Below are 144,179 nucleotides of genomic sequence, written 5' to 3'. Positions count from 1 at the left end.
CAATGCTCCTTGGAACTCCATGCAGACATACGATCCTGGTCATGTATATCTTTGCCAACTTTGCACTGGTATAGGTAGTCTTCACTAGAATGAAATGAGCTACCTTTGTCAAACGATCGACTACAACCCATATCGAGTCATAGCCTGAACGTGTTCTGGGAAATCCTGTGATGAAATCCATGCCAAGCTTATCCCACTTCCATTCGGGTATCGGCAATGGTTGTAGCAATCCTGCTGGCTTCTGATGCTCTGCCTTCACTCTCGACATACATCACAAACTGCTACATATTCCGCAATATCCTTCTTCATTCCGGTCCACCAGAATATATCCTTCAAATCCAAATACATCTTGGTATTTCCTGGGTGAATCGAGTATGGTGAGACATGGGCCTCTTGCAGAATTAGCTTCCTAATCTCTGGATCATTTGGTACATAGACACGGTCTTCAAACCATAAGGAATCGTGCTCATCCTCATGAAATCCCTTAGCTTTTCCTTTGTTCATTTTCTCCTTAATGGAAGCAATTTCCTTGTCAGTCCTTTGAGATTCTCTGATCTTATCCATTAAAGTAGACTGAATCTCCACTGCTGCTACATAGCCCCTTGGAACTATTTCCAAACATAGCTCTCGAAGATTTTCGGCTAACTCCCCTGGTAAATCTCCCGTCATTAGGGTGTTTACATGGCTCTTACGGCTTAATGTGTCAGCTACTACGTTAGCCTTTCCGGGGTGATAATGCAATTTCATATCATAATCCTTGATGAGCTCCAACCATCTCCTTTGTGTGAGGTTCAACTCCTTCTGGGTGAAAATATACTTCAAACTCTTGTGATCCGTGTACACCTCGCAATGGTTTCCAATCAGAAAATGTCTCCAAGTCTTCAATGCATGCACTACGGCTGCTAACTCCAAATCATGCGTGGCATAATTCAACTCATGAGGCTTAAGCTGTCGTGAGGCATATGAAACAACTCTGCCTTCCTGCATAAGCGCTGCTCCAAGTCCTCGTCGTGAAGCGTCGCAATACACCTCATAATCCTTGGTCTGGTCCGATAAAATCAACACGGGTGCGGTAACCAAACGTTTCTTCAACTCCTGAAAACTAGCCTCACATTCCTCCGTCCATATGAACTTGGTATCCTTCTTCAACAACTCAGTCATAGGCTTCGCAATCTTTGAGAAATCCTCAATAAACCTCTGCTAGTATCCTGCGAGTCCAAGAAAACTCTGGATCTCTCCCACGGTGGTTGGTGCTTCCCACTTGGTCACGGTATCAACTTTAGTGGGATCTACTGCTATACCTTCTCCGGATATAACGTGTCCGAGAAATCCAACTTCCTTCAACCAAAACTCACATTTGCTAAATTTGGCATATAATTGATGTTCTCTGAGCTTTCCAAGAACCAAACGAAAATGCTCCTTATGCTCCTCTTCATTCTTTGAGTAAACCAGGATATCATCAATGAACACTACGACGAACTTATCCAAGAACTCCATAAACACCTTGTTCATCATGTTCATAAAATATGCAGGTGCGTTAGTCAGACCAAATGACATAACGGTATACTCGTACAGCCCATACCTGGTGGTAAAAGCCGTCTTGGGTATATCCTGTTCCCGAATCTTCAACTGGTGGTATCCTGATCGCAGATCGATCTTGGAAAATACCTTAGCTCCTTGCAATCGATCAAACAGATCATTGATCATCGATAGGGGGTACTTATTTTTGATGGTTACCTCATTCAATCCTCGATAATCGACAACCATCCTTAATGATCCATCCTTCTTCTCCACTAGAAGTACTGGCATCCCCAAGGCGATGAACTTGGGCAAATATATCCTTTATCCAGTAACTCCTTAATCTGCTTCTTAATTTCCACCAAATCCTTTGCAGGCCTCCTATATGGTCTCTTTGATATTGGCCCTGTGCCTGGCAAAAGCTCAATCAAAAACTCAATATCTCTATCCGGTGGCATGCCTGGCAACTCTTCTGGAAATACTTCGGGGAAATCCTTCACTACTGGTACTTCCTCCTGCACTACTCCGGTTAAACAATTTACTTGAGTCCTCTTTGGCACATGTCGGGATACGTACTTGAATCTTCTCCCTTCTAGGGTGGTAAGTGAAATTGATTTACTGGCACATTCAATATTCCCTTCATACTTGGATAACCAATCCATGCCTAATATCACATCCAATCCTTGGGATTCCAATACTATTAGGTCCGAGGGAAAAACATAGTTACCAATCCTTAATGGTAACCGATCACACCAAAGACTAGCCATATGTTCTGCTCCAGGCGAGGTTACTAACATGGGTGACCTAAGGGCTTGGGTTGGCAGTTTATACTTGTCCACAAATCCCCTTGATATGTATGAATGCGATGCACCAGTATCGAAAAGAACGAGTGCAGTAAATGACTTAACCAAAAACATACCGATTACTGCATCCGGCTGCTCTTCAACCTCCTCCACGTTAACGTGGTTCACCTGTCCCCTGTTGAAAGGGTTCGGCTTCTTCCCAGAGCTTCCATTGCCATTTCCTTTCTGGGATTTAGGACATTCATTGGCATAATGTCCGGTCTTCTGGCACTTAAAGCAAGTGACTTGGCTCAGGTCTTTCTTGGCGGGGGTTGATGGGTTGGTGCGGTTCTGGCCGTTACTTCCTCCATTCCCATTACCATTCCTGGGGCCATTTTGATTGTGCGAACTACCTCCTCCATGGGTATGCTGAAAATGTCCTCCCGGCCTAGGGGTAAATCGTGGCTTCTGCTGAGCTCCTGAATTGTACTTTCCTTGTGCATACTTCCTCTTGCGATTCTTGATTTGCTGCTGCTTCCCTTCAATCATAAGAGCACGATCTACCAACTCCTGGTAGTTGTTGAAGGTTGCTACCATCAACTGCATGCTCAACTCATCATTCAGTCCTTCCAGAAACTTCTCCTGCTTAGCTGCATCCGTAGCAACATCATCTGGGGTATAACATGCTAGCTTACTAAAGTCCTCCACATACTGGCCAACTGTCCGTCCTCCTTGGCGCAAGTTGCGAAACTCTCGCTTCTTCATGGCCATAGCTCCTGCTGAAACATGGACAGTATGAAAAGCCTGCTGAAACTGGTCCCATGTGATAGTATCGACAGGGAAAGTGGCTGTGAAATTCTCCCCCCATGATGTTGCGGGTCCTTCAAGCCGATGTGCGGCAAACTTCACCTTCTCCGCATCAGTGCATCCTACTGTGGTCAACTCTCTAGCTGTCTTGTGGAGCCAATCATCTGCTACTATCGGCTCGGTGCTACTGGAAAACACCGGCGGATTCAGCATAAGAAAATGGGCTAAGTGATCAACAGGTGGTGGTGGTGGTGGGTTGTTGTTGTTGTTGTTCCCCTGGTTCTGATTCTGGACTAGTAACTGCATTAGTGTGTTCTGCTACTGGATCAACTGAGTGAGCTCCGGTGGGAAGGTAACTCCAGGGTCACGTCTCGGAGGCATCTGAGGGTTTAGAAAAGATGAGATTTAAGAATAGAGGGGGCCTAAAAAGAAAACACTACCCATATGCACATGAGGCAAAAGCAAACAATTCACTTCATTCAATCAACCAAACAAGGGCATACAGTCGATCTAACTATCGCAAAAGTGCTCGGGCTACTATATTTACATGGTGGACTACTACTAATATTGGGGTGGTCTACTAGAAATATTTTTCGGTTGCAGACTCCATGATATCTGCTCCAGCTTCATCAACATAGTCATCATCGCTATCATCTGGATCCGAGTCGGTGTCGTCGATGATGATATAGTCTTCCGGGCGAATCTCCTTGGGTTCTTCTTCGTCTTCTTCTACCGATGTAGGGTCTCCCATGAATATTCCAATCTTCTTGATCAGATCATCATTCTTTTCCACTAATACTTCAATTTCTTCTTCAAAATCTTCATGTGTAGCCTTGAGTTCTTCCTCCAGTTCCTTGATTCTTGTCCTTGCCTTCTTCAGGTCTATCATGTCGGCGCACATCTGGTTCTCCTGACGTCGAATGTGCTGGTTTAACTCCTGGATAAAAGTTGCAATTGATCTATCCTTTCTGGTGCTGGTCATCTCCCGGTGCTCATCTCGCCGCCCACAAATCTGGTAGATAGTTTCCTTGAGATCATTGCGGTAGACTTCTCCAATGCGTCCCATGGCGATGTGAGCTGCCATGCTCTTTCCTAGACTCCGGGTTGGTGCATCGAAAGAAAACTCTATGGACTCAGTGACTGGCATGAACGTCCTTCCTGGAACTTGAACTTGAATCATCCAGCGCTCTTCTTCAGGTAAGGTGGCGTTGTAGGTTCCGGTGAAGCTTGGTACTCCTATGTTCAGGTATCTAGTGACTTCCTTCAAGTGACGTCCAAAGGGTGTATCTTCATCCGGTTGAGTGAACTGGTTCCTTGCATCCGCCATCCTAAAAGAGTAGAAAATATGAGAGGTTAGAAGAGAAGAGAGTGAGTAGTGATCTAGGTCTTTAGCTTAGTGGTCGTGTCCTACAGTCAGCGTGTGCTCTGATACCATCTTGTAGCGACCAGACCTCAAACAGTCCAATATCAGTGCTCCGGTGTCATCCCTGGATCAGTAATGCTGACACCACACAGTACTTGAAGGATTTATAGCAGAGTAGCAATCACACACTTATTACATCGAGTGTCTCCAAAGATAACTTATTACAATAAAAATGGCTTAAGGCCATCTAATAACAATAACAGCGAAAGGCCTGGAAGATAAGTGAGTCCATCAACTCCAACGGCATCACTGAGTATAGAACCACGACCTAAAACTCCTTAATCGTCGTCTGAAAAGTCTGCAACATTAACGTTGCAGCTCGAAAACAGGTCAGCACATGGAATATGCTAGCAATGTAACACATAGAGAATAATGGAATGAAACAGCTATACTATATGCATATTTGGCTGGTGGAAAGCTCTATGGTTACAGTTTAGCGTAAAGCTAATTTTTCCCTACTGCAAAGGAATAAATTTATTTAACTATTATGGTGGTTGTTAAACATTGAGAATGGTTGACAGCATTCTCAATCCCAATTAAACATCATCATTAAACAAACCCAACAAAATTAATCTTTAGAGTAACATGTTGAGATTCACATGATAATCCAGGTACTAGATATTCAAGATGTCCATAACCGGGGACACGGCTAACCATGATTAGTTTATACACTCTGCAGAGGTTTGCGCACTTTTCCCCACAAGACTCGATCTCCTCCGTTGGATTTCTCGCACTACATGGTGTTTGAGAAACGGATGACCGAGACATAGTCTTTCAGAAGCGCTAGCACCTTACGATGGGTAGACCGTACCACCTACATCCCCTACATCTGCTAGTCTACCATTGTAAGAGTTCGCACAACTTAGTCAACTATGCTAGAGCCCATAATAGCTTGTGGCTGCACACGGAAGTTTCTAGCATGAATAATCTCATGATCCCTTTGAGCCTGGGTGGCGGTCCAAAAGAAAATAGGCAATCCTGGAATACCCAGGTGCCTCAATCCACCCAGATGTGTGTTTAGGTTGCCACCTTAAGTAAACCATTAATTAACAAAGCTCACATCTGTCATGGATACACTCACCCAATCCACGTCTACTAGCATAGAATAGCAATAATAAGCAAACATAGAAGTAACTCCCAAAGGTTTGATAATTAGACAGGTAATAGGTACTACCTCAACTACTTCCCAAACCCACAATTTAATTAGATCCTAATCATGCAATGTGTAAGGAATTATCTAATGCAATAAAACTAGGTAGTAGGAGGTATGATCAAAGTGTTACTTGCGTTGCTGATGATCCGGGAAACCTAGCAATTCGAAGTAACAGGCGGCGCACTCCGGGTACTCTATCGCAAACAAACAAGCACACAATAAGTACTCAACTAATGCACATGTAAAACTCAAATAAGAGATTTAACCAGAAAGTTCAACTTAAGAACTCCGGTTGGCAAAAAGAAACGAATCGAACGAAGCAACGAAAGACAAACGGCAAAAGAAACAGGCTTCGTTTACTAGTATGGATCTAAGGCAATTTTTACAGAAGCAAAAACTTGTTTAAGTTGGTTAAACGGAAAGAGGGTTTCGAGACGAAACTCCAGGCGCTTGAATCGCCTGATTCCGATAAACGAGCGAAAAGATAAACTAAAACAAAAATCGGATCAGAAATCGCGATCAGAAAATCGCGGATTTAATCCGAGAAAAAGAAAAACGATGAACAGTTTAACGAACGAACGTTCGTTAACTGAATCTAAACGAAGAACGCGTTCGTTAAAACGAACGAACGAGCGAACGCTCGCTAATTAGCCTAAACCAGAAAAAAACCGATCTAAAGAAAAAACGAAACAAAAAAACTGACGAAAACCGAACGGTTTTTTCGAGAAAACCGGCGGCGGGATCGAGGTAAACCTCGTGTGGCTGGACGGCGGTGGCGGCGTCGGCGGGCGGTGGCGGCGGGCGGCGTAGGGCGCGGTTGGCGGCGTCGACGGGCGTGGGCGGCGGCGTCGGGCGCGTCGGCGGCGGCGGGCGGCGGCGTCGGCGGCGTCGGGCGGCGTCGGGCGCGGGCGGCTAGGGTTTCGGCCCGGGGTGGGCCGGCAGCTTATAAAGGCTGGGTCCGGGGGAGTCCGGGCCTAGCACGGCCCGTAGGTCGGTTCGGACTTTTTTTAAAAAAAAAAGCTTACGCTCGGAAAAAAACAAAAGGACTACTAAACGGACTCCAAAAATCCCGAAATAAATTTTCCCCGGCTTCTAAAATCAAGCCGCACAGGATGAACATTTATTTGGGGCCTAAATGCAATTTTGAAAAACACACATTTTTCCTAAATTCAAATAAAATAGCAAATAAAACCAAATAAAATCTGATTTGATTTTTTATGAAATCCTCAATATTTCTTTATTTTGGGAAAGTCATTTTATTCCCTCTCTCATATTTTTGTAATAGAAATAATTGAATATAAAATAAATAAAATCAAATGATCCTATTTTCAAAATTTGAGAAAACTCAAATATGAAAATAACGAAATCCCCAACTCTCTCCGAGGGTCCTTGAGTTGCGAAAAAAATTCTAGGATCAGCCAAAATGCAATAAATATGATATGCAACGATGATCTAGTGTATAACATTCCAAATTGAAAATTTGGGATGTTACATCTTTGGCTCTACTTTGAAGGTCTTGAGCCATTGTCCGAAGTGAGGAGTAATACGGAGGAAGGCTTCACACACGACGATGAATGAGGAAATATGGAGCATGGACTCCGGGGCTAAGTCGTGAAATTCCAGCCCATAATAATACATGAGCCCCCTCACGAAGGGATCCGTCGGGAAGCCTAGCCCCCGAAGGAAGTGAGACATGAACACCACACTGTCACCAGGCTTGGGAGTGGGAATGACCTGCCCTTAAGCAGGCAGCCTATGCTAGATTTCGCCGGTCAAAAACCTGGCCTCTCTCAACTTCAGCACGTCCTCCTCCGTGACGGAGGAGGGCATCCATCGGCCTCGAAGGTCGGAACTGGACATTGTCGAAGGTCCGAAGCGCCTGAAATCTGGAGCCTTGGGTATTGGAACTCGAGGCAAAGGGCGAACTCGTTTGAGATTGAAAGAAAGGAGTAAGGCCTTGGTCTCTTTATAAGAGGTTGAATCCCAAGGGCCCTCCCTGTGACCGTTTGGGACTCGCCTTTGATCGAGAAAACATACCAACGGGTACGGTTTGGTTACCCACGCCCGTATTGATGAGAATCCCGGAATAAGGGGACACGATCTCTGCTTTCACAAGACGTGCCAAGGAAACCGCCTCGCTAAACGCGCTGAGGTGGGACAGTAAAACGATCTGAATAAAGACTTAGCCGTGGTGTGATGTCATGCTACGGAATACGTTAGCAGATTAGATTTTTGTAAATATTATTCTCTCTATGGCAATATGTGGAAACTTATTTTGCAGAGCCGGACACTACCTTTGTGTTCAAAATCTTCTATGAAGTACTTGGAGGAGGAACCCGCCTTGCAATGCCGAAGACAATCTGCGCGCCGGACTCATCATCATTGAAGCCTGGTTCAGGGGCTACTGAGGGAGTCCTGGATTAGGGGTTGTCCGGATAGCCGGACTATACCGTCGGTCGGACTCCTGGACTATGAAGATACAAGATTGAAGACTTCGTCCCGTGTCCGGAAGGGACTTTCCTTGGCATGGAAGGCAAGCTTGGCGATACGGATATGTAGATCTCCTACCATTGTAACCGACTCTGTGTAACCCTAGCCCTCTCCGCTGTCTATATAAACCGGAGGGTTTTAGTCCGTAGGACGAACAACAATGATACCATAGGCTAGCTTCTAGGGTTTAGCCTCTCTGATCTCGTGGTAGATCTACTCTTGTACTACCCATATCATCAATATTAATCAAGCAAGACGTAGGGTTTTACCTCCATCAAGAGGGCCCGAACCTGGGTAAAACATTGTGTCCCCTGCCTCCTGTTACCATCCGCCTAGACGCACAGTTCAGGACCCCCTACCCGAGATCCGCCGGTTTTGACACCGACATGTGCCATAATAGGCCGGCCCAGGTAAAGGCCCACAATATTCCTGTGGATCATAGTGGGCCGGCCCAGCTAAAGGCCCACGAGATTTCGCCGACATTAATGGGTCGGCCCAGCTGTAGGCCCACAAGATTTTGAGGACCCTACTAGGCCGGCCCGTTAACTGGCTGCCATGTTTTGGGCCAAATGCCAGCCCATATTTGATACGGTCTATTAATGGCCTGCCACGCTCCGGGCCTATACGAGATCCGGCCTGTTAAAAGCCTACCATGTTCTGGGCCAAATTACGGCCCAGATCTGGTCCGGCCCTTTAAGAGGTTTTGGGCCTAATTATGGCCCATATCAGATTCGGCCCGTCAACTGGACACTATGCTTTTGGGCCCACTTGCTAAAGGCCCACTTAGTAATTCAGCCTGATATTAGTTTTGGCCTGTTAAGGGCCTGTTTAACATTTCGGCCCTATATTAATTTTAGCCTATTAAAAGCCCGTCATATAGTTGGACCTAACTACGGCCCAGTTTGCATCCGGCCTGCTCGCAGCCGATATCTGATTGGGCCAAACAAGAACCGAGACAATTTTTCGGCCTGTTAAAAGCCCGTGATTTGATTCGCACAATCATGGTCGGGGTTCATTTCGGGCTGCTGCCGGCCCGTGAGCTGATCGGCACGTTTCAGGCTCACCCTACATCGTGATTGCATGACGGCCCGATTATGTACCGTAATTTTACGGTTTGGCCGGTTTACTGTGAAGACAGGATATATATACAGTAAAATAACTGCAGCATCGTGAATAAGAAAAAACCTATACTATACAATAAAAAAATTATGGCATATTACATCCACTGGGCATCAATGTTCGCCACTATGATAATAAAGCACAAGCAGACAGCAGATTACATACACTGGGCATCAAAGATCGCCACCAGTGCAAATAAACACGCCGACAAAATAATATACAAAACTGACAGCACTTTAATAGAGTTCAAGAAAGGTTAGCCCTGCTGGGGAGCTGCAGCGCAAGCAGCTGAGCAAGATGATGAGACTGCGCTTGTTCAACACTTATATCTTCCTCACTCTGAAAGATAATCAAGCAGACAGATGACAGTTTTTGCACATAAAAGTATCAGTGCTGACAATTCATCACATTTCTTACTGACGAATAAAGTGACACAGTTTAAATTTGCATTAACACAACATGGTATTGTTCAGGTCAAGACATGGCAGGAAATGACATTGTGAAGGAGTTGGCAGCTTCACGACACCACTGGATTACAAATCAAGAACTCATAAGTATCAATGGTTAGTGTGCTGTCAATTTATACCATTTTAAATAATAGTAGAATGATATGACATTTTTCATAGTTAAGACATTGCAGAATATGACATTGTGCTGTAGTGGGTAGGTTCACCACACCACTGGATTACAGATGAAGAACAGAAGCATACATGAAGTGCAAAAGAAGATCACTTGCTCTGTATAGTTTAATTTACATGGTATGAAGAAGGAACTTGGTTGTACAACTGAAAACTTAAATTGAGAAAGGACGAACTTTTGTTTATGAACTACATATAATAAACTTTAAACAAGCAATTTGATGCAAACACCAAAAATAAGCAGCTGTTGCAGTCATGCCTAACCAAATATATACAACAAAGTTTGAAGGCTTGAGATGGACAAACTTACATTATTGGTGAAGACAGGCTCTATAAACGCCTTGTCCATGCTGATGGAGGGAGCAATAGAAGTTTACCACAGAATCTTCTTCAAAAGCATTGCCTTTATTCTACAGTTTGTTAAGAGTAAATATAGATGTGATAATATACGAAAAAATGGAGAATATTTAAGATAAGATGAAGAGTGATGCTACATAACCAAGTAGCTATAAATGTAAGTGCAGCGATACAGGCAAAAGGTACAGCCAAGAGCAATGCACAGCTAAACTTCTTCAGTACCAACCTTATGGTAAGAGTAAATATAGATCTGATGTGTAGAAAATGGAGGGCAAAGGAAAATAAGCTGCAGAGTGATGGTACATGAACAACTACCTGTCATTATAAGTACACTGATAAAGGACAGCATGTACTTACAAGAACAATGCAGAGCTAAAAAACATTGGCATTGGATATATTCTACACTAATGTAACCATTCATACAGATCAGATAATTTGGAGCGAACAATTGATAAGCAAGCTATCATGCATACTGCTATCACATAATGAACCAGGTATGTATGCAAGTACAGTGATATAGGACAACGGGTACTAACAAGAGCAAAGCAACGGGCAGCATATTTGAGATATCATGTCGTTCTTGTCAAACCGGAATTCTTCTTCGAGCAGATTTCCTGCAAAAAAGATCTGTAAGGCACATGCGAAAAAGTAGAAGTTCAAATTGTCATGTGATTTCATAGACAGTACCTCATCCTGGGAACGAGACTAGTGCATGACAAGGTTTTTGTTGGGGAACGTTGCAGAAAACAAAAAATTTCCTACGGTTTCACCAAGATCCATCTATGAGTTCATCTAGAAACGAGTGATTGGATTACATCTACATACCTTTGTAGATCATGCACGGAAGCGTTCAAAGAACGGGGATGAGGAAGTCGTACTCGACGTGATCCAAATCACCGGAGATCCTAGCGCCGAACGGACGGCACCTCCGCGTTCAACATACGTACGGTCAGCGTAACGTCTCCTTCTTCTTGATCAAGCAAGGGGGGAGGAGAGGTTGAGGGAGATGGCTCCAGCAGCAGCACGACGACGTGGTGGTGATGGAGCTGCAGTACTCCGGCAGGGCTTCGCTAAGCACTATGGAGGAGGAGGATGTGTTGGAGAGGGAGAGGGAGGCAACAAAGGCGTGTTGTGAGAGGCCCTCCTCTCCCCACTATATATAGGGAGTCCAAGGGCGGGGGGCGCCGGCCCTAGGAGATCCAATCTCCTAGGGGGGGTGCGGCCAAGGGAGGAATCCCTCCTCCCCAAGGCACCTAGGAGGTGCCTTCCCCCTTTGGGACTCTTCCCTTCCTTGAACCCTAGGCGCATGGGCCTCTTGGGGCTGGTGCCCTTGGCCCATATAGGCCAAGGCGCACCCCCTACAGCCCATGTGGCCCCCCGGGGCAGGTGGCCCCACCCGGTGGACCCCCGGGACCCTTCCGGTGGTCCCGGTACAATACCGGTGACCCCGAAACTTGTCCCGATGCCCGAAATAGCACTTCCTATATATAATTCTTTACCTCCGGACCATTCCGGAACTCCTTGTGACGTCCGGGATCTCATCCGGGACTCCGAACAACATTCGGGTTACTGCATATACATATCCCTACAACCCTAGCGTCACCGAACCTTAAGTGTGTAGACCCTACGGGTTCGGGAGACATGTAGACATGACCGAGACGACTCTCCGGCCAATAACCAATAGCGGGATCTGGATACCCATGTTGGCTCCCACATGCTCCTCGATGATCTCATCGGATGAACCACGATGTCGAGGATTCAAGCAACCCCCGCATACAATTCCCTTCATCAATCGGTATGTTACTTGCCCGAGATCCGATCGTCGGTATCCCAATACCTCGTTCAATCTCGTTACCAGCAAGTCACTTTACTCGTACCGTAATGCATGATCCCGTGACCAGACACTTGGTCACTTTGAGCTCATTATGATGATGCATTACCGAGTGGGCCCAGTGATACCTCTCCGTCATACGGAGTGACAAATCCCAGTCTTGATCCGTGTCAACCCAACAGACACTTTCGGAGATACCCGTAGTATACCTTTATAGTCACCCAGTTACGTTGTGACGTTTGGCACACCCAAAGCACTCCTACGGTATCCGGGAGTTACACGATCTCATGGTCTTAAGGAAAAGATACTTGACATTGGAAAACTCTAGCAAACGAACTATACGATCTTATGCTATGTTTAGGATTGGGTCTTGTCCATCACATCATTCTCCTAATGATGTGATCTCGCTATCAATGACATCCAATGTCCATAGTCAGGAAACCATGACTATCTGTTGATCAACGAGCTAGTCAACTAGAGGCTTACTAGGGACATGTTGGTGTCTATTATTCACACATGTATTACGATTTCCGGATAACACAATTATAGCATGAATAAAGACAATTATCATGAACAAGGAAATATAATAATAATGCTTTTATTATTGCCTCTAGGGCATATTTCCAACAGTCTCCCACTTGCACTAGAGTCAATAATCTAGTTACATGTGATGAATCGAACACCCATGGAATTCTGGTGTTGATCATGTTTTGCTCTAGGGAGAGGTTTAGTCAACGGATCTGCTATATTCAGGTCCGTATGTACTTTACAAACATCTATGTCTCCATCTTGAACATTTTCACGAATGGAGTTGAAGCGACGCTTGATGTGCCTCGTCTTCTTGTGAAACCTGGGCTCCTTGGCAAGTGCAATAGCTCCAGTGTTGTCACAGAAGAGTTTGATTGGCCCCGACGCATTGGGTATGACTCCTAGGTCGGTGATGAACTCCTTCACCCAAATTGCTTCATGTGCTGCCTCCGAGGCTGCCATGTACTCCGCTTCACATGTAGATCCCGCCACGATGCTCTGCTTGCAACTGCACCAACTTACTGCCCCACCATTCAAAATATACACGTATCCGGTTTGTGACTTAGAGTCATCCAGATCTGTGTCGAAGCTAGCGTCGACGTAACCTTTTACGACGAGCTCTTCGTAACCTCCATAAACGAGAAACATTTCCTTAGTCCTTTTCAGGTACTTCAAGATATTCTTGACCGCTGTCCAGTGTTCCTTGCCAGGATTACTTTGGTACCTACCTACCAAACTTACGGCAAGGTTTACATCAGGTCTGGTACACAGCATGGCATACATAATAGAACCTATGGCTGAGGCATAGGGGATGACACTCATCTCTTCTATATCTTCTGTCGTGGTCGGACATTGAGCTGAGCTCAATTTCACACCTTGCAACACAGGCAAGAACCCCTTCTTAGACTGATCCATATTGAACTTCTTCAATATCTTATCAAGGTATGTGCTTTGTGAAAGACCTATGAGGCGTCTTGATCTATCTCTGTAGATCTTGATGCCTAATATATAAGAAGCTTCTCCAAGGTCCTTCATTGAAAAACTTTTATTCAAGTAGGCCTTAATGCTGTCCAAGAGTTCTATATCATTTCCCATCAAAAGTATGTCATCTACGTATAATATGAGAAATGCTACAGAGCTCCCACTCACTTTCTTGTAAACGCAGGCTTCTCCATAAGTCTGCGTAAACCCAAACGCTTTGATCATCTCATCAAAGTGAATGTTCCAACTCCGAGATGCTTGCACCAGCCCATAAATCGAGCGTTGGAGCTTGCACACCTTGTCAGCATTCTTAGGATCGACAAAACCTTCCGGCTACATCATATAAAATTCTTCCTTAAGGAAACCATTAAGGAATGCCGTTTTGACGTCCATTTGACATATTTCATAATCATAGAATGCGGCAATTGCTAACATGATTCGGACGGACTTTAGCTTCGCTACCGGTGAGAAAGTCTCATCGTAGTCAACCCCTTGAACTTGTCGATAACCCTTAGCGACAAGCCGAGCTTTATAGATGGTCACATTACCATCCGCGTCTGTCTTCTTCTTAAAGATCCATTTATTTTCTATGGCTCGCCGCTCAACGGGCAAGTCAGTCAAAGTCCATACTTCGTTTTCATACATGGATCCTATCTCGGATTTCATGGCTTCTAGCCATTTGTCAGAATCCGGGCCCGCCATCGCTTCTTCATAGTTCGAAGGTTTACCGTTGTCTAACAACATGATTTCCAAGACAGGGTTGCCGTACCACTCTGGTGCGGAACGTGTCCTTGTGGACCTTCGAATTTCAGTAGGAGCTTGATTAGAAGTATCTTGATCATCATCATTAACTTCCTCTCTTGTCGGTGCAGGCACCTCAGAAACATTTTCTTGAGTTGCGCCATTTTCCGGTTCAAGAGGTAATACTTCATTAAGGTCTACTTTCCTCCCACTTACTTCTTTCGAGAGAAACTCTTTCTCTAGAAAGGACCCATTCTAGGCAACAAAGATCTTGCCTTCGGATCTGAGGTAGAAGGTATACCCAATAGTTTCTTTAGGGTATCCTATGAAGACACATTTTTCCGATTTGGGTTCGAGCTTTTCAGGTTGAAGTTTCTTGACATAAGCATCGCATCCCCAAACTTTTAGAAACGACAGCTTAGGTTTCTTCCCAAACCATAATTCATACGGTGTCGTCTCAACGGATTTTGACGGATCCCTATTTAAAGTGAATGCGGCAGTCTCTAAAGCATAGCCCCAAAAAGATAGCGGTAAATCGGCAAGAGACATCATAGATCACACCATATCTAATAGAGTGCGATTACGACGTTCGGACACACCATTACGCTGAGGTGTTCCAGGCGGCGTGAGTTGGGAAACTATTCCACATTTTCTTATGTGTGTGCCAAACTCGTGACTCAAGTATTCTCCTCCACGATCTGATCGCAGGAACTTGATTTTCCTATCACATTGATTCTCAACCTCACTCTGAAATTCCTTGAACTTTTCAAAGGTCTCAGACTTGTGTGTCATTAAGTAGACATACCCATATCTACTCAAGTCATCAGTGAGGGTGAGAACATAACGATAGCCACCGCGAGCCTCAACGCTCATTGGACCGCACACATCAGTATGTATGATTTCCAATAAGTTGGTTGCTCGCTCCATTGTTCCTGAGAACGGAGTCTTGGTCATTTTACCCATGAGGCATGGTTCGCACGTGTCAAATGATTCGTAATCAAGAGACTCTAAAAGTCCATCTGCATGGAGCTTCTTCATGCGTTTGACACCTATGTGACCAAGGCGGCAGTGCCACAAGTATGTGGGACTATCATTATCAATCTTACATCTTTTGGTATTCACACTATGAATATGTGTAGCATTACGCTCGAGATTCATTAAGAATAAACCATTCACCATCGGAGCATGACCATAAAACATATCTCTCATATAAATAGAACAACCATTATTCTCGGATTTAAATGAGTAGCCATCTCGTATTAAACGAGATCCTGATACAATGTTCATGCTCAAACTTGGTACTAAATAACAATTATTGAGGTTCAAAACTAATCCCGTAGGTAAATGTAGAGGTAGCGTGCCGACGGCGATCACATCGACCTTGGAACCATTCCCGACGCGCATCGTCACCTTGTCCTTCTCCAGTCTCCGCTTATTCCGCAGCTCTTGCTTTGAGTTACAAATGTGAGCAACTGCACCGGTATCAAATACCCAGGAGCTACTACGAGTACTGGTAAGGTACACATCAATTACATGTATATCACATATACCTTTCGTTTTGCCGGCCTTCTTGTCCGCTAAGTATTTGGGGCAGTTCCGCTTCCAGTGACCACTTTCCTTGCAATAAAAGCACTCAGTCTCGGTCTTGGGTCCATTCTTTGGCTTCTTCCCGGCAGCTTGCTTGCCGGGCGCGGCAACTCCCTTGCCGTCCTTCTTGAAGGCTCTATTACCCTTGCCCTTCTTGAACTTAGTGGTTTTATTCACCATCAACACTTGATGTTCCTTTTTGACTTCTACCTCTGCTGATTTCAGCATTGCAAATACTTCAGGAATGGTCTTTTCCATCCCCTGCATATTGAAGTTCATCACAAAGCTCTTGTAGCTCGGTGGAAGCGACTGAAGGATTCTGTCAATGACCGCGTCATCTGGGAGATTAACTCCTAGCTGAGTCAAGCGGTTATGCAACCCAGACATAGTGAGTATGTGCTCACTGACAGAACTGTTTTCCTCCATCTTACAGCTGAAGAACTTGTCGGAGACTTCATATCTCTCGACCCGGGCATGAGCTTGGAAAACCATTTTCAGCTCTTCGAACATCTCATATGCTCCGTGTCTCTCAAAACGCTTTTGGAGCCCCGGCTCTAAGCTGTAAAGCATGCTGCACTAAACGAGGGAGTAGTCATCGGTACGTGCCTGCCAAGCGTTCATAACGTCTTGTTCTATAGGGAGAACAGGTGCGTCACCCAGTGGTGCTTGTAGGACATAATCTTTCTTGGCAGCTATGAGGATGATCCTTAGGTTCCGAACCCAGTCCGTGTAGTTGCTGCCATCGTCTTTCAGCTTGGTTTTCTCTAGGAACGCGTTGAAGTTGAGGACTACGTTGGCCATTTGATCTACAAGACATATTGTAAATATTTTAGACTAAGTTCATGATAATTAAGTTCATCTAACCAAATTATTCAATGAACTCCCACTTAGATAGACATCCCTCCTGTAATCTAAGTATAACATGATCCGAGTTAACTAGGCCGTGTCCGATCATCACGTGAGACGGACTAGTCAACGTCGGTGAACATCTTCATGTTGATCGTATCTTCTATACGACTCATGCTCGACCTTTCGGTCTTCTGTGTTCCGAGGCCATGTCTGTACATGCTAGGCTCGTCAAGTCAACCTAAGTGTTTGCATGTGTAAATCTGTCTTACACCCGTTGTATGTGAACGTTGGAATCTATCACACCCGATCATCACGTGGTGCTTCGAAACAACGAACTGTCGCAACGGTGCACAGTTAGGGGGAACACTTTCTTGAAATTATTATGAGGGATCATCTTATTTAATACCATCGTTCTAAGCAAACAAGATGCAAAAACATGATAAACATCACATGCAATCAAATAATAATAGTGACATGATATGGCCAATATCACATAGCTCCTTTGATCTCCATCTTGGAGCTCCATGATCATCTTGTCACCGGCATGACACCATGATCTCCATCATCGTGTCTCCATGAAGTTGCTCGCCAACTATTACTTCTACTACTATGGCTAACGCGTTTAGCAATAAAGTAAAGTAATTTACATGGCGTTTCTCAATGACACGCAGGTCATACAAAAAATAAAGACAACTCCTATGGCTCCTGCCGGTTGTCATACTCATCGACATGCAAGTCGTGATTCCTATTACAATAGCATGAACATCTCATACATCACATATATATCATTCATCATTCATCACAACTTTGGCCATATCACATCACAGAACACTTGGTGCAAAAACAAGTTAGACGTCCTCTAATTGTTGTTGCAAGTTTTACGTGGCTGAAATAGGGTTCTAGCAAGAACGTTTTCTTACCTATGTGAAAGCCACAACGTGATTTGTCAACTTATATTTACCCTTCATAAGGACCCTTTTCATCGAATCTGCTCCAACTAAAGTGGGAGAGACAGACACCCGCCAGCCACCTTATGCAACTTGTGCATGTTAGTCAGTGGAACCGGTCTCACGTAAGCGTCCGTGTAAGGTTGGTCCGGGCCGCTTCATCCCACAATACCGTTGAAGAAAGATAAGACTAGTAGCGGCAAGAAAGTTGACAACATCAACGCCCACAACAAATTGTGTTCTACTCGTGCAAGAGAACTACGCATAGACCTAGCTCATGATGCCATGTTGGGGAACGTTGCAGAAAACAAAAATTTTCCTACGGTTTCACCAAGATCCATCTATGAGTTCATCTAGCAACGAGTGATTGGATTGCATCTACATACCTTTGTAGATCACGCGCGGAAGCGTTCAAAGAACGGGGATGAGGAAGTCGTACTCGACGTGATCCAAATCACCGGAGATCCTAGCGCCGAACGGACGGCACCTCCGCGTTCAACACACGTACGGTCAGCGTAACGTCTCCTTCTTCTTGATCCAGCAAGGGGGAAGGAGAGGTTGAGGAAGATGGCTCCAGCAGCAGCACGACGGCGTGGTGGTGATGGAGCTGCAGTACTCCGGCAGGGCTTCGCTAAGCACTATGGAGGAGGAGGATGTGTTGGAGAGGGAGAGGGAGGCACCAAAGGCGTGTTGTGAGAGGCCCTCCTTTCCCCACTATATATAGGGAGTCCAAGGGGGGGGCGCCGGCCCTAGGAGATCCAATCTCCTAGGGGGGTGCGGCCAAGGGAGGAATCCCTCCTCCCCAAGGCACCTAGGAGGTGCCTTCCCCCTTTGGGACTCTTCCCTTCCTTGAACCCTAGGCGCATGGGCCTCTTGGGGCTGGTGCCCTTGGCCCATATAGGCCAAGGCGCACCCCCTACAGCCCATGTGGCCCCCCGGGGCAGGTGGCCCCACCCGGTGGACCCCCGGGACCCTTCCGGTGGTCCCGGTACAATACCGGTGACCCCGAAACTTGTCCCGATGCCCGAAATAGCACTTCCTATATATAATTCTTTACCTCCGGACCATTCCGGAACTCCTTGTGACGTCCGGGATCTCATCCGGGACTCCGAACAACATTCGGGTTACTGCATATACATATCCCTACAACCCTAGCGTCACCGAACCTTAAGTGTGTAGACCCTACGGGTTCGGGAGACATGTAGACATGACCGAGACGACTCTCCGGCCAATAACCAATAGCGGGATCTGGATACCCATGTTGGCTCCCACATGCTCCTCGATGATCTCATCGGATGAACCACGATGTCGAGGATTCAAGCAACCCCCGCATACAATTCCCTTCGTCAATCGGTATGTTACTTGCCCGAGATCCGATCGTCGGTATCCCAATACCTCGTTCAATCTCGTTACCGGCAAGTCACTTTACTCGTACCGTAATGCATGATCCCGTGACCAGACACTTGGTCACTTTGAGCTCATTATGATGATGCATTACCGAGTGGGCCCAGTGATACCTCTCCGTCATACGGAGTGACAAATCCCAGTCTTGATCCGTGTCAACCCAACAGACACTTTCGGAGATACCCGTAGTATACCTTTATAGTCACCCAGTTACGTTGTGACGTTTGGCACACCCAAAGCACTCCTACGGTATCCGGGAGTTACACGATCTCATGGTTTAAGGAAAAGATACTTGACATTGGAAAACTCTAGCAAACGAACTATACGATCTTATGCTATGTTTAGGATTGGGTCTTGTCCATCACATCATTCTCCTAATGATGTGATCTCGTTATCAATGACATCCAATGTCCATAGTCAGGAAACCATGACTATCTGTTGATCAACGAGCTAGTCAACTAGAGGCTTACTAGGGACATGTTGGTGTCTATTATTCACACATGTATTACAATTTCCGGATAACACAATTATAGCATGAATAAAGACAATTATAATGAACAAGGAAATATAATAATAATGCTTTTATTATTGCCTCTAGGGCATATTTCCAACAGTTTTTCCATTCAATGTCTTCTAAATTTAGCACAGGAGACTTCACCAGAAATTCATTTATAGACTTGCCATCTAAGTGTGATTTCCTCAGGTAACACCGATACTGCTGCAATGCTTCCTTGAAAAGCACAAGCAAGCTTTGCTCGTCATGACTATCCAGATTGACACTCACCTAGTTAAAACAATGTAATGTAAATCATTGATGTGTTCAATCAGCGGAAAACAGGAAAATAATAGCCATGAATAATAGCACTTACACGTAAGTTGGATAGGAAGATGTGAAAATGGTGTTTGTCTTCACAATAATCTTCCCATGATGGGAATATATGCACGTAGTCCCTAACAACCTTGAAAGAATTGTCTTTTAAACTGGGAATAAATGGAATGGGGTTCCAATCTGCAGGAATTGGCCGTCTCTGCAGTTGGGATAGGTCTTCGGCCGGTGGACTTGCTGTACTTTTTGCTGGAGTGGGATTTTTCTGTGGTACAGTTGATGCTATGGCAAATGAAATCGGTATACCTTTTGCTGGAGTGCAGGTCCTGTGTGGTGGGGCTAGTGGTGGGGCCAGTGAAGTATGGGTATAGTCTGCTGGAGTCAGTCCTACGTTTTGTGTCACTGGTTGTATAGCCAATATAAGTGGGGTGTTGTCTGATTTCTCTGGCACCACCACGTTTTTCAAGGACTTTGCTAGTGCTCCTTTAGGTTCGGCAATCACCCTCTTCCTTTTTGATGTCTGATGCACAAGAACAACATTTGAGTGGGAAAACATGGTATGATGACAGATGGAATATGTATTGATAATTGATGGGCATGGCATCTCGACATATATGATGAGTAAACTAAGCAGATGGCGGTGCAACAAAGTAGAAGAAATGCAAGACAACATATGCAAGATACCCGCAATCAATAAAACATTGCCAAATTAGAACAGGCACCTTGATGGGTGAATAGGACAGGCCATCTGCCTTTGACTCCTCGAGGTTAGAATAGTCATTAGGATGATATTCTGAACAAGAATCAACTGGTGGGGAGCGTATGAGTTTCATTGCATCCAGAATGGCACTCGGTGCCTTGGTGCCAATTTTGTAAGTCATTGTAGTGTTTAGCTTCAAGAGTGGACTGCTGCTAGTGCGACACAAAGCATCTACACAGATCATAGTGTAGATATAACGTAAAAACCTTAGGCATCAGAGTAAAATCAGCAAAGTGGAACTTGCTGGAATATATGTACTAGTATTGCCGGTACGGCTAGAAAGGCTTCGGATACCAGCTCTCTTCAAGTGAAGGTGCGGTACTGTTAATATCAATGTAACTCTCAAAGGCGACACAGCTCCCCGCATTTCCTTGCTATTCTTATAGGATTCAAGTGGGCAGGCCACTACAAATCCTATTCCTATGTTTACAAGATCCTACGAATCAAAGAGGCTCAAAGTGTCCATCACAACCGACCGTATAGACCTCTACACTGCAAATGTCCCTGCTCATCTTCAGTACAAGGAACATACTGTACTACTATCATACTCCCTATGTTCCAAAATATAAGTCTTGGTAGATATTTCCACTATGGATCACATACAGATGTATCTAGGTACATTTTAGAGTGTAGATTCACTCATTTTGCTCCATATGTAGTCCATGGTGGAATCTATAAAAAGACTTGTATTTAGGAACGGAGAGAGTACATATTAAAGAAGAACGGAAGAGGAACATAGTAAAGAAGAGCAAGCAGATTTTGGATAATAAAATGTTGGTTGCACAGTGCCCACACATGATGAACCAGAGCGCATTAAGAATGCAACTCCTAGCTGTCTCTCGACCATTTCAGGTGGTTGGATGAAGATCCTACATCTCCTACTTCCTCGTCTCTGATTCTTCCCATACAGAACATCGCACGGGCCGCTGGCCGGACCACCGGCCCCCACCGCCTGTGTTCCTCCGCCACCCCCACCCCCACCCCCACCCCAACCCCCACCCGCATCGAGTTTTCTTCGTTCGGCGAGGCCCCACAGCCACCCGAGCCCCTTTGATTGCACCGGCGAACTCCGGCGAGCTCTGAAAAATCTACTGACCCAATTTTGAAATTTAGTCTACTGTGATTTAACTAGTGTGGAATATAAAAGGGGAAAACCATAAGCATTGCGAGTATGGTGTTGAGCGTGCTATGGCGGATCTGAAGGTGCAAACCGGACAAAGGCAACTTCGCAACCAAGACAAGAAATCAGAGTAAAGCAGTGGCGATCTATTTTCTTGCTGCGATAAATAAGTTGAGCAGATACGAAAGAGTACCGCCTCTGGTGCGGCGCCGTGTAGGCATCTGCTGAGAATTTGACAGTGCTGCGGTAGCGATGGCTGTCGGCAGCGTGGAAGCAGATCTAGGAGGGTAGACGGTGGCGGCGGGGTGCGGTGGACGAGATGGTCATAGGAGCGGCGCCGGCAAGGTGGACAACGGTGGGGATGAAGCGAGAGGACGGGATGCAAGGATCCCGGTCCGAAGCCGTGGATGAGAGAGGTCGATCTCTTGTAATGGACGGTGGCGTTGGGGTATCAGCTCCGGCATGGTGGAGGAGGACGGCGGTGGATGGGATGGCGGACAGCGGCGGACGGAGGAGGGTGGGGTGGAGAGGGTGTTTTGGCGCCCACGGAGTACGAATGGGGAAAAGGGAGGTAGAGAGGAAGGGGGAACCATGTATTCAGGGTGCGCTTGTCTCAAATGCGAGGAAATTTACAAACTTAGCCCCCGTTTCAAATTTCTACTACATCACAGCAACACTAGTCGGTCGGGGATAGGACGGTAATCTCGCATACACCGAATATTTGCCAACGAGAGTTTGTTTTTGGCGCCCACCGTGTATGAATATGAATCGGGGAGGGAGTCGATTTCGGCCGAGGACACACTGTGTTTTGGTGCCCACCATGTATGAATCCGGGTGAGAGGCGGTTACGTCATGTTTGGGTGAAATTACAAACCTACCCCTATCGAAACCTATAGAAATCCAGCATATAGGCTTTGCGTGGCAGGGATAGGCAGTAGTGATTTCCATCTCGCAGATTTTGGTTTCTGGCGGTTACTGCGGCTTTCCCCGCTTCGTTCAAATTTTGCAGAGTGCACGTTTACCGTGCCAACTCAATTCGAATCCCGTTTGTATTCTATTTTTTTCGGGCGGGATCCATTTTCAATTGGAATTACATTCTATATACATCATTTTATATATATATATACTTTCAAAAGCACAACAAAGAATTCTGCTCCTTTATATGTATAATATAATTTACAAATACAATGATCTCGAAATCTTAAGGTTGAATTAAAAAAAAACAAATTATGTTCTACTAAAATGTATGGATCAGTAATATCTACATATTAAATAACATAGATGTGCGTGAATTCATATGAGTATGCATGTTTGATAGATCAATTTTGGTTCGAGTATGGATTGCACGCCCATCTCTTTTTTGTTCACTCCTTTCACGCCCATCTCTCTCGCATGCATGCTCCTTCAGGTAGCTATCACTCTCTTTTCTCCAACTCACCCGCACGCTCACTTCATGTTGCTCCTATCCTCGCAAACATGGTCTCTTGACGTCTCCCTTGAGAAGTGTCACACTCTCCCTATCATTATAAATTACATGGTTTTCATTATCTCTTACGTCTCTACTATTCTCTGGTATCACTCAGTACCTAAGCTTTCTTTTTCACCGCCAAACACACAGTCTCCACTCATCTTTCACTTTGTCCTTCTCTCTATGGGATTCTCTCACACACCCTATATGTCTCTTCATATGACTCATACCACTAAAATTACTCTCTCTATCTCTCCTGTAGACACAACATTTGTTGCGGTCTCCTTTTCGTCTCCATCCCAGACTGACATTATTCATTTGTTTAACGATCAGACAACCCCGACTACCGTCTCCTCTCTCTCCCACACAAACACACACGCACAACTCCTACCACTAAAATGTGAATGGAAAATGAGATTTTGTTATACCCAAACAAAAAAGGACTGGAGGGAGTGATTGCTCTGACACAGACGCAACCTCTCATAGCGCAGGCATTGAACCGGCGCGCCGGCCAAGAGGGCCGCACTCGCTGCAGGCCCGGCTGAGCACGCCTCCTCACCGCATGTAACCAGCTTAAGACTGCCCCGCCTGCCTTAATTGAATCCGCGCGTGTGCTGGCAACACGTCCTTCCATGAGCCGGCGGGCATTTTAGAACACAAAAAATGACAACAATATAATAAATTTACGCATGGTCTGGACTTGTTGTGCTCGCACTGGTAGCAGGAACTAGTAGAGGATTTTATTTATTTATAACTCTCCTCACATTTTTTTGGCTTTGAAGTGAATCATGGCCGTGGACATTATGTATGAATGTGCAGATACCTGTGAACATGAGTTTGATGTGGAAGTTGAACTTGGAATGTTGGGCTTGCGTGTGAACTATACCATATCCAATGCTTCGTCTGTTATTGTTTGGAAACTAATTGCTGTTATTACATGACCCGAAAAAAAACATTTTGTTCCACATCAGTAGATGCACGGACATCACAACAGGCATGCTGACTGGATAAACATTTGAACCTAGCTATTATGAAGGAAATTTTGTATTGACAACAATTTTAGATAGCAGGAGATGCCTAGCCTGCTCTGCCTCTGCTAGCTTCTTTCTGGCTTCTTCCATCTCTTCTTTGGCTTGGGCGAAGAGAGCATCTGATTGCTCTTTTCGCTTCTTCAGGAACTCACTTACATTCTCAAGGGCTGTTGCACGCTTTCTTTCAGCCTTTACTAATGCCACGAGGACACGAACAGCTGACGACTCCACCTGGCTTGTGTGTAATCTAGCATCATCTGGGAATTCGCACCTTGTGTCTAATCCAGCATCATTAGGGAACTGGCACCTTGTGCGTAATCCAGCCTCATTTTGGAAACTTGATCTCGAGGTTGACCATACTTCCCTCCTCGTAGGAACTGCATCCTGACATGAAGTTACTTCTTTTTTAGATCAATACTCAGAGCAATCTAGATCCATTTAGTAGAAGCCAGATAAACAGAACTCGGAGAAGTGAATTCAAAAGGAATAAATAAATAAAAACAGACTACAAGGTGAGAACACCCACTTCCTACATCAAGCTAAAAACGAAAGCATTAGGACGATTAAGACTCTTCTTATTACACATCGAAGAACACCACGCTTAAGAGAAACAGAAACTACAACATATACACATCAAAGAACACGAGGCTACACGAAAGTAATTAAAAGGGTGTTACTTACCAAAGCTCGTTTTACAGGTTCGGTGCAGCTCCTCTTTAACTTGCCACGCTCCTTGAAGATATCCCGAATATCCCGTGTTTGATCTTCATTGCTCCTCTGCATGTTCGCACTCGTGGTTTTAAAATCTCAACATGGCAAGAAAAATATACTACTAGTAATACTCGTGCATCTTGTGGGCAACATTAAAGCACTCGTCTGCCATGTTAGAGCATCTCCAACAAGATAAACTACTCATACAAATGCATCTTGATGCGTGCAACGCATGGGCATTTTGCTAGTTCTAAAAACCTTTCCATCATTTGCCACACTACTGGTTGCAGATGAAAAACCTACCCAAGCACAGCGCGATACAGGAGCGACACACAATTACAAGCTGATATTCTGTTGGACAATGGAGGCTATAACCAATTACTTTTACGGGAACAATAGCACCAAGGAAATTTGAAGGGTAGGTATGAACAAAATAGGAACTGCACATGTACTGCTAAGTGATTCAATACACACATTACCAATCAAGGAGGAGAACGATGGTCGTGGCGGCCTCAGGGAGTCATGGTCGACAACGGGAGTCAGTTCATTGTCCACAACGGTGGTACTTCTGCGCTTGGCATCGACTTCCGGGAAGCAGATACGAGACCGTGGAAGATGATGCCAGGGAAGAGGCTCCGTGTACGACGACGACGGTGGACCGGCTCCAGTACGGCGTACGGGGTCGTTGATTAGGCAGATGCGCTGCGGTGGACGAGTGCGCCGATGTAAAGGGGAGGAGCACGAAGGCTGTGGTGCCGTGGAGAAGTCTGTTTTGCAGTGGGGATAGAAATTGGGGAGTATTCAGGTGTACTACTCTGGGTGTCGGGGTGGGGTTGGCTAGGTAGGGTGAACCTGAAGTTATGAAAACAGCCCCCTACCAAGCGTCATCCGTAGGCTTGTTCCGAAGGCTATGATGGTAATTTCCCACTGCTCGAATCAGGGTCGTGGGAGATTTTCCCGCCGACCTCAAAATTTTGTGACACTGGACTCCCCGTGTGGCGTGTTGAGTGATTCGGCTAAGCAACTAGCGAGTAGTAGTAGTAAACTCTGCATATTAGGTTTGAGCGAAGTCAAACTTCCTAAAGTTTGACCAAGTTTATAGAAAAATATAAACATTTACCATAACAAATATGTATGATGTGAAAGTACATTCAATAACGAATCTAATGGTATTTATTTGTTATTGTATATGTTAATATTTTTTGTTATAAGCTTTCTGAGAGTTTACAAAACTTGACTTTGACCAATGCTAATACGCGGACTTAAATAAAAACGGAGGGAGTACACATTTGTTTTCTTAGTTTGTAGTGAACTAATCATTTGTTGAAATTGTGAAATAAATATATTAGGCTATTGACCTCGAATGTAATGGTCTATACAATTCAATAGTTACAATCATTGTCGAACCCCAAGATGTATACAAGGTCTATAGTACTTCACAACATGCTCAAACTCACATAATCCCAGTCAAATGAGAATCTAAATGCATTTCATAGTTATTACTTTGTAGGATGCAACAAGAACAACCATAACTCTACATCAGCCATTATAGAAGCAACATTTTGACATATCCCAATGTGTGAATGAAACGTGCAGAGAGAGCTTTTGAAGATGGAGCAGATAGGGCGGGAAAGATTGTATGTATGTGGACGAGAGAGTAGGAGACAAACCTAACGAGACAAAGAGAGAGAGAGAGAGAGAGAGAGAGAGAGAGAGAGAGGAAGAGAGAGGAAGAAGTTAGGTCTGTGAGAAGGATGCATACATGTAATATACATGAGATGCGTGTGCATCTGGATTCTGTATACGTGGAAGGAGAAGAGACAACATGTTTGATGAGAGAGCGGGAAAAACATGGACGAGAGGGGAAGGATCTCGTGGGTTGAGGGATTGACAATTTTGTGCGGGGGAGAGAGGGATTGGTAATTTTGTGCAGGAGAGAGAGAGAGGGTGGGGGAGGAGTCAGTCAGCCGTCGTCTCATCACCCTGCTTCCAAATGACCCCGCATTCTCTAGCGCGGTGTGATCGCCGTCTTCGATCTGCTCGTTGTCCTGTTTGAAGATTGAGGTGTTGTGCATGTTGGGGTGCAAAGAAGCACAAGCGAGAGTGGTCGCCGTATAACCTTGGATGGGGATGAATTGTGTGCTCGGGGGAGTGTGTGTATGTGTGTGTGTTGTGCTGCGTGTGTCTCTCTCTCCGTGTGTGTGTGTGTGCGTGTGTGTGTGTGTGTCAGATATTGAGAGAAAACAAACCTAAGGAGAGAAATGGGTATTCACGAAGAGATTGTGCGGGCCTTGAGGTGGGCAGGGGCCAGGTGAGGGTGTCAAAATGTGCGCGTTGATGCATGTGTTGCATGCGACCGTGCGAGGGACGGACGAATCGAGAGAGATGGTTGTTGTGTTATGGATGCTCCTCTCTCTGTCTCTCTCTCTCCCTCCCTCTCTCTCTCTCACACACACACAAGTAAACTAGAAGACTGTTCTCTCATGTATACACAACATATCGGCATCTGTCTATGTCTCACTCATGCACGATCATTTACACATTCACACCTCTCTATGTCTGTATCACACGCACACCGTCTCCACATTGCCCTTCCGCCACAACACACATATGGACACATACACACGTTCTCTCTCAGTCACACACACAAAATCAGTATTAAAAAAACTAGGGCGCACCTAAAACGACCAAATCCAAATAAACACGAACTGGAGCTAAATTCAAATTTAGGGAAATATTGCAGCGTCAAGAACTTTCACAGGAAAAAAAAGTTGAGTAATATTCGAGGATTGTTTCCACACACACAAAAAGGTTCGGTGGATGTCCTTCGAGCGCGACACGGTGACGCACCGTTCGATCGACCGCGCGGCCGTGGCTCACGCGCTTGCACAGGATTCCGTATCGTGGTCGTGGTACTAAGGCTGGTCACAATGGGCAAGAACATAAGCTAGTAACTAATAAAAGCGCTGCCTAAGTCTAATGTTTAGATGTACTAGTGCGGTTTTCTTTTAAGTTTGACCAACCTTATATATAAAACTAAAGTAAGCTCCCACACGCGCACAAATCAATATGCCGCCGCCGCCGTTGCGCATGCCGGCGCCCGCCTGCTCCAGCCAACAATTTCTCACCCATCATCACCGTGTCGCTGCCATCCCTGTGCCATGAAGCCGAAGGCTTGCCCGCTCACGTCCTCTGCAGTCCCTCCTCGCGATGCCGTCGTGCTGCCAAGCACGCGAGCAGCTGGTGGAGCCGCGTCAATGCACGTAGCGTACGAAGAGGAGGACGAGCGCGTGCTCCAGCACGCCAGCGAGGAGGAACTAGCGTGTCATTGTCGTCTCCGCCTGCGCGGAGGAGGCGCGCATGGTGGCTGTCACGGCGGAAGCCGGTCGCGCGTGCGTCGAGCCTGCAAACCGGGTGCGGACACGGAATCTACCTTCGAGACCTTGAATGCCACGTGGATCCTGCAATCTGAAGGAGCAATTTGGGCCAGTCGACTCATGTGAGCCGTTTGATGCAACATGGATGGCTAGAAGGGCTTCTTCCACCTCTTCTGTCGTCTTCTTCCTTCGCTCCGTCGAACTTCTTTCACAAATCGACTGACCCAAATTATACTACTAGTACGAATGTATTAAGTACAGTAGGAACACGAAGATACGAGCAGTAGTACCGACTGCAAGAAGAACAGTAGTAAGACATAGTACTAATACTACTGTACGTACTAAAGAGTTCAAATAACGAGAAAGAACATAAACATAGGGGCTGTTTGGTTCCTAGCCACACATTGCCACACCTAACCTTAGGCAAGTTTGACCAAGTTAGGTAGGTGTTTGGTTCTAGCCACATTTGAGACAAGGAATTTTTTATGAGCAGTGAACCCCACATGTCATAGACACAAAAAATGTGGCAAGATTCCCTTAGGCAAGCCAAAGTATGGCTAACAATTTGAGCAACTCAAGTAAGGCAAGTGTGACAAATGTGGCAAAAATCATGTGGCAACATATGGCAAAGATAGTCACAATCCAAACAGCCCCATAGTTCTGCTGGGGCCTCAGCACAAGACACCCTTGAAAATAAACTAATAAGCAACTAGTCCACTTGACACTGCAGTAGAACCAGCATGAGCAACGGCACTGCCACCTACTTGGAGTCTGAGTCCATGTCCTCGACTTCGTCCTCGTCCCTCTTCCTCTTCGCTGACGCTTCTTTGCTTGAACCGGACACTGGGCTCTACTTCTTCATCCAACCCTTGTAGATATTTAAACAAAGGTAGGCATCCATTGCTGCGTACAGGATGTGATCTTCATCTAATGTCTTCGACTCCCATGCATGATGAAACTCGTGATGAGGTTTCTTTAGTTTAGCGTACGAAGGATCAATCATGGCTGCTGCCAGGGTCAGCATTGAAGGTTGAGAGGAGGACACCAGGCTTGCCTTCTGGAGATCGAAGGGCTGGCCTACAACAAGACCTACCCGACGCAGGACGTCGTTGTCGTTCTTAAAGCCTACAGTAACGAATTTCACTCTTTTGTCCTTGAGGAAATTCTTAAAATCCTGGCACTCAACGTCGGCATGGCATATGTGGTAGACCACGCAAACGTTATGTACGCAAACCTGGATCACGGTGGGCTTCTTCCTCTCTTCGTCCTTTAGATCCTTCTCTCGTCCCAGGACTGTGGTGTACTCAACATCTAACCCAGCGACCCACTCATCCGTTGAACTGTTGAACATGCGTAGGAAGCGAGCAAGCCATGCTTTCACCGTCTTGGATCCACGTGTGTAGATGACGATGAACTGATCGCCGGTGTTGGCTCTAACCTGGTACTCAGCGGCGACCATGGAGATTTAGGAGGCCATGGATTTTGGAGGAGGGTTAGGAGAAGTTGAACTATTGTACCCCGCAAAAAAAAACTGGGAGCGAACTAATGTGAAAGGACGGGACGACTGGGAGCGAACTGTTGTAAGGTAGAAGACGGGGACGAGTAGGGCGTGCGAACAGCGTGGGGTTGCTGGCTTGCCCGGTGGATAAACGGCTGCAAGCCCCCAAAGAGTTCTCGAGAACTATGTGGGACCCACTAGATGTCATGTCTACTAGACCCATATCGTAGGCCTGACGGTATAGCTTCTGCCTGTTCGCACGCCATGTCGGCGTGTGGATGTAACTTCACTTAATTCTGTCAAATGTCGCGCCTCCCACGACCTTCGCCTCCCTCGTGCGGTCGCGCCCTTTGAGACTTCGACCGGCTATAAATGAGCAATTTTTTTCCTTTTTTTAGACAAGCAATTTTTTTGCCTACTCCGCATGCATGATACTCCCTCTGGTCCTTTTTACTCCCGTCAACCGTTTGCAAAGTGTTTAACCAAATTTATAATTTTTTTGAACACCGCCTTATATTAATTAACCAGCCACACCAGTACACTCATTCGATACAATATTCACCACACAAGGCGGTACGTTATTTACAAGAATACCGTCTAATCTATTGTCAAACTATACTTACCGATTAAGTGTGCCACCTTATTAGCCGAACGGCTAATCTTTGACAATTGAAGATTGTTGATCAACTTCGAGATGCTCAACGCTTTCATCTTCAGGTCACGCATAGCAGACCTGTCAATGCTTTGACAGGCATCAATGAAATCCCAAGACCAAATTTATACTAAAAATATCAATATCTACAATACTCCCAAAACACCTAGGCACAGTGCATTAACTTCTACCTCGTTTCTTATTTCTTGACATATCAACCAATAGGAGATGTGGGTGTGCATGCTTTTAATGACTTGAGACTACCAAACACGACATGCAGTGGTTAGTTCATTGCATGCAATGCTATTAATTAGCAAATAAACATTAAGATCTCTCGTTCCCCCCCTCCTTGGTCACAGTGCACAATCTAAGATGACTTGCTCACCTAGACGGAGGGAGTACTGATTATAATGAGTACTCCCTCCTTCCATCTATATAGGGCCTAATGCGTTTTTCAAGACCTCCTTTGACTATTGATAAAATTAATACTACATGACATGCATAATGTGAAAATTATATCATTGAAAGCTCCTTTCACATACGAATTTGATGATGTGCTTTGTGTAAGTTGCATGTCATATATTATTGCTCTAACATTTGGTCAAAGTTAGCCTCGAAAAACACATTAGGCCCTATATAGATGGAAGGAGGGAGTATAAGAACTACGTTTTATAATGAGTGTAAAAATATTGATTTGACATTGTGAATGTTGACACATTATGGAATAGTTTTTGAAGTCTGCAAAAGTACTCAACTAGTGTTGTCGTTCTCCACAAAAAAATGTGTTTACCAATGCATGCATGAACTCTAGTTACTCTAACCCCCCCTCTCTTCTTTAATTCTTTGCCACATCAGCATGTTTGCTATTCCCGTGTGCATGATACCAGCTAAGATACCACCATTATGGCTAGCCTTAATCATCGCATGCAATAATTTAGTGCACCTTGAAATATGAACATGTGTGGGGCGTGTTTGTTTTTAATGACTTGAGACTATACCTAGCCCGACATGCAAGATGACTTATATGCACCGTTCCCCATACCTGTAGGAAGCCCGTTCGTCTCCAAATTTTTTCCTCTCCATGTGTGGAAACAATATGCCTGCCAAACTCTCCTTCTCCCTCCGGCGGTCCCACCCCTCCACCCCGTGTGAAAAAATCTGCATGCATCACTCTCCTCCCCCCACGCTCGTCCAATCCGTTGTGACCAGCAATATTTCCACCCCTTCGTTCCCCCGTAATTTACTCTAACAAATATGCCCATGTAGCTGTTACTTAACTGCAGGTGCATTCGGTCACTGACATATGGGCCCAATAGGGGTCTGGCCCACATGTCAGTGACGCAACTGGACCGGCAGTTAAGTCAGTGCAGCTCAGTCCATATCTTACGTAGGTGTGCCATTGCTCACTATAAATACTGCGCCTCCCACGACATCGCTATCTCCTCCCCCTCGCATTTACGTTCATCGCTATCTCCTCCCCCTCCCTCTCACGTAAACCACCATGGCATCGCCCCTCCCAATCCCTAGGAGCCCCTCGCTGCACCGCGCGGACAGTCACGCGTCGCCGTTCCATTCCTCGCCGCCACTAGTCGAGGAGGACGCGTCGGTGTTTCGCTCCTCACCGCTACGCGACGTGTCGCCGTTCCGTTCCTCGCCGCCACTAGTCGAGGAGGACGCGTCGGCGTTCCGCTCCTCGCCGCGACGCGTCGAGGTGGACGCGTCGGCGTTCCCAATCTCGCCAGCACGCACGCCGGAGGACGCGTCGGCTCCCCGCTACGAGGAGAACACCGCGCCGCCCGCCGAGCCCCCCAGCCTTGAGGAGCTTTCGAAAGAAATGGATGTCGCCTTGTGGGAGGCTTTGCCTCCAGCAGAGCGCGCCAAAATAGAGGCGGAGAAGAAGGCCGAGGAAGAGAAGTGCACCGCGGAACAAGCTGCTTGGGAGGCCTATGTCGCGTCCGAGAGAGTCAGGCAATTGGCTCTTTGGCAGAAGGCTCGTGCGAGGGCCGTGAGGGTGGCAGACGATGCCCGTGCCGACGCCCTGAGTGCAGTCGGGCCCAAGCGCCTCATCTACGCTTGGCGGTACGTGGACCGGGTGCACGCTTCCAGCGAGGAGGAGTACCTGTTTGCGCCGGATCACCACACTGGTGAGATCGCGCTCGCCCGCCGGCAAGCCGCCAATCAGCACCTCGCGAGTTGCGAGGCTGAGGAAGAGGCGTTGTGTCGGCACGCTAGGAAACGGCCGCGCGCCAGGGCACTCGTGGCGCGCCGCAAGCGCTCCTGCGAGCGCTGTGGATTTTAGGAGGAGTATAATTTTTGTTTCGTAAGGCGATCTCATTAGTTTGGGACGCAAATGATAAATCCCGAACGTTCAGGAATTTTTAGCGTCCTTAATTAAGTATGTAAAAGGGAAAGCTTGGAAACCTTGTGTATTCGTACGCATTTTGCAAGTACGTGCATATAGCACAAACTTTACTATATACTATCGCAGGAAAAGAATTCTATGAGACCAGGTCTCACGCGAGACCCATCCTGATGGATGACACATGGCATTCAAAAATCACAAAGCATCCCCCACCCCCACCCCACTTAAAAGCCACGTGTCATCCATCAGGACGGGTCTCACCTGCTAACCGTGAGACCTGGTCTCATATACGAGTAATTTTTTTCCACTATCGCACTACACGTCTCTCTCGATATATGCTTGCAGACTGTGCCACTCCCTCCATCCAAGTCAATAAGTCATCTTCAGTTGTGCACCGTGACCAAGGAGGGAAGACTTATACACCTAGACGGAGGGAGTACTAACATTACGATGCGGTTTTTGTAAAAGTAGAAAAACAGCACTAGTCAAGCTTGTGAAACGATTCAATGCAAAACAAATGCAAAAATGCTCATTTGATTGTTTACTTTTAGCTTCCTTCTCTGTGGTTATTTCTATGTCATACTTTGTATGGAGTATCTCACTGGTTGGAAAGGCATGCAAATTCCCAAACCGCTTCCTACACCCTGTATCTCACTGGTTGCCGGCGTTGATGTTGTCGCCCATGTCATCGAGGATGAGGTTGCCAAGGTCGGGGAAGAAGTCGATGTTCGCAACTAATCATGTGGAGTAGCATAGTAGTAGGATACAAAGTAGGAACATGAATTTTACCATGATTTTGAACAGGAAGGACAGAAACACATATGGTGCAACGGGAGCTGCACCGTTGGTGTTGAGGTTGTCGCCCATGTCCAAACACCACGTAGACACGGTCTTTGAGCATGGTTCGTAGTCGTTCCACGCTCGGGCATTGAAGTTTGTAACTATTTTAGATAAGAATATACTACTCCTATGGTGCTAGTAGTAGAGCAGAGTCCTACTCTACTACTCTACTCAAGCAAGTTAGGGCATAGCATTGTAGGGAGTACCAGTACTGTGATCACTCAAGCAAGTTGTCTGGCATCGACATGACCCTACGCTACTGGTATGTGTCTCGTAAGTCAAGCGACGTGCTATAGTCATCATCACCTATCCACTTCCCGCAGCACATATTCGCTTCTCCATCTTTGTCCGCACATAATCTCGTCCAATCTTCCATCCCCGCTAAGGCGCTCCCCCCTCGTCCGAAACCCAAGAACTAACAATGGCAAAACCGAGCAGCGTCCGCCGAAAGAGTGGCTGGAATTCACTCCCCACAGAGGTAATCAAGCTCATTGTTTCGCGTGTGGACAATCTCAGTACCATGCCGCTCGACGCGTGCTCGTCGGGGCTGTACCGTTTACTCAAAGCCCTCGGGCCAGAGCTTTTTAAGCCAGCTCCTTGCTTGCTGATGCCGCCTGATCTTCAGAAACGGCGTGTCACGCAGCATAACAATCATAGGGTGGCGAGCATGAACCCCCTTGACTGCGATCCGATCCCCATCAACCTCAACTACATTAACGGTATGTACTGGGTCGGCATGAACACGTCTTGGATGGTGCTCGTCGACGGACGCGGCAGCTGGATGCTCGTGGAGGTCTACACCCGGCGATTGATCCCCCTTCCTTCGATTAACACTGCACTGCTTTAGCACCGTAGCCCAGAATACTCAGAATCTCACAGTAGCCAACATGATACCAAGTTTTATTTGCTCAAGGTTGTAATTTGCCAAGTGCCCACAAGATCTGCGAATTATAAAGACTTCAGGCTAATTGTGTTCTTCAACCGCGGTCTCGCCTATCAACAGGTCACTGCGGTAAGTGGATAAATCTGCACGTCCATCGCAGTATCTTACATCCTCCATGGTTCTCTGATGCCATTGAACACAAGGGCTTCATTTACACTATCGACTCCTTCTATGGCTAGACGTATTGCTGGCCTACTCCATTCATCGCTACAAACGGCTGTTACAGCAGTATGTTACTTCCCTATGATATCATGATGGCTTGCTTATATTACTGTCAACATTTGCTGAAAAAATATTCATGCTCATAACATGTTGTTCTTAAGATTGACTAAACCAAGAGCCCTTTTTTATTTGACTCCAACTTGATATGATGTTGTAGGCCGACTGGTGTCCCTACCCTTCCTAATCCCAGAACCTTTCAAAGAACAGCGGCATGGCAGTTGCAGGTGGTTCCTGGCTCGATCAGACGACGGCAAAAGATTGATGATCGTTCGCACGTACCGGACGTGTTGTTTCGCGGAATACAATCACAGTCACTGCAAGGTCTTTGAGCAGGATCCCAGCTTCTCTGGGCCTTCAGGAATTTTTGACTAGAGGCTGGTAAGTAGCCTTGGTACACGCTCTTTGTTTGTCGGACTGAATTATCCGATTAACCAGGAGATAACCGACGGCAAGGATCATGATGGCAGCGCGGTTTCGTTCATCAGGCAAAACTGTGTGTACACAGCGTACCATGCATCTCTGCATGCACCATACCCTGATATGTGCCGCCATGCTCTACAGCCCAAAGTAGGAGAGAGGGTCGCAAGTATCAGACTTCGACCTGCTGGCTGGAGTTTCCCCCGTCAGGCACCCATCTGGTTCAAGCCGTCAGCCAATCTCCACAGCTTAATAAATAGTAACGTCTAACTGAGCCAGTTAGTTAGATGCGTACACTTGGTGTAGTAGGATCTTTATTTAGTTTGATGCATACACTTGTTCTTTTTTGGTAGCCCTTTTGTAATGATGGCTGATGTTTGGTTTGGAAGAGAGAGCTACGTCTTCACTCTTCTGGCCTGCTTACTGCTTCTGTTGCACCCCCAGCCCTGGTTGCTGCTGCTATTTTCAATGTACAATCAGTAGTATATTTCATCTGTTGGTTGAATAAATGTGTTGTTAGAACGACAAACACAATGTTTTGGAACTCGTTGCATGGTTCGATCCTTTAGTGCCCCGTACCGTACATAGCGCACACTATTTATCATACGGAACACATTTTTTTTGAAACTCGGAACACATTTTCCACTTGTTGATAACATGCAGCCCACTGATGAAGGCCCAATAGAGAAGCCCATTATCAATTGGAAGGGAGGCTCTCACATGAATCCGTCCCAGGTACATGCTCATGGTCCCCTAAACATAAATAAGTAAATAAATAAATAAATCTAAATGCTCATGCACCAGTTCTTTGGGAAAATAGGTAGCCCAGTATTTCTTTTTGAAGAATACCCAAGCTAGGCCTATTTGTTTTCTCCGAATTACTGGGATGCAAATCTTTCAAGACGAGGATGGATGCATTCCAGCCTGGCTTAAGAGTATGGTCAATGTCTATTAAAAGTAATATCAAAAGGGGTTGAAAATTCCAAAAAAATTATAGCAAATGGGATATAAGTTTCTTTTTTTGTTTTTGTTCTTCACTGATATCTTATACATATTTCATTGGATTTAACATGACATAGTACTAATTTATTTTTAAATTTGTTTTAGTATGGCTATTAATTTTTGGATTAAGAATATTTCGTTCCCCAGCAAAAATTTGCGAATTTTCAAAATTTCCCACATATTTAATTAATTTTTTGACCCTGGTACTGACCAGAAAATGGCCAGCAATTCTAAAAATGGAAAACGGGCTGCAATAAATTCCATATGAATTAGAAAATGAGTAAAAATTATAAAAATAATAGCAAATGGGCTGTACACGCCACAGATTTCGAGGCTGACTTGTTTACGCAAGGCTTTGTCAGTGAACACACGATTCTAGCAGCAGTTAGTGTTGGATGTCCATCCAACGGCCGACGTGCTTCTTCAATCTCTGATCTTCCTGCTCCAGCCGCCTAAACTAGTGCCGACGGGACTGCCTGCTCCCTCCTCTTGTCGCCCGCTGTGATGCTGCGCAGGCTTCCCTGGCCCACCCTACTCCCTCCGCTGGCCTAGCCGCATGCAATCAACTGCCTCCTTATTACGTGAAAAAAATGATTCCTCCCACTAACATCTGGGGCGCACCGGTTGGGAGGCTGACCTGTGGGCCTACTAAGTTGACGCGTACGTAGGGCTTGTCAACTTAGTCAACAAACAATTCTAGCAGCAGTAACCGTTGGATTTGAATCGAACGGTCCTGCTGCTTCTTCAATCGCTGCTCTTCTTGCACCAGCCGCCCAAACTAGCGCCGGGGAGACCGCCTGCTCCTGCCTCCAGTGGCCGGCTGTGCTGCCGATGAGGCCTCATCGCCCCCTACTACTCCCACCGCTAGCTAGGCCCTGCGGCGACGGCAGCCTCACACCACAGCCGAACCAGTGAACCCTCGTACTCCTCTCCGCGTGGGCATCCACTGCCGCGTCTTCCCCGGCTCCGTGTCGTCCCCTTCCTAGGCCTCGTCATCGTCCACCGCCTTGGTGCTCTCAGCACGGCGTGGTCACCGTGGTCAACGACATTCCATCGGAAGAGTACTGTACGTGGAGAGGCTGACAGCTGGGTCCACAGCCACAGGCCAGTTTTTTTGTGATTTGCCAAGTAAGTCGCTTTGCCAGGCCTATTGGGCTGCAAATCTTTCAAGACGAGGAGAGCTTTCATTCGGCTGGCGGAGAAAATGGCCCATCAGTAATGAGAAATGGGATGTACATTTTTAAAACACATCAAACCGGCAATTAGTTTCAAATATCTTTTCTTCATTTCGAGATTTGAAATTACATTAATTTTTATGCGTGGAGAATTTGTTGGATTTTATATTGATATACATTTATTTTTAAAATCAGTTTGAATGTGAGTCGAAATTTCGGGATTAAAAATAGTTCGGACCGCACCGAAATATGCAAAATTTCGTATAATTTTTTAACCGTGGCCACAATATGGGTTGTAATGCTAACAAAAAGAATATGGGCTCCAAAAAAACCATAATAATTAGCAAATGGGCTGCAAATTATTAGAAATAATGGCAGATGGGTTGTATGGTGTTTTCCACAGATTTGAGGCTTTCCTAAAAAAAAGGTTGACGCACAAGCAGTGACTGTTGGATGGCCATCCAACGGCCGTCGTGCTTCTTCAATCTTTGCTCTTCCTGCTCCAGCCGCTCAAACAGGCGCTGGCGGGACTGCCTGCTCCCTCCTCCCCGCGGCCGGCTCTGCTGCCGCGCAGGCCTCACCCCCCCCCCCCCCCCCCCCCCCCCCCCCCCCCCCGTACTCCCATCGCTGGCCTAGCCATCCCTCTACTCACCCACACCTGCTGTTATTCTCCGGCGACGGTAGACGAACCAGTAAACCCTCGTACAGTCGTACTCCCTCCGTGTGGGAAACAACTTCCAAGTCTTCCCTGCCTCCTTGTCGTTCCCTTCCTAGGCCTCGCTGTCGTCCACCGCCCTGGTGCTCTCGGTGTGGCCTGGTCAACATGGTCAACGACCGACATGCATCTGAAGTGGACTGTACGTGGAGAGGCCGACAACTGGGTCCACGGCCGCACGCATGGAAATGCCTCCTTATTACGCACAAAATAATGATTCCTCCCCTGACATCAGGGACCCACCGAAGGGGCCTCTGTATTTCGCGAAAAAAACGTTACCGCTGCTGACAGCTCGGACCCACCAGCTATATCTTCGCACGCAAGGAAGTGCCTCCTTATTACGCTCAAAAAAATGAATACCCCTGCTAGCTGGGACCCACCTTGGTGGGAGGCTGACTTGTGGGCCTACTAAGTTGACGGGGACGGAGGGCTTTGTCAACTTAGTCAATATGCACGATTCTAGCTCCAGTGACCGTATGATGTCCATCCAACGGCCGTAGTGCTTCTTTAACCTTTGGTCTTCTTGCTCCAGCCGCCCAAACCAGCGTCGGTCATGCCTCGTGCTCCTACCTCCCGTGGCCGGCTGCGATGCGGTGGAGGCCTCATCGCCCCCCTACTACTCCCACCGCTGGACAGGCCATCCCTCTACTCACCCACACCCCCTGTTATTCTGCGGTGAAGGCAACCTCACACCGCAGCGAACCAGTGAACCCTCGTACTCCTCTACGCGTGGGCATCCACTGCCGCGTCTTCCCCGGCTCCGCGTCGTCCCCTTCCTAGGCCTCGCCATCGTCCACCGCCCTGGTGCTCTCGGCGCGGCGTGGTCAACGTGGTCAAGGAATAGCTTCCATTGGACATGGACTGTACGTGGAGAGGCTGACAGCTGGGTCCATGGCCGCAGCAAGGAAGTGCCTCCTTATTACGTGCAAAATAATTATTCCTCCACCTGACAGCGGGACCCACCGGAAAGGCCACCGTATTTCATGAAAAAAACGTTTCCCCCTAACTGCTCGGACCCACCAGCTACATCTTCGCACGCAAGGAAGTCCGTCCGGGCAAAAAATATGATTCGCCCCCTGACTGCTGGGACCGACCAGCTACATCTTTGCAGGCAAGGAAGTGCCTGACAGTCGGGACCCACCTGGTCGAAGCGTACGTAGCGTTGTCATTCTGGTCGCGAATGTGTACGTACATACTGGTCGATGTAGAGGCGCGCACGTGTCGTAGTAGAGGTGCGCACGTAGCATTTACACGTACGTACAGCGGCCAGGGTGCAAGAAAGAAAATACGGCCACGTATGTGTACATATGGGCGGGGTCTCGAACGCCTACTCGCGCATACGTACGGCGAGGGCTCGTGTACATGGCTGGGTTGGAACGGAGAAACAGTGTCGTCATCGTGTTCATGGGGAGGCAACGGAATGCGTCGTGTTCATGGGGAGGCAACGGAATGCATCGTGTTCATCGGGAGGGCTTGGATGGAACAGGCGATGGAAATGAGGCCTGGCGTACCGCAGAACAGAAGAAACGGCCTTGTGTTCGACCGGCCACATTCGAAACGGGGTCCTGTTCATCAGGAGGGGTCTGGCGTACCGCAAAACGGAGGAAATTGACCTCCTACGGTCGAAACGGGGGTCCTGTTGATCGGGAGGGGTGTGGCGTACCGCAAAATAGAGGAAACGGACTTGTGTTGGAGCGCTACGGTCGAAACGGGGGTCATGTTCATCGGGAGGGGTGTGGCGTACCGCAAAACCGGACTCCACGGGATAATGTTCATCTCCACCGTCGACCTCCTCCAGCCTCCATGGGCTCCTGTTCATCCAACCTCCACGGGCTCCTGTTCATCCAGCCTCCACCGCGCGCTACTCCACCGGCTACTATTCAACCACCCCTCCACCGCTACTATTCATCCAGCCCTCCACACCACGGGGTCCTGTTCAACCACCCCTCCACGGGCACCCCTCCACCATCTACTATTCATCCAGGCCTCCACACCACGGGGTCCTGTTCAACCACCCCTCTACCGTCTACTGTTCATCCAGCCCTCCACACCATGGGGTCCTGTTCATCCACCCCTCCACCGTCTACTGTTCATCCAGCCCTCCACCACACCATGGGGTCATGTTCATCCAGAGGCAACGCCACTGCTCACTGTTCATCCAAACCCCCCCACAACGCTCACTGTTCATCCCATCGATCGGCTTCAGTTAGCAGCAGTAGCGAAGGAATCGCTCGATCGGGTTCAGTTAACAGCCATCGATCGATCGCTCGGGTTCAGTAACGCGTAGCCTGCAGTGCAATCGCTCGGGTTCAGTTAGAGCCCAACGCCTCGCTCGGGTTCAGTTAGAGCCAACGCCTCGCACACACGCGCGTATGTGCACGAGAGAAACGCGCATCACTCGGCCCCCGACCTCCCACCTTTACCGGGAACTCCCTGAAATTTTTCTCCCCCTCGCTTCTACCACGGTTTTTTCCGTCATGGACGGCCCAAAGAATGTCATGCAGCTGCGTCTCCGGCCCGCCCAGGACGAAAAGCCCATTTTCTGTCATGATTTTTTGTCATAGAAGTAGGAGCCCACCACATCTATGATGATACCGGGTTTTGTCACAATTATCGTCATAGAAGTGTCATATGTATGACAGAAAAAATTCGTTCAGCCCAAAATGTCACGGATGTATCTTTCTTTTGTAGTGAGACTTGGACCCTCCGTCAAGAAAGCCACGAGGTTCTCACGAGGGTAGGGGGCGCCCACCCCCCCCCCCTAGGGTGCGCCCCCTACCTCGTGGGCCCCTCGAAGCTCCACCGACATACTTCTTCCTCCTATATATATCCATGTACCCCCAAACGATCAGGGACGGAGCCAAAAACCTAATTTCACCACCGCAACTTTCTGTATCCACGAGATCCCATCTTGGGGCCTGTTTCGGAGCTCCGCCGGAGGGGGCATCGATCACGGAGGGCTTCTACATCATCATCCAAGCCCCTCTGATGAAGTGTGAGTAGTTTACTTCAGACCTACGGGTCCATAGCTAGTAGCTAGATGGCTTCTTCTCTCTTTTTGGATCTCAATACAATGTTCTCCCCCTCTCTGTGGAGATCTATTCGATGTAATATTCTTTTTGCGGTGTGTTTGTTGAGACCGATGAATTGTGGGTTTATGATCAAGTCTATCTATGAATAATATTTGAATCTTCTCTGAATTCTTTTATGTATGATTGGTTATCTTTGCAAGTCTCTTCGAATTATCAGTTTGGTTTGGCCTACTAGATTGGTTGTTCTTGCCATGGGAGAAGTGCTTAGCTTTGGGTTCAATCTTGCAGTGTCCTTTCCCAGTGACAGAAGGGGCAGCAAGGCACGTATTGTATTGTTGCCATCGAGGATAACAAGATGGGTTTTTTTTATCATATTGCATGAAATTATCCCTCTACATCATGTCATCTTGCTTAAGGCGTTACTCTGTTTTTAACTTAATACTCTAGATGCATGCTGGATAGCGGTAGATGAGTGGAGCAATAGTAGTAGATGCAGAATCGTTTCTGTCTACTTGTCTCGAACGTGATGCCTATATACATGATCATACCTAGATATTCTCATAACTATGCTCAATTCTGCCAATTTCTCAACAGTAATTTGTTCACCCACCGTAGAATACTTATGGTCTTGAGAGAAGCCACTAGTGAAACCTATGGCCCCCGGGTCTCTTTCTCATCATATCAATCTCCATCACTTTATTATTGCTTTGCTTTTACTTTGCTTTTACTTTACTTATTTTGCATCTTTATACCAAAAAAATATTATTTATCATCTCCATCAAATCTCACTTTCGTAAGTGACGTGAAGGGATTGACAACCCCTAACCACGTTGGTTGCGTTGAGCTATTGTTTTTGTGTAGGTACGAGGGACTCGAGCGTAGCCTCCTATTGGATTGATACCTTGGTTCTCAAAAACTGTGGGAAATACTTACGCTACTTTGCTGCATCATCCCTTCCTCTTCGGAGAAATCCAACGCATGCTCAAGAGGTAGCACTAAACAGGAGCAAAAATCAAGGAATAAAAATAAAATTGGGTTGCCTCCCAACAAGCGCTATCGTTTAACGCCCCTGGCTAGGCATAAAAGCAAGGATAGATCTAGGTATTGCCATAATAATAAGATAGATCATGAAAACTCATTTCATATTCTCTACCATCGGCAGCAAGTTTTCTTTGAGGCAAGCAAAAGTAATCAAAAGGGCTAAATTTAATGGGACAAAAGTCTCCAAGATCAATTTTGGGAGGTGGTTCCTCTTTTGGCCCTTCGTATTGCACAACCAATTCATCATTGTAAGCATTCTTTTGACAGAACTTTGTGAGCCTATACTCAAGAGAATATCCTAGTTCATTATTTTGAATAGCCAAATCATCATTAAGTTCAGAAATTCTATCAACTAGAACATTGGTAGGAACCCTTTTTCTAAGTTTTTCATTGAAAGAAACATGGTCTAGAGATTGAAAACGCATTATTTCTTCTTGATCAAAAGGGATAGCCTCTATGGGAGGACGGCAAGAGTCCACCCTATAATGCGCAAAGATTTCTTTGGCCTCTTTTATTATGAATCTAAACTCATGAGCCAAAAATATAGTAGCAGCACGCTTAACAGAAGAATGCTCAATATTAGAAAATTCTATGAAAATCATTTGTATGCAAGGATGCATGTGCATAAATTGTCTCTCAAGTTCAACTACAAGCAAGGAGATAGCGTCCGCAAGACAACTAGTTCTATGAAGGATAGAACTACCCATAGAAGGCAAAGCACCGACACAAGTAAAGAAATCATAGATAACTCCTTTTCCAATAATATTACCACTACCAATGCGGAATTTTTTTTGTATGTAAGATAGGGGGTTCTTCAGCAGAGCATCAGAATTTTTCATAATATTATTATTGTCCATATCGACAATCATTTCCCCAATTTCAGACATAACGGCAAAAAGTGCAAGGGGCAAAAAGAGGCAAATAGAGAAAGAGAGGGAGGATGGAGAGAGAGAGATAGGGCGAATAAAACGGCAAGGCTGAAGTGGGGGAGAGGAAAACGAGAGGGAAATGGCAAATAATGTAATGCGGGAGATAAGGGTTTGTGATGGGTACTTGGTATGTCTTGACTTTTGCGCGAAGCTCCCCGGCAACGGCGCCACAAATCCTTCTTGCTACCTCTTGAGCACTTGCATTGGTTTTCCCTTGAAGAGGAAAGGGTGATGCAGTAGAGTAGCGTAAGTATTTCTCTCAGTTTTTGAGAACCAAGGTATCAGTCTAGTAGGAGGCCACGCACGAGTCCCTTGCACCTACACAAACAAATAAATCCTCGCAACCAACGCGATAAGGGGTTGTCAATCCCTACACGGTCACTTACGAGAGTGAGATCTGATAGATATGATAAGATAATATTTTTGGTATTTTTATGATAAAGATGCAAAGTAAAATAAAAGGCAATAAAAATAATGAAGTGTTGGAAGATCAATATGATGGAAGATAGACCCGGGGGCCATAGGTTTCACTAGTGGCTTCTCTCAAGAGCATAAGTATTCACGGTGGGTAAACAAATTACTGTTGACAATTGACAGAATTGAGCATAGTTATGAGAATATCTAGGTATGATCATGTATATAGGCATCATGTCCGAGACAAGTAGACCGACTCCTGCCTGCATCTACTACTATTACTCCACACATCGACCGCTATCCAGCATGCATCTAGAGTATTAAGTTCAAGAGAACAGAGTAACACTTTAAGCAAGATGACATGATGTAGAGGGATAAACTCATGCAATATGAAATAAACCCCATCTTGTTATCCTCGATGGCAACAATACAATACGTGCCTTGCTGCCCCTACTGTCACTGGGAAAGGACACCGCAAGATTGAACCCAAAGCTAAGCACTTCTCCCATTGCAAAAAATATCAATCTAGTATGCCAAACCAAACTGATAATTCGAAGAGACTTGCAAAGATAACCAATCATACATAAAAGATTTCAGAGAAGATTCAAATATTGTTCATAGATAAACTTGATCATAAACCCACAATTCATCGGTCTCAACAAACACACCGCAAAAGAAGATTACATCGAATAGATCTCCACAAGAGAGGGGGAGAACTTTGTATTGAGATTCAAAAAGAGAGAAGAAGCCATCTAGCTAATAACTATGGACCCGTAGGTCTGAGGTAAACTACTCACACTTCATCGGAGGGGCTATGGTGTTGATGTAGAAGCCCTCCGTGATCGATGCCCCCTCCGGCGGAGCTCCAGAACAGGCCCCAAGATAGGATCTCATGGATACAGAAAGTTACGGCGGTGGATTAGGGTTTTGGCTCCGTATCTTGTAGTTTGGGGGTACGTAGGTATATATAGGAGGAAAGAGTATGTCGGTGGAGCAACAGGGGGCCCATGAGGGTGGAGGGCGCGCCTGGGGGGTAGGCGCGCCCCCTACCTCGTGGCCTCCTGGTTGATGTCTTGATGTAGGGTCCAAGTCCTCTGGATCATGTTCGTTCCAAAAATCACGTTCCCGAAGGTTTCGTTCCGTTTGGACTCCGTTTGATATTTTTTTTCTGCGAAACCCTAAAATAGGCAAAAAAACAGCAATTCTGGGCTGGGCCTCCGGTTAATAGGTCAGTCCCAAAAATAATATAAAAGTGTATAATAAATCCCAATAATGTCCAAAACAGCATATAATATAGCATGGAACAATCAAAAATTATAGATACGTTGGAGACGTATTAGTCTACAAAGAACTACTCACACATCATCAGAGAGGCACCAATGGAAGTGGTGAACCCCTCCGTGATGATGTCTAGATTGGATCTAGTGTTTCTAGACTCTGCGACAGCTGGATGAATATTTCGTCGACTCCCCTAGGGTTTTGGGAATATTTGGGTATTTATAGAGCAAAGAGGCGGTCCGGGGGCACCTGAGGTGGGCACAACCCACCGGGGAGCGCCAGGGCCTCCTGGCGCGCCCTGGTGGGTTGTGCCCCCCTCGGTGCACCCCCAGGTGCAACCAGGACCCATCGGCTTCCTTTTGGCCCATAAAAAATCATTGTAAAGTTCCGTGCCATTTGGACTCTGTTTGATATTGATTTCCTGTGATGTAAAAACATGGAGAAAACAGGAACTGGCACTTGGCACTATGTTAGTAGGTTAGTACCAAAAAATTATATAAAATGACTATAAAATGGTTATAAAACATCCAAGATTGATAATAAAACAACATGGAACAATAAAAAATTATAGATACATTGGAGACGTATCAGCATCCCCTAGCTAAACTCCTACTCATCCTCGAGTGGGTAAGTGATAAAAATAGAAATTTTGATGTGGAGTGTTGTTCATCAAGTCATATCATATTCTTTTCTTTATAGCATGAACATTTGGACTTTTATATGATTCAAAGCAATAGTCTAGTTTTGGCATAATAATTTAGATACTCAAGCATATCAACAAATAATCATGTCTTTCAAAATATCAATGCTAAAATAAATTATCCCTAGCCCATCATGCTCAAACATTGATCCATTCATGAAACACACTCGAATATTAACTACACCAAATACTTGAGCACGATCATATTTCCCCCTAGTTGGTGCTTTTATGAGAGAAGATGGAGACTCAAATTTCAAAATAAAAATTGCATAAAGTAAAAGAAAGTCGCTTCATAGAGGGAATTAGGGATTTGTAGAGGTTCCAGAGCTCAAAGCGAAAAACTTAGAGATAAAAACAATTTGGGAGGTGTATCCATCCCACCAACGAAAATGACTTAGAGTTCCCAATACTTTCCATGCATAGATATATCATAGGCGGTTCCCAAATAGAAAATAAAGTTTATTCCTTTTGACACCATAAATTTCACTTTCCATGGCTAACCGTATCCGCGGGTTCCCTCCATACCAACACTTTCCAAGGAATTTATTGTTTGACAACATAAAGTAATTTCATTTTTGTAACATCCCAAATTTTCAATTTGGAATGTTATACATAGCTCATTCATGCATATCATATTTTATTGCCTCTTCGTTCCGCAATCCTTGAAATCCTAAGCAACTCAAGGACCCTCGGAGAGAGTTGGGGATTTCCTAGTTTTCATATTTGATTTTTATCAAATAATGGAACGAAGATTTTTTATTTTAATATTTTTTCTCTCCGAAAAATATTTCATTTTAAAATAAATGAGAGGAGATAATATGACTTCTCCAAAATAATTGAAATATTGGAGGAAAATTTTTTAATTCCTTTATTTGATTTTATTTGGATTTTATTTGCAATTAGAAAAATTGCACTTTTTTCAAAATTGCATTTTAGGGCCAAGAAAATGTTCATCTTGTTCTAAATAATTTATTTAGACGGTGAAAATTTGTTTTGGAATTTTTAGATTTTTATTTTATTTTCTAGGATTTTATTTCTGTCGGCGAAATTGTATTTTAAAAAAAATCTCGCCAGCCGACTGGGCCGAACCCAACCGGGCCGCCGGCCCAAGTCGCCGCCGCCGCCTTCCTCGCGCGCGTGCGCCGCCGCCGACGACTCGGACGAGGAGTCCGAGCCGGACTCCTCCCACCGTCGTGCCTTGCCCCCTACTCCAAGTCCCCCCCCTCCTTTAAAGCCGCACCCCCCCCCCCCCCACCACCCACCCCCCCCCCCCACCCCCACCCCGCCTGCCCGCACCGCCCGAGCCGCCGCCCGCGCTGCCCGCAGCCGCCGCCGAGCCCCGCCGCCCAGCGAGCCGCCGCCCTGCCGCCCAACCCCGCCTCGCTAGAGGTACCACGCCGGATTCCGAGCCGCCGGTTTTTTTTAAAAACCGTTCGTTTTTTAGAAAACCCTAGTTCGTTTTTTTAGATCGGTTCGCCGGGTTTTCTCGGTTCTTCTAATTAGCGGACGTTCATCCGTATGTTCGTTTTAATGAATGGTTTTCGCCCGTTAGTTATAGTTAATGAACGCTCGTTCGTTAATCTGTTTGTCAGTTTTCTTTTTATCGGATTAATCTGCAATTATTTTCGATCGTGATTTCTGATCCGATCTTAGTTTCTGTTTATTTTTTCGCTCGTTAGCCGGAATCAGGCGATTCAAGCGCCTAGATCTTCGTCTCGAGACCCTCTTTCTGTTTAACCAACTTGCACAAGTTTTTGCTACTGTAAAATTTGACCTAGGTCCAGATTAGTAAACGGATCTTGTTTGTTTCGTCCTTTGAGTTTCGTTGCTCCGTTCGAGTTGATTCTTTTGCGTACCGGAGTTCTTAAGTTGAACTTTCTGGTCAACCTCTCTTATTTGAGTTTTACTTGTGCATTTTTTCTTGTCGCTTGTGTATGTTATTGTTTGTTTGCGATAGAACACCCGAAGTGCGAAGCATGTTACTACAAGTCTCTAGGTTTCGCGGATCGTCAACAAGGCAAGTAACACATTGATCATACTCTTTTCATACCCAGTTTTTATGCGTTAGTTCCAATCCTCAAACATTGCATGATTAGGATGTCATTAACTTGTGGGTTGGGAAGTAGTTGTTGAGGTAGAACCTATTGCCCCGTTACTATCAAACCCTTGGGAGTTACTTCTACGCGTTGTTTATATTGCTATGCTATGCTATGCTCGTAGACGTGGTTTGGGTTGATTGAAATCCATGACAGATGTGAGATTGTTAATTAATGGTTCAACTTAAGGTGGCAACTTAATTTAACATCTGGGTGGATTGAGGCACCTAGGGAACCCAGTGTTGTCTGTTTTTTTTTGGAAATCCCAGGGTACCCGTGTGATCTTCCTTTGGACCGCCACCCAGGCTCAAAGGGAACTGGGATGATTCATGCTAGAAACTTCCGTGTGTAGCCACAAGCTATTATGGGCTCTAGCATAGTTCAGTAAGTTGTGTGAAGCTCTTGAAGAGGTAGATCAGCAGGTAGTGGGTTTTGTAGGTTTGGTATGGTCTACCCGGAGTAAAGAGTTAATGTTTCTGAAAGACTGTGTCTCGGTCATCCGTTTCTCAAACACCATGTAGTGCGAGAAATCCAACGGAGGCCATCGGGTCTTGTGGGGAAAAGTGTGCAATCCTCTGCAGAGTGTACAATCTAATCATGGTTAGCCCTGTCCCCGGTTATGGACAAATTTGAGTATCTAGTACTTGGCTTATCACATGTATCTCATCACTTTTAATTAATAATGTTGGGTTGTTAACTACTTTAATTTGGGATTGAGTTGGGGTTACCTTATCAATATTGTTCAACCACCATGATAGTTAAATTAAAATCTATTCCTTTGTTGTAGGGAAAAATTGGCTTTACGCAAAACTATAAACATAGGCTTTCCACCAGCCAAATATGCATGTAGTGATAGCATTATTTTGTTCTTGCTCTACTGTGTTACTTTGCAAGCATATTCCATGTGCTGACCCGTTTTCGGGCTGCAACGTATTATGTTGCAGACTTTTCAGACGAGGAGTAAGGTTCGTTAGGTCGTTGTCGTGCAGCTCAGCTATGCCGTTGGAGTTGATGGACTCACTTTATCTTCCAAGCCTTTCGTTGTTATCGCATTAGATGGCCTTAAGCCATATTATTGTAATAAGTTCTCTCTTGAGACTTTTCGATGTAATGAGTGTGTGATTGCTACTCTGTTAAAAATCCTTCGAGTACTGTGTGTGTCAGCATTACCGATCCAGGGATGACACTGAAGCACAGAGACTTCACCCTCTGAGGTCGGGTCGCTACAAGATGGTATCAGAGCACACGCTGAGTGTAGGACACGACCACTAAGATAAATCATAGGTCACTCTTCTCTACTCATTTCTGACTCCTCTCCATTTTTTACTCTTTAGGATGACGGAGATGGAGAACAAGTTTGCACAACCGGATGAAGACACACCTTTTGGACGTCAATTGAAGGAAGTCACTGGGTACTTGAACATTGGAATACCAAGCTTCACCAGGACGTACAACACCCTACCAGAAGAAGAGCGCTGGATGATTCAAGTACATGTTCCAGGAAGGACGTTCTCGCCAACCTCTAAACCCATAGAATTTTCCTTCGACACACCAACCTGGAGTTTAGGAAAGAGTATGGCAGCTCACATCACCATGGGACGCATTGGAGAAGTGTATCACAGGGATCTCAAGGACACTATCTACCAAATATGTGGGCGCCGAGACGAGCAATGGGAAGTGATGAGCACTAAGAAGGATAGATCCATTGCAGCTTTCATCCAGGAGTTAAACCAGCACATTCGACGTCAGGAGAACCAGATGTGCGCGGACATGATGGACTTGAAGAAGGCGAAGACTAGGATCAGCAAGCTGGAGGAAGAACTCAAGTTTACACGCGATGGATATGAGGAGGAAATCAAGACACTAGTGGAGAAGAATGACAACCTAGTTAAGAAGATCGGAGTATTCATGGGAGACCCCACACCAGTAGAAGAAGATGAAGAACCCAAGGAGATTTGCCCCGAGGACTACATCATCATCGACGACACCGATTCAGATCCTAGTGAGGATGACTTTGAAGACGAAGCTGGAGCAGACATCATGGAGTCTTCCACCGATCAAAATTTCTAGATGACCACCATATATTATTAGTATTCCCCCATGTAATTAGTAGTAGTTGAGCACTTTTGCGATAGTTCTAGACCGCTTGTATGCCCTTGCTTGATTGATTGAGTGAAATGATTGTGTTTGTCTCATGCGCATATGGGTAGTGCTTTCTCATTAGACCCTTTTTTCCATTCTGATCTCTTCCATCTAAACCCATCAGATGCCTCCGAGACGTGACACCTGTTTTGCTTTCCCACCGGAGCTCACTCTGTTGATCCAGCAGCAGAATACCCTGATGCAGTTGTTAGTTCAGAACCAAGGCAACAAAAACAACAACAACAATCCACCACCACCACCGGTTAACAACCTTGCCCGTTTTCTAAGGTTACAGTCGTCGGTGTTTTCCAGTAGCACCAAGCCTATAGTTGCTGATGATTAGCTACGCCGTATTGGAAGGGAGTTGACCACCGCAGGTTGCACAGATGCTGAGAAGGTGCGCTTTGCCGCACACCAGTTGGATGGACCAGCAGCCTCATGGTGGGAGAATTACACGGCCACTTTTCCTATAGCCAATGTCACTTAGGACCAGTTTCAGCAAGCTTTCCGCACAGCCCATGTCTCAACTGGAGCCATGCAGATGAAGAAGCGGGATTTCCACAACTTACGCCAGGGGAACCGTACTGTGGCTCAGTACGTGGATGAGTTTGGCAAGTTATCTCGCTATGCCCCTGATGATGTGGCCATAGATGCCGCGAAGCAGGAGAAGTTTATGGAAGGGCTAAATGATGAGATGAGCATGCAGTTGATGGTAGCAACCTTCAACAACTACCAGGATATGGTAGATAAGGCTCTTATGATTGAAGGGAAGCAGCAGCAGATTGAGAGCCGTAAGAGGAAGTACGGACAAGGGAAGTATAACTCAGGAGCTCAGCAGAAGCCTCGCCTAACCCCGAACTCAAGAGGACTTGTTCATAACCATGGAGGTCACAACCACACTGGAGGAGGATCGCATAATCACAATGGTGCTAAGAATAGAAATGGGAACGGAGCTAACAACAATCAGAACCGCTCCAACCCAGCCACACCCGCCAAAAGAGACCTAAGTCAAGTTACTTGCTTTAAGTGCGGGAAGACAGGGCACTATGCCAATGATTGTCCCGAAGGAAGGAATGGAAACGGAAATGGGAGCACTGGGGAGAAGCCTAATCCATTCAACAAAGGACAAGTTAACCACGTTAACGTGGAGGAGGTTGAAGAGCAGCCGGACGCGGTAATAGGTAAGTTTTTGGTTAAGTCATTTACTGCTCTTGTTATTTTTGATACTGGTGCATCGCATTCATACATATCAAGGGGATTCGTGGAAAAGTTTAAACTACCAACCCAAACCCTTAGGACCCCTCTCCTAGTGAGTTCACCCGGAGCAGAGTACATGGCTAGCTGATGGTGCGACCGGATACCCCTAACCATTGGCACACATGTTTTTTCGTCCGACCTAATTATCTTGGAGTCACAAGGATTGGATGTGATATTAGGTATGGACTGGATGTCAAGGTATGGAGGAAGTATTGACTGTGCTAGTAAGTCAATTTATCTCACCACCCCGGAGGGAAAAAGGATTAAGTATGTATCTGGGCATGTGCCTAGGAGGAGCCAAGTGAATGCCCTCACAGGAGTTGTTCAGGAGGAAGTGCCTGTAGTAAAGGACTACTCAGATGTTTTTCCAGAAGAGTTACCAGGCATGCCACCGATAGAGACATTGAGTTTTTGATAGAGCTATTGCTAGGTACAGGGCCAATATCCAAGAGACCCTATCGGATGCCCGCAAATGATCTGGAGGAAATTAAGAAACAGATCAAGGAGCTATTGGAGAAAGGTTACATTCGAAGAAGCTCGTCACCTTGGGGAGCCCCAATACTTTTGGTTGAGAAGAAGGATAAATCCCTAAGGATGGTTGTTGATTATCGAGCTTTGAATGAAGTGACGATTAAGAACAAGTACCCACTGCCGATGATCAATGATCTGTTTGATCAGCTGCAAGGAGCTAAAGTTTTTTCGAAGATCGATCTACGATCGGGATATCATCAGTTGAAAATTCGAGAGAAGGATATACCAAAGACAGCGTTCACCATGCGGTATGGATTATACAAGTATATAGTCATGTCGTTCGGACTGACTAACGCCCCTGCCTATTTTATGAGCATGATGAACAAGGTGTTCATGGAATATTTGGACAAGTTTGTTGTGGTGTTCATTGATGATATTATGGCATACTCGAAGAATGAAGAGGAGCACAAAGAGCATTTGCGGTTAGTTCTCAAGAAACTTGGGGAACATCGGTTGTATGCTAAGTTCAGCAAATGCGAATTTTGGTTGAAGGAAGTCGGATTCCTTGGACATGTTATATCAGGAGAAGGTATAGTAGTAGACCCCCGGCAAGGTTTAGTCAGTCACTGAATGGTTGGCACCCACTTCAGTTAGCGAGATCCGCAGATTCCTAGGACTCGCAGGATACAACCGGAGATTCATTGAAATTTTTTCCAAGATTGCGAAGCCAATGACTGAACTATTGAAGAAGGACACTAAGTTTAAATGGACAGAATATTGCGAGGCAAGTTTCCAGGAGTTGAAGAAACGTTTGACTACAGCCCCAGTGCTAACACTGCCAGATATACATAAGGATTTCCATGTGTATTGCGACGCCTCTCTCTTAGGACTTGGATGTGTGCTTATGCAGGATGGAATAGTTGTTTCGTATGCCTCACGACAACTAAAACCACACGAGTTGAATTATGCCACGCATGATTTGGAGCTAGCAGCCGTAGTGCATGCGTTGAAGACTTGGAGACATTACCTTATTGGAAACCGTTGTGATGTGTACACGGATCATAAGAGTTTGAAGTACATCTTCACACAGAAGGAGCTGAACCTTAGGCAGAGGAGATGGTTGGAGCTTATAAAGGATTACGACATGAAGCTACACTATCATCCAGGAAAGGCAAATTTCGTAGCAGACGCTTTGATCCGGAAGAGTTATGCCAATATCCTTGAAAGTAAGGGATTGCCGAAGGAGTTAGCAGAGGATATCATAGAACTTCGATTGGAGATCGTTCCAAGAGGTTTCGTTGCAACAATGGAGGTTCAGTCTACATTATTAGGCAAGATTCGAGAAGCTTAGAAGGATAACAAAGAGATTGCCGAGATAAAGGAGAAGATGAGCAAAGGAAAGGACAAAGGTTTTCGTGAGGATGAGCACGATACCTTGTGGTTTGAGGATCGAGTTTGTGTGCCCAACAACCCAGAGATCAGGAAGTTAATACTTCAGGAGGCTCATCACTCACCATACTTGATACACCCCAGAAACACTAAGATGTATTTGGATTTGAAGGAACGTTTCTGGTGGACTGGTATGAAGAAGGATATCGCCGAGTATGTAGCCGTATGTGATGTTTGTCAAAGAGTGAAGGCAGAGCGTCCGAAACCAGCAGGACTGTTACAGCCTATGCCGATACCCGAATGGAAGTGGGATAAACTTGGCATGGATTTTATCACCGGGTTGCCCAGAACCAAAGCAGGATATGATTCTATATGGGTAGTAATCGATCGCTTGACCAAAGTGGCTCACTTTATCCCAGTGAAAACCACCTATACAAGTGCGAAGTTGGCCAAGATATATATGTCCAGGATGGTATGTCTGCATGGAGTTCCGAGGACCATCGTATCAGATAGAGGAACACAGTTTACCTCAAAGTTTTGGCATCGGTTACATCAGACTTTGGGAACAAGATTGGAGTTTAGTACAGTGTTTCACCCGCAGACGGATGGACAGACTGAGAGAGTCAACCAGATACTAGAAGACATGTTGAGAGCCTGTGCGCTAGATTAAGGATCTAGCTAGGATGACAATTTGCCTTACGCAGAGTTCTCGTACAACAATAGCTACCAAGCCAGTTTGAAGATGGCACCGTTTGAAGCCTTGTATGGACGCAGGTGCAGAACGCCGTTGATGTGGGATGAGGTAGGAGACCGGCAGTTGTTTGGACCAGACTTGATCAAGGAGTCTGAGGAGAAGGTTAAAATGATTCGTGATAGACTGAAGATTGCTTAGTCCAGGTAGAAGAGTTACGCAAATTCGAAACGCAAGGAGGTAACATATGAAATTGGAGACAGAGCATATTTGCGAGTATCACCTTTACAAGGAGTGAAATGTTTTGGAGTTAAGGGAAAGTTAGCCCCGAGATTTGTAGGACTGTATCGTGTTTTGGAACGGATGGGAGAAGTTGCCTACAAGTTGGAGTTACCTGAGGGATTGTCAGGAGTTCACGATGTGTTTCACATTTCACAGTTGAAGAAGTGTCATGCTGAGATGGCCGATATACCGTTAATAGATATGGTACCCTTGGAGGCGATTCAGTTGGACAGTGATTTGCCTTATGAGGAGAAGCCAGTTAAGATTCTTGAGTTTGCCAGCCGAGTCACCCACAACAAGGTTATCAAGTTTTGCAAAGTTCAGTGGAGCCACCATACCGAGGATGAAGCCACCTAGGAACGAGAGGATGATCTCCGCAAAGACCACCCACACCTATTTTCTAGCCAACCCGAATCTCGAGGGTGAGATTCATCTTAAGGGGGGTAGGTTTGTAATATCCCAAATTTTCAATTTGGAATGTTATACATAGGTCATTCATGCATATCATATTTTATTGCATCTTCGTTCCGCAATCCTTGAAATCCTAAGCAACTCAAGGACCCTCGGAGAGAGTTGGGGATTTCCCGGTTTTCATATTTGATTTTTATCAAATAATGAAAAGAGGATTTTTTATTTTAATAATTTTTCTCTCTGAAAAATATTTCATTTTAAAATAAATGAGAGGAGATAATATGACTTCTCCAAAATAATTGAAATATTGGAGGGAAAATATTAAAATCATTTATTTGATTTTATTTGGATTTTATTTGCAATTAGAAAAATTGCACGTTTTTTTTCAAAATTGCATTTTAGGGCCAAGAAAATATTCATCTTGTTCTAAATATTTTATTTAGACGGTGAAAATTTGTTTTGGCATTTTTAGATTTTTATTTTATTTTCTAGGATTTTATTTCTGTCGGCGAAATTGTTTTAAAAAAAATCTCTCCAGCCGACTGGGCCGAAACCCAGCCGGGCCGCCGGCCCAAGTCGCTGCCGCCGCCTTCCTCGCGCGCGTGCGCCTCCGCCGCCGACTCAGACGAGGAGTCCGAGCCGGACTCCTCCGCTGCCGTGCCTTGCCCCCTACTCCAAGTCGCCGCCCCCCCCCCTTTAAAGCCACCGCCAAGCCCCCCACCACCACACCACCGCCGCCGCCGCGAGCCGCCACCGCAGCCCCGCCGCCTGCCGAGTCGCGCAGCCCGAGCCGTCGCCCGCGCTGCCCGCAGCCACCGCCCGCGCCGCCTGCCGCCCGCAGCCGCCGCCGAGCCCCGCCGCCCAACCCCGCCTTGCCGGAGCCCCTCGCCGGAGGTACCGCGCCAGATTCCGAGGCGCCGTTTTTTTTAGAAAACCCTAGTTCGTTTTTTTAGATCGGTTCACCGGGTTTTCTTGGTTCTTCTAATTAGCGGACGTCCGTCCGTATGTTCGTTTTAACGAACGGTTTTCGCCCGTTAGTTACAGTTAACGAACGCTCATTCGTTAGTCTATTCGTCAGTTTTTTTCTTATCGGATTAATCTGCGATTATTTTCGATCGTGATTTCTGATCCGATCTTAGTTTCTGTTTATCTTTTCGCTCGTTTGCCGGAATCAGGTGATTCAAGCTACTAGATCTTCGTCTCGAGACCCTCTTTCTGTTTAACCAACTTGCACAAGTTTTTGCTACTGTAAAATTTGACCTAGGTCTAGATTAGTAAACGGATCTTGTTTCTTTCGCCGTTTGAGTTTCGTTGCTCCGTTCGAGTTGATTCTTTTGCGTACCGGAGTTCTTAAGTTGAACTTTCTGGTCAACCTCTCTTATTTGAGTTTTGCTTGTGCATTTTTTCTTGTCGCTTGTGTATGTTATTGTTTGTTTGCGATAGGACACCCGGAGTGCGAAGCGTGTTACTACGAGTCTCTAGGTTTCACGGATCATCAACAAGGCAAGTAACACATTGATCATACTCTTTTCATACCCAGTTTTTATGCATTAGTTCCAATCCTCAAACATTGCATGATTAGGATGTCATTAACTTGTGGGTTGGGAAGTAGTTGTTGAGGTAGAACCTATTGCCCCGTTACTATCAAACCCTTGGGAGTTACTTCTACGCGTTGTTTATATTGCTATGCTATGCTATGCTCGTAGAGGTGGTTTGGGTTGAGTGAAATCCATGACAGATGTGAGATTGTTAATTAATGGTTCAACTTAAGGTGGCAACTTAATTTAACATCTAGGTGGATTGAGGCACCTGGGGAACCCAGTGTTGTCTGTTTTTTTGGAAATCCCGGGGTACCCGTGTGATCTTCCTATGGTCTGCCACCCAGGCTCAAAGGGAACTTGGATGATTCATGCTAGAAACTTCCGTGTGCAGCCACAAGCTATTATGGGCTCTAGCATAGTTGAGTAAGTTACGTGAAGCTCTTGAAGAGGTAGATCAGCAGGTAGTGGGTTTTGTTGGTTTGGTATGGTCTACCCGGAGTAAAGAGTTAATGTTTCTAAAAGACCGTGTCTCAGTCATCCGTTTCTCAAACACCATGTAGTGCGAGAATCCAACGGAAGTGATCGGGTCTTGTGGGGAAAAGTGCGCAAACCTCTGCAGAGTGTACAATCTAATCATGGTTAGTCATGTCCCCGGTTATGGACAAATTTGAGTATCTAGTACTTGGGTTATCACATGTATCTCATCACTTTTAATTAATAATGTTGGGTTGTTAACTACTTTAATTTGGGATTGAGTTGGGGTTACCTTCTCAATATTGTTCAACCACCATGATAGTTAAATTAAAACCTATTCCTTTGTTGTAGGGAAAAATTGGCTTTACGCAAAACTATAAACATAGAGCTTTCCACCAGCCAAATATGCATGTAGTGATAGCATTATTCTGTTCTTGCTCTAGTGTGTTACTTTGCCAGCATATTCCATGTGCTGACCCGTTTTCGGGTTGCAACGTATTATGTTGCAGACTTTTCAGATGAGGAGTAAGGTTCGTTAGGTCGTTGCCATGCAGCTCAGCTATGCCGTTGGAGTTGATGGACTCACTTTATCTTCCAAGCCTTCCGCTGTTATCGCATTAGATGGCCTTAAGCCATATTATTGTAATAAGTTCTCTCTTGAGACTTTTCGATGTAATGAGTGTGTGATTGCTACTCTGTTATAAATCCTTCGAGTACTGTGTGTGTCAGCACTACCGATCCAGGGATGACACTGAAGCACAGAGACTTGACCATCTGAGGTCGAGTCGCTATAATTTTTGTTTTGGCATTTCGGGACTGGGCATCCCTAATACCTTTGCCTTACTCTCATGCAATACAAGTGAATAAACACTCGTCTTGAGAATAACACATCTAGCATGGAAAATATTAGCCACCCCTCACCGCTCCGCGAGCGAAACAAACACACAAAAGAGAAGTTTATTTTGAAAATTAGAGATGGCACATGCAAATTTTCTTAGAACGGCAATAGAATACCTCATATAGGTAGATATAGCGGACTCGTGTGGCAAAACTGGTTTAGAGGATTTTGGATGCACAAGTAGAGGTCATACTTAATGCAAAATCATACAAGACGCTCCAAGCAAAACACATATGATGTGACGAATAAAAATATAGTCTCGAGTAAAATACCGATAGTTGTTGGAAGAAAGTGGGGATGCCACTCGGGGGCATCCCCAAGCTTAGTTGGTTTCTCATTCTTGGATAATAGCTTGGGATGCCGGGGCATCCCCAATCTTAGGTTCTTACACCCTTCCTTCATCCATCGTAAGATAACCCAAAACTTGAAAACTTCAATCACACAAAACTCAACAAAGCCTTCGTGAGACCCGTTAGTATAAGAATAAACCACTACTATAAGTGTTGTATCAAACCAATTCATATTTTGTTTTTGTATTATATCTACTATATTCCAACTTTTCTATGGCAAAAACTCATCAAAGAAAACCATAGAACCATCAAAATAAGCACACAACACAAAGAAAACAGAATCTGTCAAAATAGAACAGTTTTTTTTGACACCTGAAACAGTAGGAGAGCCTCCTACTGCAAATTTAATAAAAGAATGCAAGTATGTTACATGAGATCATTTACAAATCATCCCCTTTGGGAATGAGGGTGGGGGTGACCTTTTACAGGGAGTTAAGGTAGGATGAGAGAAAGGGTTTATGTATATCTCCTACTCTATAAGTCAGGAGAAAAAGATCTTCCTTTAGTCTAGCAAGACAGGAGGCTTGAGATGGGAGCACTCCTCTGAAGTGCTTATTATTGCGTTCCTTCCAGATGCTCCAGGCAGCAAGCATAAAGATTTCCATGAACAGTGGTTTATTCCAAGAGATTTTAGCTTGTTCCATCCAGTCTAGACGTGTAGGCGCCGCATGACCCATAATCTGGAGCTTGTCCCAGCATTCAAGGCTAAAGGTGCATTCCAAGAAGAGATGCTCCACTGTCTCATTGTTGCAATTTGTGCACAGGAGGCATCCAAAGTCATTGCCGATGTTATAGTGTCTCGTTTTGAGCATGTCTCGAGTGTTGAGTCTCTCTGAGAGTAGCAACCAGCCAAATACTTTGATCTTCATTGTTGCTTTGGATTTCCAGATCCATTTGTATGCTCGGTGTGCATGGATATCCTTGAAGTAGAAGGTGTAGAACTTGTTGGTTGAATAGTAGTTGGTCCCCCAAACACATGTCCACTCATCATTAGTCAGGGGGTTTAGTAGTTCAACATGCATGATTTTCTGCTGTAAGTCTCGTGTCTCCTCGAGGGCTTGAGTGGAGAGTGACAGGTGGAACGTTTCACTAAGAGATGTGCTGCCCAAGAAATCTCGCACAGATATATCTTCCTGTTGTGTGAAGGAGAAGGCTCTGGGGTGGGTCTCAGCCAAAATGTCTCCAATCCAGACATCCTTCCAGAATAAAGCCAAAGACCCATTTCGAACAGTCACATTGGTGATTCCTCTATATACTGGCATGAGTTTTGAGACGTCGCGCCACCAGAAAGAACCGCACGGATCAGTTGCATGTGGGATTTTATGGGTGTAATATGTGTTCCAAATCAAGTCCACCCAAGGTAGGTCCCAGTGGTTATAGAATTTGTGGAGGAATTTGAGGAGTAATGCATCACTTTGCACATGAAGATTAAGAATGCCAAGCCCACCACACTCTTTAGGTTTGCAAATCATGTCCCATGAAGCCAAGGAGTTACACTTGTCACCTTGGTCTGTTTTCTTTGTCCACAAGCATTTCCTTCTGATTTTGTCTATAAGCTCAAGAATGCCAGCCGGGAGTTTGAGAGTGCAAAGAGCGAAAATTATTAAGGATGTTATGACTGAGTTCACAAGTGTGAGTTTCCCTCCGTATGAAATCATATTAAGGGTTGCTGACAGTCTTCTCTCTACACAACAAACAAGGGGCATGAGATCCAGAATGGTTGGTTTAGTAGTGCCCAGTGGGAGCCCGAGATAGGTGAATGGCAACTTGCCAATGACACAACCAAAAATATTTGCCAATGCAGTCGTAGTTTCTGGATCACAGTTCAGTGGTATGAGGGTGGACTTGTGGAAATTTATCTTCAAGCCGATTGAAGTAGCATAGTCAGAGAGTATGTTCTTGATGGTTGTGGCTTGGGCAGAGCAAGCAGGCATAGCAAGAATAGTATCATCTGCATATTGTATCACTGGATAGTATTTCTGGCTATTGCAAGGAAAAGGTAAGTTGATATCACCTCGTGAGAATGCATCATTGATCGCCTCTTGCAAAAGGTCATCCGCAAGTACGAAAATTAGTGGAGACAGGGGTCACCTTGGCGTACTCCACATTTGCAATGGAATTGTCTTCTAGGTACACCGTTGAGCAGGACTGTAGATTTTCCTGATGAGAATATACATTGTATCCAGCCGAGCCATTTGTCATTAAATCCCATGTTCTTCATGATGACCAGCATTGCTTCATGATCTATTGTATCAAATGCCTTAGCAAAATCAAGTTTGAGAAGCACAATTTCTTTCTTGGAGCTTTGACATTGATAGATGTATTCAAAAGCCCATGCAAGGCAGTCTTGTATGGCACGACCTTTGAGAAATCCATACTGGTTGCGGTGAATAATTTTGAGAATGATTTTCTGCAATCGATTAGCCAATAGTTTTGTGATCACTTTTAGACAACAGTTGAGAAGTGTAATCGGCCTGAAATCATTCACAGTGCTGGGAGCATTGGTTTTTGGGATCAGAGTGATAAACCCATCATTAATGCTCTCAAGGTTGAGATTTCTATCAAAGAATTGGTTGCAATGTTTATAGAAATCCTCTTTTATTATAGGCCAACAAGCTTTAAGAAATGCTCCATTGAATCCATCCGGGCCAGGTGCACGATCAGCAGGCATTGTTTTAGTAACATGATCAATCTCAGCTTGGGTGAATGGGACTGTTAACTCATCAAGACCTTCAATCCTTTTGATAATTCTTTGAAGGTCAAATTTCATCTCATTATGAGAGGAAGTGCCAAGTCTCTGTTTAAATGAGTGGAACAGTAAAGCTTCTTTCCCCGAGTGATCATCCACGCAAATACCATCATCTGTGGACAGTGTTGCAATATTATTTCTGCGGTAACTCTCGGATGCCATGGCCTGAAAAAACTTGGAGTTTTCGTCTCCGAATTGCACCCATCGAATGGTGCACTGTTTCTTCCAATATAATTTTTGATAGTTAAGCAGTCTAATGAGGTGGGCCTTGAGAATTTTTCTGAAATTTACTTCAGGTATGGACAATTGTCTTTTGTTTTCCAGCCCATCAATTTCCAACAAAGCCCTGTTCGAATTCTCTATGGCAATGGAGAGTTTTGAAATGCTTTTGCTCCAATATTTGAGATCGTGTCTTAAAGTTTTGAACTTTCTGCAGAGCACTGTTAACATATTTTGGGAAGACACAGGTTTTGACCAAGTGTTTTGAACTATTTGCATGAAGCCTAGATGTTGTAACCAGAAAGATTCAAACCTGAATAATTTGGAGCGAGGTATGGAAGTTTCAATGTTGACGACGCAAGGGATGTGGTCAGATACCGGTCGTCCGAGAGGTTTAACCATTGTATGAGGGTAAGTGCTTGTCCAATTATTGCTTGTGAAGAACCAATCAATCTGCTCGAGTAGCGGATCAAGTTGCATGTTACTCCAGGTATACTCGCGGCCTTTAATGGGGAGTTCAATTAAGGCTTGTGACCGAATAAAGTCATTGAAAGTAATCATGTCACTATAACTCCCACCAAGCTTGTTTCTATTATCAGGGCTTCTAATGAAGTTAAAATTGCCGACCAAGAGCCAATCTTCATTAGAAGGGATATTTAATGCCATGAGCCAATTAATGAAGTTAATTCGGCTGACCCCTTGACATGGTCCATATACATTGACCAGGGTCCAAAAATGAGCCGATTGGGTGGACTGAAAACGTGTAACCAGGGCAAAGTCTTCGTGCGTGATGGTGGTGGCTGTGAAAATGGCACTGTTCCAGATCGTGGCCAGTCCTCCCGAAGCCCCCCGGGATGGCACAAAATCAAACTGATCAAAGCGTTTAGGGCAACAAGACTTAATGAAAGTGTGATTAAAAGATGGTTTTTTGGTCTCTTGCAAACAGATAACAGCACAACCACACGAGTTGATTGCATTTGAAAGTGCTAATTGCTTTGCCTCAGAATTCAAACCCCGGACGTTCCAACAAAGTACGTTCCAATTAACATGAAGGACCATAATAAATATAGGATAATATGAAAGTGTGAGTAGATAAACACCAAAAGGATGAGCCTAAACACCAGAAGGATGAGCCCCGGACAGAGGGCTTAAGCTTGGGCCAAGGGTGGGCCATCTGCAGGAGATGCCTGGAGCTGCTCCTCAGTGAGCTCTTCAGCAGGAATTCCACACATGACAGTACCGATGTGCTGAATAACTGGTATCGCCGTGGGTGGTGGTATCTCTGAGGTTGCAGATGGCTCAGAAATAGTAGCGGTGGAAGCCGCGGAGGGAATCACCCTAGGTTTGACCTTTGAGACCTTGGTCTTGGTGTTTGAGAGAGGTGGAACTTTGAATCCATCATACTTATTGGATCTGCTGCTATGGCGAAGAGGAATGACAGATTCAGGGGTGGGTGCTTTGCCAGGTCGACTTGCAGAGGCAGTGACAATAGGCGCAGGTGGGTCAGGTGCTGGCATAGAGATTTGCACAGCCATATCGAGAGCAGAGTCCTCCATATGAAAATCATCCATCTGTTGAATAGCAGCCACATCCACTCCAAGATCAGAACTAGGGTCAGCAAGTGCAATAATGGCAGAGTTGTCAGGAGAAACAGCTGCATTTGGCACTGACAGTGGCTCAGGTACTTCAGTTAAACTTAGGGTGGGAGGAGCAGATAGTGTATGAGGCAGGATACTGCCAAAATCAGTCACAAGCTGAGTAACTTCACACAGTTGCAGAACACCATCCTGCTCAACAATGGTCAGCCTCATGTCAACTCTTTCATATCTGAATCCATAGCCAGTACTCCAAGGTCCATAGGCAGCAATGATAGGCATAATTGCAGCAGAGAGGAAAGTATTGAGATTTCTTACAGGGATACCTTGATTAATCAGCATAGAAGACATGATATCACCATTAGCTGTCATCTCAAAATGCAGTCCAGCAGCAGAAATTGAGATTTGCACATCCAGTGAGCTAGGCTGGGGTGCCCTGACAGCAGAACTCTCTCCTTCTTCATAGTGAGCTGCAATACTGTTGAAAATGTTCTGAGGTACTAGGACATAGGTGTCAGAGACTATAGCACTAGAGTCTGAAGATCCAAAAGAAGAAATAGAGTCATTCCAAGCCATGCCTGGGCTGTCCTGCAGGTTGTTGGCTGGAAGAATTCCATCTTGCACTTGTAACCCCTCAGCAGCAAGCCAAGCCTGGTAATTATAGATGGCAGGTGGTGGTGAAGGCGACCAAGCTCCCCAATTGGGCTGGAAGTGAATTTCATTACCTTGCTGAACCTCCTCATTGTTCTGGTTGGGTGCTGCATTCTATGCCAGCCAATTGTGCAGCTGTGCTTGATACATCTGTTCTGCCGTCAGACCCTCTCCAAACAAAGGATGTGGGATTCCATCCGCAGGTGGAGGATCAATGCCCGCCGGAGGGACATCAAGGATATGCGCATTCCAGTCACTACTTCGCAAGATCGTGACACAAACAGTCCAGCAGTGCCGTGCTCCACCCAGTTGGTGCATGACAAAACTTTTAGGCACCCTACTAAGACTGAGTACTCTGGCTTTGATCAATACAACCTTCCTATCTCCTCTAGGGTTATTCTATGTAATCAGCTCACCAAACTTATCTACTGATTTGTGAATGTAACGCGAAGTCTGATAATCGTGAGGGAAACCAATGTATAGGAGCCACACTTGAGGACCATAAGTAGTCAATCTCATGTTAAGAGCAGCATCATGAGGGACAAAAGAGACCACAGTGTTCAGATTTTCCTCATCTTCATCAAGCTCAAAAGTAGTACCAACCACAGCATCTCTAATGACTGAATCCGGAAATCCAAAGATCACAATGCCTAGCGGGTAATCATCCACCTCAGTGGGAAAGAAATGAGACTCATGGAGCAAACCTTTGATGGTGTGGCACAACGTAGCTTTCTGGTGGAACGGGATGAAGCGATTGACTTCCGCCACTGCCAGGAAGTCATGGCGCAGCGGCAGAGTCGGACTGACGACCATCTCATCCCGCACGACATGATCCTCAGGGCCCAGCTTGATTGTCATCCCTTGTGGCAGGTAAGGAACAACATTGATAGGGTAGTTCGCCATGGGCGAGGGCGGGCGAGGAACCAGAGAAGCGTTAGAGGAGGTGGTGGGAATAGCAGAGGAAGAAGGCGTATCAGCGGGGCTGAATCTAGTCTTTGGGACCCAAATTCCCTGTGCGGACCGCCGAGTAGCCCAGCAGGAGGTCACCACGTGTCGAGGAGCACCACACGATGCACAGCAGACGGTCACTCTTCCACGGGCGCCAGTGCATCGACTTGTGGGAAGTGTATCGTTATTATCTGTCAAGATGATTTTTTTGCCGTTGTGATTGTGCTAAGTCTGGAGCAAGAATGGAAGGAGAATTATTATTGATGTGGTGAGGATTTGTATCAAAATTATCCGCAGAAATATTTAGCAGAGTATCCCTGAATTCTTGGTCATTCCGAGTATGCAACGAAGCCACATCAGTTGGGCCATTGTGGGTATCTGGTATACGGGGAATTTTATGAGTAGTGGGCCGAGACTTGGGCTTCCAAAACATGTAAAGTGCAGTGTTAAGCCCACACTGACGTTTACTGTGGACCAACCAACCACAACGATTACAAAGGACCAGAGCAGGACAGTCATAAAAATAATGTTCACTGGATCCACAAGTGTTACATGGAGAAGGTCCAATTGTTGGTGACACATATGCATTAGCATGATTGGATATGTCCCTATTCTCATGTGGTTCACATTGGCAAGATGTTTCTAAGCAAGATGTACAAGCCATATCCGGGCAGGATTCAGCAAGATGGCCCAAAAGTGTGCACTTAGAGCAGATATTAAGCCTTTTGTAAATGTAATCCAATGTCGGTATAGATGACAGTGACCATATCGTCGCAATCTGACTTCGGGAGTAACCAAACTTCAATTGGTCAAGAATATGGAACACCATAAAAGTTGGTATATTATCCCAATAAAGTTGCTTAAAAGACTGACCTTCAAAAACATGTCGTGTATCCTCAGAATTAGTGGATAATTCAAAATTGAAAGCACCGAGACATAAATCCTGAGGTAGTGAATGCTGAATGTCCTGATAGCTATTATTGCGCGGGGGAGTATTGACATGATGGAAACTCCCAAAATGAAGGCCGACCACCGAATTATTGTCATAAATGCCATTAAGGCCATTAATGTTAGGAATCTGGTTGCTCGGAATGGTCTCGCCGGCATCGATTGCCGAAATACCCGTCGGCGGTGACCCCTCAGAAGATTGCAAAGTAGGGATTGTCAAGGTATGACCATCACCAGTATCCCTTGGATGTAAAAAATTCAAATTTGCTCTGATTGCCACGGGAGATCATGTGGAAACCGCTTGGATAACAGTATCTGAATGCCAATGATGATCATTCCAAGGAGTAGAGGCCATGGAAGATCTAAAAAGTTGAAAATGGCAAATGAAGTCTGGCCAAATACGATCTTTGAGATGATATATGAAATGCCCCACTTTGTTGGAGGCTAGAGAGAACCGAAAACTTCTTCCACCAATGGATTTGACATTGAGTCCCGATGGTAAACCGCCAATGCAATATTGCAAAGCAATACCCATAGATTCTTCGAACAAAGGGAAGGAAGCCGAGGAGAAGTGAACCGCCAAGAAAAACTCCTTGGTACCCAAAGAAGGTGAGAAATGGACTATAGAACCGAACCTTCGACGCACCTGATCAGCAATGGAGAGCCCAGGCTTGAAGTCCCAGTGTAGGAGGCCCTCCATGGTGGTACAAAGCTATAGATCGCCATTGTTGGGGTGGGAGGGCTGGTGGAGAGGGGAGGAGGAGGTGGAGATCGCCATTGCGGTTATTTTAATTACTTATCTGTAGCAATCTGACTATTTTGAATATTTATGTAACTCAAAAAACTCTGAAAATTAGGACGACCTGAGTTTTGTATATTGATCTACTGCAAGTGGAACGGGTATTTGATCGCTCTCTCGTAAAAAATGAAAATTAATTTCGCCGGCATAAAAGTTTCTGTTTTTTTCAGCAAGATCAAACAACTATTGCCCAAGAAGATCCTAAAGGCTTTACTTGGCACAAACACTAATTAAAACATAAAAAACACAATCATAACAGTAGCATAATTATGCTAACACTCATGAACAGGAAGAAAAAAAAGCAAAAATAAATTTTATTCATTGGGTTGCCTCCCAACAAGCGCTATTGTTTCATGCCCCTAGCTAGGCATAAAATGTCAACGATGCTCACACAAAAGATAATAATTGAAAAACAAGGGGAGCATCATGAAACATGTGAAAAACATATTTAAGTCTAACATACTTCCTATGCATAGGGATTTTATAGGAAAACAAATTATCAAGACAATAAATATCTAGCATATGCAAAGGAGAGGAATAAAATATTGACAATCTCAACACAACAAGAGGAAATTTAATAACATGAAAATTTCTACAACCGTATTTTACTCTCTCATAATAATTATATGTAGGATCATAATCAAATTCAATAATATAACTATCATATAATTTTTCTCTTTATGATCCACATGCATGCAAAGTTGACACTGTTCCAAAATAGTGGGATCATCAAATAAAGTCATGACCTCTCCAAACCCACTTTCATCAAAAAAATCATAAGATTGAACACTCTCCAAATACGTGGGATTACTTTTAGCTAAAGTTTACACTCATCCAAACCCACTTTCAATATTATCGCAAACATATTCATCATGAGGCTTAAATAAATTTTCAAGATCATAAGAAATATTATCAGCGCAATCATGATCATTGCAATAAGTAGCGGACATAACAAAACAACCATCCCCAAGCTTGGGGTTTTGCATATTATTAGCACAATTGACATTAATAGAATTTATAGTAAAATTATTGCAATCATGCTTTTAATTCAAGGAGCTATCATGAATCACTTCATAAATTTCTTCATCACAATTTTCAGATTCATGAATCTCAAGGAAAACTTCATAAAGATAATCTAGTGCACTCAACTCACTAGCAATTGGTTCATCATGATTGGATCTTTTGAAAAGATTAGCAAGTGGATGAGGATCCATATCAATAGATTTTTAGCAAGTGAAGATGCAAGCATATAGAAGGCACATGATAACACAAGTAGGGATAGCAAACAAGAGATCTAGCAAGAAAAAGGTGAACGAAAAAGAGTGCGAATAAAACGGCAAATTTTTGTGAAGTGGGGGAGAGGAAAACGAGAGGCGGATGGTAAATAATGTAAATTGCGAGGAGATGAGATTTGTGATTAGGAACCTGGTATATGTTGAAGATCCTCCCCGGCGATGGCGCTAGAAATTCTCCTCGATGGCAGCTGGAACTATGTCGGTATTTCCCCGGAGAGGGAGGGAAGATGTAGCACAGCGATGGTAGAGTATTTCCCTCATTTATGAAACCAAGGTATCGAACCAGCAGGATAACCAAGCAACACAACGTAAACAACCCCTGCACACAAATAATAACACCTCGCAACCCGACGTGTTAAAGGGGTTGTCAATCCCTTTCGGGTAACGGCGCCAGAAATTGCGTGTTAATGGGAGAAAGTTGTAATAGATTGAAATAATAGATCGCAAATAAAATAAAGTGCAGTAAAGTATTTTTTGGATTTTTGGTTTAATATATCTGAATAAAAGTGCAAGGAAAAAGTAGATCGCAAAGACAAATATATGAGAAATAAGACCCGGGGGCCGTAGGTTTCACTAGTGGCTTCTCTCGAGAAAAATACCAAACCGTGGGTAAAAAATTTACTGTTGGGCAATTGATAGAACTTCAAATAATTATGATGATATCCAGGCAATGATCATTACATAGGCATCACGTCCAAGATTAGTAGACCAACTCCTGCCTGCATCTACTACTATTACTCCACACATCGACCGCTATCCAGCATGCATCTAGTGTATTAAGTTCATGGAAAAATGGAGTAATGAAATAAGAACGATGACATGATGTAGACAAGATCCGTTTATCTATATGGCGGTACATATAGATATCGTCTTTTTATTCTTAGTAGCAACGACACATACGTGTCGGTTCCCTTTCTGTCACTGGGATCAAGCACCGTAAGATCGAACCCAATGCCGAGCACCTCTTCCCATTGCAAGATAAATAGATCGAGTTGGCCAGACAAAACCCAAATATCGGAGAAGAAATACGAGGCTATAATAGATCATGCATAAAAGAGATCAAAGAAACTCAAATACTTTCATGGATATAAAAACATAGATTTGATCATAAACTCGAAGTTCATCGATCCCAACAAACACACCGCAAAATAGTTACATCATATGGATCTCCAAGAGACCATTGTATTGAGGATCAAGAGAGAGAGAGATGAAGCCATCTAGCTACTAACTATGGACCCGAAGGTCTACAAAGAACTACTCACGCATCAACGGAGAGGCACCAATGGAAGTGGTCAGCCCCTCCGTGATGGTGTCTAGATTGGATCTGGTGTTTTTGGACTCTGCGGCGGCTGGATGAATATTTCGTCGACTCCCCTAGGGTTTTGGGAATATTTGGGTATGTATAGAGCAAAGAGGCGGTCTGGGGGGCACCCGAGGTGGGCACAACCCACCGGGGCACGCCAGGGTCTCCTGGCGCGCCCTGGTGGGTTGTGCCTCCCTTAGGGCACCCCCAGGTGCAACCAGGGCCCATCTGCTTCCTTTTGGCCCATAAAAAATCATCGTAAAGTTTCGTGCCATTTGGACTCCGTTTGATATTGATTTCCTGCGATGTAAAAAACATGGGAAAATAGGAACTGGCACTGGGCACTATGTCAATAGGTTAGTACCCAAAAATGATATAAAATGACTACAAAATGATTATAAAACATCCAAGATTGGTAATAAAACAGCATGGAACAATCAAAAATTATAGATACGTTGGAGACATATCAGATGGTGTGCAAACTCTCTCTAATTTGTTGCAATCATTTCGGCCTCACCGAGTGTTGCAATCGGTCCCACCGAGATGGTCTGCCAAACCTTCTGTAACTAGTTCAAATATTTCAGCCTCACCGAGTTTTGCAATCGGTCCCACCAAGATGGCTTGCCAACCTTTCTGTTGCCTTATTGCTTCACTTTGATTCTACCGAGTTAATGCAATTGGTGCCATCAAAACGAGGCTTGCCATTGCACATCGTCTCCTCTGAGATGTTTCCAGTCGGTCCCATCGAGATTTGTAACGTTCATATCTTTTACACAGGTGGGTGCCACAGAGATTTCTGATCGTTGCCACCAAGTTGAGTCAAAAGTGTGTAACGGTTGGATTTTGTGTGGAGGCTATATATACCACTCCACCCCCTCTTACTTAGAAAGAGAGCCATCAGAACGTGCCTACAGTTCCACTACTCATTTTCTGAGAGAGAACCACCTACTTGTGTGTTGAGATCAAGAGATTCCATTCCTACCACTTGAACCTTGAACTCTAGGCATTCCCAATTTGCTTTTCCACTCAAATCCTTCTTCCACCATAACCAAATATGTGTGTGAGAGAGAGTTGAGTGTTGGGGAGACTACCATTTGAAGCACAAGAGCATGGAGTTCGTCATCAACACACCGTCTATACCTTTTGGGGAGTGGTGTCTCCTAGATTGGTTAGGTGTCGCTTGGGAGCCTCCGACATGATGTGGAGTTGAATCAAGAAGTTTGTAAGGGCAAGGAAATTTCCTACTTCGTGAAGATCTACCCGAGTGAGGCAACTCCTTCATGGACGATGGCCATGGTGGGATAGACAAGGTTGCTTATTCGTGGACCCTTCGTGGGTGCAGCCCTCCGTGGACTCGCGCAGCCGTTACCTTTCATGGGTTGAAGTCTCCGTCAACGTGGAAGTATGATAGCAGCACCTATTGGAACCATGCCAAAAATCTACGTGTCTCCATTGCATTTGCACATTACATTTCCCATCCCTTTACATTCTTGCACTTGCATGCTTTACTCTTTCCGCTGCCCATACTCTTGATATGCTTGTATAAAATGTGTTGCGAACCCTTTAACATGTGCTAAACTCAATCTTAAATTGAAGAATTGTAAAAACTCTCACTTTTACTTGTTAAGGGTCTAATCAGCCCCCTCTAGACCCCTATTCTCGATCTTTTATCCTTGCCCTTTGAGATTTCATTATTATTCGATTGAATATTGGATTTGAAATCACTTGATGTATGTCTTGCATGTGGATACCCGTGGTGACAATGGGGACGTATTCTATTGAGTCACTTGATGTATGTTTTGGTAATCAACTTGCGGATTTCCGTGGTGACATTGGGGCAATCTAGGAATGGAGGTTGATACACGTTTTCGCCCTACTTTCCCCGTTAGAAACCTTGGGGTAATCTTTGAAGTTCTTTGTGTTAGATTAACTATGATGAATCTGAAATTATTTGCTGCATATCGAATAATTGAAGGAAATATGCCCTAGAGGCAATAATAAAGTTATTTTTTATTTCCTTATTTCATGATAAATGTTTATTATTCATGCTAGAATTGTATTAACCGGAAACATAATACATGTGTGAATACATAGACAAACATAGTGTCACTAGTATGCCTCTACTTGACTAGCTCATTGATCAAAGATGGTTAAGTTTCCTAACCATAGACATGAGTTGTTATTTGATCAATGGGATCACATCATTAGGAGAATGATGTGATTGACTTGACCCATTCCGTTAGCTTAGCACTTGATCGTTTGTTTACTGCTATTGCTTTCTTCGTGACTTATACATGTTCTTATGACTATGAGATTATGCAACTCCCGAATACCGGAGGAACACTTTGTGTGCTACCAAACGTCACAACGTAACTGGGTGATTATAAAGGTGCTCTACAGGTGTTTCCGATGGTACTTGTTGAGTTGGCATAGATCAAGATTAGGATTTGTCACTCCGATTGTCGGAGAGGTATCTCTAGGCCCTCTCAGTAATACACATCACTATAAGCCTTCCAAGCATGATAACTAATGAGTTAGTTACGGGGTGATGTATTACATAACGAGTAAAGATACTTGCCGGTAACGAGATTGAACTAGGTATTGGATACCGACGATCGAATCTCGGGCAAGTAACATACCGATGACAAAGAGAACAATGTATAGTGTTGTGCGGTTTGACCGATAAAGATCTTCGTAGAATATGTAGGAACCAATATGAGCATCCAGGTTCCTCTATTGGTTATTGACCGGAGATGTGTCTCGGTCATGTCTACATAGTTCTCGAACCCATAGGGTCCGCACGCTTAAAGTTTTGTGACGATCGGTTTTATGAGTTTATATGTTTTGATGTACCGAAGGTAGTTCGGAGTCCCGGATGTGATCACGGACATGACGAGGAGTCTCGAAATGGTCGAGACATAAAGATTTATATATTGGAAGCCTACATTTGGACATCGGAATAGTTCCGAGTGAAATCGGGATTTTACCGGAGTACCGTAGGGGTTACCGGAACCCCCCGGGGACTAATGGGCCTTGTTGGGCCATAAGGGAAAGAGAGAGGGGCCGGCCTAGGGCAGGCAGCGCGCCCCCTTCCCCCTGTCCGAATTGGACTAGGAGAAGGGGGGCGGCGCCCCCCTTTCCTTCTCTTTCTCTCCCTGCCTTTCCCCCTCCTAGTAGGAGTAGGAAAGGGAGGAATCCTACTCCTACTAGGAGGAGGATTCCTCCTCCTAGGCACGCCAACAAGGGTCGGCCGGCCTCCCCCTTGCTCCTCTATATACAGGGGCAGGGGGCACCTCTAGACACACAAGTTTATCACAAAGATCTCTCCCAGCCGTGCGCGGTGCCCCCCTCCACCATAATCCACCTCGGTCATACTGTAGCGGTGTTTAGGCGATGCCCTGCTGCGGTAGCTTCATCAACATCGTCACCATGCTGTCTTGCTGACGAAACTCTTCCCCGAGCTCTACTGGATCGTGAGTTCGCGGGACGTCACCGAGCTGAAGGTGTGCTGAACGTGGAGGTGCCGTACGTTCGGTATTGAGGATTGGTCGATCGTGAAGACGTACGACTACATCAACCGCGTTGTCATAACGCTTCCGCTTAATGGTCTACAAGGGTACGTGGACGACACTCTCCCCTCCCGTTGCTATGCATCACCATGATCTTGCGTGTGCGTAGGAAAATTTTGAAATTACTACATTCCCCAACTATGGTGTTAGAGCCAGGTTTTATGCGTAGATGTTATATGCACGGGTAGAACACAAGTGAGTTGTGGGCGATACAAGTCATACTGCTTACCAGCATGTCATACTATGGTTCAGCAGTATTGTTGGATGAAGCGGCCCGGACCGACATTACGCGTACGCTTACGCGAGACTGGTTCTACCGACGTGCTTTGCACACAGGTGGATGGCGGGTGTCAGTTTCTCCAACTTTAGTTGAACCGAGTGTGGCTACGCCTGGTCCTTGAGAAGGTTAAAACAGCACCAACTTGATGAACTATCGTTGTGGTTTTGATGCGTAGGTAAGAACGGTTCTTGCTTAGCCCGTAGCAGCCACGTAAAACTTGCAACAACATAGTAGATGACGTCTAACTTGTTTTTGCAGGGCATCTTGTGATGTGATATGGTCAAGACATGATGCTATATTTATTGTATGAGATGATCATGTTTTGTAACGGAGTTATCGGCAAATGGTAGGAGCCATATGGTTGTCGCTTTATTGTATGCAATGCAATCGCCCTGTAATTGCTTTACTTTATCACTAAGCGGTAGCGATAGTCGTAGAAGCAATAGTTGGCGAGACGACAACAATGCTACGATGGAGATCAAGGTGTCGCGCCGGTGAGGATGGTGATCATGATGGTGCTTCGGAGATGGAGATCACAAGCACAAGATGATGATGGCCATATCATATCACTTATATTGATTGCATGTGATGTTTATCCTTTATGCATCTTATTCTGCTTTGTTTGACGGTAGCATTATAAGATGATCTCTCACTAAATTTCAAGATAAAAGTGTTCTCCCTGAGTATGCACCATTGCCAAAGTTCGTCGTGCCGAGACACCACATGATGATCGGGTGTGATAAGCTCTACGTCCATCTACAACGGATGCAAGCCAGTTTTACACACACAGAATACTCGGGTTAAACTTGACGAGCCTAGCATATGCAGATATGGCCTCGGAACACTGAGACCGAAAGGTCGAGCGTGAATCATATAGTAGATATGATCAACATAGTGATGTTCACCATTGAAAACTACTCCATTTCACATGATGATCGGTTATGGTTTAGTTTCTATGGATCACGTGATCACTTAGATGATTAGAGGGATGTCTATCTAAGTGGGAGTTCTTAAGTAATATGATTAATTGAACTTAAATTTATCATGAACTTAGTACCTGATAGTATTTTGCTTATCTATGTTGTTGTAGATAGATGGCCCGTGCTGTTGTTCCGTTGAATTTTAATGCATTCCTTGAGAAAGCAAAGTTGAAATATGATGGTAGCAATTACATGGACTGGGTCCGTAACTTGAGGATTATCCTCATTGCTGCACAGAAGAATTATGTCCTAGAAGCACCGCTGGGTGCCAGGCCTGCTGCAGATGTTGCTGACAACGTTAAGAACGTTTGGCAGAGTAAAGATGATGACTACTTGATAGTTCAGTGTGCCATGCTTTACGGCTTAGAACCGGGACTTCGACGATGTTTTGAACGTCATGGAGCATATGAGATGTTCCAGGAGTTGAAGTTAATATTTCAAGCAAATGCCCGGATTGAGAGATATGAAGTCTCCAATAAGTTCTATAGCTGCAAGATGGAGGAGAATAGTTCTGTCAGTGAGCATATACTCAAAATGTCTGGGTATCATAATCACTTGACTCAACTGGCAGTTAATCTTCCTGTTGATAGTGTCATTGACAGAGTTCTTCAATCACTGCCACCAAGCTACAAAAGCTTCGTGATGAACTATAATATGCAAGGGATGAATAAGACTATTCCCGAGCTCTTCGCGATGCTAAAGGCTGCGGAGGTAGAAATCAAGAAGGAGCATCAAGTGTTGATGGTCAATAAGACCACCAGTTTCAAGAAAAAGGGCAAAGGGAAGAAGAAGGGGAACTTCAAGAAGAACGGCAAACAAGTTGCTGCTCAGGAGAAGAAACCCAAGTCTGGACCTAAGCCTGAGACTGAGTGCTTCTACTGCAAACAGACTGGTCACTGGAAGCGGAACTGCCCCAAGTATTTGGCGGATAAGAAGGATGGCAAAGTAAACAAAGGTATATGTGATATACATGTTATTGATGTGTACCTTACCAGAGCTCACAGTAGCACCTGGGTATTTGACACTGGTTTTGTTGCTAATATTTGCAACTCGAAACAGGGACTACGGATTAAGCGAAGACTGGCTAAGGACGAGGAGACAATGCACATGGGAAATGGTTCCAAAGTTCATGTGATCGCCGTCGGCACGCTACCTCTACATCTACCTTCGGGATTAGTTTTAGACCTAAATAATTGTTATTTGGTGCCAGCGTTAAGCATAAACATTATATCTGGATCTTGTTTGATGCGAGACGGTTATTCATTTAAATTTGAGAATAATTGTTGTTCTATTTATATGAGTAATATCTTTTATGGTCATGCACCCTTAAAGAGTGGTCTATTCTTGTTGAATCTCGATAGTAGTGATACACATATTCATAATGTTGAAGCCAAAAGATGCAGAGTTGATAATGATAGTGCAAATTATTTGTGGCACTACCATTTGGGTCATATTGGTATAAAGCGCATGAAGAAACTCCATACTGATGGACTTTTGGAATCACTTGATTATGAATCACTTGGTACTTGCGAACCATGCCTTATGGGCAAGATGACTAAAACGTTGTTCTCCGGAACTATGGAGCGAGCAATAGATTTGTTGGAAATCATACATACTGATGTATGTGGTCCGATGAATATTGAGGCTCGTGGCGGGTATCGTTATTTTCTCACCTTCACAGATGATTTGAGCAGATATGGGTATATCTACTTAATGAAACATAAGTCTGAAACATTTGAAAAGTTCAAAGAATTTTAGAGTGAAGTGGAAAATCATCGTAACAAGAAAATAAAGTTTCTGCGATCTGATCGTGGAGGAGAATATTTGAGTTACGAGTTTGGCCTACATTTGAAACAATGCGGAATAGTTTTGCAACTCACGCCACCCGGAACACCAAAGCGTAATGGTGTGTCCGAACGTCGTAATCGTACTTTACTAGATATGGTGCGATCTATGATGTCTCTTACTGATTTACCGCTATCATTTTGGGGTTATGCTTTAGAGACGGCTGCATTCACGTTAAATAGGGCACCATCAAAATCCGTTGAGAGGACACCTTATGAACTATGGTTTGGCAAGAAACCAAAGTTGTCGTTTCTTAAAGTTTGGGGCTGCGATGCTTATGTGAAAAAGCTTCAACCTAATAAGCTCGAACCCAAATCGGAGAAATGTGTCTTCATAGGATACCCAAAGGAAACTATTGGGTACACCTTTTATCACAGATCCGAAGGCAAGATATTCGTTGCTAAGAATGGATCCTTTCTAGAGAAGGAGTTTCTCTCGAAAGAAGTGAGTGAGAGGAAAGTAGAACTTGATGAGGTAACTGTACCTGCTCCCTTATCGGAAAGTAGTTCATCACAGAAACCGGTTCCTGTGACATCTACACCAATTAGTGAGGAAGCTAATGATGATGATCATGAAACTTCAGATCAAGTTACTACCGAACCTCGTAGGTCAATCGGAGCAAGATCCGCACCAGAGTGGTACGGTAATCCAGTTCTGGAGGTCATGTTACTTGACCATGACGAACCTACGAACTATGAAGAAGCGATGATGAGCCCAGATTCCGCAAAATGGCTTGAGGCCATGAAGTCTGAGATGGGATCCATGTATGAGAACAAAGTGTGGACTCTGGTTGACTTGCCCGATGATCGACAAGCCATCGAGAACAAATGGATCTTCAAGAAGAAGACAGACGCTGACGGTAATGTTGCTGTCTACAAAGCTCAACTTGTTGCAAAAGGTTTTCGACAAGTTCAAGGAGTTGACTATGATGAGACCTTCTCACCCGTAGCGATGCTTAAGTCCGTCCGAATCATGTTAGCAATTGCCGCATTTTATGATTATGAAATTTGGCAAAAGGATGTAAAGACTGCATTCCTGAATGGATTTCTGGAAGAAGAGTTGTATATGATGCAACCTGAAGGTTTTATCGATCCAAAGGGAGCTAACAAAGTGTGCAAGCTCCAGCGATCCATTTATGGACTGGCGCAAGCATCTCGGAGTTGGAATAAATGTTTTGATAGTGTGATCAAAGCATATGGTTTTATACAGACTTTTGGAGAAGCCTGTATTTACAAGAAAGTGAGTGGGAACTCTGTAGCATTTCTAATATTATATGTGGATGACATATTGTTTATTGGAAATGATATAGAATTTCTGGACAGCATAAAAGGATATTTGAATAAAAGTTTTTCAATGAGAGACCTCGGTGAAGCTGCTTATATATTGGGCATCAAGATCTATAGAGATAGATCAAGACGCTTAATTGGACTTTCACAAAAGCACATACCTTAATAAAGTTTTGAAGAAGTTCAAAATGGATCAAGCTAAGAAAGGGTTCTTGCATGTGTTACAAGGTGTGAAGTTGAGTAAGACTCAATGCCCGACCACTGCAGAAGATAGAGAGAAAATGAAAAGTTGTGTACCAGACCTGATGTGTGCCTTGCTATTAGGCTAGCAGGGAGGTACCAAAGTAATCCAGGAGTGGATCACTGGACAGCTGTCAAGAACATCCTAAAGTACCTGAAAAGGACCAAGGATATGTTTCTCGTTTACGGAGGTGACAAACAGCTCATCGTAAATGGTTACGTTGATGCAAGCTTTGACACTGATCCGGACGATTCTAAATCGCAAACAGGATACGTGTTTATATAAAACGGTGGAGCTGTCAGTTGGAGCAGTTCTAAACAAAGCGTCGTGGCGGGATCTACATGTGAAGCGAAGTACATTACTGCTTTGGAAGCAGCGAATGAAGGAGTCTGGATGAAGGAGTTCATATCTGATCTAGGTGTCATACCTAGTGCATCGGGTCCAATGAAAATCTTTTGTGACAATACTAGTGCAATTGCCTTGGCAAAGGAATCCAGATTTCACAAGAGAACCAAGCACATCAAGACATGCTTCAAATCCATTTGGGACCAAGTCCAGGTGGGAGACATAGAGATTTGCAAGATACATACGGATCTAAATGTTGCAAACCCGTTGACTAAGCCTCTTCCACGAGCAAAACATGATCAGCACCAAGGCTCCATGGGTGTTAAAATCATTACTGTGTAATCTAGATTATTGATTCTAGTGCAAGTGGGAGACTGAAGGAAATATGCCCTAGAGGCAATAATAAAGTTATTATTTATTTCCTTATTTCATGATAAATGTTTATTATTCATGCTAAAATTGTATTAATCGGAAACATAATACATGTGTGAATACATAGACAAACATAGTGTCACTAGTATGCCTCTACTTGACTAGCTCATTGATCAAAGATGGTTAAGTTTCCTAACCATAGACATGAGTTGTTATTTGATCAATGCGATCACATCATTAGGAGAATGATGTGATTGACTTGACCCATTCTGTTAGCTTAGCACTTGATCGTTTGTTTACTGCTATTGCTTTCTTCATGACTTATACATGTTCTTATGACTATGAGATTATGCAACTCCCGAATATCGGAGGAACACTTTGTGTGCTACCAAACGTCACAACGTAACTGGGTGATTATAAAGGTGCTCTACAGGTGTTTCCGATGGTACTTGTTGAGTTGGCATAGATCAAGATTAGGATTTGTCACTCCGATTGTCGGAGAGGTATCTCTGGCCCTCTCGGTAATACACATCACTATAAGCCTTCCAAGCATGATAACTAAGTTTTTGACTCATTCTTTTGCAAAAACCTCTGCATTTTGTGATGCTCATCCACTCTATCTCATCTATATCTATTCACAGGGTCTGCTGTCAGTGTTTGCAATATGTCTGATCAGAGTGATAGCCAGAACAGGTCAGAGGAGCAGGTTCACCTGAGTGAGGGCACTAGTCCCTCTAGCAGTTCAGATGATGGTAGCAGGAGCACTCCCAGCAACTTGCCCAAAGCTGCCACCAGAACAAGGAAGAAGAAAACATCAGAGTCTGAGGATGAAGACTATGTGGCAGTTGAGGATGAGGCCACTTCCAAGAAGAAAGTGGTTAAGAAGGAATATAGCACTGCTGCTGCCACCAAGCCAGGCATGAAGCAAAAGGTTCCTGCAAAGAGAATTCCAATGTCTAAGGCCAGAGCATCTACTCAAGTCCCTTTGGGATCTGAACCCAAAGAGGCCGCTACAGACGGGAAGAAGAGGAAGGAGAGAATCAAAAAGACCACTGCTAGAGTGCTTGGGAGATCCTCAATCATGAGATATTCTGAAGAGGAAGAGGAAGAAGAGGTTGCTGCACCAGCACCCAAGGCACAAAAGCTGATGGGTGATGCTATAAAGTCAGGGGTTGCTTCATCAAAGCCCAAAGAAGCACCCAAAGCAGCCTCCAAGCCCAAGAGTGCACCTAAGAGGAATACCAAGAGTATACCAGCTGCTGAGAAGAACAAGGCCCCAGTGCCTGAAGTTGCTGCTGATGAAGATGATGAAGGACAAGTCATGAGGAACCTCAAACCGAAGATTCCAGACCACAATGATGCTCATACTATGGCTAAGAACATGAAGATCAGGAGAGACTCAGGACTAAGGAAATGGAGAGAGACAGACCCATATGCTACAAGAAGAAGAACTGATGTTGATTACAGGTTCCACACAAAGGAACAGCAAGATTTCTATGAGACAGTGCTGCTGGACAAGAAGCCTATAGTGTGTGAAATTAGGTGGGTTGACTGGAAGTATATCAAGGAAAATGAGGAACACTATCCTGGTGTGTTTCACAGCTTCAGTGCTTGTGGAGTTGTAGACTTTGTTGGGCAGAAGCTCACAAAGTGGAATGAGGAGCTCATAATGCAATTCTACTCCACAACACACTTCTATCTAGATGGCAGGATAGTATGGATGTCTGAAGGTACAAGGTGCCACTCAACTATTGAGAAATGGGCAAATCTGATCAATGCTCCTAAGGAAGAAGAAGATGACTTGGATGTCTATGCCAAGAAGAAGATGGATCACAACTCTATGGCAAACATGTACAAGGAGATTCTTGAAGATGATCTTGAGACTCACCAGTTTGGGTCAGTAAAACACTTGCTCTCAGGGCTGCCTACAATCAATTCGATCCTTAGGCACACTCTCTTGCCCAAGTCTGGTGATCACAGAATGATCAGAGGCCACGCAATTAACTTGCTACATATATTTAATGTGCCACAGAAGTTCAAGGTCATGAGCCTTATAGTTGAGACTATCAAGAGGACTACAGCAGACCAGAAAAGAAGTTGTGGATATGCCCCACAAATCCAGGAGTTGATAAACTCAAAGATGGGCACAGGCACATACCTGTTGGATAAGGAACACTTGCCTATCTACCCAGACTTCGAGGACAATCAAGTTGTGATGATTGAGAATGAACCATCATCAGTACAAGCTCAAGAGAAGAAGGAGAAAGCAAAGAAAGAGAAGGCTGCCAAGATGCCAACTCAAGAGGAGGCATCTGAGTACTTTTTGAAAAGCAAGCAGGACCAGCTTGGTTATTTGATAGCATCAACTCTGAGGATTGAGAAGGGGTTGGCCACCCTAACTCAAAACCAGGAGAGCCTGGAAAGAATCATGGAACAAAAATTCTATGATTTAGATGTCAAATTAACTGAGATTCAGTCTGTTGTGGAGCAGCTACAGGATGACATGTAGGAGAGGAAGGGCAGAGCAACCACTGATGCATTTGCCAGAGTGCCTAGCGCTCAGAGGTCAACTGCAGTACCAGTACCAGACACCAGAGCCACTTCATCTGCACCAGCTACAGCTTCAGTGCCACCAGCTCCAGCACCTACCCCAGCAGCTCCATCTACTTCAACTGAAGCCTTCGTTCTTGGAGTTCTCCGGACACCACCACCTGAAGACCAAGCCTGAGAGACGTTTTAGTGCTATGCATTTTCTATGAACTTTTTGGTAACTTGTTGCCAAAGGGGGAGAAAAATGTATAGATCATAGGCTTCGAGAGAGAGCATTGCTTTTTATTCTCTCTTGCTTTGGTGGTTGAACTTTGTTTGTCTTTTGATTGCTTAAGATACTATGCTATTATCTGTGAGACATTGATGATCATGTGGTTGATCATAAGCTACACTTATGCTTGTTAGATGATATTATCTTACTTATCCTTATATGATCATTCACTTTTCTTGGTGATGAGTGCATGTATTTAATTCTTATCATTTTGAGCGCTCCACCAAGATGTATGTGGCATGGAAGAGTAACCCATGATCCTAAGTCATTGTGCATTTGCAGTCCAAAGCAAATCTTAAGATATGCACAAATTTAGGGGGAGCTCTTGCTTTTCACATACTTCTCAAAGCGACAATATCTTTCACTCTTATTATCATCTGTCGAAGCTTTGATCTATATGTTGTCATCAATTACCAAAAAGGGGGAGATTGAAAGTGCAACTATCCCAGGGTGGTTTTGGTAATTCCTAACAACATATAGCTCATTGAGCTAACATTATTCCAAGATTAATATTTCAGGAAAAGCTCAATGAATGGCATGGCATGGATCAGGAAAGTGGATCCCTCAAAATTCTAAGGACAAAAGTTTGGCTCAAGCTTCAAGATCAAGACTCTACATTTTATATTTTAGTGATCCAAGATCACATTGAGTCTATAGGAAAAGCCAATACTATCAAGGAGGGATGAGGTGTTGCTTAATGGCTTGCTTGCTCAAAGTGCTTAGTGATATGCTCCAAAATCCTCAACTACCTTCCCACATCCACATATGACCTAAACCAAAAGTCAAACTCGGCCCCACCGATTCTTTCTATCCGGCGCCACCGAGTTTCAAATGTCATAGCCACTGCCACAAACCCTAGGCAAATCGGTCTCACCGATAGGGATCTCGGTCTCACGGAGATGGGATTGTAATCTCTCTGTTTCCCTTCATAACGTTTCGGTCTTACCGAGGTGAGCGATCGGTCCCTCCAAGATTGCAATGTAAACTCTCTGTTTCCCTTTTGTAACATTTCGGTCCCACCGAGATGAGAGAATCGGTCCCACCGAGTTTACCTGACCAACTCTCTGGTTAGCTTATTACCAAAATCGGTCCCACCGAGTTTGTGTAATCGGTCACACCGAGATTACGTTATGCCCTAACCCTAACCATATCGGTCCTACCGAGTTGCATCTCAGTCCCACCGAAAATCCTAACGGTCACTAGGTTTGCTGAATCGGTCCGGCCAAGTTTAACCATTCGGTCCCACCGAGTTTGGCAAATTGTGTGCAACGGTTAGATTTTGTGTGGAGGCTATATATACCCCTCCACCCACTCTTCATTCGTGGAGAGAGCCATCAGAACATACTTACACTTCCAATACACATTTTCTGAGAGAGAACCACCTACACTTGTGTTGAGGTCAAGATATTCCATTCCAACCTGATGCGGAGCATCCTATGGACATCACCATGTCAAGAGTTCATTCGGTAAGTGACACGTGCGACATCAACTTCACATACATAAAGGTGAACCCTCTCCTTTGCAAGTGCTCACTTGACCCCTTCGAGGACGGTATACTACTTGACCCTCCATCGTGCATGCATAGGTATTGTCGGAGCTTCACGGATGACGATGAGGAGTGCAAGCGCCAAGGATCACCTACACCATCCGCGAGGGAAGCCTGGAAGAGAAGACGCAAGAAGAAGAGCTATCGAAGAAGCTCCAGCCACCGGACGACCGGTCGGGTCCGGACGTCCGGCGCCTGAAGATCCACCGGACGACCGGTCCAGACCAGACGACCAGTGCGCTGCACCCGAGCCAAACGAGCGGACGTCCGGCGCCTGAAGATCCATCGGACGACCGGCGACCGGACGACCGGTCCGGACCGGAAATCCGCTACACCAGCATCCGAGCCAGAACGAGCGGACGATCGGCCCCTTCCGGACGTCCGGCCGCCCACGAGCCACCGGACGACCGGTCCCCAGCGGACGTCTGGTACCTGGCTGTGTCCAGTTGCGGGCTGAGGCCCATGTACCCCTTCACTTCACCCCCATTTGCACTAAGACTATAAATAGACCTCTCCCTCCTCCTTTTTAGGGTTAGCGTTGGTTTAGCTCATATTTCGAGATAGAGCTTCACTCATCCATACCGATCTCCTCCTCGAGAGAGACTGCGGCCCCTCTTCGGAGAAGATCAACTTGGATTCAAGACCACCTCTTGGGCGGCCCCATCAAGACCTCCTTCTAGGAGAAGAACCGGTTACTTGTATCGTCCTTTGTTGACCTTGGATCATCATGTATCTCTTTGTGTTTCGAGGATCTAGCACATGTGTAATCGAATCTTGTTGGTTTGAGTGATTCTCTCGTGCTTTCCCTCGTGAATCCCCCTCGTGTTCTTCGTGTTTCTCTTTGGGATCCGCTCCTTTCGTGAAAGATCGGCCATCTAGGGTTTCACCCTACATCATCTTGGCATCAGAGCTTAGGTTTATCACGAATTTGGAGCCTCCCCGTTGTGTTTTCTAGCCTAATTTTGTTGTGTTCTTCCCCAAATTCGAAAATCCCCACCAAAAATAGCCCCAAATTTTTTGTGATTTGTTGGTTTGATGATGTTTTGTTGATTTTGATCCATGGATTTGCTTGGTTTCGAGTGGATCTAGCATTTCCCCAATTTTCCCCATTTTCCATCCACGAAATCTCATCAATTTTGACCCCAAAATCCCCAAATTCCGCCCAAAATCGCGTCCCGGATCTGAAATCTCGCGTTGACCCCGACCACCGGACGACCGTCACTTTACCGGACGTCCGGAGCCCCTGGAACGACCGGACGTCCGTCATCCACCGGATGACCGGAACCCCTAACCCGGATGGAAATTAGCGGATTTCCGAGCTCACCGGACGTCCGGCCACCGGACATCCGTCCATTAGCGGACGTCCGCTACCTGTAGATATCAACTTCGGCTGATTTTTGTTTCGGCCATAACTAATTCATGCGAACTCCGATTTTGGCGTTCTTTAGCTCGTTTTGAAGCTCTTGACATCCTCCTTCCCACAAAAATACCACCAACATCTTTTGACTCCATCAAATTTTGACAATTTTGGCATCTTTGCCTAGGGCTTCCACCACATCATCCGCTACACCATCTCCGACTTCCGCAACCTAACCAATTTTGTTCCCCATCGCATTAGTGGTTGCTAGACGAGTGATTTGAGTCTCCTAAGGTGTCTAGGCTACTTAGGTATGGTTGCTTCTTCTTCAACCACCACCACCACTTCCGCATAGGCTTGACCACTATACACTTCCGCCACCCCAATTTGAACCAATTTTGGTTGTGTTGTGAGTTGTGTCTCCTAAGGTGTTTCGGCTACTTAGGGACCGTGCTTCCAACTCCGACAGCGTGTATAGTCCACCACCATAACCTCCACTTCCGCATTGCCTAGTGCAACACCACCGCATTCCGCTACCACCATTTTGACATTTGACGTTTGAGATTTTGAGTTCGCGGTTTTTCCGTTTCCTAAGGTGTCTCGGCTACTTAGGGACGAGTCTCCATCATCTTGGTATCTCCATCAAGATCACCGCCACTCATCATCACCGCGGACGGTAACCTCCATATCATCTTGGTATCGTGGTATCCCTCTATTGTATTTTCCCTTGCAATTGCATTGATAACCCCTAGCCCATTTTGCGTCACTTGCCTATCGAGACTAGCCATTTGAGTATTGCCGGCAACGTTACTTGTGCACATTAGTGATCATCGAGCTACACCTCCCATTGCATACATACCATACCATAGGTATCATCTTGTTATCATATCATCTCGTGTGCCTCAAGTTTGTTCCCGCATATACACAATAGCTATCTTGGTTTGTGCATTGTGCAAAAGTGGCCATACAAAAAAAATAATAAAGCTTTTAAGCAAAGAAAAAGAGTGAACAAAGAGCTTGTAAGCAAGTGCCATAGCATCATACCACATTGTCATATCCGATCATCTTGGATCAAGCCCCGGGAACCATATATACATAGCATACTTGGGATAGAAGTCGTTGCATTTTTGTCTCCTATAGGTTTTGCACAAGTGTCGTATCCGCCAATTGAGCAATCGTGCTAGCGTCTCTCTAGAGTTGTGCAACAAGAGCATTTTCCGTGGATTCCACATTTTGTGCTCATCCTTGGTTGCACGACCCCGTTTATCTATCCGTGTGTGTGTTTCCGTGTGCCACATATTGCTATTGGTCTACTTGTTACACTTGCGAATTTGTGAATCTCTTTCAACATTATTGACTCTTGCTAACATTTTACATCAAATTTTTGTGCCACTATCCTCACCGAGCTCCACCATAAGCCTTACTTGTGTAGGTGTGAGAAACCGACAAGAATTGGTACCAATTATGCTATTTCCCTGTCCACATTGGAGTGATCATTGATCCATTTTCAACTTCGGTCAAGGTACATTTGGTATTCGCTCTTCTCTTTCTCCACTCATATTGGCTCGAATCTTGTGATGGATAGGCAAGGCATTTCATCTCCGGTCTTCCACAACAACGACGGCGTGTACAACTACATCAACAACAAGCTTTCCGGGAGGAGGAAGATGCAAGGATGGAGGAGATTCGGACCTTGTTGATCAACCGTTCTTCCCCTTCATCATCCTCAAGGAGGCGACGTTCAAGTCACAAGTCTTCGGAGCCCAAAAATGATGCAAGCGCAAGTCGTCCACGTCCACATCTCCATGGCGACCACCATCATGTTCGTGATCCACCTCGTCATGAAGGGCAATTCACCTCCAAGCAACATGTGCAAGACGACGACGAACGACATCTACTACGAGCTCAAGCATGACAACGACACCATCATCATGATGATGCTCCACAAGCGCCTACCTACAAGTCGCAACAAGCCCTACTTCACGCCAAGTCCAAACTTCATGACCACAAGAGAAGACCGCGAGACAAGCACCACCAAGACGGAGCTACGGCTACACCAACCACTTTGGCATCTTCGCCAAGCGACTTCAAGGCATCTTCGCCTTCGGATATATGGCATCTTCGCCAACAAGCACCTCAAGACTACGCTCAAGAGAAGCTCCCCAAGCTCAAGTCCGCGACTTCCATGAGCTACTACGACCTCGACACCGACCACACAATTCCTTTCTATGGGACTCAAGAACCCGAGGAGTATCTTGAGTGGGAGCATTTTATGGACGACTACCTCAAGCTACATCAAGTTCCTCCCGAAGATCAAGTGAAGTGCGCCACAAGGAACTTCCACGACTACACGTCCACATGGTGGCTTCACACACCTTCAGAGACCTACGACATGAGTTGGCCCAAAACGAAGAGAGCTTTGCGGCGAGAGTTTGTGCCTCCAACCTACACGGAAAAACTTCACCACCAATTGGAGAACACCATCCAAGGATCCAAGTCCATCGACGAGTACTTCAAGGAGATGAAGATTGCCTTGCGACGAGCCGGCGTGGACGACCCCATTTCGATGAAGTTCCACTTCATGATGGGATTGCACAACGACATCTCCAAGACGATCTTCCTCGAGAACTACAAGTCCCTCGACGACAACTACATTGGTGCTCTCAAGGCGGAACAAGAACTCATGAAGGCCAAGGCTTCTCGACCCCAAGCACACTTCTCGAAGACCAAGCTCCAAGAAGGTGAGCATGAGGATAGTATCACCAAGATGTCCAAGCCCGACGAGCTCCAAGATGATGCTCCCAAGTTCGACTTCACCGCCATCCCTCTTTGTGGCATTGACGATGCTGAGTCTACTTCGACTCTTTTTCAAGATGGTGCGGCGACAACTACGACTACGGACACCATCAAGGACCAAACTTTGGAGGCGAGCGACATGGTGACGAGCAAGGATGATGCTTCCATCTTAGGAGGCGAGAGTGATGATGTGCCATCTTCGGCCTTCATCCACGGCGACAACGACGAGATGGTTGAGCATGGGATTTTCCCTTCAACCACGGCGACATATGATGACTTGAGTGACTTGTGCCACCATATTGAGAGTGAGAGTGACTTCACCACTAGCCACATATATGTGTTGCCACAATTCCCATGTGAGGAGAGCCACAACCCCCACCACTTGAGTGAGATGAGTGACTCCGCCATATGTGAGTTTGAGTGCACCTATTTTGAGGGAGTGAGTGAACCACCACATAGAGAGAGTGAGATAGTTGATAGGTCATGTGAGGCCACTTTCAACACTAATGACTTGACCTCTACCTCTATTGTGTCTTCTCATTTGGTGCTAGGTCCCTTATATGATGACGCGCCGATTCTCGACGACTTCGTCCTACCTTTGGACAAGACGATGGCCATGGTGGAATATGATGCACCCCCCGCCCACATGGTTCCATCACAATGATGATCTTGACCACCATTCGGTCTTTCCCACCTCACCTACACCATTTGACTGGAATGAAAACGGTAACATAGGTGACGGTGATGCTCTAGTCCCACTAGTGGACATTCTTGATATTGATTGCTTTCATGATGTTGATCCCCCTATTGACATGCTTCATGCTAGTATGATTTCCCCATGCGTTGATTTACCCATTTATGATGAGTATGATGATTGCCATGTGGAGTCTCTTAGTTGTGATGCCATGTTACATAGGATTTCTTGTGCTAATTCTCTCGGTCACATCATGTTTGCCAATCCGCTTGACTTGTCATATGCTATGCATGAGATCAATCATATGTCATATTTGCAATCTCTTCATAGTGACTATGCATATGCCATTCAAATTAACCCAATTTGCACTTATGGCATAGATGACAAGCCCATGGTTATTGGCATTTGTTTTTCTTGTGATGATATTGATATGCTCCCTTTGCATCCTTTATCTCATATGCCATGCCATGACCACCTAGCTTCGGATATGCATTGTTTTGGATGTTGTCCATTTTCTCCATATGATATTTCTAGTATTGCTCATGAGGAGACCCCCATAGTTTCCTCATAGATTTTAGGAGATTTTGATCACTCCCATCCATTGCATGATCCTTATACTTGTATGCTCAATTTGCATCCCCATCATGTTATACACAATAACTGTTCTTTCATGATGGATGACATGTTCTTATACCATGCATCAAATTTCTTTGAGTGATGCTTATATTGTACTAACTCTCACGTGCACATACACATCACGATGGATGATGTGTACATTTACCACACACACAATTTCTTTCGTTTGTGTAGGTACCCATGAATACTTTTCAACCTCGCAATCCCACGAGTTGACAAAACGAGCTCTAGAGAGCAACGATGACTTGGGATCCCATGGATTGTCTTTCCCACCGCTCTCTTCGCGCAAAGACTTCGCACATTTCTTCTACATGACCCTCACTTGGCTATGGGTTATTGTCCATTACATATTCTATGCCCATCTTGCCATGCTCACTTTGCATGATATGCACATTACTATGCTTTTGCCATGCATTCATGACCCATGCTTTGCATTACACATGATGATTAATTCTCATACTTGTATGTGTATTTGCAAGCTTGGTGGAGATATTGCTTGTTATTGCCATGTTTTCTTTGTGCCCCATGCCTATGATTATACTATGATCTTGCTTTGTGTTCGTGCTTGCGATATGTCATGTGCATTGCCTATGCCTATTATTTACTCACATGACATCATTGCCATGATTTCATCTAGTGTGTTGCATCTTCGCTCCACTAGTTTGCACGACATGATTGTTATTGCTTCTTGTCATATCTCTCCATATGATGCCTCTCTCATGCTAGATGATTTGCCATGTATTGAGTGCAATTATGCATTTAGTCTTGATAATGAGTTTGCCTCCATAGCATTCTCACATATATTTGGAGATTTTGACATATTCCTTATGAAGCATGCTTGTCTTACCTATTTGCACCATATACCTAGTTCCATGAATATTGCCATTGTTGCATCATATTATTCATGCAATTGTGCTTCTAATGGTTATGGGCAAGAGTAGGGAACCATCATGATGGATGATGTGTTTATCTACCATGTGCATACGTTCTTTCTTTTGTTGCGTGCATGTGTAGGATACTTGGACTTCGTGTCAACTTCCACGTCACGTGAGTTGACAATCCGAGCTCTTGAGAGCGAACCACCTCCTACTACGATGATTCTACATCGCACTTGCTTGTACTTCGGCATTGTGAAGGACGCACAAGGACATGCTTTCAAGGTGATATCCTTCTCTTTTGAGAATCCCAAAACCATGAGCATGAATATTGTTGATCATACTACTTGTGTTGCTTGCACCATGAGACTTGGACCACTTGATTGCACACTTCTTAGAGATCTTGCTTTGACCTGTCATTTTCACTATTCCATGCATCATGATATATATGCCTTGTGTGTTGCATCCAATTCTTGGATTACTTGCTCCTCTCATATGTTTGGTTGCAACAATGTCATCACTTCATATATGCCATGTCCCATTGATTGCTACATGCTTGCCTTGATTGCCTCACACATGATGAACAATTTCTCTTTCTATTGTGTTGAGTGCCACACTATCTTCACGACACCCTATGCACGTTATGCTTGGATTGTCTTGCACTTGACCCATGTGTTTAGACACTTCATTTCTTTTGGTGTTGTGAATGATTCCTATGCCTACCATAGACCTTTCATTGAGCGCTTTGCCCATGTTTGCTATGAACTTGAGGTAGATGCTTCTTCTCTTGCCACACATATTTGCGTCACTACCTCACATTCACATGCTTGTTCCCATGATATATTTGCTTGTGCTCAATTTATGTTCTTACAAGCCATGCCAATATCCTTTTTCAAACCATATGCTTCGCATGATGACGACACTTGTTTGGTGAATCACCTCTTGAATGCTTGGTTTTGCACTAATGCTAACCACATTTGTTTTTCCAAGTGTTTGTTGTCTTTGCTCCTTTTGAAGGAATCCCAAGATGGTGCGACATTGGAGAGTGCCCACTTCAAGCTTGAAGATGATGACTACTTGGTGAACGTCCACTCCTACACGGCAAAGCCATCTCTTTCCCATGGTGATTTGGATTTCGATCCGAGGTCGGATCTTTCCCAAGGGGGAGGGGATGATGTGGAGCATCCTATGGACATCACCATGTCAAGAGTTCATTCGGCAAGTGACACGTGCGACATCTACTTCACATACATAAAGGTGAATCCTCTCCTTTACACGTGCTCACTTGACCCCTTCAAGGACGGTATACTACTTGACCCTCCATCGTGCATGCATAGGTATTGTCAGAGCTTCACGGATGACGAGGAGGAGTGCAAGTGCCAAGGATCACCTACACCATCCGCGAGGGAAGCCTGGAAGAGAAGATGCAAGAAGAAGAGCTGTCGAAGAAGCTCCAGCCACCGGACGACCGGTCGGGTCCGGACGTCTGGCACCTGAAGATCCACCAGACGACCGGTCCAGACCGGACGACCGGTGTCCCTGCACCCGAGCCAAATGAGCGGACGTCTGACGCCACCGGACGACCGGCGACCGGACGACCGGTCCGGACCGGAAATCCGCTACACCAGCATCCGAGCCAGAATGAGCGGACGATCGGCCCCTTTCGGACGTCCGGCCGCCCACGAGCCACCGGACGACCGGTCCCCAGCGGACGTCCGGTACCTGGCTGTGTCCAGTTGCGGGCTGAGGCCCATGTACCCCTTCACTTCACCCCCATTTGCACTAAGACTATGAATAGACCTCTCCCTCCTCCTTTCTAGGGTTAACGTTGGTTTAGCTCATATTTCGAAATAGAGCTTCGCTCATCCATACCGATCTCCTCCTCGAGAGAGACTGCGGCCCCTCTTCGGAGAAGATCAACTTGGATTCAAGACCCCCTCTTGGGCGGCCCCATCAAGACCTCCTTCTAGGAGAAGAACCGGTTACTTGTATCGTCCTTTGTTGACCTTGGATCATCATGTATCTCTTTGTGTTTCGAGGATCTAGCACATGTGTAATCGAATCTTGTTGGTTTGAGTGATTCTCTCGTGCTTTCCCTCATGAATCCCCCTCGTGTTCTTCGTGTTTCTCTTTGGGATCCGCTCCTTTCATGAAAGATCGGCCTTCTAGGGTTTCACCCTACATCACAACCATATGAATCTTGATCTCTAGCCTTCCCCAAGTTGCTTTCCACTCAAACCTTCTTTCCACCAAATCCAAATCCTGTGAGAGAGAGTTGAGTGTTGGGGAGACTATCATTTGAAGCACAAGAGCAAGGAGTTCATCATCAACACACCATTTGTTACTTCTTGGAGAGTGGTGTCTCCTAGATTGGCTAGGTGTCACTTGGGAGCCTTCGACAAGATTGTGGAGTTGAACCAAGGAGTTTGTAAGGGCAAGGATATCGCCTACTTCGTGAAGATCTACCGCTAGTGAGGCAAGTCCTTCGTGGGCGACGGCCGTGATGGAATAGACAAGGTTGCTTCTTCGTGGACCCTTCACGGGTGGAGCCCTCCCTGGACTCGCGCAACCGTTACCCTCCGTGGGTTGGAGTCTCCATCAACGTGGATGTACGATAGCACCACCTATCGGAACCATGACAAAAACATCCGTGTCTCCAATTACGTTTGAATCCTCCAAACCCTTCCCTTTACTTTCTTACAAGTTGCATGCTTTACTTTCCGCTGCTCATATACTCTTTTGCATGCTTGCTTGAATTGTGTGGAGATTCCTTGACTTGTGCTAAGATAGCTAAAATCTGCCAAGAACTAAAATTGGGAAAAGGCTAGATTTTTATTTGGTCAAGTAGTCTAATCACCCCCCCCCCCTCTAGACATACTTTCGATCCTACAAGTGGTATCAGAGCTTTGGTTTCCATTTGCTTTGATTTCCATAGCTTTTGGCGGTCATAGCCTTGGTTTCACAACCTAGGAGAGTATGGCGTCTAGCGAGGGAAATTATCACCGTAGAGGTCCTTACTTTGATGGTACTAATTTTGCTAGTTGGAAGCATAAGATGAAAATGCATATTCTTGGACATAACCCCGCCGTTTGGGCTATTGTGTGTATTGGCTTGCAAGGTGAATTCTTTGACGGGAAAGAACTGAACCATGAAGCCACCGCGGAAGAGTTGAAAATGTTGCAATACAACGCTCAAGCTTGTGATATCCTCTTCAACGGATTGTGCCCCGAAGAAGTCAACAAAATCAGCCATCTTGAGAATGCAAAGGAAATTTGGGACACTTTGATTGATATGCACGAAGGTACCGACTCCGTCAAGGAATCCAAATTGGATGTGCTTCAAAGTCAACTTGACAAGTTCAAAATGAAGGATGGTGAAGGTATTGCTGAAATGTACTCTAGGCTTGCTCTTATCACAAATGAGATTGCCGGCTTAGGGAGTGAAGAGATGACCGATAGATTCATCATCAAGAAGATCCTAAGAGCCTTGGATGGAAAATATGATACCGTGTGCACATTGATCCAAATGATGCCCAATTACAAAGATCTCAAGCCAACGGAAGTCATCGGAAGAATTGTTGCTCATGATATGTCACTCAAGGATAAAGAGGAACTTCACAACAAATCAAGTGGTGCTTACAAAGCCTCATGTGAAGCCCCCACATCATCGAGTGAGAAACAAACCTTCAATGAAGAATTGAGCTTAATGGTGAAGAACTTCAACAAGTTCTACAAGAGTAGAAGCAAAGAGATAAGCTCCAAGTCAAGGACCTACAATGACAAAAGATCTTCTAGTCGAGAGCGAAATTGCTACAATTGTGGAAGGCCCGGACACTATTCCACTGAGTGTACGTCCCCCTACAAGAGAAGAGAAGATTCTCCCAAGAGAAGAAGTATAAGAGAAGAATCACCATCTAGAGAAAGAAGGAGTAGAGATGATCGTTATGAACGAAGACCCTCACGGAGAAGCAAGGATTCAGAAAGAAAGGACAAGTCATCAAGGAGCTACACAAAACGAAGACATCAAGCTCATGTTGGTGAATGGGTATCCGGCTCCGACTCCGACAACCACTCCGAGAGAAGCTATCACTCCGACTCCGAATATACTCAAGATGAAGGTGTTGCCCGTCTAGCACTTGTGACAACCAACTCCTACGACATATTTGACTCACCAAATGAAGGAGTTGGAACATGCTTCATGGCTAAAGGCCCAAAGGTATCACACCCCGAGTATGTTGATTTCAATAGTGATGAAGATGACTTGTTAGGTGATGATGATTTACTTGTTGACAACTCTAGTGATGAATACTATGATGAAACGTCAATTAATCATGCTAATCAAGATAAAACGAATGAAAATGATAAGGAGAAGATTGAGTCTCTAACTAAAGAACTAAACACTCTTAAGTTAGCTCATGAAACTATCTTAGGAGATCATCGAGAACTTTTAAGGACTCATGAGAAATTGCGCTTTGAAAAGCTCAACCTTGAGCAAGAGTATGAGTTCTTAAAAGCAATCAATGATGATCTTCATAAGAAAAGTTCTTCTTACATTGCCAAGCGTTTACTCTTATCCACTTACATGCCTCAAGTCAAGTCTAGTAACAAGAACAAGAAAGATTCTTCCTCTAGTAGTAACAATAATCATGCTAAATCCAATATTGTTGCTTCTAGTAGTTCTCTTGATTCCACTAATGATTCTCTTAGCCAAGTTACACTTGAGCAAGAAAATAGCTTATTGAAGGGAATTATAGAGAAAGGTGTTTACAAGAGCCTTGCCAGAAGTAAGCAATTCGAGGAAATTGTACGCAAGCAAGGAAGGCACCGGAAGAATCAAGGTGTTGGTTTTGAATGACAGTTCAATGCCAATGGAGTTGAGTGGGAAGAAGATCAATACCCCAAGACTAAGTTTGTTCCTCAACAAGAGAAGTATGATCCTACTTCTCTCAAAGGGACACAAGCTCAAGATGATCTTCCACCACAAGACCACAAGCAAAAAAGGCAAGGACAAGCTTCAAGAGGAAATTGATGCATTTGAAGAAGCTCCTAAGGCCTTGGTCAAGTGGGTTCCCAAGACTACTTCAAGTTCCACTTCATCAAGTACAACTACAACATCGAGGATTCCCATCAAGATGGTGTGGATCCCGAAGAATAAGAACTAGAGAGTTCTTGAGGGTGACTCCGCCAACATACTTCACTCTTATCATCTTGGCAAGAACAAGTGCAATCAACTTCCACATCTTGCACTAGTTCAAGGAGTCACAAACCCTCTTGTTGGTAAGACAAGGGACAAGGTAACCTAAAAGCTTTCATAGACATCATCTTGTGTGTGCATCACTTTATGTCTATGGATATCCTTGTTTGTTCCTTGTGGGACTAACCCATGTAGGTATTGAAAGTGCAACTCACTCCAATGGATAGCTCCAAATGATCTACATCAACATTGAGCATCCACATCTTCAACATCTACATGAAGTCATCATCAACAAAACCCAAGGTTAGTTCATCCCTCTTAGGGGGGATCTCACATCTAGGGGGAGCTTTACTCTAAGAATTGAGCTAAAGTAACTCTAATGGTGTGAACACAACAATGCTTTATGTAAAAGTGGTAACCCCACTTGTGCTTAAATGATGAGTATGACCTATGATCAAATGTTCTCATTTGACTCCTAAGTCAATATACTCATATATAGATGACCTAGTCATCGCAAATTGTTTGATAGATGCTAGAATTGGTTGTGCATGCTTTGCCACATATTTCAATTGCCATTTTATTGTGTGAGCATGTTGATTGCATATTTCACTCATTCGAGGACATCCACTTGTTGTTTTGATTGATTTTTTTTTCTTTTCTTTTGCCAAGTGGATGGACAAGAATGCCTAAGAACCCTCTCTAGCTATCTATGCTTTTCTCGTCTCAAACTCTATTCATGCTACATCACAAAATTTGATCAAGTCAGATTCAAACCACTCTGTGTGAGGAGCACTCGGAGTCCCCGATTCGTCATAGACTTAAACTTCCAAAACTTCTTTGTGCTTTTCGGTCTGACCGATTCCTCCATTTCGGTCATACCGAGATCACTAAGCCGATCTAGGTTTTCAATCTCGGTGCAACCGATTTGAACCTTTCGGTCACACCGAGTTTCAGTAACTGCTTGCAGTTATGAATCTCGGTGCCACCGAGTTGTTCCACTCGGTCACACCGACAGGGTCGGGCTATATATACTCACGGGCAAAATTTTGGAAATTTCTCCGAAACCCCTTTGCCCGCTCATAGCTCGCTCTGCCTCCTGGGTCTCCGGATCGTCCTCCTCGTCGCCAGCCGCCTCCTGTCGCTGGTCTCCGCCGCCGTCAACGGAATTCTTCCCCGCCGTTGCCGCTGTAGCGAGTTCATCGCCGAACTAGGGTATGGACTCGATCACAGTGCTATCCCCGTCCGATTCCTAGCACATTGTGTTCATTATGATTCTTACCACGATTGAAACGCTTCTATCCACTCAAAACACTCCATAGATTAGAGTTGAATTAAAAATTTAGGGTTAGGTTTCTGCCGAAACCATCTCGGACCATCCGAGTTGTGGAACTCGGTACCACCGATTCGGCTCAGGCCATTGCACATGTAATTTTCGGTCTGACCGAGAATTGCAAATCGGTGTGACCGAGTTCAGGACTTTGTGAAACCCTAGCAGTCTCGGTGCCACCGAACTTGACTCGGTCTGACCGAGTTCACTAGTTTAGGTTCCAACAGCTGCTTCGGTATCACCGAGTTTACAAATCGGTTGATCCGAAATGCTTTCTGTGGAAAACTAAAACTAAGTTTTTGACTCATTCTTTTGCAAAAACCTCTGAATTTTGTGATGCTCATCCACTCTATCTCATCTATATCTATTCACAGGGTCTGCTATCAGTGTTTGCAATATGTCTGATCAGAGTGACAGCCAGAACAAGTCAGAGGAGCAGGTTCACCTGAGTGAGGGCACTAGTCCCTCTAGCAGTTCAGATGATGGTAGCAGGAGCACTCCCAGCAACTTGCCCAAAGCTGCCACCAGAACAAGGAAGAAGAAAACTTCAGAGTCTGAGGATGAAGACTATGTGGCAGTTGAGGATGAGGCCACTTCCAAGAAGAAAGTGGTTAAGAAGGAATATAGCACTGCTGCTGCCACCAAGCCAGGCATGAAGCAAAAGGTTTCTGCAAAGAGAATTCCAATGTCTCAGGCCAGAGCATCTACTCAAGTCCCTTTGGGATCTGAACCCAAAGAGGCTGTTGCAGAAGGGTAGAAGAGGAAGGAGAGGATCAAAAAGACCACTGCTAGAGTGCTTGGGAGATCCTCAATCATGAGAGATTCTGAAGAGGAAGAGGAAGAAGAGGTTGCTGCACCAGCACCCAAGGCACAAAAGCTGATGGGTGATGCTATAAAGTCAGGGGCTGCTTCATCAAAGCCCAAAGAAGCACCCAAAGCAGCCTCCAAGCCCAAGAGTGCACCTAAGAGGAATACCAGGAGTATACCAGCTGCTGAGAAGAACAAGGCCCCAGTGCCTGAAGTTGCTGCTGATGAAGATGATGAAGGACAAGTCCTGAGGAAGCTCAAACCCAAGATTCCAGACCACAATGATGCTCATCATGTGGCTGAGAACATGAAGATCAGGAGAGACTCAGGAGTGAGGAAATGGAGAGAGACAGACCCATATGCTACAAGAAGAAGAACTGCTCTTGATTATAGGTTCCACACAAAGGAACAGCAAGATTTCTATGAGACAGTGCTGTTGGACAAGAAGCCTATAGTGTGTGAAATGAGGTTGGTCGACTGGAAGTATATCAAGGAAAATGAGGAACACTATCCTGGTGTGTTTGACAGCTTCAGTGCTTGTGGAGTTGCAGACTTTGTTGGGCAGAAGCTCAAAAAGTGGAATGAGGATCTCATAATACAATTCTACTCCACAGCACACTTCTATCCAGATGGCAGGATAGTATGGATGTCTGAAGGTACAAGGTACCACTCAACTATTGAGGAATGGGAAAATCTGATCAAGGCTCCTAAGGAAGAAGAAGATGACTTGGATGTCTATGCCAAGAAGAAGATGGATCACAACTCTATGGCAAACATGTACAAGGAGATTCCTAAAGATGATCTTGAGACTACTTGCTGTCAGGGCTGCCTACAATCAATTGGATCCTTAGGCACACTCTCTTGCCCAAGTCTGGTGATCACAGAATGATCAGAGGCCATGCAATTAACTTTCTACATATATTTGATGTGCCTCAGAAGTTCAAGGTCATGAGCCTTATAGTTGAGACTATCAAGAGGACTACAGCAGACCAGAAAAGAAGTTGTGGATATGCCCCACAAATCCAGGAGTTGATAAACTCAAAGATGGGCACAGGCACATACCTGTTGGATAAGGAACACTTGGATATCTACCCAGACTTCGAGGACAATCAAGTTGTGATGACTGAGAATGAACCATCATCAGTACAAGCTCAAGAGAAGAAGGAGAAAGCAAAGAAAGAGAAGGCTGCCAAGATGCCAACTCAAGAGGAGGCATCTGAGTACTTTTTGAAAAGCAAGCAGGACCAGCTTGGTTATTTGATAGCATCAACTCTGAGGATTGAGAAGGGGTTGGCCACCCTAACTCAAAACTAGGAGAGCCTGGAAAGAATCATGGAACAATAATTCTATGATTTAGATGTCAAATTAACTGAGATTCAGTCTGTTGTGGAGCAGCTACAGGATGACATGCAGGAGAGGAAGGGAAGAACAACCACTGAGCATTTGCCAGAGTGCCTAGAGCTCAGAGGTCAACTGCAGTACCAGTACCAGACACCAGAGCCACTTCATCTGCACCAGCTATAGCTTCAGTGCCACCAGCTCCAGCACCTACCCCAGCAGCTCCATCTACTTCGACTGAAGCCTTCGTTCTTGGAGTTCTCCGGACACCACCACCTGAAGACCAAGCCTGAGAGACGTTTTAGTGCTATGCATTTTCTATGAACTTTTTGGTAACTTGTTGCCAAAGGGGGAGAAAATGTATAGATCATAGGCTTCGAGAGAGAGCGTTGCTTTTTATTCTCTCTTGCTTTGGTGGTTGAACTTTGTTTTTCTTTTGATTGCTTGAGATACTATGCTATTATCTATGAGACATTGATGATCATGTGGTTGATCATAAGCTACACTTATGCTTGTTAGATGATATTATCTTACTTATCCTTATATGATCATTCACTTTGCTTGGTGATGAGTGCATGTATTTAATTCTTATCATTTTGAGCGCTCCACCAAGATGTATGTGACATGGAAGAGTAACCCATGATCCTAACTCATTGTGCATTTGTAGTCCAAAGCAAATATTAAGATATGCACAAATTTAGGGGGAGCTCTTCCTTTTCACATACTTCTCAGCGACAATATCTTTCACTCTTATTATCATTTGTCGAAGCTTTGATCTATATGTTGTCATCAATTACCAAAAAGGGGGAGATTGAAAGTGCAACTATCCCTGGGTGGTTTTGGTAATTCCTAACAACATATAGCTCATTGAGCTAACATTATTCCAAGATTAATATTTCAGGAAAAGCTCAATGAATGGCATGGCATGGATGAGGAAAGTGGATCCCTCAAAATTCTAAGGACAAAAAGTTTGGCTCAAGCTTCAAGATCAAGACTCTACATTTTATATTTTAGTGATCCAAGATCACATTGAGTCTATAGGAAAAGCCAATACTATCAAGGAGGGATGAGGTGTTGCTTAATGGCTTGCTTGCTCAAAGTGCTTAGTGATATGCTCCAAAATCCTCAACTACCTTCCCACATCCACATATGACCTAAACCAAAAGTCAAACTCGGCCCCACCGATTCTTTCTATCCGGCGCCACCGAGTTTCAAATGTCATAGCCACTGCATAAACCCTAGGCAAATCAGTCTCACCGATAGGGATCTCGGTCTCACCGAGATGGGATTGTAATCTCTCTGTTTCTCTTTGTAACGTTTCGGTCTAACCGAGATGAGCGATCGGTCCCACCGAGATTGCAATGTAAACTCTCTGTTTCCCTTTTGTAACATTTCGGTCTCACCGAGATGAGTGAATCGGTCCCACCGAGTTTACCTGACAACTCTCTGGTTAGCTTATTACCAAAATCGGTCCCACCGAGTTTGTGTAATCGGTCACACCGAGATTACGTTATGCCCTAACCCTAACCATATCGGTCCTACCGAGTTGCATCTCAGTCCCATCGAAAATTCTAACGGTCACTAGGTTTGTTGAATCGGTCCGACCAAGTTTAACCATTCGGTCCCACCGAGTTTGGCAAATTGTGTGCAACGGTTAGATTTTGTGTGGAGGCTATAAATACCCCTCCACCCACTCTTCATTCGTGGAGAGAGCCATCAGAACATACCTACACTTCCAATACACATTTTCTGAGAGAGAACCACCTACACTTGTGTTGAGGTAAAGATATTCCATTCCAACCATATGAATCTTGATCTCTAGCCTTCCCCAAGTTTCTTTCCACTCAAACCTTCTTTCCACCAATTCCAAATCCTGTGAGAGAGAGTTGAGTGTTGAGGAGACTATCATTTGAAGCACAAGAGCAAGGAGTTCATCATCAACACACCATTTGTTACTTCTTGGAGAGTGGTGTCTCCTAGAGTGGCTAGGTGTCACTTGGGAGCCTCCGACAAGATTGTGGAGTTGAACCAAGGAGTTTGTAAGGGCAAGGATATCGCCTACTTCGTGAAGATCTACCGCTAGTGAGGCAAGTCCTTCGTGGGCGACGGCCGTGATGGAATAGACAAGGTTGCTTCTTCGTGGACCCTCTATGGGTGGAGCCCTCCGTGGACTCGCGCAACCGTTACCCTCCGTGGGTTGAAGTCTCCATCAACGTGGATGTACGATAGCACCACCTACCGGAACCACAACAAAAACATCTGTGTCTCCAATTGCGTTTGAATCCTGCAAACCCTTCCCTTTACTTTCTTGCAAGTTGCATGCTTTACTTTCCGTTGCTCATATACTCTTTTGCATGCTTGCTTGAATTGTGTGGAGATTGCTTGACTTGTGCTAAGATAGCTAAAATCTGCCAAGAACTAAAATTGGAAAAAGGCTAGATTTTTATTTGGTCAAGTAGTCTAATCACCCCCCTCTAGACATACTTTCGATCCTACATCCACCTCGGTCATACTGTAGCGGTGTTTAGGCGAAGCCCTGCTGCGGTAGCTTCATCAACATCATCACCACGTCGTCGTGCTGACGAAACTCTTCCCCGAGCTCTACTGGATCGTGAGTTCGCGGGACATCACCGAGCTGAACGTGTGTTGAACGCGGAGGTGTCGTACGTTCGGTACTGAGGATCGGTCGATCGTGAAGACGTACGACTACATCAACCGTGTTGTCATAATGCTTCCGCTTAACGGTCTACAAGGGTACGTGGACGACACTCTCCCCTCTTGTTGCTATGCATCACCATGATCATGCATGTGCGTAGGAAATTTTTGAAATTACTATGTTCCCCAACAATAATTAACTCACAGATACGTGTAGTGACATTGAAGTATCTAGGTGACATTAGAGTTGATTGATGAGTATATGATATAATTGTAGTATGACCTCTAGGGTTGTTTGTGACACATAGGGATGGCTCAATAGATTGATCGAAAAGATAACTTTGAGATGATTTGCTACCTACAACAATTTCATCTTATGTTTCTTCGCTATTGATATGCTGTGATTTTTTGTCAAACATTAAGGGATTGTTATATGATTCAGTTATGTTAGCACTACTAAGATATTGCACTAGTGAAAGTGTGAACCTTAGGCCTTATTTTTAAGCATCGATGTACCATTTTGCTATTTGTTTTCTACTTGCTACCTTTCTGTTTTTATTATTTCAGATTACAAAAATATATTTCGATCATCCGTATTACACTTGTATCACCATCTCTTCGCCGAACTAGTGTACCTATATAATTGACAACTGTATTGGGTGTGTTGGGGACACAAGATATTTCTTGTATTTGATTGCAGGGTTGTTTGAGAGAGACCATCTTTATCATATACCTCCCATGAATTGATAAATCTTAGGTCATCCACATGAGGGAAATTTACTACCATCCTGCAAAACTCTGCGCTTGGAGGCTCAACCGAGTCTATAAAAATAAACTTACATAGTAGACATCATGGTGCATTGGGGCTTTCTGTCAAAGAGAAAGCGTCACGGGGAGGAAGGAGATCATGCGGCTCCGAGTCGTTTGACTGTACGCTGCGGGTGCGACCGACTGAAAGTTGGGCCGATGTAGCTACCCGACCTCAAATGGTCAAGTCTTTGTGCTTCCGTGTCATCCCTGGATCGGTAATGCTGACACACACAGTACTCGAAGGATTTATAACAGAGTAGCAGTCACACACTTATTATATCGAATGTCTCAAAAGAGAACTTATTACAATAAATATGGCTTAAGACCATCTAAGAAGATAACAGCGGAAGGCTTCGAAGATGAAGTGAGTGCATCAACTCCAACGGCATAGCTGAGCTGCACGGCAATGACCTAACGAACCTTACTCCTCGTCTGAAAAGTCTGCAACATAATACGTTGCAGCCCGAAATGGGTCAGCACATGGAATATGCTGGCAATATAACACAGTAGAGCAAGAACAGAATAATGCTATCGCTACATGCATATTTGGCTGGTGGAAAGCTCTATGGTTATAGTTTTTGCGAAAAGCCAATTTTCCCCTACAACAAAGGAATAGATTTTAATTTAACTATCATGGTAGTTGAAACATCATTGAGAAGGTTCCTCCAACTCAATCCCAATTAAAGTAATTATCAACCCAACAATATTAATTTAAAGAGTGATGAGATACTTAAGATACTCCAAATACTAGATACTCAAGATTGTCCATAGCCGGGGACAAGGCTAACCATGATTAGTTTGTACACTCTACAGAGGTTTGCGCACTTTTTCCCACAAGACTCGATCGCCTCCGTTGAATTTCTCGCACTACATGGTGTTTGAGAAATGGATGACCGAGACACGGTCTTTCAGAAACATTAACTCTCTACTCCGGGCAGACCATACCAAACCTACAACCCACTACCTGCTGATCTAACTCTTCGAGAGCTTCACATAACTTACTCAACTATGCTAGAGCCCATAATAGATTGTGGCTGCACACGGAAGCTTCTAGCATGAATCATCTCAGTTCCCTTTGAGCCTGGGTGGCGGTCCATAGGAAAATCACACGGAACCCCGGGATTTCCAAAAATACAGGCAACACTGGGTTCTCCAGGTGCCTCAATCCACCCATATTTGTATTCAAGTTGCCACCTTAAGTTGAACCATTAATTAACAATCTCACATCTGTCATGGATTTCACTCACCCAAACCACGTCTACGAGCATAGTATAGCAATATAAGCAACGCGTCGAAGTAACTCCTAAGGGTTTGAATGTAACAGGGCAATAGGTTCTACCTCTTCAACTACTTCCCAACCCACATGTTAATGGCATCCTAATCATGCAAAGTTTGAGGATTGAAACTAATGCATAAAACTGGGTATGGAAAAAGTATGATCAATGTGTTACTTGCCTTGCTGACGATCCGCGAAACCTAGGGATTCGATGTAGCAAGCTTCGCACTCCGGAAACAAACAATAGCATACATAAGCAATCAAGTAAAGAAGCACGGGTAAATCTCAAATAAGAAGATCTAACCATAAAGTTCAACTTAAGAATTCCGGTTTGCAAAAAGAATCAAATCAAACGGAGCAACAAAACTCAAACGGCGAAAGAAACAAGACCCGTTTACTAAACTGGACTAAGGTCAAATTTTATAGTAGCAAAATCTTGTTTAAGTTGATTAAACAGAAAGAGGGTCTCGATACGAAGATCTAGGCGCTTGAATCGCCTGATTCCGATAAACGAGCGAAAAGATAAACTGAAACGAAAATCGGATCAGAAATCACGATTAAAAAGAATCGCGGAAAAATCCAAGAAAAAGAAAACTGACGAACAAATTAATGAACGAGCGTTCATTGTCTGTAACTAACGAGTGAAAACCGTTCGTTTAAACGAACATACGGACGAATGTCCGCTAAAGAGAAGAACCAGGAAAAACTAGCGAACCGATCTAAAAAAACGAACTAGGTTTTAAAAAAACCGAATTGGTTTTCTTAAAAAAAACGGCGGCGAACGGCTACCTCGTCGGGTTCGGCGAGACGCGGGGCTCCGGCGGCGGGCTTGCGGGGCGGCGGGGCGAGGCAGCGCGGCGCGGCGAGAGGCGGCGGCGGCGCGAGGCGCGACGAGGTGAGAGGCGGCGGCTCGGCTCGGGAGGCGGGCTGCGGCGGCGGGTTTTGTGGTGGTGGCGGGGGGCGGCGGTATATAAAGGAGGGGGAGTGGCTTGGAGGAGGGGGCAAGGCGGCGGCAGAGGAGTCCGGCTCGGACTCCTGTCTGAGTCAGCGGCGGCGGCGGCGCACGTCCTGGAGGAGACGGCGGCGCAGGAGATGGGCCGGCCCGGCTGGGTTTCGGCCCAGTCGGCGCCCAAAGTTTTTTTTAAAACAATTCCGCCGAACAGAAAATAAATCCTAAAAATAAAATAAAAATCTAAAAATGCCAAAACAAATTTTCACCGTCTAAATAAAACATTTAGAACGAGATGAACATTTTCTTGGCCCTAAAATGCAATTTTGAAAATGTGCAATTTTTCTAATGCAAACAAAATTGCAATAAAATCCAAATAAAAACAAATATTTGATTTTAATATTTTTCCTCCAATATTTCAATTATTTTGGAGAAGTCATATTATCTCCTCTCATATATTTTAATATGAAATATTTTTGGAGAGAAAAATAATTAAAACCAAAAATCCTCGTTTCAATTTTTGATACTAATCAAATTTGAAAACCGGGAATCCCCAACTCTCTCCGAGGGTCCTTGAGTTGCTTAGGATTTCGAGGATCGCGAGACGAAATGCAATAAAATATGATATGCAAGAATGAACTATGTATAACATTCCAAATTGAAAATTTGGGATGTTACAAACCTACCCCCTTAAGATGAATCTCGCCCTCGAGATTCGGGTTGGCTAGAAAATAGGTGTGGGTGGTCTTTGCGAAGATCATCCTCACTGAACTTTGCAAAACTTGATAACCTTGTTGCGGGTGACTCGACTGGCAAACTGCAAAATCTTGACTGGCTTCTCCTCATAAGTCAAATCATTGTCCAACTGAATCGCCTCCAAGGGTACGATATCTCTTAGCGGTATATCGGCCATCTCAGCATGGCACTTCTTCAACTGGGAAACGTGAAACACATCGTGAACTCCTGACAGTCCTTCAGGTAACTCCAACTTGTAGGCAACTTCTCCCATCCGTTCCAAAACACGATACGGTCCTACAAATCTTGGGGCTAACTTTCCCTTAACTCCAAAACGTTTCACTCCTCGCAAAGGTGATACTCGCAGATATGCTCTATCTCCAATTTCATAGGTTACCTCCTTGCGTTTCGAATATGCATAACTCTTCTGTCTGGACTGAGCTATCTTCAGTCTATCTCGAATCAGTTTAACTTTCTCCTCAGACTCTTTGATCAAGTCTGGTCCAAACAACTGTCGTTCTCCAACTTCATCCCACATCAACGGTGTTCTGCACCTTCATCCATACAGGGCTTCGAACGGTGCCATCTTCAAACTGGCTTGGTAACTATTGTTGTATGAGAACTCTGCGTAAGGCAAATTGGCATCCCAACTAGATCCATAATCTAGCGCACATGCCCTCAACATGTCCTCCAGAATCTGGTTGTCTCTCTCGGTCTGTCCATCCGTCTGCGGGTGAAATGTTGTACTGAACTCCAATATCGTTCCCAAAGTCTGGTGCAACTAATGCCAAAACTTTGAGGTAAACTGTGTTCCTCTATCGGATACGATGGTCCTTGGAACTCCATGCAGACATACGATCCTGGACATATATATCTTGGCCAACTTCGCACTTGTATAAGTTGTTTTCACTGGAATAAAGTGAGCCACTTTGGTCAAGCGGTCAACTACTACCCATATAGAATCATAACCCAATTTGGTCCTGGGTAATCCGGTGAAAAATCCATGCCAAGTTTATCCCACTTCCATTCGGGTATCGGCATAGGCTGTAACAATCCTGCTGGCTTTTGATGCTCTGCCTTCACTCTCTGGCATACATCACATATGGCTACATACTTGGCGTTATCCTTCTTCATCCCTGTCCACCAGAAAAATTCCTTCAAATCCAAATACATCTTGGTGTTTCCGGGGTGTATCGAGTATGGTGGTCATGAGCCTCCTGAAGTATTAACTTCCTGATTTCTGTATTATTGGGCACATAAACTCGGTCCTCAAACCATAAGGTGTCGTGCTCATCCTCACGAAAACATTTGGCCTTTCCTTTGCTCATTCTCTGTTTTATCTCAGCAATCTCTTTGTCATCCTTCTGAGCTTCTCGAATCTTTCCCAACAATGTAGACTAAACCTCCATTGTTGCAACAAAACCTCTAGGAACCATCTCCAATTGAAGTTCCCGGAGATCCTCTGCTAACTCCTTCGGCAATCCCGTGCTCTCTAGGGTATTAGCATAACTCTTCCGGCTCAAAGCGTCCGCTATGACATTGGCCTTCCCTGGATGATAGTGCAGCTTCATGTCATAATCCTTTATAAGTTCCAACCATCTTCTCTGCCTAAGGTTCAGCTCCTTCTGTGTGAAGATGTACTTCAAACTCTTATGATCCGTGTACACATCACAACGGTTTCCAATAAGGTAATGTCTCCAAGTCTTCAACGCATGCACTACGGCTGCTAGCTCCAAATCATGCGTGGCATAATTCAACTCGTGTGGTTTTAGTTGTCGTGAGGCATACGAAATAACTCTTCCGTCCTGCATAAGCACACTTCCAAGTCCTAAGCGAGAGGCGTCGCAATACACTTGGAAATCCTTACGTATATCTGGCAGTATCAGCACCGGGGCTGTAGTCAAACGTTTCTTCAGCTCCTAGAAACTTGCCTCGCAATCTTTCGTCCATTTAAACTCCATTATGGGTGTGGCCTCCATGGTTATGAACAAGTCCTCCCGAGTTCGGGGTTAGGCGAGGCTTCTGCTGCGCTCCTGAGTTATACCTCCCTTGTCCATACTTCCTCTTATAGTTCTCAATCTGCTGCTACTTCCCTTCAATCATAAGAGCCTTATCTACCAACTCCTGGTAGTTGTTGAATGTTGCCACCATCAACTGCATGCTCATCTCATCATTCAGCCTTTCCATAAACTTCTCCTACTTTGCGGCATCTGTGGCCACATCATCAGGGGCATAGCGAGATAACTTGCTAAACTCATCCGCGTACTGAGCCACAGTACGGTTCCCCTGGCGTAGGTTGCGAAACTCACACTTCTTCATATTCATGGCTCCAGTTGAAACATGGGCTATGTGGAAAGCTTGCTGAAACTGATCCCATGTCACCATGGCTATAGGGTAGGTGACAGTGTAATTCTCCCACCATGAGGTTGCTGGTCCATCCAGCTGATGTGCGGCAAAACGCACCTTCTCAGCATCGGTACATCCTGCAGTGGTTAACTCCCTTCCAATCCTGCGGAGCCATCTGCTACTATGGGCTCGGTGCTACTGGAAAACACCGGTGGTTGCAACCTCATAAAACGGGCTAAGTTATCAACTGGTGGTGGTGGATTGTTGTTGTTGTTGTTGTTGTTGTTGCCTTGGTTCTGGACTAACAATTGCATCAGGGTATTCTGCTGCTGGATCAACTGAGTGAGCTCCGGTAGGAAAGCAAATCCGGGGTCACATCTCGGAGGCATCTGATGGGTTTAGAGGGGAGATATTAGAATAGATTGAGGTCTAATGAGAAAGCACTACCCATATGCACATGAGACAAACACAATCATTTCACTCAATCAATCAAGCAAGGGCATACAATCGATCTAGAACTATCGCAAAAGTGCTCAGACTACACTATTTACATGGTGGAATACTACTACTGATGTGGTGGTCTACTAAAAATATTCCTCGGTTGAAGACTCCATGATATATGCTCCAGCTTCATCTTCAAAGTCATCATCACTAGGGTCGGAGTCGGTGTCATCGATGATGATGTAGTCCTCCTGACGAATCTCCTTGGGTTCTTCATCTTCTTCTCCTGGTGCGGGGTCTCCCATGAATACTCCGATCTTCTTAATCAGGTCGTCATTCTTCTCCAATAGTGTCGCAATTTTCTCCTCGTATCCATCACGTGTAGACTTAAGTTCTTCTTCCAGCTCGATGATCCTTGTCTTCGCCTTCTTCAGATCTATCATGCCTGCGCACATCTAATTCTCCTGGCGTCGAATGTGCTGGTTTAATTCCTGGATGAAAGCTGCAATTGATCTATCTTTCCTGGTGCTGATCATCTTCCATTGCTCATCTCGGCGCCCACAGATCTGGTAGATAGTATCCTTAAGCTCCTTTTGGTAAACTTCTCCAATGCGTCCCATGGTGATGTGAGCTTCCATACTCTTTCCTAGACTCCAGGTTGGTGCATCAAAGGAAAACTCTATGGGCTTAGTGACTGGCGTGAATGTCCTTCCTGGAACTTGAGATGAATCATCCATCGCTCCTCTTCTGGTAAAGTGGCGTTGTAAGTCCCCGTGAAGCTTGGTATTCCTATGTTCAGGTACCTAGTGACTTCCTTCAAGTGTCGTCCAAAAGGTGTGTCTTCATCCGGTTGTGCAAACTTGTTCCTTGCGTCCGCCATCCTAAAGAGTGAAAAATGGAGAGGAGTCAGAAATGAGAAGAGAATAGTGATATAGGGCTTTAGCTTAGTGGTCATGTCCTACACTCAGCGTGTGCTCTGATACCATCTTGTAGCGACCCGATCTCAAACGGACAACTCTCTGTGCTTCCGTGTCATCCCTGGATCGGTAATGCTAACACACATAGTACTCGAAGGATTTATAACAGAGTAGCAATCACACACTTATTACATCGAATGTCTCAAAAGAGAACTTATTACAATAAATATGGCTTAAGGCCATCTAAGAAGATAACAGCGGAAGGCTTGGAAGATGAAGTGAGTCCATCAACTCCAACGGCATACCTGAGCTGCACGGCAACGACCTAACGAACCTTACTCCTTGTCTGAAAAGTCTGCAACATAATACGTTGCAGCCCGAAACGGGTCAGCACATGGAATATGCTGGCAATATAATACAGTAGAGCAAGAACAGAATAATGCTATCACTACGTGCATATCTGGATGGTGGAAAACTCTATGGTTATAGTTTTGCGAAAAGCCAATTTTTACCTACAACAAAGGAATAGATTTTAATTTAACTATCATGGTAGTTGAAACATCATTGAGAAGGTTCCTCCAACTCAATCTCAATTAAATTAATTATCAACCCAACAATATTAATTTAAAGAGTGATGAGATACTTAAGATACTCCAAGTACTAGATACTCAAGATTGTCCATAACCGGGGACACGGCTAACCATGATTAGTTTGTACACTCTACAGAGGTTTGCGCACTTTTCCCCACAAGACTCGATCGCCTCCGTTGAATTTCTCGCACTACATGGTGTTTGAGAAACGGATGACCGAGACACGGTCTTTCATAAACATTAACTCTCTACTCCGGGCAGACCATACCAAACCTACAACCCACTACCTGCTGATCTACCTCTTCGAGAGCTTCACCTAACTTATTCAACTATGTTAGAGCCCATAATAGCTTGTGGCTGCACACGGAAGTTTCTAGCATGAATCATCTCAGTTCCCTTTGAGCCTGGGTGGCGGTCCATAGGAAAATCACACGGAACCCCGGGATTTCCAAAAATACAGGCAACACTGGGTTCTCCAGGTGCCTCAATCCACCAAGATGTGTATTCAAGTTGCCACCTTAAGTTGAACAATTAATTCACAATCTCACATCTGTCATGGATTTCACTCACCCAAACCACGTCTACGAGCATAGTATAGCAATATAAGCAACGCGTCGAAGTAACTCCTAAGGGTTTGAATGTAACAGGGCAATAGGTTCTACCTCTTCAACTACTTCCCAACCCACATGTTAATGGCATCCTAATCATGCAATGTTTGAGGATTGAAACTAATGCATAAAACTGGGTATGGAAAAAGTATGATCAATGTGTTACTTGCCTTGCTGACGATCCGCGAAACCTAGGGATTCGATGTAGCACGCTTCGCACTCCGGGAATTCTATCGCAAACAAACGATAGCATACATAAGCAATCAAGCAAAGAAGCACGGGTAAATCTCAAATAAGAAGATCTAACCAGAAAGTTCAACTTAAGAATTTCGGTTTGCAAAAAGAATCAAATCAAACGGAGCAACGAAACTCAAACGGCGAAAGAAACAAGACCCGTTTACTAAACTGGACTAAGGTCAAATTTTATAGTAGCAAAATCTTGTTTAAGTTGATTAAACAGAAAGAGGGTCTCGAGACGAAGATCTAGGCGCTTAAACCGCCTGATTCCGATAAACGAGCAAAAAGATAAACTCAAACAAAAATCGGAACAGAAATCGCGATTAAAAAGAATCGCGGAAAAATCCGAGAAAAAAAAACTGACGAACAAACTAACGGACGAGCGTTCGTTGTCTGTAACTAACGAGAGAAAACCGTTCGTTTAAACGAACGTACGGATGAACGTCCGCTAAAGAGAAGAACCGGGAAAAATCGGCGAACCGGACTAAAAAAACGGCGGTGAACGGCTACCTCGTCGGGTCCGGCGAGACGCGGGGCTCCGGCGGCGGGGCGGCGGGCTTGCGGGACGGCGGGGCGAGGCGGCGGCGGCGCGAGGCTCGGGAGGCGGGCTGCGGCGGTGGGGTTTGGTGGTGGTGGCGGGGGGGGCGGCGGTATATAAAGGAGGGGGAGTGGCTTGGAGGAGGGGGCAAGGCAGCGGCGGAGGAGTCCAGCTCGGACTCCTGTCCGAGTCGGCGGCGGCGGCGGTGCACGTCCTGGAGGAGACGGCGGCGCGGGAGATGGGCCGGCCCGGCTGGGTTTCGGACCAGTCGGCGCCCGAAGTATTTTTTTAAACAATTCCACCGAACAGAAAATAAATCCTAGAAAATAAAATAAAAATCTAAAAATGCCAAAACAAATTTTCACCGTCTAAATAAAACATTTAGAACAAGATGAACATTTTCTTGGCCCTAAAATGCAATTTCGAAAACGTGCAATTTTTCTAATGCAAACAAAATTGCAATAAAATCCAAATAAAAACAAATATTTGATTTTAATATTTTTTCCTCCAATATTTCAATTACTTTGGAGAAGTCATATTATCTCCTCTCATATATTTTAATATGAAATATTTTTGGATAGAAAAATAATTAAAACCAAAAATCCTCGTTTCAAAATTTGAAAACCGGGAATCCCCAACTCTCTCCGAGGGTCCTTGAGTTGCTTAGGATTTCGAGGATCGCAAGATGAAATGCAATAAAATATGATATGCAAGAATGATCTATGTATAACAATCCAAATTGAAAATTTGGGATGTTACAGTCGGTCGACCAACGGCCAGCACTGGCCTTAAATTAATGAAATATAATCGAAATATATATCAACTAATTGAATAGTGAGATGTTGTGTAAATAAATTGCATAGTTAAATGTTTTTTTCATATAACCAAAATTACATATATATGTATATATATATTTTTAAATAGTAATATATTTTCTAATTTTTTATATCACTTATTTGGAATACATGAAATATGTGATATGCAAAATGTTCAAATTGATCAAATTGAATAAAATTGAAATTAGTGTTGATACTGAAATTATTGAGATTGTTGCTAAAACTAGAAGTTGAAATTGTTGGTGAAATTGAAAATGATTGTAATAATTAGAACTTGTGATATGTGAAATATTTTGAATATGTTGAAAACTATTAAAAAATTTACTAAAATTGCAAAATGAAAGTATTCAAACAGATCCTGATTTTGAAATTGTTTAAAAATATATTTTACTGCAAATTTCTGTTTGTGAATATTGAAGTTCACTGAAATTATTGAAAACCCTATGAATTTGTTGTTATTGAAATGTATATGCTACTGAAAAATATTTCAGTGAAATCACCATTTGGGAAACTGAAGTTGGTGAATTCAAAAAATTGAAATAGTTGTTTTTGAATTATTTAAATTAGTAGTTTTGAATGAATGAAATTCCTATTTACAAGTTATTAATCTATTGTTTTGTGTTTTCAATTTCTTGACATGCATTACAGAGATGGAGAAAAGAGAAAAGGAGTTACGAGTGTGGTGGGCCTCACATTAGAATGCGGTGGGGCCGTGATCAGAATGCGGTGGGCCAGGTGAGATAAATACTACCAAAGATTCTAAGAACAAGATACCAAACTAATAAGTTGGATATGGGATTAGTTGGCCACACATAATTGGTTGGCTACCGGAGCCTTAGATTTTGCAAGTCCTAGCATGTTCCAACACAAGGAAGAAACACGTCATAGATGCATTGATCCAATGGTGCACTTTTATTTTGTATCTTTATTTTTTTCATGACTATATACGTTCTATATTAATCATGTTAGTTTCAAAAAGAATGATGGTTCATGTAAGGACATCCCCCTCCTCGCAAAATACTTTTGTGGGGCTTGGCGATGACACATCCGAGAGTGGTGCGGCGATGAGGTTCAAAGGCGGTTGGCGGTAGTGTGAGCAGTGCTTGCTGTCGACCATGAAAACTTTAAAATTGGTGCACACCTAATTTTAGAGAGAGTGGTGGTGAACACAATCTAGAAGTAGGGAATTGGTTAGAGGCCTTGCCGACATCAGAATTGTTGGACATGTCATGGTGAAGCCTTTTACCAAATATGCACAATAAGATGAGAGGGAAAACATTTCGCTTCACCAAATAGGAGGTAGAGGGGATGAACAATGAGGTTTGGAATGTTTGTGATGCCATTTTAATAAGGGTGCGACATCGTATCGTTGCCGACGTGGCTAGAACCCCCTCCTCCAGGACACCGTCACCGAGGGCCCTGCACTATCTGGGATCTGACGGGGGACCCCAAAATTCAGCGCTTTGTCTGCAAGTCTCTCAATGGCCAGGTACTCCACCTACCCGACGTCGGCGGCTCCAGGAGGACCCTCGTCTTCCACCACATGAGTGTTCTCACCCCGGCCAATGTCGGGCTTGGGCACAAACCGCCTGACACGAGTCTACAATGGCGCTGCCTTCGAGCGATTTCACCTAGAGGAAGGAGAGTGGAAGACGATGATGGGTGTACCGTTGCCCCCACCCAAGATAGAGGTGGCGCAAGGCTGTTGGAGCTCGACCTCGACTCGCTCAACCTACACGAGGGCAGCACCACGATCTTCATCGCTGCTTGGCGCGGTCCAACTCAGGGGCTCGAGTTCTTGGACTCGGGGGGGGGGGGGGGGGGGGGGGGGGGGTGGGGGGGGGGGGGGGGGGGGGGGGGTTGTCGGGGTTCCTGCAATCGGCTCATCGGAGGAGAGAGGAAGAGGAAGCGTGGGCACGACAAAGAAGAGAGGAAGAGCAAGACCATACGCGGGGGAGGGCTTCGCCGGTGGAGCTGGCCAGCGATGGCACGTCGATCGAGCGATTGTGTGTGCAACGCTCTCCCATGAGGAGGATGGGATAAGGAGGAAAGGGAGCGCGGATGGTGGTGGTGAAGGAAAGAGAGAAGGGCTAAACGACATTAGCCCTCGTCATTTCTTTGCCACGTCGAATTCGCGGTCAAGCAATCTTTAGTGCATTTTGTCATGGATTACCACTGTGATGGGTGAAATTTACTAATAAAACGTAAAATGGCGGTTTTTTGTTAATGATGTCAGAAATGTGGTGGTTCTGTGCTTTTCACTATGCACATAAACATTCCCGGTGACATATTATTAGAGAGTAGGTTCGTGTTGGAATAACAATTCCGGGAAGTGTCAATCAAAAGAAAAAAAAACCGCTGGTATCCATGCGTGTGCGCGCTCTCCTCTCTCTATATATATCCCTCAAAGAATCATCAGAGCACCCGCCGGTATTTCCATCCCCTGCCGGCGCTGGAATTTCCATCCACGGCGAGGAGAGATTGAGAATATTGGCCGCGGATCAGAGCCTGCCGCCGTGCGCCGGGCCCAGCCTCCCGCCAGAGCCAGCAAGAAGCGCCTGGACCGCGAGTTCTTGGCCGGCATGGAATCGACGACGTCGTCGGCAGGGCCCGCCACAGGCGTCAACTCGCTGGACGAGGCCGTCGCCGGGGACCGCAGGCCGCGAGGGGAGGATCTTGGCCGCGAGGGGACGATGTTGGCCGCGCTCCGCCAGGTCCAGTCTCCAGCGGCCAGAGCAAGCAAGAAGCGCAAGAATCGCAAGAAGCGTGAGGAGGCCGGCACTTCGTCAGCGGCGGCATGGCCCGCCACGGACCGCCACTCGTGGGGCTCGATCGCCGTCGTCAACCCCAGGCTGCAGGACGTGCTGAGCCACCCGGGCGCCTCCGCCCCGGAGCGCATCTACGGGAGGCGGCTGACGAGGACGGACCGGAAGCTCCACCACAACCGGCTACTCATGTCGTGCAAGATCTGGCGGGCGCGGGGCGAGACGTTCCCGCTGGAGCGTGTCCTGACGGACGCGGAGCAGGCGGCCGTGGAGGTGGCGGAGGGCCTGCAGGTGCAGGCCTACGACCGCCGCGGCAGGCACTACGACCTCGTCTGCAAGAAGCTGCGCTCCAACAACGCCTACCGCCTCGTCCGCGGCTGGGGCACCTTCCTGAGAGCGAACCGCCTCGTCGTGGGGAAGAACGACGGGGCCGAGGTCCTGGAGCCGGTCATCAGGTTCGATCTGCGGACGTTCCGCTCGCCGGCGCTCAAGATGGGCGTCGACGGACAGCAGGGCGGCCCGCTCGGGCTCCTCATCATGCACTACCCCGAGGGAGACGACCCGGCCACGCACGCCGAGGCGAGCATCGCGGAGATCCTGGCGGCGGCGGAGAACGCACTGGCCGTGCCATTGCCGGGCGTGGCCGCCGCGGTGCCCGTCCTGGAGGACGCCGTTGATGCCCCACACGAGGAGGACGCCGTTGATGCCCCACACGAGGAGGACGCCGTTGATGCCCCACACGAGGAGGACGCCGTTGATGCCCCAGAGGAGGAGAACGCGGTGGAGGCTGATGATGGCGGCCGGTGAGCCGGACGAGAGGCTGCCCCGGCCAGGGGATGCCGATGCTGAGTGAGAGTAGCCCCCCATGAGTTCAGTGTAGATCGATCGATTTCCAGGCGAGATTGATTCTTGGCACGACACAAGAAACATTATTTGGCATCTTGATTTGTTTTCTTTATGTTTTGGCTATAAAAAAGACTCTTAATTGGAATGCAATTTAGCAGGCCTATCTCCATGAGTTTCTTCAGTGCAGATCGATTGACTCGTTCTGTTTTCAGTTACTGCTACGTAAAGCATGTTTTATCCTTGGAACGACAAGGAAGAAACATTGGCATTCTGATTTGGTTTCTTTGTTTTCGGAACAAGACTTATAATTGGGATGCAATTTAGTAATGGATTCATTTCAGCACTTTTTAGTGATCCATACCTTATGATGAAAAGACAACTAAACATGACCAATAACTCAGAATTGCTCATTTACTCTATCTACCTTTGGAATCAACAATGATATCTTCGAAACAAACTTTTTAGATGATTTCTCGCGCTATTTGTAGCAGCAAACTGTGTGTGAGAAAACCATTTTCCGTTTTATTACAGAACCTTGATGTGATTATCTTCAGGCTAGAGGAGGCGCGCTCAACACATGCGATGCAAATTGAAAGTTTGTTACAAAGTAGTAGTATAAGTTAAGCAATCACACGACCCCATGGCCGTATGCAAGAATTTGCAAAACTTTTGTACTACTCCCTCCGTCCCAAAATAAGCGTCTTGACCTTATTACAACTTTGTACTCGAGTTAATATAAAGTTAAGACACTTATTTTGAGACGGATGTAGTATTTCATTATCGGACGCCAATCCTACAGGGGGTAATCACTAGATAATGAATAAGTCTATATGTTCTAATCCAAATTTGTACACTACTTGCTTTATATTGTGATAAAATGATTACATGAATGTAATTCTAAGCTAAAGTCTAGATCTATATAATTATGTGGCACACCTGACAGCTCTGCATAGCAGAGCGAACAAACCAAGCAATCACAATTTAACATGGTCCGCCCGCAAGTAACTAATCAGCAGAATGAATTCACAAGGCAGACAATGAATTTGGCAAAAATATGCAACACCTTTTCCGATGTGCTGCCATTCTGTATGTACCCCCAGCGTGCACACGGTGAAGATCCTATTATCACATACACAGGAGCAAAACCTCTTGTCGGAAGTGTTCAAGTTTTTGCAAAACCTTTGTATCACTTTATTACGGGAACTAATCCTGCAGGAGGCTATACCAGGATGATCTAATTCAGGGAAAATCAATTGTGATTTGTTATTGCAGTACGGTCGTATCACCACTATGTAGAGTGGACTCTATGGGACACGGACGTTTGGTCTATGGGTACATATGTACCATATATGAAAAAAAATAGTAATTCAATAAAAAATCAAAATTTTCTAAAAATATTTTTGAAATAAACTTGACCTTCCATTGTATTCGTGAGAAAAGTTCCACAAAAAAATTCCTCTTTAACTTCTTCTCAAAAAAGATAAATTTTTGACCAAAATAGCGTGAATAGTGACCTATAATAGCAAATAGATTTTGTCTTTTTCGCTGTGAAGTCAACGTTGGTTATTTTCCTTGTGAAAATTTATATACTAGTGGGCAAGAAAGTCAAGTATTGTAAAAATAGTTTCTAACTATCTTGACTTTTTGTTTAATTACTTAAAAAAAATCCCCATGTAAAGTGTATATACAACCAGGAACCAAAGTATATTTCCCGGACTCTATGTGGTTTTAATAAGTACCTTTTATTAGAGACGTACCAGCTTTTATTGTCAGTGTGTATATGCATGGTTGTAATAAATGTACTTCTTTGCCATCTTGAACTTTCATATATATTGATATGCCCTTCTTTACATAATAGTGAAAGATACACATAAAGCTACCATGCATATTCTGTTTAACTCATAATTGTTTATAGTTCTATCATTTCAACTACGGTCTACATAGTTGCGACGTGGCGTGCCGCCCCGCTAGCTAAGCTAATCACTACTTCCTCCGTTCCTAAATATTTGTCTTTCTAGAGATTTCAACAAGTGACTACATACGGAGCAAAATGAGTGAATCTACACTCTAAAATATGTCTATATACATCCGTACGTGGTAATCCATTTGAAATCTTTAGAAAGACAAATATTTAGAAACGAAGGGAGTATGTTTCATCTGGGTCCTGGATCCGCCACTGCAAAGGGCAATGGAAAATTCAGAAACTTGCAGGCTGTTTGTAGAGAAAAATGGAGGTCTACAGACTGTTGACACTCTTGCCTATTGCTTTGCACATCACTATGGGTATTTAAGGGCTTTACTCAACAGCATTCCACTCCACTTGCGCGTGTATTTTGCTCCTAGCACTTGAAGAATGCCCTACAGGAACTTGATACGGTAAGTGACTAAGTTGGAAAAAGGAGCCATTCCATCACTTATTGTCGGCATCGAAAGACAGCCGCTGGATGAACGCTCTGCTCTCAGAATTTGGAGATGTCAACAGGGATTTCCTGGAAGATATTAGAAGAGTTCCCCGGGAAGTGCTTTGGCAACTTTCACTTTTTGATGAGAAGAAAATAGAGCCTGAAGCTATGGTGGCACAGATTTTGCTGGTAACCAAACAAAGCAAAAGCTCTACAAAATTTAAGTACCAAACTCTCATCCCATCCTTACAAACAAAATCCACATGTGTACAAAAGCAATGTCATTCACACTGACACAAAACTACTACGAGTACTTCAAAGACCATACCAATAAGACACCCAGCAGTAAATCTGTATGTGCTAGTAGGCAGTAACAAACTTTTGATTTGAGAAACGAAGACAGCAACTAATTACTAGGCCTAGGTGTTGCCCACTCAACATGGAGGATGAGGTTATCATAACCATAGCCATTGAGCTTGCTGATGGCCTTCTCAGCATCCTCCCTCTGGACAAAGTTGACGAAGCCAAAGCCCCTGCTTGATCCAGTCCTCTGATCCAGCGCAACATAGACTCGGCTAACAGGGCCAAACGCACGGAACAGCTCGAGGAGGTCAGGCTCACGGGTGTCCTCGGATAAATTGGTAACGCGGACAGAGTTCTCATCGTTCCTGCGCCTCATGTCGTGCCCACCATCTTGATAAACAGCATCCTTCCTTAGCCTCGGAGGAACATACGAGCTCTTGGCAGGATCATTCAGTGCCGCAGGTCCGTCAGAAGTAGGAGGCCTGTCCAGAGTATCGACGAGATCCTTGTAGGGGCACTTTGCGGTCCAGTGGTCACCCTTCTTGCCACAGGATCTGCAGACCATGAGAGCGGTACCTTTGTTTGCCGTCGCCAGTTCATCACTGGAAGCACTTGGTTCATCAGCCTTGCTCCCTACAATCAAGTGAAAAGTTAGCAAATAAGATGGGACATGTCTAGGTACTTCAGAACCACAATAAGGATGGACCAACAGCAGTGTTCATGCTAGAGCGTGAGCAATGGCCTATAAGATGGGGACATGTTTAGGGACTTCAGAACCACAATTCATGCTAGAGCGTGAGCAATGGCCTATAAGATGGGGACATGTTTAGGGACTTCAGAACCACAATAAGGATGGATCAATAGCAGTGTTCATGCTGGAGCGTGAGCAATGGCTAAATAGACAAGTTACATTAGCGTGGATTATGGAAGGAAATTTAACATGGCGCCGATCAGCCAAGAAACAGCTTTGAGGAACCTCTAAGCTACTCCGTAAGACCATAACCGATAGTGCATCACAAGTTCACAACTGCAATTGGAAATCCAATGATCAGACACTATACATGGTCTGCAAGCAGCGTCCTTGAATCACCTACCTAACTCAAGCAGAACAAATTTATTCAAAGAAACCTATCTAGCTAGATCTCATGAAATTGATTGAACTCAATCGCAGCTTCTCTTAATGATTAATGTACAACTCAATTTTCGTAGCAGATGTACAAAACTAGGTAGTATGTCCTCTTACACAACCAGCACAGCGGCGTGCTTCAAAACATGCGAATCAAGAACCTTTGGTGACAAACAACATGTTATCCGACACAGATGTAGCGATGATCTAGGTCGGGATAGAGAGAGGATGGACGAACCTGGGGCGCGTGGGCGCTCGAGGAAGATCTCCTCGGTGGAGACGACGGTGAGGCGCGCGGAGGCGTCGTCGCCGGTGGCGGCGTCGCCGAACTTGGCCCAGGAGCGGCGCTCGACGGCCGCCTTGGAGATGCGCGTGCGGGCGAGCTTGACGACGCGGGTGGTGGTGGTGACCTTGACCTTGTTGCCGTCGTCGTCGAAGCGGTAGTGGATCGTCTTCTTGAGGCCGTTGGCGTCGGGCCCGACGACGACCGGCGGCGGGAGCAGGAAGTCGAGGTCGCCGCCGTCGTCGTCCTCGTCGAGCTCGCCCCACCGGATCTTCGCCGCCGCCATGGCTGCCGTCGCTGCTGCTTCGCTCGTTCGCCGGCTGGGGTTCAGGGTTCGGGGGCGCGTGCGGCGGCTTGGTCGCGAGCTTGCGAGCTGTGGGACGTGTGGTTCGGATTGGTTGACAGATATATCGTGTGGCGGGGCGTCGGGAGATATATGGACTGCGGGCTGGACTCTACAGCTTGGGACCTTGGTCCGTTCCCGTCTACTTGAGTCGGTTTCTAAACGGGTACCGTGCGTGCCACGGCATGTTCAGAGATCCACCTTTTTGAGACAAAGGGCAAGCGTGAGGGCCACGTACGAGTTTGCTGGGCCTAGCGCACTGGGCCCTTTTAAGCGGCGGTACGAGTTTTGGTGAGCTTGCCCATGTACACGACATGGTCGTTTTGGGCTGTGATGGGAGGCAATAAAAACGCATTGACTCTTTGGCATTTACTCGTTCCGACGAGCTAATCGAACAAACACGGAAGCGCCGATCCGACAGGCCTTTTATAGTGTAACACCAACATAGGAAGTAGGGCTCATCCACATGGGATTAAGGGGGTGTTTGGTTTCAGGGACTTTTTTGTGTTGGGACTAAAAAAAGTCCCTAACAAACCAAATAGGGTGGGACTTTTTTAGAACTTTTTACTAAAAGTCCGTAGAAACACCTCCTTGAGAGTCTTTTTCAAAAAATCCTAGTCACTAGAAAAAGTCCTAGGACTAGAGAACCAAACACCACCTAAGTCAAAACGCTTGCATGCCAACAAAATATACAACTAATCAGTGCCTTGAATTTCAGGAGGGTCACACGAATCTTTCTCTAATCCTATCTAATAACACCGGCTAATCCCCATCCCTGATTTCCTATTTTGTCTGCCTGAAATCAAGCGCTTGGACGATCACGTGCGCAATAGCCAGCCCTAAAAAGGTCATACTCCTCACCTTTTCCTCTGTGGCGGATTAGAAGTATGATATATCGAGTCTAAATTGAAGGTGAAAGTGGTATGGCCGAGAGGTGAAGTGAGGCAAATGTGGCAGCATATGTGTATGTGTTAGCTAGCTAGCAAAGTAAGACGAGAAACATCATTAAAAAAGGCAAGATTGGAACACTGTTGTACTGTATCATCTTAGTTTGAGATTGTAGACTAATTTGTTGTTTTTTACCCCTTCTCCTTTCATTTGCTCCTTCGAGTCTTTGAGCTCATGCTTTTGTAACCTCCTTAAACTCTTGGTTTTGATTGGAATATAGTTCATGCAGGTGTAAGCCCGGTTGTAGTTCCCCACAAAAAAAAAGGCAAGAGAAGTCCTGTCAGGGTCTTAGCAGAATTATTATCACACATGTCATGCATGTGCCACTAAGTCCATACGGTGACGATCATAGCAAAAGCGGATCACGAGATCCCAAACAGGGAGAGCTCGGGCCGAAGTAAGACAAAAGAAGCTGAGGTTGAGTGGATTGTGTTTGTGGACCATGGGGGCCCACTTGTAGTTGTGAGTATGTGGGGTTTAAATGGCCAAGAGACGCTCTTATATGGGTTGTCGATAAAATGGGAATTATCGGAACTTCACCTATTCTCATTGCAACCCCCCCCCCTCTCTCCAATTTGTGATGTTCTGCTCCCTCTGCTAGCGGGACATCACATCTCAACATGCCAACTGAAAAATACCAAGAATACCTAGAGCATCATCCTCACGTGGCAGGCCAAGTTTTTTAGGAATCACACTCAATTGCATGTGTATGATGAGATCATTTTCTTCTTCTAAAAAGACCAAGATTGCGGAGCGAAAGGTCGTTGTGTTTGACTACATATGTGCCCAAGAGTATAAGTTCTCACACGCATGGGGGTCATTGTCTTTGATTACACATGTGCTCATTAGTACATATTTTGTGTGTGTGTGTGCGCGCGTGCGTCTGTGTGTGCTTCAATCATGGCTATGGAGAGGGGCTTGTCATGCAATTCCTTGCCATGGTGTACTTCGGAAGGGATTGAGATCCAGTGAGTTGCTAGTCACCAGTCACCAGTGAACAGTACGGTGACTTGCCCCCTCTCCGCACCGTCTGATCAAGAATCTGTGGATAGATCCCTGTGAACAGTGCCTGAGCTACGGTACTTGGTATACAGGAACTCGTCTGCAATATTTCGTTGGAGTGATCCGTGCAACAGTGTTATCTACAGTGTTTAATATAACATGTCCAACCTTCATCCAACGGCCGGCCTCCCGCCAGTTACAGCATGACCTGGCAAAAGCCAGTCACTAGATCCCTGTCCCTTTGGAAGCCATCACTACTAGGAAAAGGCCTACTAGTGGCGCGCCAGTTTTGCCTACTAATGGCGCACTACTGGTGCGCCATTAGTACCACGCCACTAGTATTATATACTAATGGCGCACCACGGGTGTGCCATTAGTATCTGGTATACTAATGGCGCACCATGCTGATACGTCTCCGTCGTATCTACTTTTCCAAACACTTTTGTCCTTGTTTTGGACTCTAACTTATATGATTTGAATGGAACTAATCCGGACTGACGCTGTTTTCAGCAGAATTGCCATGGTGTTGTTTTATGTGCAGAAAACAAATATTCTCGGAATGACCTGAAACTCCACAGAACATCTTAGAAAAAATAATAAAAATCCTCGTCAAAGATGAAGACCAGGGGGCCCACACCCTTCTCACGAGGGTGGGCGCCCCCCTAGGGCGCGCCCCCCTACCTCGTGGGCCCCCTGGATGCCCTCCGACGCCAACTCCAACTCTATATATTTGCTTTTGGAGAGAAAAAAAATCAGAGAGAAGAAATCATCACGTTTTACGATACGGAGCCGCCGCCAAGCCCTAAAACCTCTCGGGAGGGCTGATCTGGAGTCCGTTCGGGGCTCCGGAGAGGGGGATTCGCCGCCCTCGTCATCATCAACCATCCTCCATCACCAATTTCATGATGCTCACCGCCGTGCTGAGTAATTCCATCGTAGGCTTGCTGGACGGTGATGGGTTGGATGAGATTTATCATGTAATCGAGTTAGTTTTGTAAGGGTTTGATCCCTAGTATCCATTATGTTCTGAGATGGATGTTGCTATGACTTTGCTATGCTTAATGCTTGTCACTAGGGCCCGAGTGCCATGATTTCAGATCTGAACCTATTATGTTTTCATGAATATATGCGAGTTCTTGATCCGATCTTGCAAGTCTATAGTCACCTACTATGTGTTAGATCCGGCAACCCCGAAGTGACAATAATCGGGACCACTCCCGGTGATGATCATAGTTTGAGGAGTTCATGTATTCACTATGTGCTAATGCTTTGTTCCGGTTCTCTATTAAAAGGAGGCCTTAATATCCCTTAGTTTCCAATAGGACCCCGCTGCCACGGGAGGGTAGGACAAAAGATGTCATGCAAGTTCTTTTCCATAAGCACGTATGACTATATACGGAATACATGCCTACATTACATTGATGAATTGGAGCTAGTTCTGTGTCACCCTATGTTATGACTGTTACATGATGAACCGCATCCGGCATAATTATCCATCACTGATCCGGTGCCTACGAGTTTTCCCTAAACTGGTTTACGCTTATTTACTTTCCCACTGCTACTGTTACAATCACTACAAAATACCAAAAACATTAGTTTTGTTGTCTTTACTTTTGTTGCTGCTACCATCACTATCATATTACTTTGCTACTAAATACTTTGCTGCAGATACTAAGTTTCCAGGTGTGGTTGAATTGACAACTCAGCTGCTAATACTTGAGAATATTCTTTGGCTCCCCTTGTATCGAATCAATAAATTTGGGTTGAATACTCTACCCTCGAAAGCTGTTGTGATCCCCTATACTTGTGGGTTATCAAGACAAATTTTTGGCGCCGTTGCCGGGGAGCATAGCTCTATTCTTTGAGTCACTTGGGATTTTTATCTGCTTATAACTATGAAGAACTTGAGAGATCCAAAAACCAAGATCTATCCCTCAACTACGAGGGGAGGTAAGGAACTGACATCTAGCTCTGCACTTGATTCACCTTCTGTTATGAGTAAGTTTGCGACACCTACACCTGCTTCTGCTATTCGTTCTGATATGTCGCATGTTATTGATGATGCCACTTCTGCTATGCATGATACTTATGATGAAACTGCTTCTATGCCTGATACTACTGTGCCCCTTGGTGAATTTTTTGATGAACAAATTGCTAGGGCCAGAGAAAAAGAAATTATTGAATCTGAATACGATGATGATAGTGATGATGAAAATATGCCTGTTATTCCCGAGGGCTATCTTTTTGATATGGAATCTTCTGCCGCTATTTTAGCTTGCAAAGATAGATATGAGCTTAAGAGGTTATTAGTTAAATGGAACAAAGAATCACTTAGAGATAAAATGAAACCCGACCCTGCTTTTGCTACTTCACCTATATGTGTTCCTGATAAGGATTATGAATTCTCTGTTGATCCTGATATAATTACTTTGGTTGAATCTGATCCGTTTTATGGCTATGAATCTGAAACTGTTGTGGCACATCTTACTAAGTTAAATGATATAGCTGCCCTGTTTACTAATGATGAGAGATCGCGTTACTTTTATATACTCAAAATATTTCCGTTCTCATTAAAAGGTGATGCTAAGATATGGTTTAATTCTCTTGATCCTGGTTGTGTGCGTAGTACCCAGGATATGATTTATTACTTCTCTGCTAAATATTTCCTTGCTCATAAGAAATAAGCTGCTTTGAGGGAAATATACAACTTCGTGCAAATTAAAGAGAGAGAAGTGCATATTACACCCGTCAACTCTAGCCCTAATCTAATATACACCCCCCAACTCCAATACCATCTACTTTACACCCCCTAACTCTCAAAACCAGGCGGAATTCAACCCTCCCCTCCCCGTTGACCGGTTTTAACCCAGTTGACCGGTTTTGACATGTTGACTGGGTGAATAGTAACAAAAAAATCAAAAAATATTTTGGTTTTTCCAATGAGTGAACAGTAAATTCAAAAAAAAAGTTGGAAATAAAATTCAACAAGCAGTTTTGATTTTTTACCTAGTGAATAGTAAATTCCAAAAATACTTTTTTCCAAAAAAACCGAATTATTTTTGTGTGGACAATTTTTCAGCGCGTGATGTCTGTGACAATTTTCAGCTTGTTTGGACATTTCAGTGGTCTCTCAACAAAAAAAATATATCAGCCCGAACTGTTAACTATTTCATGCAAATATAATTCAGAAATTTTTGTTTTCTTATTTTTTTACTGAAATTTACTGTTCACCCGGACAAAAAATCAACATTTTAAAAAATCAAAATTATTTTATTATTATTTATTTAGAACTTTTTAAAATTTTACTGTTCAGCCGGTGAAAAACGTATTTTTTAAAAAATATATTTCTTTTGAATTTACTGTTCACCCAGTCAACAGGTCAAAACCGGTCACCGGGGAGGGGAGGGTTGAATTCCGCCTGGTTTTGAGAGTTGGGGGGTGTAAACTAGATGGTATTGGAGTTGAGGGTTGTATATTAGACTAGGGCTAGAGTTGAGGGGTGTAATATGCACTTCTCTCAATTAAAGAAGAGAGTCTCCCACAAGCTTGGGGGAGGCTTCTCAAGTTACTTAATGCTTTGCATGATCATCCTCTTAAGAAACCAGAAATACTTGATATCTTTTATAATGGACTAACCGATGCTTCCAGAGATTACCTGGATAGTTGTGTTGGTTCTCTTTTCAGGGAAAGAACACCGGATGAAGCTGAAATCCTATTGAATAATATGTTGATAAATGAAAATAATTGGGCACCTCCTGAGCCAGCTCCTGCTCCAATTACTGAGCCTATTCTTAAACCAACTCCGAAGAAGAGAGGTGTTCTATTCCTCGGTCCCGAAGATATGCAAGAGGCAAATAAATCTATGAAAGAGAAAGGTATTAAAGCTAAAGATGTTAAGAATTTACCTCCTATTGAAGAAATACATGGTCTTAATATACCGCCTGTTGAAGAAACATATGATCTCAATTCTTTATTTACTGAAGAACCTCCTGATCCCGATATCCCGACACAGGTAGTAAAGGTAAATTCTCTCTATAGATATGATAAAGCTGAAGTCCCTCCTACTAAAATTGCTAGTCAGTGCTTGGATGAGTTTGATAACTTTATGTTTAAGCAAGACGACTTCAATGCTTATTTTGGTAGACAATTAAAAGAAAATGCTTATATGATTAGACGCTTGGGTGATTATATGGCTAATATTAAAGGTGAACTTAAACTTGTTAGCAAACATGCTTCTATGGTTACCACTCAAGTAGAACAAGTACTTAAGGCTCAAAAAAGAAGTGCTTGATGAAATGAATAGTAAGAAAAATGATTATGCTGTTAGAGTGGCTGCTAGAACTGGTAGAATGACTCAGGAACCTTTGTATCTTGAAGGCCACCCTAAGAGAATCGAGCAAGATTCTCAAAGAAATAATATTGATGTTCCTAGTTCTTCTAAAAAGAAGAAGAAAAAAAATGATAGAACTGTGCAAACTTCTAGTGAACCTATTGCTGAACCACCTGATAATCCAAATGATATCTCTATGTCTGATGCTGAAACACAATCTGGTAATGAACATGAACCTAATGAAAATATTGATAATGATGTTCATGATGATGCTCAACCTAGTAATGATAATGATGTAGAAGTTGAACCTGTTGTTGATCTTGATAACCCACAATCAAAGAATCAACGTTATGATAAAAGAGACTTTGTTGCTAGGAAACATGGTAAAGAAAGGGAACCTTGGGTTCAGAAACCCATGCCTTTTCCTCCGAAACCATCCAAGAAAAAGGATGATGAGGATTTTGAGCGCTTTGCTGAAATGATTAGGCCTATCTTCTTGCGTATGAGATTAACTGATGTGCTCAAAACAAATCCTTATGCTAAATTATATGAAGGATATCATTACTAATAAAAGAAAGATACTGGAAGCTGAAATTTCCACCATGCTTGTTAATTATACTTTTAAGGGTGGAACACCAAAGAAACTTGGAGACCCCGGAGTACCTACTATACCTTGCTCCATTAAAAGAAATTATATTAAAACTGCTTTATGTGATCTTGGAGCCAGTGTTAGTGTTATGCCTCTCTCTTTATATCGTAGACTTGACTTGAATAAGCTGACACCTACCAAAATATCTTTGCAAATGGCTGATAAATCAACTGCTATACCTGTCGGTATTTGTGAGGATGTGCCTGTTGTGGTTGCAAACGTTACTATTTTAACAGACTTTGTTATACTTGATATTCCCGAGGATGATAGTATGCCTATTATTCTTGGAAGACCTTTTCTTAATACTGCAGGGGCTGTTATTGATTGCAACAAAGGCAATGTCACTTTTCATGTTAATGGTAATGAGCATATGGTACACTTTCCGAGGAAACAACCTCAAGTTCATAGTATCAACTCCATTGGAAAAATTCCATCGATTATAATGGGAGGTTTTGAATTTCCTCTTCCTACTGTCAAGAAGAAATATGATATACTTATTATTGGGGATGTGCATATCCCTGTTGAGGTAACTTAGTGTTATTCGAAATTTCTCCGGTTTCATGATTATCGGAACGAGTTTGTTAACAAGACTTGATCAACCTTGTTAGTGGATTCTTTTTGATGAGCATGAGATGGATGAAACTAGAAGCACAACCTTTTGTACCCTCTCTATATTTTATGTTAATTAGTAGAAATAAAGTAAAAATGGTATTTTTCTGTCTGTTTCCTTACTTATCCGTGCAATATAAAAATATCCCGAAAATAAAAGTCCTCAAAATGCCATGCCAATTTAATATGATTTTTCCGGGAATATTTGAGGATTTACTGTGCAAAAATTACCGCGGGAGGAGCTGCCACCTGGCCACGAGGGTGGTGGGCTCCCCCCCTTAGGGCACTCCCCCTGCCTCGTGGGCCCACGGTGGCCCTCCTCCACTTATCCCAGCACCCATCTTCTTCCTCTATCTCACACAAACCCGAAAAACCAACTCAAGCACGAGTTCCAGCCACTTTTGCTGTGATTTTCGATCTCCTTGCTCAAAGCACCTCTCACAAAACTGCTTGGGGAGATTGTTCCTTGGTATGTGACTCCTCCATTGGTCCAATTAGTTTTTGTTCTAGTGCTTTATTCTTTGCAAATTTGTGCTGCATAGGTGACCATGTTCTTGAGCTTGCATGTCAAATTTATATGGTCAAAGGTAGTTTTGATGCATGATATAGGCCCTAGGCACTTGTAGGAGTAGTTGCTATCAATATTATTGAGTTTGGTTTACTTTTATTTTGAAGTTACTAAAAATTTCAGAATTTTTCAGAGAAACAATATGCTTAGGAAGATGTTCCAAGGTGGTTCTTCTAAGAAGCAAGGACCCAGGATTGCTATGCGCGATGCTGATGAGGATCCACCAAGAGACGCTCCAGTACGGCCTTGCGAATGGCCGTCGAAAAACTTTATGGACCGTGCGGGAATTAAAGAAGAATTCAAAGCATATTTGCGTAATGCCGGCCTTGGGGATTTTGAGGCTAACAAATGCCCCCAGTATCATGATCTCACAAGTTCCTTTGTGAGGAGGTTTGAGTATTCATCTTCGCGTAATTCTCCTGCAGTCATGTTTGATCTCTATGACAAATCTTATACCATGGACTTAGAGGATTTTACTTCTGCTTGCAAACTTCCATCATGGGGTAGTGTTAGGGACCCCCCTAAATCTGAATTTAGAAACTTTCTTGCTAGTATAACTGTGGGGGAATCTAGAGATATAACGCAGGCTACCATAGGGAGCATTCACTTTCCTGCTATACATTATTTTGCTCTCTTCATCGGTAGATGCATAAATGCTAAGGATGAAGCATGTCACATGTGTGTCCCTGATCTTAGCATTCTTAGGAGTGCTGTGTTAGGAGACCAATCTTATCATATGGGAGCCATTGTAGCTCGTAGGTTGCATCATAATAGACATAATGGAGATTTCTTTGGAGGAATTTATGCAACCCGCTTAGCTCATTTTCTTGAGATAGACATTCGTGAGGGTGATACGGAGTTGCCTCCTGCATATTTAGATTATAACTCTATGGCTTCGCACCAGTTTGTCGAGAGGCCTGAATCACCTCTCTTATATCATTTAATTTTTGATAAACGACGTGTTTTTCGTATTACTCTCCCTGCTCCTGCCTTCTTTGATTCACAGACAAAAAGAAGATATGTTATTACCAGAGAGGAGGCAGAAGAGTACGAGAGGAGAGCGGAGGCAGCTCGACTCCACGCTGCAGCTCAGCAGGCGATAACCGCTGCACATCAGTATGATCCCAACTATTCTTCGTTGCAGTACGACCCCAGCTACACTTACGGGTATCCGCCAGGCTATCCATGGCAATAGACCAACTTAGGCCAAAAGCCTAAGCTTGGGGGAGTACGTATTTCTCACCGACATTACATTTATGTTCACACACACTCATTACTAGATGTCAGTGCTCATACTTTTTTACTGTAATATCCATGCTAGTTTATGTTCTTTTTCCTGCTTTCTTCTTGTGTGTTTGTTAAACCTTAAGAAAAACCAAAAAAATAGTAGTGGTTTATTTTTCTACTGTAGTAGTAATAATTAAAAAGAAAACCCAAAAATATTTCCCGTTCTTCTTCTGCTTGTTGGGAGCTTTCCCGTGTAAATAGTTTTATTTCTTTTCTTTTCTTTGGGGGTCAGTAGAAGAAGACCATAATTAAATTGTTGAAGTGGCTCTTATATGCATTATTGTTGATTTAACCAAGAGCCCATATTGCCTTGTCTTCTCCTGTTTGTTGAATGCTCACAAATTCCAGCTTAGTCCAATGCACGTACACTTTTATTATTATTCACACCGTTCGGTCGTGCAAGTGAAAGGCAATTATGATGATATATGATGGACTGACTGAGATGAGAAAAGTTGGTATGAACTCGACCTCTTTTGTTTTTGTAAATATGATGAGTCCCTCGTTCTTGATTCAGCTTATTATGAATAAACATGTTTGCAATGACAATTAGAGATCATCGTTGCTTGTGCCATGCTTGATTAGCCATGAGTTATAATGGTTTACCTTGTGTGCCAACATGCTATTGAGATGATTATGATGTGGTATGATGGGGTGGTATCCTCCTTTGAATGATTTAAGTGACTTGACTTGGCACATGTTCATGCATGTAGTTGAAAAAAATCAACATAGCCTTCACGATATTTATGTTCATGGTGGATTATATCCTACTCATGCTTGCATCCAATGTTTATTAATTTTAATGCATGTACATGGCTGTTGTCGCTCTCTAGTTGGCCGCTTCCCAGTCTTTTGCTAGCCTTCACTTGTACTAAGCGGGAATACTGCTTGTGCATCCAATCCCTTAAACCCCAAAGTTATTCCAAATACGTCCACCATACCTTCCTATATGCGGTATCTACCTGCCGTTCCAAGTAAATTTGTATGTGCCAAACTCTAAACCTTCAAATAAACATTCTGTTTTGTATGCTCGAATAGCTCATGTATCAACCAAGGATGTCCTTATCTTCCGTGTTAGGCGGGTTATTCTCAAGAGGAGTGGACTCCGCTCCTCACTCACGAGAAAATGGCTGGTCACCGGGATGCCCAGTCCCATGCTTTATGCAAACTAAATCAAAATTAATTGCAAACAGAACTCCCCCTGGGACCTGATGTATGTTGGAGGCACTCGTTGTTTCGAGCAAGCCATGGATTGATGCTTGTTGGTGGAGGGGGAGTATAAACTTTACCATTCTGTTTGGGAACCGCCTATAATGTGCTTAGCATGGAAGATATCGCCATTTCTTAGTTGTTACGTTGACAATGAAAGTATACTGCTCAAAATACAATTTATCACTATTGCAAAACTGAGCTCTGGCACCTCTACAAATCCCTGCTTCCCTCTGCGAATGGCCTATCCATTTACTTTTATGTTGAGTCATCACCCTCTTATTAAAAAGCACTAGCTGGAGAGCACAGCCGTCATTTGCATTCATCACTGTTAATTTATATTGGGTACGACTATGATTGGATCTCTTTTACCATGAACTACAATGTCTAGTCAGTCCTTGATCTTTAAAGGTGCTCTACATTTATGTTTTGCGGTCTCAGAAAGGGCTAGCGAGATACCATCTTGTTATATCATATTATGATTGTTTCGAGAAAGTGTTGTCATCCGAGATTTATTATTATGACTTGTTAGTTGATTATGCTATTGATATGAGTAATTATGAGACCTGAGAATTATTGCAAAAATGTGGTTAGTTATGATCTATGTTGAAAACTTGAATGCTGGCTTGACATAGTTACAACAACAAGAGCAAACAGAGTTTGTAAAAGTTTTTCTTTCTTTCTTTCAGTTTGTCAACTGAATTGCTTGAGGACAAGCAAGGGTTTAAACTTGGGGGATTTGATACGTCTCCGTCGTATCTACTTTTCCAAACACTTTTGCCCTTGTTTTGGACTCTAACTTGTATGATTTGAATGGAACTAACCCGGACTGACGCTGTTTTCAGCAGAATTGTCATGGTGTTGTTTTATGTGCACAAAACAAATATTCTCGGAATGACCTGAAACTCCACGGAACATCTTAGAAATAATAATAATAAATCCTCGCCAAAGATGAAGACCAGGGGGCCCACACCCTTCTCACGAGGGTGGGGGGCGCACCCCCGTACCTCGTGGGCCCCCTGGATACCCTCCGATGCCAACTCCAACTCTATATATTTGCTTTCAGAGAGAAAAAAATCAGAGAGAAGAAATCATCGCGTTTTACGATACGGAGCCGCCGCCAAGCCCTAAAACCTCTCGGGGGAGCTGATCTGGAGTCCGTTCGGGGCTCCGGAGAGGGGGATTCGTCGTCGTCGTCATCATCAACCATCCTCCATCACCAATTTCATGATGCTCACCGCCGTGCGTGAGTAACTCCATCGTAGGCTTGCTGGACGGTGATGGGTTGGATGAGATTTATCATGTAATCGAGTTAGTTTTGTTAGGGTTTGATCCCTAGTATCCATTATGTTCTGAGGTGGATGTTGCTATGACTTTTCTATGCTTAATGCTTGTCACTAGGGCCCGAGTGCCATGATTTCAGATCTGAACCTATTATGTTTTCATGTGTTGTGGAACGTTGCATAAAACAAAAAAATTCCTACGGTTTCACCAAGATCCATCTATGAGTTCATCTAGCAACGAGTGATTGGATTGCATCTACATACCTTTGTAGATCACGCGCGGAAGCGTTCAAAGAACGGGGATGAGGAAGTTGTACTCGACGTGATCCAAATCACCGGAGATCCTAGCGCCGAACGGACGGCACCTCCGCGTTCAACACACGTACGGTCAGCGTAACGTCTCCTTCTTCTTGATCCAGCAAGGGGGAAGGAGAGGATGAGGGAGATGGCTCCAGAAGCAGCACGACGGCGTGGTGGTGATGGAGCTGCACTACTCCGGCAGGGCTTCGCTAAGCACTATGGAGGAGGAGGATGTGTTGGAGAGGGAGAGGGAGGCACCAAAGGCGTGTTGTGAGAGGCCCTCCTTTCCCCACTATATATAGGGAGTCCAAGGGGGGGGGGGCGCCGGCCCTAGGAGATCCAATCTCCTAGGGGGGTGCGGCCAAGGGAGGAATCCCTCCTCCCCAAGGCACCTAGGAGGTGCCTTCCCCCTTTGGGACTCTTCCCTTCCTTGAACCCTAGGCGCATGGGCCTCTTGGGGCTGGTGCCCTTGGCCCATATAGGCCAAGGCGCACCCCCTACAGCCCATGTGGCCCCCGGGGGCAGGTGGCCCCACCCGGTGGACCCCCGGGACCCTTCCGGTGGTCCCGGTACAATACCGGTGACCCCGAAACTTGTCCCGATGCCCGAAATAGCACTTCCTATATATAATTCTTTACCTCCGGACCATTCCGGAACTCCTCGTGACGTCCGGGATCTCATCCGGGACTCCGAACAACATTCGGGTTACTGCATATACATATCCCTACAACCCTAGCGTCACCGAACCTTAAGTGTGTAGACCCTACGGGTTCGGGAGACATGTAGACATGACCGAGACGACTCTCCGGCCAATAACCAACAGCGGGATCTGGATACCCATGTTGGCTCCCACATGCTCCTCGATGATCTCATCGGATGAACCACGATGTTGAGGATTCAAGCAACCCCCGCATACAATTCCCTTCGTCAATCGGTATGTTACTTGCCCGAGATCCGATCGTCGGTATCCCAATACCTCGTTCAATCTCGTTACCGGCAAGTCACTTTACTTGTACCGTAATGCATGATCCCGTGACCAGACACTTGGTCACTTTGATCTCATTATGATGATGCATTACCGAGTGGGCCCAGTGATACCTCTCCGTCATACGGAGTGACAAATCCCAGTCTTGATCCGTGTCAACCCAACAGACACTTTCGGAGATACCCGTAGTATACCTTTATAGTCACCCAGTTACGTTGTGACGTTTGGCACACCCAAAGCACTCCTACGGTATCCGAGAGTTACACGATCTCATGGTCTAAGGAAAAGATACTTGACATTGGAAAACTCTAGCAAACGAACTATACGATCTTATGCTATGTTTAGGATTGGGTCTTGTCCATCACATCATTCTCCTAATGATGTGATCTCGTTATCAATGACATCCAATGTCCATAGTCAGGAAACCATGACTATCTGTTGATCAACGAGCTAGTCAACTAGAGGCTTACTAGGGACATGTTGGTGTCTATTATTCACACATGTATTACGATTTCCGGATAACACAATTATAGCATGAATAAAGACAATTATCATGAACAAGGAAATATAATAATAATGCTTTTATTATTGCCTCTAGGGCATATTTCCAACAGTCTCCCACTTGCACTAGAGTCAGTAATCTAGTTACATGTGATGAATCGAACACCCATGGAATTCTGGTGTTGATCATGTTTTGCTCTAGGGAGAGGTTTAGTCAATGGATCTGCTATATTCAGGTCCATATGTACTTTACAAATATCTATGTCTCCATCTTGAACATTTTCACGAATGGAGTTGAAGCGACGCTTGATGTGCCTCGTCTTCTTGTGAAACCCGGGCTCCTTGGCAAGTGCAATAGCTCCAGTGATGTCACAGAAGAGTTTGATTGGCCCTGACGCATTGGGTATGACTCCTAGGTCGGTGATGAACTCCTTCACCCAAATTGCTTCATGTGCTGCCTCCGAGGCTGCCATGTACTCCGCTTCACATGTAGATCCCGCCACGACGCTCTGCTTGCAACTGCACCAGCTTACTGCCCCACCATTCAAAATATACACGTATCCGGTTTGTGACTTAGAGTCATCCAGATCTGTGTCGAAGCTAGCGTCGACGTAACCTTTTACGACGAGCTCTTCGTCACCTCCATAAACGAGAAACATTTCCTTAGTCCTTTTCAGGTACTTCAGGATATTCTTGACCGCTGTCCAGTGTTCCTTGCCGGGATTACTTTGGTACCTACCTACCAAACTTACGGCAAGGTTTACATCAGGTCTGGTACACAGCATGGCATACATAATAGAACCTATGGCTGAGGCATAGGGGATGACACTCATCTCTTCTATATCTTCTGCCGTGGTCGGACATTGAGCTGAGCTCAATTTCACACCTTGCAACACAGGCAAGAACCCCTTCTTAGACTGATCCATATTGAACTTCTTCAATATCTTATCAAGGTATGTGCTTTGTGAAAGACCTATGAGGCGTCTTGATCTATCTCTGTAGATCTTGATGCCTAATATATAAGCAGCTTCTCCAAGGTCCTTCATTGAAAAACTTTTATTCAAGTAGGCCTTAATGTTGTCCAAGAGTTCTATATCATTTCCCATCAAAAGTATGTCATCTACGTATAATATGAGAAATGCTACAGAGCTCCCACTCACTTTCTTGTAAACGCAGGCTTCTCCATAAGTCTGCGTAAACCCAAACGCTTTGATCATCTCATCAAAGCGAATGTTCCAACTCCGAGATGCTTGCACCAGCCCATAAATCGAGCGTTGGAGCTTGCACACCTTGTCAGCATTCTTAGGATCGACAAAACCTTCCGGCTGCATCATATACAATTCTTCCTTAAGGAAACCATTAAGGAATGCCGTTTTGACGTCCATTTGCCATATTTCATAATCATAGAATGCGGCAATTGCTAACATGATTCGGACGGACTTTAGCTTCGCTACCGGTGAGAAAGTCTCATCGTAGTCAACCCCTTGAACTTGTCGATAACCCTTAACGACAAGCCGAGCTTTATAGATGGTCACATTACCATCCGCGTCTGTCTTCTTCTTAAAGATCCATTTATTTTCTATGGCTCGCCGCTCAACGGGCAAGTCAGTCAAAGTCCATACTTCATTTTCATACATGGATCCTATCTCGGATTTCATGGCTTCTAGCCATTTGTCGGAATCCGGGCCCGCCATCGCTTCTTCATAGTTCGAAGGTTCACCGTTGTCTAACAACATGATTTCCAAGACAGGGTTGCCGTACCACTCTGGTGCGGAACGTGTCCTTGTGGACCTTCGAATTTCAGTAGGAGCTTGATCAGAAGTATCTTGATCATCATCATTAACTTCCTCTCTTGTCGGTGCAGGCACCTCAGAAACATTTTCTTGAGTTGCGCCATTTTCCGGTTCAAGAGGTAATACTTCATCAAGGCCTACTTTCCTCCCACTTACTTCTTTCGAGAGAAACTCTTTCTCTAGAAAGGACCCATTCTTGGCAACAAAGATCTTGCCTTCGGATCTGAGGTAGAAGGTATACCCAATAGTTTCTTTAGGGTATCCTATGAAGATGCATTTTTCCGATTTGGGTTCGAGCTTTTCAGGTTGAAGTTTCTTGACATAAGCATCGCATCCCCAAACTTTTAGAAACGACAGCTTAGGTTTCTTCCCAAACCATAATTCATACGGTGTCGTCTCAACGGATTTCGACGGAGCCCTATTTAAAGTGAATGCGGCAGTCTCTAAAGCATAGCCCCAAAAAAGATAGCGGTAAATCGGCAAGAGACATCATAGATCGCACCATATCTAATAGAGTGCGATTACGATGTTCGGACACACCATTACGCTGAGGTGTTCCAGGCGGCATGAGTTGTGAAACTATTCCACATTTTCTTAAGTGTGTGCCAAACTCGTGACTCAAGTATTCTCCTCCACGATCTGATCGCAGGAACTTGATTTTCCTGTCATGTTGATTCTCAACCTCACTCTGAAATTCCTTAAACTTTTCAAAGGTCTCAGACTTGTGTTTGATTAAGTAGACATACCCATATCTACTCAAGTCATCAGTGAGGGTGAGAACATAACGATAGCCACCGCGAGCCTCAACGCTCATTGGACCGCACACATCAGTATGTATGATTTCCAATAAGTTGGTTGCTCGCTCCATTGTTCCTGAGAACGGAGTCTTGGTCATTTTACCCATGAGGCATGGTTCGCACGTGTCAAATGATTCGTAATCAAGAGACTCTAAAAGTCCATCTGCATGGAGCTTCTTCATGCGTTTGACACCTATGTGACCAAGGCGGCAGTGCCACAAGTATGTGGGACTATCATTATCAATCTTACATCTTTTGGTATTCACACTATGAATATGTGTAGCATTACGCTCGATATTCATTAAGAATAAACCATTCACCATCGGAGCATGACCATAAAACATATCTCTCATATAAATAGAACAACCATTATTCTCGGATTTAAATGAGTAGCCATCTCGTATTAAACGAGATCCTGATACAATGTTCATGCTCAACCTTGGCACTAAATAACAATTATTGAGGTTCAAAACTAATCCCATAGGTAAATGTAGAGGTAGCGTGCCGACGGTGATCACATCGACCTTGGAACCATTCCCGACGCGCATCGTCACCTCGTCCTTCGCCAGTCTCCGCTTATTCCGCAGCTCCTGCTTTGAGTTACAAATGTGAGCAACTGCACCGGTATCAAATACCCAGGAGCTACTACGAGTACTGGTAAGGTACACATCAATTACATGTATATCACATATACCTTTCGTTTTGCCGGCCTTCTTGTCCGCTAAGTATTTGGGGCAGTTCCGCTTCCAGTGACCACTTTCCTTGCAATAAAAGCACTCAGTCTCGGGCTTGGGTCCATTCTTTGGCTTCTTCCCGGCAGCTTGCTTGCCGGGCGCGGCAACTCCCTTGCCGTCCTTCTTGAAGGCTTTCTTACCCTTGCCCTTCTTGAACTTAGTGGTTTTATTCACCATCAACACTTGATGTTCCTTTTTGACTTCTACCTCTGCTGATTTCAGCATTGCAAATACTTCAGGAATGGTCTTTTCCATCCCCTGCATATTGAAGTTCATCACAAAGCTCTTGTAGCTTGGTGGAAGCGACTGAAGGATTCTGTCAATGACCGCGTCATCCGGGAGATTAACTCCCAGCTGAGTCAAGCGGTTATGCAACCCAGACATAGTGAGTATGTGCTCACTGACAGAACTGTTTTCCTCCATCTTACAGCTGAAGAACTTGTCGGAGACTTCATATCTCTCGACCCGGGCATGAGCTTGGAAAACCATTTTCAGCTCTTCGAACATCTCATATGCTCCGTGTCTCTCAAAACACTTTTGGAGCCCCGGCTCTAAGCTGTAAAGCATGCCGCACTGAACGAGGGAGTAGTCATCGGTACGTGCCTGCCAAGCATTCATAACGTCTTGTTCTGCAGGGAGAACAGGTGCGTCACCCAGCAGTGCTTGTAGGACATAATCTTTCTTGGCAGCTATGAGGATGATCCTCAGGTTCCGGACCCAGTCCGTGTAGTTGCTGCCATCGTCTTTCAGCTTGGTTTTCTCTAGGAACGTGTTGAAGTTGAGGACTACGTTGGCCATTTGATCTACAAGACATATTGTAAATATTTTAGACTAAGTTCATGATAATTAAGTTCATCTAATCAAATTATTCAATGAATTCCCACTTAGATAGACATCCCTCCTGTAATCTAAGTATAACATGATCCGAGTTAACTAGGCCGTGTCCGATCATCACGTGAGACGGACTAGTCAACGTCGGTGAACATATTCATGTTGATCGTATCTTCTATACGACTCATGCTCGACCTTTCGGTCTTCTGTGTTACGAGGCCATGCCTGTACATGCTAGGCTCGTCAAGTCAACCTGAGTGTTTGCATGTGTAAATCTGTCTTACACCCGTTGTATGTGAACGTTGGAATCTATCACACCCGATCATCACGTGGTGCTTCGAAACAACGAACTGTCGCAACGGTGCACAGTTAGGGGGAACACTTTCTTGAAATTATTATGAGGGATCATCTTATTTACTACCGTCGTTCTAAGCAAACAAGATGCAAAAACATGATAAACATCACATGCAATCAAATAATAATAGTGACATGATATGGCCAATATCACATAGCTCCTTTGATCTCCATCTTGGAGCTCCATGATCATCTTGTCACCGGCATGACACCATGATCTCCATCATCATGATCTCCATCATCGTGTCTCCATGAAGTTGCTCGCCAACTATTACTTCTACTACTATGGCTAACGCGTTTAGCAATAAAGTAAAGTAATTTACATGGCGTTTCTCAATGACACGCAGGTCATACAAAAAATAAAGACAACTCCTATGGCTCCTGCCGGTTGTCATACTCATCGACATGCAAGTCGTGATTCCTATTACAATAGCATGAACATCTCATACATCACATATATATCATTCATCATTCATCACAACTTTGGCCATATCACATCACAGAACACTTGCTGCAAAAACAAGTTAGACGTCCTCTAATTGTTGTTGCAAGTTTTACGTGGCTGAAATAGGGTTCTAGCAAGAACGTTTTCTTACCTACGTGAAATCCACAACATGATTTGTCAACTTCTATTTACCCTTCATAAGGACCCTTTTCATCGAATCCGCTCCAACTAAAGTGGGAGAGACAGACACCCGCCAGCCACCTTATGCAACTTGTGCATGTTAGTCGGTGGAACCGGTCTCACGTAAGTGTACGTGTAAGGTTGGTCCGGGCCGCTTCATCCCACAATACCGTTGAAGCAAGATAAGACTAGTAGCGGCAAGAAAGTTGACAACATCAACGCCCACAACAAATTGTGTTCTACTCGTGCAAGAGAACTACGCATAGACCTAGCTCATGATGCCACTGTTGTGGAACGTTGCAGAAAACAAAAAATTTCATACGGTTTCACCAAGATCCATCTATGAGTTCATCTAGCAATGAGTGATTGGATTGCATCTACATACCTTTGTAGATCACGCGCGGAAGCGTTCAAAGAATGGGGTTGAGGAAGTCGTACTCGACGTGATCCAAATCACCGGAGATCCTAGCGCCGAACGGACGGCACCTCCGCGTTCAACACACGTACGGTCAGCGTAACGTCTCCTTCTTCTTGATCCAGCAAGGGGGAAGGAGAGGTTGAGGGAGATGGCTCCAGCAGCAGCACGACGGCGTGGTGGTGATGGAGCTGCAGTACTCCGGCAGGGCTTCGCTAAGCACTACGGAGGAGGAGGATGTGTTGGAGAGGGAGAGGGAGGCACCAAAGGCGTGTTGTGAGAGGCCCTCCTTTCCCCACTATATATAGGGAGTCCAAGGGGGGGCGCCGGCCCTAGGAGATCCAATCTCCTAGGGGGGTGCGGCCAAGGGAGGAATCCCTCCTCCCCAAGGCACCTAGGAGGTGCCTTCCCCCTTTGGGACTCTTCCCTTCCTTGAACCCTAGGTGCATGGGCCTCTTGGGGCTGGTTCCCTTGGCCCATATAGGCCAAGGCGCACCCCCTACAGCCCATGTGGCCCCCGGGGGCAGGTGGCCCCACCCGGTGGACCCCCGGGACCCTTCCGGTGGTCCCGGTACAATACGGGTGACCCCGAAACTTGTCCCGATGCCCGAAATAGCACTTCCTATATATAATTCTTTACCTCCGGACCATTCCGGAACTCCTCGTGACGTCCGGGATCTCATCCGGGACTCCGAACAACATTCGGGTTACTGCATATACATATCCCTACAACCCTAGCGTCACCGAACCTTAAGTGTGTAGACCCTACGGGTTCGGGAGACATGTAGACATGACCGAGGGCCTCTCCGGTCAATAACCAACAGCGGGATCTGGATACCCATGTTGGCTCCCACATGCTCCTCAATGATCTCATCGGATGAACCACGATGTCGAGGATTCAAGCAACCCCGTATACAATTCCCTTTGTCAATCGGTATGTTACTTGCCCGAGATTCGATCGTCGGTATCCCAATACCTCGTTCAATCTCGTTACCGGCAAGTCACTTTACTCGTACCGTAATGCATGATCCCGTGACCAGACACTTGGTCACTTTGAGCTCATTATGATGATGCATTACCGAGTGGGCCCAGTGATACCTCTCCGTCATACGGAGTGACAAATCCCAGTCTTGATCCGTGTCAACCCAACAGACACTTTCGAGATACCCGTAGTATACCTTTATAGTCACCCAGTTACGTTGTGACGTTTGGTACACCCAAAGCACTCCTACGGTATCCGGGAGTTACACGATCTCATGGGTCTAAGGAAAAGATACTTGACATTGGAAAACTCTAGCAAACGAACTATACGATCTTATGCTATGTTTAGGATTGGGTCTTGTCCATCACATCATTCTCCTAATGATGTGATCTCGTTATCAATGACATCCAATGTCCATAGTCAGGAAACCATGACTATCTGTTGATCAACGAGCTAGTCAACTAGAGGCTTACTAGGGACATGTTGGTGTCTATTATTCACACATGTATTACGATTTCCGGATAACACAATTATAGCATGAATAAAGACAATTATCATGAACAAGGAAATATAATAATAATGCTTTTATTATTGCCTCTAGGGCATATTTCCAACATCATGAATATATGTGAGTTCTTGATCCGATCTTGCAAGTCTATAGTCACCTACTATGTGTTATGATCCCACAACCCCGAAGTGACAATAATCGGGACCACTCCCGGTGATGACCATAGTTTGAGGATTTCATGTATTCACTATGTGCTAATGCTTTGTTTCGCTTCTCTATTAAAAGGAGGCCTTAATATCCCTTAGTTTCCAATAGGACCCCGCTGCCACGGGAGGGTAGGACAAAAGATGTCATGAAAGTTCTTTTCCATAAGCACGTATGACTATATACGGAATACATGCCTACATTACATTGATGAATTGGAGCTAGTTCTATGTCACCCTGTGTTATGACTGTTATATGATGAACCGCATCTGGCATAATTATCCATCACTGATCCGGTGCCTATGAGTTTTCGCTAAACTGGTTTACGCTTATTTACTTTCCCACTGCTACTGTTACAATCACTACAAAATACCAAAAACATTAGTTTTGCTGTCTTTACTTTTTTTGCTGCTACCATCATTATCATATTACTTTGCTACTAAATACTTTGCTGCAGATACTAAGTTTCCAGGTGTGGTTGAATTGACAACTCACCTGCTAATACTTGAGAATATTCTTTGGCTTCCCTTGTGTCGAATCAATAAATTTGGGTTGAATACTCTACCCTCGAAAGTTGTTGCGATCCTCTATACTTGTGGGTTATCACACGTCGTGCGCCATTAGTATAGACCAACATGCGCCATTAGTATGCCTCCCAGGGGGCCATATTTACCCATGTGCTTTGGCATACTAATGGTGCACTATGGGGTGATGCGCCATTAGTATACTTTGGCATACTAATGGCGCACTGTGTAGTGATGCGCCATTAGTATCCTTTGGCATACTAATGGCGCACTTTGAGATGATGCGCCATTATTATGAATATTAGGTTTTATTTTTTTTACTTTTCTGATTTTTGCACAGGTTACAAAATATATTATTGGACAGAATATATAGAAAATGAACTAATAACCAACCTATTGCTTCGTATTGTCGAGATCCTAACTAAGAAACAGTCACTATATGAATAAATACCTCTATCACAAATGAGTAGATGTGTCATATAGTTGTCGCAATACTTGTATGCACCAAAAAACCCGGGTTCCACGGGGTAAATCCATTAAAAAAGGACAAATTTTAGCAGAAGGAGCTACTACAATTGGGGGCGAACTTGCTTTAGGAAAAAACATATTAGTAGACAGCACCACACAGCAACAGCAGATTCATCGAATACAATAGAAGATTAGTCTCCGAATACAATTCATCATATTATTCTCCGAATTCAAAAGACCAAACAAAGATAGAACATTACAATTCTGGAGACCGCGAGTAGCGAGTTTGTCTTCACATTACAAGTCGATATCGATCATCTAAACTACCATCACATAGAAGAGAGTTGCGGTCATCACGATGAGCATCATCGTGATGAAACTGGTCTTCATCCGGTTCCTCCAACGCTCCCTCCTCTCTCTCGCTAGATAGCGGGTGTATCTAGATTCCGCCTCCGCCCTAGTGGTGTACCCTTTGTAACTGTTACCGCTGAAACGGTGAACCTGTCTCCGACACTCCTCCCAGTCGTCATAGACTCCGGGAACCTTACCCTTGTACACGACATACGACGACATCTCTATGCACAAGCCAAACAACAGACAATACATGAGCAATATATAAGTATGCAACAAAAGGATCAGAAGATAAAAGCAAGATATTAATAGCACGATTCATGGTCCTACTAATAAATAGCATCGATTACATCTAAGTTGAACGACTGTCCAAACCAAAGAGACATACAATTCATTAAAGTTTAATTACAACATGAGCCAATCAATGTATCAATGTTTCAGAACTACACATAGCATCACTACTTTCGACTCGACTCATGGGACTGGAGCGTGGATGAAGCTGCCGTCTGTCGTGATTGTCATGAAATCGCGGGCGTTGTCAGCCTGCATTTGTAGCGTTGTGTCTATCTCACTGTTGGACGGTTGATATCTGAGGTAGAACTGCCCCGAGGTATGAAGGACATCTTGATTGATGATTTCCGCAAACTCCGACTGGATGCGAAAGAATTCTTGTCTGATGTCTGCGTCCTGGATTTCCGACAAGCTCGCGGCCCAATCTTTGAGATTATCTGGTAGCAGAAGGTGATGATGGTCCCGTACGATCGCCCGCATGTGATGGAGGGCATAGTAGGCATCCTTCTGACCGCCAGACGGCTGCTTGACGCAGCAGAACTTAGTATTATGGGCGAACACGTGCCTGCCGTACCTACAAACTGGCCTGGTGAAGGTGCCTCTAGATTTGGCGTAGCCGGGGAGAACATCATCAAGAACTTTCTTGATATTTGTGTAGTCTATCTTGGAGTCATGGTTCGGGTCGAAATACGTGGCCATGGAATATTTCAGGCTTAAGAGGATGAGTGTGCAATGTGTGTCACTGTACAGAACACGGAATGTTAGAAAAAAACGATCGAAATCTAAGAAATCATATGTTACGGGGCCGTTAAGGGATGACTTACTCGGGAAAGTAAGACACGAGGAAGTTATCCTTATCTGGGTTTGCCAGAATGACGCCTTCGAGGTGTGAACTTGCGATTTGGCGGTCCCCAGCGCTGCCCAAGAGCTTGGCACGCATGTAGAAGGGGTTGACTATCATGATGTCCAGGGTCTTGTCTCTAATTATCCGCATCTCCATACTCAGCGAAAACAGCCGAACAAAGGTGTAGTGCAGCGGATGAAGGTTAAACATAGCAAAGATGTCATCAAACCGCAGGACGATCGTACCCCCGATGGCGCCATCCACAAAGCCCTTGCCCTCTGGCACCTTGGCCACGAAAACCGGGTATGCCACATCATTCTCTCTGAGATGCCGCTTCTCCAAAGAAAGAACATTGTCATGCAGACTCCGCATAGCACCGGTTGCAGCATTGAGCATATTTGTCGGTAGCATCGCCCTACCCACCACATGCACCCTCCTCGAGATATCCTTAGGTGAAGGTGGCCCGTCCTGAGCACGGATCGTACTCGGTGCCGGCTGGCTCGCACCGGCGCCCTTTTTAGCCTTTCGTTTCCGTCCCTTCTTCTTGATCTGCTATAATGGGACCAAGTTCTGCTCACAAACCGCCTTCTTGAGCGTGTTGGGGCTGATAATATTTCGCACCTCAGCTATCTGAGGCTCAGTGAAGGCGGCAGCTGGAGGCGTCTCCTGAGAACTGAACACCAGACGACGCCTGTTGCAATTGGGTTTCTCCGCCGTACCAGCTAGATCGCGGTCGTCTTGGTTGGGTTCTTGAGAAGGAGGCCCGCAGAACTCGTCACCGTTGAAGGAAATATGCCCTAGAGGCAATAATATAGTTATTATTTATTTCCTTATATCATGATAAATGTTTATTATTCATGCTAGAATTGTATTAACCGGAAACATAATACATGTGTGAATACATAGACAAACTTAGTGTCACTAGTATGCCTCTACTTGACTAGCTCGTTAATCAAAGATGGTTATGTTTCCTAACCATGAACAAAGTGTTGTTATTTTATTAACGAGGTCACATCATTAGTTGAATGATCTGATTGACATGACCCATTCCATTAGCTTAGCACCCGATCGTTTAGTATGTTGCTATTGCTTTCTTCATGACTTATACATGTTCCTATGACTATGAGATTATGCAACTCCCGTTTGCCGGAGGAACACTTTGTGTGCTACCAAACATCACAACGTAACTGGGTGATTATAAAGGAGCTCTACAGGTGTCTCCAATGGTAGATGTTGGGTTGGCGTATTTCGAGAATAGGATTTGTCACTCCGATTGTCGGAGAGGTATCTCTGGGCCCTCTTGGTAATGCACATCACATAAGCCTTGCAAGCATTGCAACTAATGAGTTAGTTGCGGGATGATGTATTACGGAACGAGTGAAGAGACTTGCCGGTAACGAGATTGAACTAGGTATTGGATACCGACGATCGAATCTCGGGCAAGTAACATACCGATGACAAAGGGAACAACGTATGTTGTTATGCGGTCTGACCGATAAAGATCTTCGTAGAATATGTAGGAGCCAATATGGGCATCCAGGTCCCGCTATTGGTTATTGACCGGAGACGTGTCTCGGTCATGTCTACATTGTTCCCGAACCGTACGGTCCGCACGCTTAACGTTACGATGACAGTTATTATGAGTTTATGCATTTTGATGTACCGAAGATTGTTCGGAGTCCCGAATGTGATCATGGACATGACGAGGAGTCTCGAAATGGTCGAGACATAAAGATTGATATATTGGAAGCCTATGTTTGGATATCGGAAGTGTTCCGGGTGAAATCGGGATTTTACCGGAGTACCGGGAGGTTACCGGAACCCCCCGGGAGCTATATGGGCCTTAGTGGGCTTTAGTGGAAAGGAGAAAGGGGCAGCCCAAGGTGGGCCGCGCGCCTCCCCCCTCCCCTAGTCCTATTAGGACAAGGAGAGGTGGCCGGCCCCCTCTCTCTCTTTCCCCCCTCGAGGAATCCTATTCCAACTAGGATTGGGGGGATCCTACTCCCAGAGGGAGTAGGACTCCCTTGGCGCACCCTCCTTGGCCGGCCGCCCCCTCCCCCTTGGCTCCTTTATATACGGAGGCAGGGGGCACCCTAGGACACACAAGTTGATCCTTGAGATCGTTCCTTAGCCGTGTGCGGTGCCCCCTGCCACCATATTCCACCTCGATTATATTGTAGTGGTGCTTAGGCGAAGCCCTGCGACGGTAGAACATCAAGATCGTCACCACGCCGTCGTGCTGACGGAACTCCTCCCTGACGCTTTGCTAGATCGGAGCCCGGGGATCGTCATCGAGCTGTACGTGTTCTAAGAACTCGGAGGTGCCGGAGTAACGGTGCTTGGATTGGTCGTATCGGGAAGACGTACGACTACTTCCTCTACGTTGTGTCAACGCTTCCGCAGTCGGTCTGCGTGGGTACGTAGACAACACTCTCTCATCTCGTTGCTATGCATCACCATGATCTTGCGTGTGCGTAGGAAAATTTTTAAATTACTACGTTCCCCAACAACCGTACCCATGTTCGGCAAAGTACTTATCGACGTTGGTAAATGTACCGTCGTCGTTGTCATCGTCGTCCGGATCCTGTGCCATATGCATGTCCAGATCCTGTGCCATAGGGATGTCCGGCATGTCCGGTAGCGTTGCGGCTTTCTTGCCATGGCTTGGCGCCGGCACGACTGGCGGTCTTGTCTGTGGGGTGGTGTCCCCCGCCCCCAAATGAATCTGGCTCTTCGGCCAAAGCAGGGGCTAGCTTACGCAGGCGCTGAGGGTCATCTCATCTTCTTCGTCGGCCCCAGCGGGTCGAATCGGAGGTAACAGCTCGTCGCAGCCTGGCAGCACCCGAACCACTTCAACCCTATACGCTGTGGGTGGCATCGGATTATCGTGGAACACGGGGTTGCCCGGTTGAACGATTCTGCCCTTGGCGACATCGACCAACTCACTGCCCACGAAGTGCAGGAGAGTGCAAGGAACGTCGGCGGCGCCCTGCGAAAACATGTAGGGCGTCAGGGATGCCCAGTCAAAGGCAAGGAGATGAAGTCATTGGCCAAGAGGCTTAGTTACCGTGATGCCGTCGAGCTCGGCTAATGTCGACGCACTGCCAACGGCGGGCATGCAACTGACGGAGGGGCCGCTTGCTTTCGAAGTGCCGGCCGGCGTACACCCGGGTGCATTAAGCTCCAATGCCCGTGCCGGCGCCGGGGACATGAATACCGCCTCCGCCGGAGACACCAATGGCGCCGCCTGCGTGTTGTGCGAGTTGCTAGCCATGAAGCTAGGAACCGGGGGAGGCCCC

The 144,179-nt window shown here is 45.0% G+C and overlaps 1 protein-coding gene across 1 annotated transcript; it reads right to left on the bottom strand.

The window, feature by feature from the left end:
* Positions 1-115,647: 115,647 nt before the first annotated feature.
* On the bottom strand, positions 115,648-117,593 carry LOC125553504 (eukaryotic translation initiation factor 3 subunit G). Its single transcript, XM_048717276.1, has 2 exons — positions 117,104-117,593; positions 115,648-116,372 (listed from the first exon to the last, which is right to left on the bottom strand). Exons 1-2 carry the CDS (start codon positions 117,432-117,434, stop codon positions 115,843-115,845), a joined length of 861 nt encoding a protein of 286 aa, XP_048573233.1. The 5' UTR covers positions 117,435-117,593; the 3' UTR covers positions 115,648-115,842.
* Between the last annotated feature and the right edge of the window lie 26,586 nt (positions 117,594-144,179).

Source organism: Triticum urartu, chromosome 4 (genome assembly GCF_003073215.2).
Source record: "Triticum urartu cultivar G1812 chromosome 4, Tu2.1, whole genome shotgun sequence".
NCBI classification, from domain to species: domain Eukaryota; kingdom Viridiplantae; phylum Streptophyta; class Magnoliopsida; order Poales; family Poaceae; genus Triticum; species Triticum urartu.
This window is presented reverse-complemented; position numbering and strand designations above follow the sequence as displayed.

Coding starts and splice junctions, on each gene's coding strand:
- LOC125553504 (XM_048717276.1), bottom strand. CDS start 117,434: ATGGCGGCGGCGAAGATCCGGTGGGGCGAGCTCGACGAGGACGACGAC. Junction 116,373..117,103: donor CGAGCGCCCACGCGCCCCAG/GTTCGTCCATCC, acceptor ACTTGATTGTAG/GGAGCAAGGCTGATGAACCA.